The following is a 144,179-nucleotide window of genomic DNA, read 5'->3' as shown; positions in this document are numbered from 1 at the left end:
GATGGGACGAAAAACCGAGGTCCCGTGTACACATTGGATTTCGATATAAGAGTAGGCCGTAGTGCCGCTGTCCGGGCAAACTTTCCCTCATTGCACACTGCATGGCGTATGCCCGTCTTCGTTAGCCCAGTTCGGAGCAGAGCAGTAGGACGTTCAACCCCATTTCATTTCATGTTATTTATATAGTTAACATATTCATATACTCATTTTACAAGTTAAAAAAAAATACTGTTTTTATTTCGCTGCAGGCGTCGTGTTGTAACGGTAGGTCGGGTCATTATGACATCTTGGGGGAAGCTTATCGTATAGCTTGGAAAGCTTGGGAAGTTTGGAGAGTCCCGCCCAGAATATGATTTCTTCTGCTCCGAGAAAAGGCTATCCCTTCGTACATTACCCTAACCACCGGGTATTTATATCAATCAAGGCGTCGTGTTGTAACGGTAGGTCGGGTCATTATGACATCTTGGGGGAAGCTTATCGTATAGCTTGGAAAGCTCGGGAAGTTTGGAGAGTCCCACCCAGAATATGATTTCTTCTGCTCCGAGAAAAGGCTATCCCTTCGTACATTACCCTAACCACCGGGTATTTATATCAATCAAGGCGTCGTGTTGTAACGGTAGGTCGGGTCATTATGACATCTTGGGGGAAGCTTATCGTATAGCTTGGAAAGCTCGGGAAGTTTGGAGAGTCCCACCCAGAATATGATTTCTTCTGCTCCGAGAAAAGGCTATCCCTTCGTACATTACCCTAACCACCGGGTATTTATATCAATCAAGATAATAATCACCTTGTAGTATAATCGCGGATACAATCTGCGAGGAATGCAACTTCATAACCAATTATTATAATACTTGGCCGTACCTGAAACAATAAATAGTTTTTTTCTTTTAAAAGATAAACAATCGTACCTCTAATAAAACAGCAAATACATTTTTAAAAACAAAGAAATATTTTAACGTTTTTATTGAAAAATTTGGTGGTGGATATTTTCAAATTCAGTTGAAAGCCGCGGTGGCTCATTGAGTAAGACTTTGGCTCACTAACCTGGGGGTCATCTGTTCGAGCACGGTGTTGGCCACGAAAGTTCATCGGGACTTTCTATCGTTGTTCCCCCTTGTCAGTGGTGAACGACGGAGGGTCTGACAAGGCCAACGTATAGTCGTTCGGGGGGGGGGGACAAAAAACAGAGGTCACGTGTACACATTGGCGTGCAAGTAAAAGAACCCTTGGCAGTTGGAATTCGAATTAGACCGTAGTGCCGCTATCCGAGCAATAATTCCCTCATAGCACACTGTATGGGGCATGCATTTCTTCATTATCCCAGTCGATGCAGAACAGTAGGACGTTAAACCCCATTTCATTTCAAATTCCATTACTAATTATAAGAGATCGAGACTGCCACAGATACCATTCCAGTTTCATCACTGTTGAAACGTTTGATAAAATTGTACTGGTTACCATAACCCTTGTGAGATGCAGCCATGGTCTTGTTGGTAAATATAATGGTTTCTATTCTAGATGAAGCTGGTTATAGTATTAGCAGCTTGTTTTAATAAAATAGTTTTACACAAACCATGGAAGCATTATCAAGAGCATTGAGGTTAAAACATTGAAACGTTTCATACCAATTTGATCAATTCAATGGTGTTTTTCTCTGGTGGGTCATAAAGAAATGGCTGAAATATAGAAACATTGACCAATGAAATAAGAGCATTTTTACAATTGTAGAGATTCCGTGAGCATAGCATTGAATATGTAACAAACATTGAAAGAAAAACAATACCGACTACCGACAGTGGTGGATGTATATTTGGGATCACGAACCTTGGTCTGCTACGGAGGGGTGGGGGAGAGGTCGACCAATAACTATGTCTATGTAACCACTGTCGTCATCGTTCAATTCAATAGGATCGTGATTTAACAGTCATCTTCAGTAGAGTAGCTATCCAACCTTAAACGGACCCATCTATACAGTACAATTACAATTTAAATGTAGACTACGGCCGCTTCTGGGTACCCTGAAACTTCAGCTTCATTAGTTTCATAGTAGATCCGCAGCTGTATATATTTAAAAAAAAACAATTCTAGAAAGTGTCATTTTGAGATATTTATTTATTATGAATAACTTACAGAGAAGAACTGTGCCCCAATACCAACAGTACCATGGAACATGACAAAATAATCGCAAGTAGAAACACCAAGTACCATAACGACATCTCCTTGACTAACACCATGATGTAATAATGATCTGGAAAATCTTTCACTCTAAAACATAGAAAGTATACCATTGAATTAAAAAACAGCTTTCCTATCAGCGTATCTAACAAACTATTATAACTGTTTTACTTATTATCATTTGGTCTGTATAATAATATGTACCTCTACCATTTACTTGTAAAACCATGATTGCTTCTTGTATCTAAAACGTATAACGCGCCGTGTCAAAACAGAGCGCAAGCCAAACCACAGCATCTGAACTCGGTTGGTGGTAATCCATATAAACAATAGGCCACATACGTCCGTATCCCAACATCGTCCACCGATCGCGTCATGGCAACAGGATCTGTTTAATTTAGTTTAAACAATATTTATTCAATAAACTGAATTGGATTGAACAACAGGCAAAAATATATCTAAGTTTTCACCAAACATATAAAATAGTTAAATCTTATGTTTACAATAAACAATGGTGGACATATGTATAGACAGTGAGTGACAAACACGTATACATTTTAGGGAGTGTAATGGTAAAAATATATATTATATTTTCATTTTAGATTATAAAAATTAAAAAAAAACAAATGTTTAATTTTTTTACGCCTCACCAAACGTATTTAATTTGCTATCTCGCTGAGTTAGTATATGGTTGGCTTACCGACCATGCGGTCCCGGGTTTGTGTAGTACTATGGTATTGTACAGAAGTCATAGTCATATCTCACGCACTCAAATGACTGGGTGATAGGCTGACACATAAAAAGATTTTAAATTTAATAAACATAGCCGATTCTGGGTGAAACCAGAATATCATGTTTATCACTAGTGGTAGGAAAGTTGTCATTCTATATAACAAATAGAATTTGCGCTCTTGTGTAGATACCATGTGGATTCTTAGAGGGGAAGATGTAGCAGATTTACCCTGGCGAGTTTGAATGGGAGTGGGACCGAGAGAATGACTTTATTGCAATCTATGCTTGTAACCTATGTATCCAGTGCTTGATATAAAATGTAGAAACGAACTGTAGCATTGTTGTACCTGGTAGACAAATGTCATAACGTCTGAGATGAAAATAAGAGAATAAGAAACAAATATAACCAAAGACAATACTAGACGATCATAAGGCTATAAAAATATGTAGCAGAAGAGAGTATGTTTCACACGTCGGTTGTATTTATGCGTCTGGGCTTTCCACGTCTAACCAGCGACGCGTATCACGCATAGTGTTACATATTTGATCCCGGTGTTTGTCGGCAAATTACCCAGCGTAGTTTCTGCTCGGTGATGCCCAAATTTAACTAAGACGTTATACCCTGTGCCGATTTAATTTTAGGTCATTTCGGGACAAACTATAGAAGTTGGAAGAAAACAGGGGACGCACATAAAACCCAAAAGGGTAGATAGACGACCTTACGCTTTATCACATATAGAAACTTAAAATTGTAGTAGTTGACCAGAATTAATTCATACTAAACTTAGGCAGCCTGTCTACAGTTAACTCCTCTTGAGAACAGACACTAAGCTAGTTGACCAACATTTTAAGTCCTAAATCGTCGATTTTAGGCTAAAACATTAAGTTTGAGAAGATTTATTCCGCTTCCATCTAATAAAATTGAAAATGTTTTTTTTTAATAGTCGTGTGTATGGCAGATGTGAAACGGAGTTGAACCGAATTACAAAATAGTATACTTATTTTGGGATATGGAGGCCATTGAAGGCAGAGAACTATGAAGTACGTGGATCTTTGCAGAATGGGAGTAATTGTGTTACCTGTTCCAGTAATGATTTCAATGTAATTGAATCTTTATATTCAGGTATACGGTAAACAATATGTTCAGGTTTTCCATTAGCTGCTTCAACTAGACATTGTTTTATTGTTTTAGTTGATATTGGTGTATCAGTTTTACCATAGTAATAACTCTGATTTAATGGTGTTTTGGATGGAACACAGTCACTGAAATATAGAAAATAGTTGGAATGCATGTATCCTAACATACTTCGGAGAAAGCAGGTGTCTGTTGGTCGAGACTTTCCAATGCGATAACTCTATTTCTAATTGTGGTATAATGTTAGAACTTCCTGTAGCTGTTCATTGGGCGCACAATACTAGATCTTTGTACGATCTGGGAAATATCTTTCTCTAGGGTTAGGTTTAACTTCATAAAGACCAACTTTTTAAAATGGAACTATTTATTTTGTACTTGGTGGAGCTAGTATTTAATGACGAAGCTGACAATTATTGTTATGGATGTTTTGAGGCGTAATAATTGGACCCTAAAGAAACATTCTAGATCGTACCACACTTTTCTAGAATGGCCCTATTACCTTTATGAAATTTCCTAACTCAAAGGGGGGGTTGGATGGCCGAATGGTTAGCGTGTGCACGCTGTATCATAAGGTCTGTCATTGAGTCAACTGACGTGGTTTCGATTCCCCGATTCAACGTGACAAGGAGTAGGGTCGCCTGTCCAACCTCGTGGGTTTTCTCCGGGTCCTCCGGTTTCCCCCCACTGCTAAAGACCCCTACGCGCAAGCGAATTATTGAAATAAAAAAAATTAACCATGTGTTGGTCCCGAAATGACCTAGTTTGTGTTGAGTGGACGATAAACCCATCTCTCTCTCCCCCTCTCTCTCTCTCTCTCTCTCTTTCTCTCGTAACTCAAAATCAAACTATATAAGACAACCACCCGTGCAACGCTGGCTAAGTCACTTTTTTAATAAAAGTTAGAAACTTCCCAAAGTAACTAAAAGAAAGATACTTTTTTTTTTAGCATGGCCCATTTCTTTGGTGGTGAGGTGTTTAACTTCAAGATGGTTAATAGTTACCTTACATCCGGCTGGCTCATTTTTGTGCATACAAGATACCAATATACAACGTGTTGCTTCTGATAATCTTCTACACTGAATATAAATCATATTATATTATGTTATTATAGTTTTTAGTGTGTTTGGTTATTCTCGGTGATTTAGGGAAAATTGAAAAAAAATTGATCCACAGCTTTGGAACTGCTTGTTGACAAGATTTCCCATTAAGTTATGTTGTCGTAATTTGAAAACGGTGACCATTTGTTAGAGAATTCAATTACTACCCAGTTTGACAAAATCTTTCAAATAATCCACAGTTTTGGTACTGCACGTTGACTAGCTGCAATATTGTAACAGCGTCTTGAGTACGCCTCTACAATTGATACACTCTTCGAGGCTTTGCGCAAGTAAATATAGCTTCAGATGCAAAATTCTCAACACATATCATTCCGGTTTGCATGGAAATAAGTAATTATGTTTCAAATAGTGACGATTGGGGCACTGAAATAGTTACCGAACAATTTTTCTACATTTTCGAGGTAACGTTTAATCACATGCGTGTTCTAATTCTGGCTTGGTGGCCAATATATAAAAACGACAAAATCGCGCAACCGTTGGATTTTATTAAATTTATGAATTTTCACCTTTATTTCAATGGGAATTGGTTTTTTATATGTTAAGCTATGTGCAGTACAATTTGGGTCAGTTTAATTGGGAATTACGAGAATTATAGGCCATTAACTTTTTTTTAATCAAATGATGACACAAAAGAATTTATCAACTCCGATGGATTCTCGCCTACACAGTCCACCACGCCATAGAACAAGTTGGTAATTTTCCCTGTGGTTTTACGAAAGTAATAGCAAGGTTTGTTATTTTTTATAAATGTTGTCTTGGAAAGTTATAGCAAGAAAGTGGAATGAAATCGGGTTTAACGTCCTACTCTGCGCCAACCGGTCTAATAAAAGCGAAGCTATTATAAAGACATTTTGCCATTACATCAAAATTTTGCCAAGACAACATTTATAAAAACTAGCAAAGACTAGTCCTCCTGCAGCTACATTCCACGGTGACACCCACGGAGCGTGCTTCGCTTTGAAATCCCAGCAAAACACAGATTCGCCATGCGGAACCCAATCGAGAAGTGACTGGTAGTCATTTGGTTTTATTGTGACATTCACTATTGTCAACTTTTTATTATTGCTCGAAGTGATGGCTGTGCCCATTGCTTCTAAAGGGCTAGCGACATTCAGTGCAACAGAAATTGTCACTGATGTAGATGGCAAGACCGCCGATCTGTCCCTGCGCTGACAAGTGTATCCGGATAGGCAGATGTCGCTATTCTTTGGTAGTAGTTTGGTCTCCAGGTAGGCACATTACATCTTTCGGGTTACGGTTGATGTAATTTCTCAGCTTGGTGCACCTTAGGGCAAGTCAAATAACATTAAGTAGTAGAATTTTCACCTGTCCCGCCATGGTGACTGTCCGGATGGGGTATTCAGACCACTCGGACCAAAAACCACTCGGAACAAGACCACTCGGACCCCAAAAAAGACCAGTCGGACCACTCGGCCAACCCAAAAGACTAATCGGACCAAACCAAAAGACCACTCGGACCAATTAATTTATATTGGGGGTTTACTGATCTATTAGCGTCTCGCATTCCGTAGGAAGTACCCCATTAGTGTTCGCTGGCAAGCAACTGGGCATACCGCCAGTGCTGTAGTGACGAAAATGTGATATCCTTCTACGGAGTGTGAGATTATCCGTTGGGTCGGTTTTTCCAGCTTCTTAGTCGTCGTCTTCCCTTGATTTCTTCTTGACCGAGTTGATTAGAGCATCGGCGTTGACCATGTAAGACCTTAGCTTTGTCCTCATTGAACACAGTCACCCTTAGGAACTCAATCATAAAGTTCATGATGCCACTTTCCGTTTTAAACTTCGGAATAAAGTGTGTTTCATGAACATCCGTTTTTGGTTCCTCCTTCTTCTGCTTTGGTTTGGTATTGGTCTTTGGTGGTTTGGTTGGGGCTGGTTGTTGATCAGCCGAGCTGGGTGCCGTGTTTGGGTTTTTTCGGCGTTGTTTGGTATGTCGACGTAATCGGCTCCGGCGTTGGTTTTGCAACCGGAGCCGTTTTCCTGGCATCTTTTGTCTCCCACTCTATCTTTATCAGGATCAATGCAGCTTCACTGAAGCTTTCTTTTTCAGTCATTGTGCTGCCTTCGTTGTCTTAATTTTGGGGCATTCGGGTGAGTTCGAAGCGTGGCCGCCCTTGCAGTTCGTGCATTTAATTGGAATGTCGTCCCTGCAGTCGACTACCACATTGGGCGCACACAGTCTTTCCCTCGCAGTACTTGACTGTGTGTCACAGCTTCTGGCAGGAGAGGTGGGTCCGTCTGTTGAGGCACACGATCTTGAGGGCCACAGGCACTGTACCTTTACCGAAGGTCAGGGCAACGCTTCCCTGATTCTTCCCCTAGGCCACTCTAAATCGGTACACCTCAGTTGACTGGTACCCCCTCTCTATAAGGTCTTACGGAATTTTCTCCCCGGTATATTCGGCCGGTATCCCAAGAACAACCACCTTGTCTGTTGTTGACAAGGTGATCGGTCCAGACACCCTTACAGTTATACCAAGCTGTTTTGGGCCAGTGCCCGATCCATGTCAGACCTACTTTTTAGGGCAAGTCTAAGATCCTTAGTAAACAGCAAATTAAATATAAAAATAAAAGGATAAATAACTAAATATTAAGACTTAAACTAAATCAAGAATAGAAGACTAAATAGACAACCTACACGCTAAGCATAACAGAAAAACAGAAAGAAATGTAAAAAATTAAAGAGAAAATAAATAAAAACTTATATCTTATAAAGGTATAAAAATAAAAAAATAAAAGACAACCTTAAATTTACTTAGGACTAGAAGATCTTTGTAGAGTCTTACAATCTTTCTGTGTCTGAGAGGTATTTTAGAATCTCGAGTCTTGGCTAGGCTACTTTATCTATGATAAACTCAGCAAAAGCTTTTGATTTAACGCCACACAGGTCTGGCGTTTTCTTTGCCTGTACTTCTGCTATCTATTATTTAATTGGTCAAATATTACTGAATTAAATGATTGGTTACTAAGCCTAATCACGTAATCATAAGTTATCTAGACCATATAATTTATCTTTAACCCTAGACCCCATTTTCTGTTATTCTCATAATATTTCATAAACAATGTAATTTTCGTTTTCAAATAAACTCAGACCAAAGTTAATATTTTCACAATGGAGAAGACAGACAGAACATATGTATTTATCAAATTATAAATCATGTCCTCTGGTGCACTTATATTCATTCGCCTAATGTATAACTTCGCATAACTTACTAAATAGTAATACAAAGTTCATCGGGATTCTCCGGCATGGGGAGCCACGCTGGTTAAAGTCTGTGTAAGTCGCTGGCTCGCTGGCCTGGAGGTCGCGTGTTCGGTCCCTGCATTGGCTGAGAAAGTTCATATTTTTCGATATGGTTTCCCCTTGTTGTCAGTGGGGCAGGACGGGGGGCCTGACAAGGACATCTGTATAGTCGTTCGGGTGGGACGAGAAAATCGAGGTCCCGCGTACCCATTGGTCTGCACGTAAAATATCCCTTGAAATTCAATACAAGAGTAGACCTTAGCGCCAGTGTCCGGGCAAAATTGGTCACATAACCCACTGTATGGCATACTGTATGGCGTATGCCCGTCCTCATTAGCCCAGTCGGAGCAGAACAGTAGGGGGTTAATTCCCATTTCATTTCCGACCTGCACAACTGACAAACGGAAGCCAGGCCAGAAAATCCCAAACAACTTTGAGACCGCCAAACCAGGTATCACCCGGGCACTATATATCATACATGGCATGCAGCATAAATTGGATATCACACAACTTAATGTATTTAATAAAGAAAATGGATAAGCATATTATCTAACCTGCTGACTAAAGAGTGTGTTCTGTTTGTTTAAAACTACTACTATATTCCGGTAGATTTACAACAACTGCTAGAATGACACGTGTATATAACACTAGTGAATATTGTTTATTACGCACTGTTGGTTTTGATATCATACAGATTAACCGCGTCTATGCATACAGCGTGCTCGACATCATAATAAGAAGGCATACCTTATACATTATAAATCTCGGAATAGCATATACATGTACGTACTATTTAGGGCGAGGTCACACAATTATGAGGTCAAGTAACGGTCAGGATTATGTGTCCTATTTGTTGACCCCTCTTTTTGCGGGTTCATTGATTTATGTAACAGTTCAACATCCACATTTCTTGATCACTAGTACTGCACTTCAACTTGGGGTTTTTATCCCTTCAATAGCATTTAAGAGTGATATGTAGTTATTTTTTAGGTAATTTTCGTAATTTATTACAACAATTTCCTTTCAAACAAACCATTGCACCGTTTGTCATTCAATAAAATGCACTGATAGAAAAAATCATGTGTTTGTTTGGGGGTTTTTTCCTCTCACATCGTGACGTCGCGATATTCTCGCCCTTTGAATGACGCGAAATCGCCCCAAAAAATAGAAGATCAATAATTGAAGTGGCAAAGCCAGATACGCCCCAATCGAAATATGTCGCCTTGAAAACTATTACTGATTTTGCCATATCTTTGGGGAGTTTTACAATGTCCCTAGGGGTAATTGACCGGATGCTGAATGCATGATCTGTTTCTGCTGAAGGTAGTAATTGGGAACACCTGCCACCGGTGGGGCAAACATATTCTTAAGTGTCAGAAGAGACCCGTTCCACTGTAGTCGGAATACCTGGTTATGTTCAGGCTTTATGTACAGTCCCATTTAAAGAGAGCTTTTTCTTTAGACGTCTTCCCTAGCTCTCCTCTCCCCGTCTGCTTCATCCTTTCTTTCTTCTTCTACCCCACCCTCCCTTCTGTCTATTCTAGTCCCTTCCTCCTCACAACGGTAACTGGGTCAGATATTACGTGACGGCATTATGATGTCACAGTATCATGATACAGTTCAGTGTTGAAACTTGGGAAACTGGCGATGGGTATCGTTTAGCGACGCGTTTACTTTCACAACGACTTGATGGCCAATGGGTGTACAGACGCCACAATTAAAGCACACGTTGACAGAGTCGTCGATTGTCGTGATGTGGAGGACCGTCGTCTACACCATGAGAATTGGACTTGTATTCGGGCATGGCAAACTACAGGAAGAACTCTTTTTTCAGGATAAGTTGGCCGATGGAAAGGGCATATCAAGTTGACATTGATACGGCCATAAATAACGAAATTATGCCACAATATATTAAATAGATAATTACATAAATATTTCGCCTATGCATTTCTTTTTTGACGGAAAGTAGGATGTTAAAGTCCATTTCATTTCATTTCAATTTCTTTTCTGACAAGAGTATATTTAAACAAACGCTTAGTGTTCAACCACAAGGTACACTATCTCTAGATTCCACGCAATCAGATTCATTTTTGTGTTAAATTGCTGTGCATAAATATGTCCCTGTGTTTATGTATCATGTCTGAAGACCTACTCGGAAGACCTACTTCTTACATCAATTTTATGAAATCGTCCATAGGATTCTGTACATCTATTGTGCTTACTATATTAATCAGGTTACCTTATAAGCAAACTGTTTCCTTTCTCAATTATTTTTTTTATTTTCACATGCTCGTTTAGCGTATTATTACATGAATTACAATTCATGTTTCTGTCTTGAAAGAAAATGAAATGAGATGGGGTTGAACATCCCACTGTTCTGCTACGACTGGGCTAATTAAGACGGGGATACGCTATACAATGCGGGAAATTTTGCCCGGGCAATGGCGCTAAAGCCTACATTTATATTGAATTCCAACTGTCACGGGGTCTTTTACGTGCACGTCAATGGGTGCACTGGACCTAGGTTTTCGTCTCATCCGAACGACTAGACAACTGTCCTTGTCAGGCTCCCCATCCTGCACCAATTCCAAGGGGAAACTACGTCGGAAAATCCCGATGAACTTTCTTGGCCAATGCAGGGATCAAACAAACGACCTCCAGGCTGCGAACCAGCGTCTTATCCATTTAGTCTATCTTGAAGATCTGTAGTACTATATAAAACAACCCCGAATACAAAAACAGAAACTTGTTCATTTATCCGCTTCTATTCAATACATGAGTTTCTCAATATTCTTTGAGAAACTATACGGGAAAACTGCCCATAGACATAGACAGAACCAACAATACAGGTACAAACCACGCTTGAAAAACAAGCAAATCAAAACTGTTCTTATTTCAATTACAAATACAAGATGTACACAACGCTGAAATGGTTGATTTGGTTTGTAAATATCTATCAAAGTTTAACATATAAACATACTGCCGAAGTGCTGTTTCTGGGGATTGTAACTTATTCCAACACTAACGACGAAAACTCAGATAAATAGTTAAAATTGTACTTTTAATAAACGAGTGTCCAAAACTGGCTAACGGTCACAATAACGAGATAGGTATCGCTAGGGCGAGTCGGTCACCAGACTAAAGTTACAGTAGAATATAGAACATATATACAAGCTTAGGAAAAAAATAATTATATAATATTTGATCAGAGATATTAAATTGTACATAGGAAACAGATGTTTAAATACAGAAGAAGATATCGACATAGCAAGAACGCGTGTTAATTATAACTACGTAATATATATCGTTACATTAAGTATAAACCCAAACAGTTAAAAGACTTGAAAGATTAGCGAGATATCAATTCGGACATTGGTCAATTGCTATTTTGACTAAAATTAAATAGTAATAAAATATATAGAAAGACACACTATAGCAATACATTCAAAAATGAAAATGAAATGAAATGGAGTTTAACGTCCTACTGTTCAATACATTCAAAGATAACAAAACTATGATTTTTAAAATTAGTTAAAAAAAATAAAATAATATTTTGCATCACATATACTGTATTTATTTAAGATTTCTCTTTCTTCATGGTTTCTATTTTCTTTACAACGATATTTTTCAATTCTGCTCTAGAAACCTGGTGATAAAAAAAATAATATTAAACATTATAGTATGTTCATATAGATATTAATATTGATAAATTAGTTAGAGCTTATCGGTTATTTTAACTTGAATGGTATAAAATCTATAAACGATGTAACCCACCTTATTTCTAATACCTACAACAGGAAATGATTCCATAATAAAATAATAATTTGGTACATCTCTACTGTATAGCTATAAAACATAATATTAAACGATTAGTCCAGTCCACTTATAAAGTAATAATCTGGCACATCTCTACTGTATAGCTATAAAACATAACATTACAAGATTAGTCCAGTCGATATATACATGGATATTTTTACCTTCAAGACTACATTCAGTCGTGGATTTTTTCCCCTTCAAGGTCAGGGCACAACAGCGATAATTTTTCAGCCACACATAGACAAGTCATGGTTTGGGGAGGTTGGAAAAGTTGGGACTTTTATGAAACATTTTCTATTTATTTTCCTAGAACACTAAAAGTTTATCCTATAAGATTGTATTCTGTCATGCTTTTACTAAAGGAGTTCCACAAGATATTGGACACATAAAGTATTTCCTATCAACAAAATTTGCTCGGAGACAATCGTCACCCAAATATTATATAAGTCTAAATATAACTTCCACTAATCAGTCAGTATAATTTACCGCCTACTCTTCGTCGTCCAACTATCAAGAGTTCTTTTACGTGCATATCAACCGCTCGGACATGAGGTTTCCTAGTTAGGGAGTTGGTGCCTTATCGGTATTGGGGATAATAATGTATTCAACCGTACGGTATTCCAAGATAAATCGTCGGTGATCAATACTAGCTGATTACTAATCGCTAGTCGAATGGCTGTAGGTGCTTCGGCTGTACCCGCACCTATAAAATGTTGACTATAAAGTGATTTGTGAGGACTATTTACTGGGCGGGTGACATTCATAAATAACAGACAGAAATCGCTTCTTTCCGAATATAATTGCAGTTAAATGAGCTTTTAATCGTACTAATTCTTTAATATTTTGATAATAAAGAAAATGAAATGAAATGAATTGGGGTTTAACCCAATCTTGGGCGAGATATCAAATTTGTTTGATTTTTTAATATGATGTTTAAAATGTCACGAAATTGAAGTTTTGGTAGTTTAAAATCGGTTAAATTTTAAAAATCTGTTAATTTTGGTCATTTCAAAGGCTGTCCCAAAAATGGGACGCTGCCCACAAGAGGGTACATGTTTTAATAAAAATATAAACAATGCAGTGGAAATTATAATGACGGTTTAACAAAGAAACAACTAGTTTTTATTTAGATCAGGTAATTTATTTCATTTCTAATTATATTTGTATAAAATATCAAACGTTAAATAATGTAAAATCCCATGTAGGCTAAAGTCCCATTTTGCTGTATATTTTACTAAATCGCTTTAACCGGCGTTAAAAAATTACAGGTGACGGAAAATTCTTCTGGTTTATTCAGACATATTCTCCTACTTATTTATTCTGGGGGTTGAATAAAAATATCGGCACCATTTTAGGTCTTCCTCATCATCCAATATCTGATCCAAGGTTTCATTTATACGGAAGCGTATACGGGTCATGCAAAATTTTGTAGAAGGCCTCGAGATCCTGCGATCCTGTGATACTTTCTCGAGATCTCAATTTAATGTTCTCGAAATCCCCTAATAAATTTCTCGAGAATCTCCCATCCTGCGTTAACGATCTCGAGAATTGGAGTTAATGTTCTCGGGATCTTGCCATCCTGTGTTAATTTTCTCGAGATCTCGGGTAATTTCATGTGTGTGCGTAGTTTTAACGTATTCTCAGCGCCCCACAACCTGTTGTTTACCCCCCCCCCCCACCCACACACACACACACGTACACACACTTTCCCGAAAACCTTAATAGCTCGGAAAAGCCTACAGTTTTTAACGGTTTTGTTTCAAATTTTGTGTTTTAACGGATTTTCGATATTCAGTGTTTCGCGACAAGGATGACCCCTGTTCATTTTCAGCAATATAAGATTTCTGTCCCAGAGAGATAACAAGCAGGCGAACACGATAGAGATTAGATTTCTTGATGAATGCTAGATCCTTATACAATTTATTAAACAACCAAGTTTTCCTTTCGAATAATCTGCTGTTGATGCATAGATGCTGCGTGGGTGTATCTCCACACTTTGCGTGACTATCGTTCAAATTTCTTTTGAATCATTAGTGTCACAAGCAGAGGAACCCTATTTATTTTCGGCGGAACAATGAACCTTATTGATTTGCAGCGCTCCCTGAAGTTTTGTTATGGCGTTATTCCTATTTTCCGGTAAACCTTGTGAACGCGTTAGAGCCCAGAGTTTTTCAAGATTTTTTATTTAAAATCTGCTCCGAAGCATTTGTGCCACAAGACAATAAACTCTTTGTCTAGCTTTATTCTAAAACAAAATATGGTCCGAAAACCATGCAGAATATAACATTTTCAATTAAACGTCACCCACACATTAAATTGAAAAAATTTAACAAGCAAGTCTGTAATTCAAAGCTTTACACATTAAAGATACACAGGATGTCAGTACCGGTATCTCAGGAAAATTATCAGGGGATTTCGAGAACTGAGATCTCGAGAAAATTACCAGGTGATCACGGGATTTCGAGAAAGTATCACAGGATCGCAGGATCTCGAGACCTTCTACAAAATTGTGCATGACCCCTATACGCTTCCGCACATTTACACTCAGTAACCTATAAAAATTCATGTAAATTATACAAAACACTATCTGTGCTGTAAAATTGAAAAATTTCACTATTCGGAACTTAGCATGTACAAAATGGCAAATGTGAAAAACATGCCCTTTAATGGGCAGCGTCCCAAAAATGGGACGGAGTTTTTTCAGCTCACTAAAAGTAATCTATTTTGATTATTCTTGCACAAAGTCATATTTGAGAATCTAGAACACATAACCTTTTATATGATCGTAAAATTTTCCCGAAATATATACTGTAAAAGGATTACTGACCTTTGACCTTTTTGACTTTCGCATTTTGCAGGCTGTGTCATTACGGACGCCATCTTGGAAAGGGAGGTAACTCCATGTGACTTTTTTTCTAGTCAATGTCAATTAGGCTCTTTATGTATTATACTAATACTGTTACTTTAATAATATCTTGATTTTCTTTGTTTTAATTTTGATTTGTAGGGTCGTCCCAAAAAAGGGACGCTGCCCTTGAATGGGTTCGTCCTACGGCTCTGCTCGGCTAATGAACACGGGCATACGCTATACAGTGTACTACAAAGGAAATTTTGCCGGAACGGCTGAGCCACGGCCTACTCTTATATTGAATTTCGACAGCTGTCATTGTCAGACCCCCCTTCCTGCACCACTGACAAGGAGAAACCAAGCCGGAATATCCCAATACTTAGCCGCCGTGTCTACCTTAATATTAAAGGACAATATTGGTGCCTGTCATTATCACATATGTGATAGAGCTGGTTAAACACATTCCAAATATAATTTTATGTCAGAGATCATTGCTACGATAGCTGAGTAATACAGTTTTTCTAAATCGGAAGTGACGAACGCCAAAGGAAAACACGAGTCGCCTCTCTATATAACGGACTGATGTGACGAATGATAACGGATATACGGGCAATTTCTGCTCACTAATAATTCCTTTGAAGACCAAAAGTTGTTGTGTGAGACTGTGAGAGGATACCTGACAATTCATAAAAAGAATTGACTGTCACTAGATAACTGATAAGTGAACACGAAAGAAAAACAGAAAAAGTCCGTGCATTACCATGTTTTCATAAGGTATAGAATGAATATAAACAAGGAAATGTATGGACTATTTCTATTTTTCTCGTGTTCTCTTATCTACATTCAATTACTTTATTGAATCGTCAGGTATCCTCTTACAGTCCCATATAACAACTTTAGGTCTCCGAAGGAATTTTTAGTGAGCAGAAATTCGCCCGTATATCCGTTATCATTCGTCACATCAGTCAGTTATATAGAGAGGCGACTCGTGTTTTCCTTTGGCGTTCGTCACTTCCTATACAGAAAAACTGTATTACTCAGCTACCGTAGCAATGATCTCTGAGATAAAATTATATTTGGAATGTGTTTAACCAGCTCTATCACATATGTGATAATGACTGGCACCAACATTGTCCTTTAAAGAATAAGTACAATTAAAAATTTAGAAATTCTTACAGTTCATCTCGCTTTAAACAATTAAAAACTTTTATTTTGGTAGCCTGTCAATTCAGAAATTAAACTAGTGTTTTCGAACACCGTATTTGAGATATATAAAGGTTTGTAAGGTTCAGTAAATTTATACATGCCCATATTATATTATGTTTCAACTCCATGCAAAGACTGGGTGTGGTTGAGTTTATAAATCAATAACATTATTGATACTTCAAGTTGGTATATATGAGGGTCACGGTGGCTAAGTGGGTCAGACGCTGGCTCGCTAGCCTGGAGGTCGGATGTTCGATCCCTGCATTGGCCGAGAAAGTTTATCCAGATATTCCGGCGTGGTTCCCCTTTGTTGTCAGGGGTGCAGGACAGAGGGCCTGACAAGGACAGATGTCTAGTTGTTCGGATGGGACGAAAACGAAACACCAAGGTGTACACGTACGCATTGGCCTGCACGTAAAAGATCTCTTGACAATTGGAATTCGATATAAGAGTAGACTGTAGTGCCGCTGCCCGGGCACAATTTCCCTCATAGCACACTGTATGGCGTATGCTCGTCTTCATTAGCCCAGTTCGGAGCAGAACAGTAGGATGTTAAACCCCATTTCATTTCATTTCATTTAAGTTAATATAAAAGAGTTACTGTAAAGTACCTTTTTTTTACAAAATGTTTCTAGACCTTCCTCATCCAACGAATCACCATCTTTCAAACTGAAAAAATAATATGTACGATAGTCTACGTGTTAAAACAAGGATATAGAACAAATTCTAACTATAGGATAACAGTAAATTCTATATATTGTTCTAAAGAACTAATCATATCATGTTATTTTCTGAATGCATCAGGTATTTGTTGATATTTTCAATCAATAAATTTTACTTACACCACACACAGACAAATATCATCTCCTTTAATATCATGTGGTACACCCACTACCTATAATAACAATATCATGTGTTACACCCGCTACCTATAATAACAATATCATGTGGTGCACCCAGTACCTATAATAACAATATCATGTGTTACACCCGCTACCTATAATAACAATATCATGTGGTACACCCACTACCTATAATAACAATATCATGTGATACACCCGCTACCTATAATAACAATATCATGTGTTACACCCACTACCTATAATAACAATATCATGTGGTACACCCACCACCAATAACAATGGTGTCATGTGGTACACCTACTATCTACAATAAAAATAATATCGCGTGGCACAACCACTACCTTTAACAATGATATCATGTGGTACACCCAACTACCTATAACAATAACATCATGTGGTACACCCACTACCTATAACAATAATATCACATGGTACACTTACTACCTATAACAAAAATATCACGTGGTACACATGCTATCTATAATATTAATAACAATAATAGTATCATGTGTTACACCCACTACCTATAACAATAATATCACGTGGTACACCCATTTGGGGGTTGGATGGTTGAATGGTTAGCACGCGCGCGTTGTATCATACGATCTGTCATTGAGTCAACTGGCGGGGTTTCGATTCCCCGGTTGTACGTGAAATAAAATTGAGCCATGTGTTAGTCCCGAAATGACCTAGTTCGTGTCGAGTGGACGTTAAACCCCATTTCTCTCTCTCGGTACACCAGGGGCGTGCTGGCAGGGAGTTTAGGAGGACGGTGTCCTCCCAGGCCCCCATTAAACAATAAGTCCACCCGTATAAGCGGGCCCCCCTGAGAGCTCTAATTTTCACGCGGAATTTTCAAACCATGCACCAAATAATGAAAAAAGTAAAACGATATGGATAACATTCATAAAGAATACACGTGGTTCTAATATTCTTAAAAAATACATGTACTTTAAATAAAGTATTGCAAACTCAATATATAGATAGGCCCACGGGGGAGTTGGGTTTAACGTCCATTTATTATAATTAACATTTCTATTCAATTAATTCTCATAGGCGCAGGGCTCTTTTGAATTGTGGGAATCCGGAGCAGGGGCGTGCTGGCAGGGAGTTTAGGAGGACGGTGTCCTCCCAGGCCCCCATTAAACAATAAGTCCACCCGTATAAGCGGGCCCCCTGAGAGCTCTAATTTTCACGCGGAATCCCCTCAAAAAATTGAGAGTGCGCACGCGAAAAATCATACTTACACAACGATTAGTAACCAGACCCCCCTACCAGCCCGGGCCCCTTCGGGGCCATCACGCCCCTGCGGTACACCCACTACCTATAATAATGATATAATGTAGTACATCCACTACCTATAACAATAATATCATGTGGTACACCCACTATCTATAATAACAACATACTAATAGTAATAACAACATCATATCACAACAGGTTATCGCAAGATATAGCTTATAGTTATTCGGGAGGGACATGTTGTTGTACACATAAATGACCCATTTGCAGTAAACGACGCTGTTCGGGCAATATTTCCCGCATAGCACGTACTCATTGGAGATGAAAAGTGTGATATTGAACCCCATTTCATTTCATTTCAAATATCAATATAAATACTTAGAATAAACTGTCCATGTTGACATTCATATTCACAATTGGACGAGCTGTGTCCAAAAATAAAATAATAATAAATTACCACGGCATCTTTTACTTTAGGATGTGTCTTGACAGTATTTTCTATTTCACCTGGATAGACTACGTCACCTTTATTTTTATATCGTATACAGTCTGACTTCCTTCCTATGTACGTTACGTGACCCGTTTCATCCATTTTGCCCAAATCTCTGTAAATATAAAACTATATGAAGCTCTCAAATGTTGCATGTGTATGTAAAAGAGTTGACCTGGGACGGATCACTCCTCCTTTCCTTTAAGAACAAAGGTGAGTTCATCATCCGTCCCTGAGATGCTAAACCTTTTTTAAAAAGGACTAGACCGGCTACATGTTACTCCTCTTGGCCATCTATTCAAACACAATCCCCCTTGTTACGTGCGTCATTAAACATAAGACTAGTCAGTCATCTACCCACTGACTTCACTGTTAAAGCCTCGAATTCCCTTCCGCTTCAAAAACATGAATATTTAATAAGACCTGGGCACTCCTTTATGAATGTAGATGAAAATGTTAGCAGAAACTATAACGCTGAGGTGATGGTGGGGGTGGGGTTGGGGGCTATAATTGGCCAAACTGCAGGGATAATAATTACTAATGAAAGATAGTTTCATTGAAGATGAAATGCTTTCGTGATGGCATTAATTCACAATTAATAACATTAGACCCTTATCTTAGTTCCACAGATCTCCTAAATATAGCCAGCTATGTACGACAAGAAAGCGTTTGGCTTGTGGAACTCTTGTGGTAAAAAGCACCACGGTGGGGGGGGGGGTTGTATCACACAGGGAGATACGGGGTCCTGAGAAGACATTTGGGAAATAATTGAATTTTTTTCTTTGTCCAATATCTTGTGGAACTCGTGTGGTAAAAACAAACACCACATACTCTAAATATTGATGAGATTTATTTAGTCGAACTTTTGTCATTCTGTCTATGTCCAATATCTTGTGGAACCCTTGTGGTGACAAATTCCACACAAAGGTCACCTACCCTTACCATAAATGTCACTTTCAGTTTTGTGAAAACTTAAAAATATTTAAATATTTACCCCATGTGGACCCATCCGGCCTTATCACAAACGGTAACAACTTTTCCGTTATCCATTAAATAACCATTTGCCACCGACCATCCTTTTAAACAGATTTCACCTACGGTATTTATGGGTACTATAGAGCTATCATCCCCTATCAGTTTTAGCTAAAATAAAACAGAATGTAAATATTCGCGGGTACATTAGTAATTAAATGGATGTGAACTTTACCAGAAGTGGGGACGGATAGTACATCGTAAAATGAATCTAGCATAAGTCTAGATACATTTTTAACAATGAACGTATTGATATTAAAGTAGAATATTTTACCTCTATATGAGCAAAGGGATACCCAACGGTTTCTATGAATTGTTGTTTAGTTGAATAGATCGGAGAAGTTTGAGTTCCACCTAAACATTCGGTACCACCGTATACTATCTAAAGAAATAAATACACTTATTAGTTATAGATTTGCCATGAAATTATGTAACCTACAATATTAGATATTTTTATTTTGACGGTGCATTCTCAATCAATCGGCTTCTAGCAAAATCAGATACAATGACTCCCCAGTCCCCACCCCAAGAAGAAAGCTAACTTTAATGAGTATTATGTTTATCCGATATTGCAAAATCACAACACAAATTAACTCGTCAAATGAGACGTGGTATCAGATTTTCTAGTGAGGTAGCTGTAATAAGCAACGGTTAATGGTTGATAATGAACATACTGTATAATCTGGCTTGTTTTTCGCAAACCATTGTCTGAATTCTTTACTGATGATCTGGGCTACTAAAATACCTTAAATTACAAAACGAAGAACGGTAAAAAGATATACACAAGATAACCATAAACTATACATAAATTTTACACATAGTGGCGTTACATGCATATACTGTTCTTCAATTTACAAATCCCCGAAGGCTTTATTTAAAGAGAGATGGGGTTTAAAACCAATTCAACCCAAACTATGGCATTTCGGGACTACACCCCATTTCTGATTACCTTGAAATTAGTTTCATCTTTCTTAAAACTTCATATTTCTATATACTTTTACCTGAGTGTAGAATCTTGCATATATATATAAATTTTGTTTTTGGGCAGATGTTTTTGAAAAGGACAATTTCAGAAAAACCCTTACCGGATTTCCACGAAGAAACATCATAGTCACTTGAAGCTGGGTGACCTATCAGTGGGGTGACGAAATACGGGAATCCTTGAAGTGTTTCAATTCTGAAAGTATAATCAGGAGATATTAACAAAATTCACGATGTCAGTATTCCCCAAAACATAAAACCGTGGATAATTATTTAACTTCAGAATCTTTTAAACGAAACGTGGATTTTGCCTTTTGGCTGAAAATGCTGTGCTTAGAACTATTAGTGAAATGGTAAGACATAATCGCCACCCGTTCATCATACGTGATCGATATACTTCCGCCGTAACAGCCACGCCTTCAAGGGGAATAACCCTATTCAACTTTACCAAAGGCAGCTAACTCTGTTCCCCCAAATTGTTAAAGGAACGGATATACTACTACTCGCGAAACGGCAACAAATGGGAAACAGGTTTGTAAACTTGAAAGTACAGAACTAGGAACAGTCGTGTGTGAGTTTTATTCCCTATTGACAAAATAATCGCAATTATATTTTGTTGGTATTATATCTCACGATTAAAAAAGACTAGTCATTTAAAAACCACTTACTTTTCATCTTGTATAAATTTTAATAATGATAGTGGATCTGTTAAACTGGTGGACGGCATGACCACACCCACAACACCATGTCTCCAGTTACATATGGGAGTTAGACTATCCAGTAGTAATGTAATGTCGTCAAGTTGTCTACAGCAAAATGCGAAGACCACCCTCTGTAGGATTAAAAGAACCTATGTTGATCCACTATATCACGATGTCTTCTACTTAAAGTGTTGGCTCAAAAACTGTCGTATTGATGTCATAGCCAAAACAAATCCCACTTAAAGTTTAACAGTCGAATTGATGTCGTAGCCAAAATAAACCCCAAATGAGATTGGCCAAAGACATGGTGTACTACAGAAAATCGTTATTATCCATGTGGTAGAAATGGTTAAACAAATACCAAATATAGTTTTAACATAGTGATCGTTGTTGCATTGGTCCATAACGAAGATTTGAAGATTTGGGAAGTGATGCAAATGCAAGTCAACGGGTAGAATGTAAGTAGAATCAAACTAGGTAATGCCCGGACTTTTCTACTTTTCTCCCGTTTTTAAGATCCCATAACAGTCAATTATTTTATAAATAGATTGTTTCGAACAGCTAGCCTCTCCCAACCTCATGTAACAATTCTTCGTCTTCAAATCAATTATCAGTGAGCTGAAAGTCTTCTTTAGTCAGTAACAATAACTGTTTGCCTTTATTTGCATCACTTCCTGATTCTTCAAATCTCTGTTACGCATCAGCCGTAGAAAAGATCTCTATGTTAAACCAATGTCCTTTAAACTGTTTAGATCACAATACATATTATCTAGTAATACGACAGCGTGGTATTGCTGAGGAACAAACGTTTATAGAAAGACAGCAAGATAACGCACCCGACCCATATTCACCGACCCCTCACCGCAGTAATATCTGCAAAATATCCCAGAATTTTCGACCGAGAGTATTTAATTCCTTACACTTCTTAATCTACAAAGCTTACCTTTCTGTTTGGATTTTTCCTGTTCTCCCCAAATATTGCTGAATTGATCAATGTCCGATGACTTAACAAAACGACTTTGAATTTTCCTGTTGTTCCCTAAATACAAATAAATAAATGACGTGGCGGTATCAGGGAACCAGACTATTTTACATGGTTTAGCGTGTCAAAAAGAAACTATCTTGAAACTGGTTATTAAAATTCAACTAAAACTTTGGACGCGTGCTATAGGAGGAGTATGCATACACTGTCTGTTGCATCGAATCAGCCACTGGTTTTGATCTTATCGACTCGTGAACTAATCTGTGGGTAGCACATGCTCTGAAAATGTATAATGTATTTGTTTGAACGGGTTAATTTATTTTACTTACTGAAGTACACCGAATCTATTTGTTTCCTTGGCTATAAAGAATAGATTCTTTTTTTACTTACTGAAGTGCACTGTAAATATGCGGTGTCCGTATATACTACACATCTTGCTGCCGATGCCAATTGGTCTCCTGTTTTCAAGACGTCTCCAGAGTTTAAAAACTGTTCATACGTATAAAGTTCATCACTGAAAAACAATAATTACATTACAGTTACGAAAATCTTGTTTTCTAGCTGATTGTTTAAATGTTGTTACTTTTAGAATACATACATTATACTGGATGTGATGCTTGGGAAGTCTCAATCTCCCAAACAGAGTTGTCTTCCCTTGCAGTCCAAACTATCTCTGCTAACGGCTCATTTGACTACGCCACCAAGATTCTTGGTGTTGATGGACAATGATCAACAATACGATGTAAAGCAAATAAATGATAATATATTTAATACTATTACCATATTTAAATAGAAATGGGGTCACAATTGCAAAGTAACAATGTATTTACAAATATTACAGGGAAATCTTTCGCGTAAAATTACAGGGTTAAGTGGTCGGAAATACGAACTGCGCATGCTGGATAGCGAGACTTGTGTGGAGAGTGGGGAAGTCTAATAGCCCTAACCCGCTCTTCCCAAACTTCCCCGTTAGACTCCCAAAAGTGTGCACTACTTCCAGTACATGTTGCATTTACGGAGTCAAGAGATCGGACCTAGCCGTAGACAAATCCAGTCTCTGTACTGAATTTTTAACTGGACGGGTCTATACTACTGCAACCATTCTGGCTATTCAATATAATTATCCAACTATTTGTCAATATTCCTTATTAACTGGTTTGTAATTATGTTGTATAATTCGTTTTCAGTTTTCTTCTGACGGAAAATAAATGTTCGATAATTTGTAACCCTTTTAAATTATGTTTAACCACACAAAAGAAAAGAAATAAAATCATATATATAAAGCTACAAAACCAGAAACAAAAACATAAAGACAACGACAAATCAAATCAAATGACGTTTAACGTCCCACTTTCTGCACCAAGCAGGTTAATGAAGACGGGCATACAGCATGGAATTTGCCCGGGCAACAGCTTTTCGGCCTTCGTTTCAGTGCGTTCCAACTGCCATTGGTTCTTTACGTGAAGGCCAACGTGAACACAGGACCGCTGACTATTACTAGGATCAAACAGGGACCTCATGGTTAGTCACGGCCTTATTTGGTGAGTTTGTAGGCAGCGAAACAGAATTTAGACACTAGTAAGTCATCTAATAATGTGAAATAATTTGGGGACCAGCTATAAGAAGTAAATTATTTTTAATACCACAGTAATTATGTACTCACCTATTTAATTGCGGTTCAGTTATCTTTTCTGGTGTGTAATGGATTGTTTTAAATTTGATATCAGAGGAGCTGAAAGTGAAGAAGAAAAATGAAATGGTCGATTTCGTTGAATAATATTTATGTTGATTTCTAAAACCAGTAATGAGAAATAACAGATTTTCTGTTCAACTGTCGACAAAACAAGTTAAATATTAAAAAATCAGTAAACAAGCCGTCTTCTGCCCAATCAATTTTTTTTTACCTAGACCCCAGCAGGTTTAGCTCCTTTAATTCGCATCAAAAGAAATTTAAATCTTTGTCGTCTTGTCCTTATGTATCAAATCTTAGCCATGGTCAGCAAAGAAACTGCATGAATTTTAGGTTCGACGTCAGCTATTTAGAAAAAAGTGCTTGTCAGTTCGTAAGACAAATCTTAAGGTTCGTTCTATTTTTTAGGATTTACCCCAAGTCCAAACGTGGGACCAAACAATCTGTAAGCTATAGAACACATTTTACCGTCCACATAAAAAGATTTGTGCTATAGATATAAAACTTCAAGATAAATCCATTAATATAGAACCCATAAATAAAGACTATTGGAAACTGATCAGCAAGGATAATAATCACCTTGTAGTATAATCGCGGATACAACCTGTTAGGAATGCGACTTCATAACCAATTATTATAATACTTGGTCGTACCTATAATAAAACAACAAATAATTTTTTAAAAATATAACAATCTTTAATTTCAAAAAAAATAAAAACAGTTTTTAATTTTTCAAAAATATACTATTCAAAAAAAAGTAGGGGATATTTGATTTTTAAGTGTTATTAAAGTCACCTAATGAAACTGACGAAGAAACAAATGACAAAATGAAATGAAGTTCACATTCATCGATTTATTCCAAATGATCGTTAGACTAAGTAAGGCACAGACTGACCATTATAAGGGTAAAATGATACCCGGGGTCAAACAGCAAAGTTACCACAGCATCACAACCAAGTCAGTAACGGGTAAATCCTCCTCTGTTTGCCAAACAAGCATTGATCCGACGTGGCATACTCCTAATGAGACGTCTAAGGTCATTTTGGTCCAGATTGTCCCATTCCTGTTGCAACGCAGCAGCAAGTTCTTGGACATTGGCAGGACGTTGTTGACGTTGACGTAACCTCTGTCCAAGCATGTCCCAGACATGCTCGATGGGGGAGAGGTCGGGACTCAGTGCTGGCCAAGGTAATGTGGTGATGTTCTGTTGTTGGAGGTAACCTGTAACGATCCTGGCCCTGTGACATCTTGCGTTGTCATCCTGGAAGATGAAACGGCGGCCATGACGTCGTGCGAACGGCACAACATGGACTGCCAAGATGTTGTCCCGGTAGTACTGGCCTGTAACACGCCCTGCAACAACATGTAAAGCCGTTCTTCCAGCAACAGTGATGCCTCCCCACACCATAACAGAACCACCCCCAAATCGATCATGTCTGATGACGTTAACGTCTTGGAAGCGCTCGTTTCGACGACGCCACACCCTCCTACGTCTGTCCAAAAAATCAACAGTGAACCTTGACTCATCTGAAAACATCACATTGCTCCAGCGTCGATTATCCCAGTGTTGACGATCCCAACACCAACGACGTCTTGCCTGAATGTGATGATCTCTCAAACAAGGGATCACGCGAGGACGTCGGGCGCGAAGGTGGACCCTATGCAGTCGATTCCGAATCGTCTGGCCACTCACTCTCACACCAGTGTCTGTTTGAAGACGAGCGCTGATCTGATTTGCTGTGATGACACGATTTCTCAAGGCCAAGGTACGGATAAATCGATCCTGGGCTTGAGTTGTCGCCCTTGGTCGACCTGTGCGTGGTCTGTCCTGTACAGATTGTGTATCACGGTATCTGGACCATAGCCTGCTTATGACAGACTGAGAAACATTCATCGTCCGCGCCACAACCGCCTGTGTTGTGCCGATCTGTAGCATGCCAAGGGCACGTAACCTTTCATTTTGGGTAAGCCGACGCATATCAAAATTTGTTTTCTGGTCACTAAAACAATTAAACTGATGTTTCCACCCTGGAATTCAATGCCACAATGACTGTAACATTCAAAGTCAGAGTCGTGCAAATCTTGGGTTGGACACCCATGATGATCCCAAGCATCACCTGCATTCCATGCGGTAGCTATTGGTGCGTTTGGGCGTCACATGTAACTGGAAATGTTTCTTCTGTTAGGTTCTATAGTGACTTTTTTCGTAGTCATTTGCATATTTTAGTATTATGCCCCCAAAATCAAATATCCCCTACTTTTTTTGAATAGTATATAAACAATTTTTAAATTTTTATTATTATTATTATTATAAACATTTTCTTTTAAATATAAACAAATTTTTTTTATAATATAAGCAATTTCTTAAAAATATAAACAATTTTTTAAAAATATAAACAATTTCTTAAAAATATAACCTTTTTTTTTCAATAAAAAAAAATAATAATATAAACAAATTTTAATTTAAAAATAATATATATAAACAAGTTTTAATTTTAAAAAAATATATAAATAATTTAAAATTTTAAAAAAAAATATAAACAATGTTTAATTTTTCAAAAAATATAAACAATTTTTGATTTTTAAACATAGTCATAAGGTCTGTCATTGGGTGAAGTGGCGTGGTACCGATTCTCCGTTTGTACGTGGGTTTTCCCCCCAGTCCTCTGGTTTCATTCCACTGCTAAAGATCTCTACACGCAAGCATATTATTGAAATAAAATTGAACCATATGTTAGTCCGAATGGTGGATGGCCGAATGGTTAGCAGGTGCGTGCTGTTTCATAAGGTATGTCATTGGGTCAACTGGCATGTTTCGAATCCCCAGTTGTTAGTGACAAGGAGAATGGTCGCCTGTCCAACCTCCTGGGTTTTCTCCGGGTCCTCCGTTGACCTCCAACTGCTAAATACCCCTACGCGCAAGCGAATTATTGAAATAAAATTGAATAATGTGTTAGTCCCGAAATGACCTAGTTTGTGTCGAGTGGACGTTAAACCCCATCACTCTCTCTGCATAGACTATTTCAAACACAGACTGAAGGTCAATTTTTCCTCTAATACAACGAATGATAAGGTAAGATCTCCTTATGAGATTTGAAACTGTATACAGATCATTATAAAAAGCATTGATTGTTACAAAATTGAAAAGTTCCATACCAAGTTGATCAATTCAATGGTGTTTTTCTCTGGTGGTTCAAATAAAAATGGCTGAAATATAGAAATATTGACGAGTGAAGCATAAGCATTCTAGAATTGCCCAGCCACTAGAAATGAAACATTCAATGGGTAGCAAAATAAAGAGCATCGATACCTGTCACATTTTATTTAATGGCAGATTCAGTGGACAGTGAAACAAGAATATTTAATTTTCTGATGTAAAGAATGATGGATTTTGTAGACAAGCCACAGGAAGCTAAAAAAACGACATATGGACAGGCGGTGGAGGGTCTAAGTTTTGCGGGTCCTATACCCTACAGTCCAGTCAATGAGAATTTGCTGCTAAATCCAGATTCTACCTCAAATATTACCTGGACTATAGATAATACATTCACTGTCTATTAATCCCCTATTAACCTAGGGGACCACGGTGGTTAAGTGGGTAAGTGCATTGACCGAGAAAGTTCATCGGGATTTTCCGACGCGGTTTCCCATTGTCAGCGGTGCAGGACAGGGGGCCTGCCAAGGCCAGCTGTCTAGTCGTTTGGGTGGGACGGAAAACCTATATCCCGTGTACACACTGGCGTGCACGTAAAATATCCCTTGGCAGTTGGATTCAATATAAGAGTAGTTCATAGTGCCGCTGTCCGAGCAAAATTCATCTCATAGCACATTGTAAGGCGCATGTCCGTTCTCGTTAACCCAGTTTAGGAACAGAACAATAAGGCGTTAAACCCCATTTTATTTCATTTCGTTTCTATTAAATTATTCTACCTGGAATTTCACCAACTTGTATAGTACAATGGTTATGTACCCTGTTAATTTCTCTATTCTATGTAGTAATTATAATAAAGAGAGAGAGAGAGAGAGAGAGAGAGAGAGATGGGGTTGAACGTCCACTCGACACAAACTGGGTCATTTCGGGACTAACATATGGTTTAATTTTATTTCAATAATTCGCTTGCGCATAGGTGTCTTTAGCAGTGGGAGGAAACCGGAGGACCCGGAGAAAATCCACGAGGTTGGACAGACGACCCTACTCCTTGTCACGTACAACCGAGTAATTATAATAAAACTAACTTTTTAAAACATGAGGATTAAAGTCTTGTCAGGGCGCGTTCGCAATTAGGGATCTTGAAGTGTGGATCCGCACCTTTTGACAGACATTCACATTTGGTTAAATTCTTCCCAAGCAAAATGTTTACAAAATATAATTGTGTGTTACTTATTTGTTATATATAATTCTTACAGAGAAGAACTGTGCCCCAATACCAACAGTACCATGGAACATGACAAAATAATCACAAGTAGAAACACCAAGTACCATAACGACATCTCCTTGACTAACACCATGATGCAATAATGATCTGGAAAATCGTTCACTCTAAAACATAAAAAGTTTAAGCAAGTACCACTGAATTAAAACTAACTTCCTTGGCAACGTTTCTGACAAACTATTATAATATTTTTCTTCCTAGCAACATTACTAACAAACTATTATAACACTTTCTTAGCAATATATCTGATAAACTATTAAAGATACATTATGGATGATTAGATAAAGAGCTGGTAGTTTTCACTATAATAGTAAAAAACTAGATAATGTAAAGGGAATTTGATGAAAATTTCAATCAAATTGATCCACCCTGAACCGAGTATTTAGCGATTGAATTTTGGGCCTAGCCTCAATCATTATTATTGCAGGGGATACGATAAAAAAAAACATAGTCTCGATTATCCATTTTTTATTTTATCAGAAGCATCAGGCCGGGTTCTAATCCAGTAAATATCACTGTCTCTAGCGATGCCATCGAGGGTTGATTATGGTCTGGATAAGTTAATTAATGTCTAAAGAAAGACCTGCAATTGGCAGATTTAGCTCTTGCATAATATATGTTTAACATTGATTTTTGGGATTTTAACACTTTGCATCGTCTATGCTGTGTTCATGTAGGAGAGGGGTAATATAGACGATATCTGTTTCGCAATCCCTTTCAATTTTTGAATAAAATATTGTTCCGTGAAGCACATGCTGATACAGCATACAGAATACTGATACAGAAGGAGCCTCAGACGAGTTATTTACCCCTGAATTTGATTATCTCGCTTATACATGATTATGAAAGTAGTAGTCTTTAGGCATAATATTAGCCTCGATCAGCTTGATGTAATTTTCTATGTTATACGCTCAAGTGCCACGAAGCGACGAAAAAAAAGTATAACCATCCGAGCCAAAATGGATCCCAGTCCAAACTGCAACACGAACCACGAAATATTATATAGCTTAATTAATGTTTTGCCATTTCTGTGAGAATGTGGTTGGCCCACCCACGATGGTATTGGTGACCTAGGTTCGATTCCGGTGTTGGCCGACAAGTTTCTTGGGATTTTCCAGTCTGCGTCCTTGGGTGTCATGGAAAAGCAAAGTGAGTTCAGATGATACGAAAATTGAATCTCCGTGCAGCACCTTCAAAAGATAGGTCGTAGCGCCGCTGTTGGGGCACAATATTGCCATTTTATGCCCATGGCTGTTTTATTAGACCGGTCGGTACAGAAACGTAAGACGCTAAACCCCATTTTATTTTAATTGTACCTTTGTAATTGAGGGGGGGTGTAAAATGGGGTGGAACGTCGACTCCATAGAAATTATGTCATTTTGGAACTAACATGTGAGAAACCCCATGAGGTTAGGCAGCCGTCCATAATCGTGTTACCTGTTCCAATAATGCTTTCAATGTAATTGAATCTTTATATTCAGGTATACGGTAAATAATATGTTCTGGTTTTCCATTAGCTGCTTCAACTAGACATTGTTTTATTGTTTTGGTTGATATTGGTGTATCAGTTTTACCATAGTAATAACTCTGATTTAATGGTGTTTTGGATGGAACACAGTCACTGAAATATAGAAAAGTGTTTTTCTACTAAATGAAATCAAATGAAATGGGGTTTAACGCCTTACGTTTATGCACCAAAGGAACTAATGAGGACTGGCGTCGTAGGAGGGAACTTATTGACAATTCCAATTGTTAAAAATTATTTTACATGGACGCCAAGGGACTCGGTTTTTTGCAGGCCCTGAAGTACGGACAAAATGAGAAACTATGCAGGGAAATCCAGAGGAAGTATCTCGGCTAACACCTTCTGGTTAGCGATACAGCATCTTACTCACTGAACCTTAGCTTCATTGGTATCAATATAGTTGGTTGTAAAGGTCATGTCCGGGGGTTGGAATGGCCTAGTGGTCTGTAGTGTCGTGCTGCTAGCTCTAGCTGACTGTGGCTTGGAGATAGGGGCACCTTCTCAAACCCTGGGTTTACTCCGGGTACTCCGGTTTCCTATGCGCTAAGATAGTAAAAATGAGACAACTTATCTGCGATATCACCAAGATATCACCAACAGCAGGGTTATGTCCACATCGTTAACCGTGTGTTCATGGCCAAATAATACCTGTTGTTCCCCGCCATTCGAAGAGAGCGGGCGTGGTTAAATGTTATGTCACTCATTTTGAAAGACAATAACTCGGCTTCTAGTTGAGATAGAATGTTCGTGTAGATGATGTTCATTGCGTGATTAATACTTTTACCTGATATCTGACTCTGTCATTGTTCTGGATACAAGATACCAAAATACAATGTGTTTCCTCGATGATCTCTTTCACGCTGAATATAAATCATAGTTATAACATTATGTAGTTTTGGTGACTCTCCGGGGTAAAATGGTCCATATCTTTGGGGCTACGGTATTGGCCAAATCTCCTTATGATGTCTCGATTTGGCATATTATTACAAACTGAATTTGTTAGAGAATTTATTTACTCTTGATATCATTTTAGTTATGAAAGCGTTTTGCCGAAAAGTTTTTATCAAACCCAATGTCACGGGATATCGCTCAAAGAAAATAGGGTTTAAAGTTCTACTGTTTTGCATCAACAAACTAATGAAGCAGGGGATGCGTTATGATGTAAGCTGTGGGGAAAATTTGCCAGGATGGCACTATTTTCCTATTCATAGAATTCCAACTGTCAAGGCTTTTTACACGGTTTTCCGACTCAGTGGGTTTTCTTTCGTACCAGGCCTTCCGTCCTGCGCCACTGACAATAGAACTTTGAACTTTGATATGGAGAGAGCGATGAGAGGGAGGGAGAGAGAGAGAGAGAGAGAGAGAGAGAGGGACACAAACGAGAGAACGCAAACTAGGTCATTACAATAACTAGCTTGAAAATCCTGGAGGTCGGACATTCGATCCTACCCCATGTCACGAACAAGTTGGGAATCGAAACCATGTCACTTGACTCAATGACAGACCTTATGATCAAACACTTACACCTTAAACCATTCGGCCACCCACTAGCTCCCTACTTTGTTGTGGAGAGTTATATAAGCCTTACATTACAACATATGATAACATATTAATCCAATATATATAACATACTCTTACCTGCTGACAAAGAATGTATTCGGTTTGTTTAAAACTACAATATATTTTGAATCTGGGTCTCCAACCGGTATGTCTATATCGATCGGTTTTGTTTAAAACCACTTATATTTTGAATCTGGGTTTCCAACGTTCAACCCTCAGATAGTATTCGAGATGTCAATATAAAGGACATTTTATACCAGTGCAGGTATATATATGTTGGTTTTGATAACATAGATAAAACGTTAGCTGGTTTACTCTATACGTGTACTAGTATAAGATGACCTTTATATTGACATCTCGAATACTATTTGAGGGTTGAAAGTCCGATAGTACATACATACTATGTAAGAATATTTTGACCTTGACTAATAATTGTTTTAGATTCATAGTAAAGCAAAATAAGGCATGAAGCAACAGCAATCTACCTGAATTAAACTAAATACATTTGTCACATGCCATCTTCGTTTTTTGGTCAGGAATGCAATGTGTCTGTTGACCACATTTAGGTGTGGTCACTATAAAAGGGAGTGGGGACATAGGCGTAGGAGCAATGAAAAATTCGACGACCTTTTCTATTAACGTTTAGGGAAAAAATATAACTAACTTATTTCTATGAGATCCACACTGCCCGAAAAGTATTTTCTCGTCTTTTTCTTGTCCACTGAATGCCCGAAAATATGCCCGAAGCTCTCTTATGATATGTATGCCCGAAAAAACGGTATTGATTTCGGGCAATTTTCTCTTATGCCCCCCCTGAATTACTTTGAGCTCCTACGCCTATGAGTGGGGATAGCATTCGGCAGAACTCACATCGCCTGTCACATCAGCCATATAATATTTCGAAAACCAGGACGATTTGTGACTAAAGCTAAGAGTTTTTATACAATAAAAAACACATAGAAAAAGAACCTGAACTGTAGTTATGGTTTTAGTCACGAAACTGAAGGCAACGCGAAGCCTAAAGATCGAATAGTACGACAAAAGATGCTGAACGTCATTAGCATTTATCGGACAATATTTAATTTTTGACGGCTTAATCCATGTTATATTTTACTCAAATTCATTATCCTACATTTAATTAAGTAATAAAAGAGGACCATCAAAAGAAAATGAAATGGGATGAAATTTAACGTCCTACTGTTCTTCTCCGAATGGCAGGGGCTAAGTGAGAGGAATGCAATGACGAACTTTGCGTCATGGTTTTTAATTTTCGCGGCCCCTTGGTTTTTGTGCCCCCTAACAAATGGCAAAAAAAACACGCGGTTTCAATGCGGATTTCAACATTATAATCATAATAATAATGCTCAACCAGTGTCAAACATATACTGTAGGTCAGATATGCTACAAATCGACTCTAGCATGTTCCACACAGTGCAATATTTGAATACCTGGCGGCACCGCCCCCCCCCCCCCCCCGACACGCACACACATATAAATATTGTTTTTGGATTTGGAGGCCCGGACGGGATCTTGTTCCTCACGCAAAATCGTGGGTTACCACGCCCAATATTCAATAGCCCAGTCGGAGCAGAACAGTGGAACGTTAAACCTCATTTCATTTTTGTCTATATAATGGTGCACGTACAGGACTGAATGGTTTTAAACTGACATTCCTCCATTTATATATATTCAAATTTTACAATATTGCAGTTTGCAAAGAATTCGAAATGACGATCAGTTGATTTCAGTAAGCTATGGTAAATGGGGCCATAGAAGGCTTACATAAATAATAATGAACCGACAAATAGGTCGTGGTTGTGAAAAAAATAACGTTACGAGTCTACGAGATGTCCTATTTAATGACCCCTGTGGACTATATATTCATGAGGGCTACCCTAGTGATACACGTAATCAAAAAAAAAAATAATGTTAAATCTTGTTGCCATTTTGAGTAGGTACAAAACAAAACCAGTGGCTGCCAGGCAGGATGCGCCCACATTTTGCAAGAGATGGATAGTGAACAATCTAAAAACAAACGGGATTTTTTTATAATCAGGGGCAATAATCGAGAAAGTAGAAAGTTATGGTCTGAAATGCGCACATATCAAAAGGGACTGAGATCTCGGGATATAAAGATATGTTTTAAGTTTCATCAAAATCTGATAAAAATCGTGACCTCTAGAGGGTCCACAACCTTCGTATTGCATACCTTTACACAATTTAAAATCGGGAAAAAATGCGATTTTTCGAACAATCAGGAGCCATAATTCAGGAAATTACGTTCGCATATGCGCGATTATCAAAAAAACAAACAAGATCTTAGTGTGTAATGGAGATATATATATTAACATATTGTTTTTTTTTTTTAAATCGGATAAAAAATGTGACCTCTAGATGGATCGCAAGCTAAAAACGTGATTTTCTGCACAATCAAGGGTCATAATTCAGGAAGTTACGATCTTATACGCGCAAATATCGAAAGGAACCGAGATCTTTGGGTTATAAACATGTATTTCAACTTTCATCAACATCCGATCAAATTGCGACCTCTAGAGGGTCCACAACATTGATATACCACATTCAAACGTTGTTTTAAATCGGATCAAAATTATGACCTCTATAGGGTCTACAAGCTAAAATCGGGATTTTTCGTACAATCAGGGGTCTTAATTCAGGAGGTTTTGGTCCAATATGTGCGAATATCGAAAGGAAAGGGAATCTTTGGGTTATAAACTTACATTTCAAGTTTCAACAAAATCGGATAAAAATTGTGACCTCTATAGGATCCACAGGCTAAAAACGCGATTTTTCGTACAATCAAGGAGCCATAATCCATGAAGTTCCGGTCCGATACATGCCAATATCGAAAGGAACCGAGATCTTAGGGAGACAAACCTATATTTCAAGTTTCGTTGAAATCGGATAAAAATTGTGACCTGTCCACAAACAATTGTGGACGTCAGGACATACCTCCACGTGAAAATGTGGGCGTACAAAAAATTGTTTTCGAAAATCGGAATCATAATTTGAAGGTTTTTTGTAAAATTCAAAATGGTGTTTAAACGGTTGAAAATGTTATGGGACAAGGTTTCATCAAATGAAAGATAATATCTGGGTTAACATCACAATATCTCATTTTCAGTCCACTTTTAAAATGGAGTGAACTATTCATATTCGGGGAAAATCGGAAGTCCTCGGTAATTTCGGAACGTTTCCGGAAACCGTCACAAAAAGTTTTCATATTCTATTTTGAAGGCATCAATGTGTTCCTTATTCCTACCAAGTTTCAACTTGGTACCTTCAATAGTGACGGAAATACGCCATCTTGAATCCAAAAAAATGCCGAAGAAAACCCTCGCAAATCTTTGAATCTAAAAGTAATCGAGCAAATTTCCGAATTTCGAACAGGTTTCAGTGAGAGGCCCTGTGGGATTCGTCCAAAGATTCCAAAAATGAAAAAACGACCAAGATCCATTGACAAATAACCGAGATATGGCTATTTATTTGTCCTATCCGTAAAACTATTCCGGTTTGTCAAAATTGGCCTATAATTTATGTTTAATAAACAGTTCCACGGAGGCCAACAATATCTACGTTGGCAGAATGTTTGCGCCATGTACAGTTTTGGCTGCAAACTGACTAAAATTCGGAGGGTTTGGTGGCCGAATGGTTAGCACGTGCGCGCTGTATCATAAGGTCTGTCATTGGGTCAGTTGGAGTGGTTTCGATTTCACGGTTGTATATGACAAGGAGTAACGTCCTCCGGTTTTCTCTCACTGCTAAAGACCCCTACGCGCAAGCGAATTATTGAAATAATATTGAACCGTGTGTTAGGCCCGGAATGACCTAGTTTGTGTCAAGTGGAGGTTAAACCCTCTCTCTCTCTCTCTCCCCCCACCCACCCCCCAGAAAACAGTACGTGTTTCGGACCTTCGGTCTTTGTGTGACGTTTTAACGTGACTGGAGCTGTAACTCATGGGTGTTCAGAAAGTCGGTTGTCACTGATTCGCACGTGAAGACAATAGCTCGTCATAAGGCAGTGCACGCGTCTTCGAGGTGTCCTATTTAATGACCTCTATGGACTACCCTCGTGATACACGTAATTATCAAAAAAAAAATAAACAATGTAGATTACAATAATTATTGACTTTATTTTTTTTGAAAAAAGAGAGAGAAATTCTCCGAAAGACGGTTGTCTCTGAGTCACATGTGAAGACAATACAATAGCTCGTCATATGGCAAGCAGGGGATCGTTATCAATAAAACATCGACAGTTTAGTGGGGAGTACTACAGGGACAAACACAGACAGCGACAACTGTTGATAACTTTAATTGACGTGCCACCATTACAATAACATAATAGATAACCCGGATGTCTCGTATCACGAGAACTAACAATGAACGAAGGGACCTGTAACCTACAGGGACTTGTAACATATATAATTAACTATAATGGCGCGACCCTTTTTTTCCTTTTCTTGTAGAACAATTTATGGAATTAAAAATAACTTTTAGACATGAAAACACTTAAAAGTCTTAATAAAGAACATAGTCTATTAGTTTTTTAGGCAACTGGCGTGTACGATTTCGTGGTAATCCTGGTATGTTAGAAGAAACACTTGTTGCTGTATTTGACAGGGTCTGGATGTTCAGGGTATCATCGATAAGATCAGATTCTGACGAACTGCTTGATGCTTCTGCCTCGCCACGGTCGGGTAGTTGAGCTGATGCAGTCGGGTCGAGTGGTGTGGTCAATACAGAAGGAATGATGACCGTATCATCTTCGCTATCATCTGAAGCAACGGAGCAAGCTGTGGGGGAAATATTTACCTTGTAAACCTCTGTAGGATGGACGGAGTATGTCTTCGAGCGGATTTGAGAGTTCCTCAGCTTATGAAGTTGTAGAAAGCCGTTCTGAACACCCGAGACAATATATTTGTCACGTGCCCTGTTTTTATCACGATCACAAAATAAATAAACTAAATCCCCAATACGGACGTTCTGTGGAGGACCAGACTTGCCAAGAGGGTTTTTTGACCGTTCACTGTAAGGATGATTTTGGTGACGTCGCACTTGTTGAGCATGTATGAGATTACTGTCATCGATGAGTAACTGCTCATTGGTGATTTGATCCCGCTTGCACCACATTTCCCTAGCCGACAAACCACTGGCCCGAAGACGAGAATTAACGCGCGCAATGACACAGCTTAATAAAACTGGGGTGATGGGGGATCCTGAAGGGTCCTGTCGGAGGATCTCATCCTCGATTTCTTGGATGGCGTGTTCAGCTACAGGGTTTTTATTTATGTTCTTTGTTCGGCCAAGTTCGACATAAACACCATGTTGGTTCAGTAAGCGGTCATTAACTATAGCTTGAAAACAGGGGCCTGGGTCACAGCGTATAACACTACAGCCTTCAACTGGTACCATCTCAATGCACAATTGGAGAAGGGCGTCCCGGATAGTTTGGTGCTTTTCATCCGGAACTAGGGTCGCAGAAGTTTTGGAGGTAACACATTCACGGAGTACGAGAATTTTCTGTTTGGCGCGACATAAAACATCTGCGGCGAAATAGGTTCCAACAGCTTTAGGTGGGGGTTCGCTAGTTTGTTGAATAATAGAAGATGGTATTTTGCGAAGAGCTGCACATTGTTGACAGTTTCTAGATACAGCGTCCACGGCTTGATCTAAATCCAATGCGTAGAAATATCTACGAACGATAAGACGTGTTTGGTAGCTTGAGGGGTGATCCAAACGAATGTGTAACGCAGTGAGTAGACCTAGTATCAGGTCCCTTGGGATGACGATTAAGTCTCGAGTCACAGCTAAAGGGTCAGACTTTTGAACGACTAGGGTTCCGTCTAATGCGATGGAGACGGTATTGAGGTACCGTTTGACGTCATGAATATTGGTAGATTTCTTTGATGGTCGAGTGCCCTGTGCAAGGTGGGCATGCACTCGACGCAGGTCCTTACAATCTTGCTGAGCCTGGCGCCACATGGAGCGATTAACAAATGGCAGCCTGACCGATCCATTCATAATATCTTTCACAGACACGGCACGAACAACAGAGTCCATGGTAACCGATATGAATGAGCACACTTGACAACTCATATCTTCACAATCTGGAGCATTTCGACTTCCAAAATCTGACGGAATGTTGACCTTGCCGGCTAGGTGGCGAATGAAAACTTGATATCGACTGGCAATGGATAGAAATGTGGTCACTCTTGGACTAGTAGAGTATTCACCCCTTTGTAACTTGGAATAAGCCTCAACACAAGGCTTACTGTCGGTAAGAATTTGAGCTACGTGACCAGACTGAATGATATAAGGAGCAAAGTGTTTGATGGATGCCGCAATAGATAAAGCTTCGATCTCACAGGGACTCCATCCATGTTTTCGTTCAGGGAGCTTCGCGCTGTAGAAACCAGCTAATTGTAGTTTGTCGTTTCTAATAAGGTATAATGTGGAGGCCAATCCAAAGCTTCTGACTGCCCCATCTGTGACTATCCATAACTGATCGTTGGGTCTTGGTAAAGTGATAGACTTCGCATCTTTTAAATATGCCTGTGCCAGGTGGAATGAAGCAGTCGTGTCATCCGTCCAGACGATTATATCTTTAGACTGAGCTCCTCCTCCCACTAGGCTATCGAGTGGACTCAAATATTTAGCACACTGCGGAAGTACACGTGAGAGGAACTTGTATGCACCTATAAAGGCTCGCAAGTCTTTAATAGTCTTAGGGATTGCACACGTCGATAGGGTGGCGATTCTGTGAGGGTTTGCAGTTAAAGATCCCTGACACCAGGTCCATCCAAGAATGGTAGTTTTTCTCGGTGCGATGATTGTTTTAGAGGCCTTTAAGTTGAGAGAGGCTGTGTGTAAGGCATTGAGAACAGCCTGCCAGTTCTTTAGGAGTTCTTCAGGAGTATTCCCCCCACAGTACAAATCATCGGCAATTTTGGCGACAAATCCCTGTTGTATCAAATCTCCCAGCACACGGCACATTAACTCTTCTAACGCTGTCTCTGAGCCCGGCATACCCATGGCACACCTAGTATATACCCGGATACCCTTAAATGGGGTAGCGACGCCGCAAAACTTCATAGAATCCGCGGATAAGGGAATTTGGTAAAAGGCATTTGACAAGTCTGTAGCAATTATGTAAGTCCAACTGGCAATTGACCGTAAGGTTGAATCGATATCTGGCATCAGGGATGGTTGTGGTTTAGCATACTTGCCGACTTCGCCAAACGCAGTCACCAGTCTGTATGTACCATTGGGCTTTTTGATCAAAAATGACGGATTTAAGTATTCGACTACCATATCCAGGTCCTCGGGTTTCCGGAAGACTCCGATGCTCTCAAGCTCATCAAATTTGGATTGTAGTTCATCTAGCTTATCTTTAGCATACTGGGGGACACGCCCTTTTCGTTGGGGTGGAAGGACTGGACCCATATTGACTTTTGCGGTGAAGTGACCAAATGCACCGTTATAGCCCTTGGGTGTTGTGCTGAAAACAGAGTCGTATTGTCGTAGTAGGGTGCGAAACTGCTTGTGAACAAGAGGTGACAGTATTTCATCCGGATCAAGCGTAACAGCAGATGAGGGCGGATTGGGCATGGATGTGGTCAGTGTGTGTATGTCATTGGCTGAATTCGGTGATACCAGGGGGTTATACACAGGTAGCACCTGAGAAAAGTGGCTGTTTCTGCGAACGATGATTGGTAAATCAGTAGAGTTAGGTATACGTAACTTTCCGCCTATCGGTCGTAAGACGGACGGAGCAGGCCATAATGCTTCGGTCTGATGGGGGGAGAGATCTAGCCGGGGTTCTACGGCCACTGTGTCGATGTTGTCGAGTTCAGCTGGGACATCTACTTCTATGAATTTACCAGGCCAAATAGTGGTAGCAGTATTCGATCTTAAAACAGAAGCTTGAGTGCGTCGTACCGATGGACTTGACTTTGGAGAAGAGGAACCGTATGGATAAATATGGCCACCAATAAGTACGTGTTGCTTGGAAGGTCGCACGGCTACATCGTTGACAGACATGAAAGGGGTTCCTCCAAGTAGTTCCACATCCATAGAGGACACGACTAATGCGGTGAATGATAAGATATGATCGTCTCTTGTCAACTCAAAGCGAGTTTCTCCGACAACGTTTAACAATGTTCGGCCATCAGCCTGAGTAGCGTATTGTGTACTTTTAGTAACAGGAATGCCCAACTGGAGAGCGAGAGGATGACTTATCATATTCGTTTCGGAACCAGAGTCGACGGTTATGCGGATGGCATGGTGGTCGTAGAATGCATCAAGATAGGGAGACTGATCGACTTGGACTCTTCGTGATGAAACCGACAAAGTTGGCGAATCAGCATTATTGGCATCTGAAATGATATCAGTGTTCTCATCATCGTCAGAATCGACGATAACCTGCCTGGCTCGTGACATAAACTTTCTGTCGCTCTCGGGCAAATATGGACATAGACTGAGGTAATGGTCAGTGGAACCTCGGTTGGATTGTAAGCATAGAGGACACATTGCAGGCGATCTTTTTGTAACACGTTGTGGCTTTAAGGTTTGTGGCCTGGGCCTTGGCGGGGGGTTATGCAGTCTGGAGTCTGGGCGAAACGGTGGTCGGGAACCCATACGCATGCAACGAACCTCTTCAGCAGTTTCCACCTCTTCTAAAAGGGATGACAAGGCCATTGATATCTCTGGTTTAAGTGACGCGATAGTACATGTACGTAATTGGATTCCATACCGTTGCTTAACGAGCTTGGGCAAACCGGGGTGGATTAAACGAAGCCATAATACTGTTATCAGATTTTCTAAGGATGGAGACATTTCCTCCTCGGTAACTTGAGTTCCATAGTGTGTAAGACCGCATCCGACAGTTAATAGATTGTCATCAACGAAGGCGATCAGCCTCTGAAATAAGTCTTCTGGTTTTTCATCCATTTCTAGTTTCATATCACAGATGTCAAGGAACTGTGCCCCACTATTCTGAAATCCATAGTGAGCACGGATTGATTGCCAAACAGAGCTTATACTCACAGACTTGTGAATAATGGTGTTGCGGGCTATCACCGGGCAAAAATTGGCGATTTGACCCAACATGAGCTCTAAAAAAACCACCTTTTGTGCTGCAGTCTTCCCACGTTCGTCGGTAAAGCCTCGATTTGGGTTATCCCTGCTTTTCTTAGACCATACAATATCGGGAGCGAAGAATGGGGCGAAGTTGTCATCTAGAGATAAAATGTATGTAAGGTTCTGTTTCCAGGCCTCGAACGAGGTGATAGTTTCATCTTTTGTCAAAACACGCTGCTTTGGGGCGCGAGTTGAAGCCATTGATTGATAAATTGATGGGGGTTCGTCTTAAAAATAAAAATTATATGGCGCGCTTCTACGCGAGCCAACAGAAATCTATTTACAGTACACTGTAACCTGCCTGTTGAATGATATTTCTTGTTTGCCGAGTCCTGCAGTTCACGGAGACGTAAGGAATAAATCCACAATCAGCCACCACGACAGTTTAGTGGGGAGTACTACAGGGACAAACACAGACAGCGACAACTGTTGATAACTTTAATTGACGTGCCACCATTACAATAACATAATAGATAACCCGGATGTCTCGTATCACGAGAACTAACAATGAACGAAGGGACCTGTAACCTACAGGGACTTGTAACATATATAATTAACTATAATGGCGCATACATAATAAATCTGTATAACGTATCACTTCCATTCACCACAAACTCAGGCATTTGATATTCCCATTGACTTTAAGAGTGTATCCGCGAGAAGACCATGCAAAAAGTGCTAAGATGGGGGGGGGGGGTCGAAAGTTTTTGATCAAACTTATGGTATGACACCACCTAGGGGCAAGAGGTAACATGCTGAAGTGATTACAGTCTGATGTCGCTCTAAAGGACTGTACAGGAATTATTCATTTTATGGGTAAAATTGCGGTTTTCACATGTGTATTTATCACCCTTTTTAAGCACAGACTGCATTCTATGGTGGAATAGCAACCTTCTAATTTTGACCCTGTCTGATAAAGTGGGTGGTCAACTTCTACCCCAGCACTAATTTGAAAAAAAAAATCAGTACATACTAATTTTTTGTGGACTTGTTTTAGGGTACCATATTCACATTGTCCGTATAGTGCAGAAAAAGATACACTGTAACTTTTTCTTTCATGGTCGCAAGTAGAATTTCTTTGGATGGTTTTGAAGTGCTAAGCACGTAGTATCCATAGGTGTAAAAAAAAAATGACCGGAATGCAACATACTGAATCAAAAACTGAATCTTTACTTTTTATCCTACATCTCAGTTTTAATCTAGTTTTACATCGTTTTACATTTAGTATTAAATCTAGGCCTTAATGGTTCCTGAAGTATTTTCGGGCTAATTGATATGCATGTAGTAATCAGCTATGATCAGTGACACCTTTTGTGAGTTAGAGAATCCATTTATCCCTTCACTATGGGTATTGTCCATTGACAATACTGCACTTGACTTAAAATCAATATGCATTATTGTGCATGATAAAACAATGTAGACCGAACATCAGTTAGTTTCATCTTCTTAAATTTCTTTAGAATTAGCTGTTGATCATAATTAGGGGACAAATAAACCTAGGGGATGAATTGTCCAGGGACAAGAAAATCCTGAGTAATTTTCTCCGCAAACTCTGGGATCAAACCCAGGACCTCAATCACTTAAATCTTCCCGATTTTAAAACTCTAAGACTTGTATAAACTTTAAAATTACATTTATTCAACAGACAAACAATAGAAAATCCAATTCACACTATATAACAATTATGTCCGGAGAAATAATCATAAAAAAAAACCATGAAAATACAATTCTACAGACCATTCAGTCTATATATCATATAACATCGTTGAAACAATCAAAGAAAATCATATTTAATTAACCATACAATTATTTTTTAAAAATTTAATTAAAACTAAAAGCCACAGCTAACAGCATAGAAGACAGAGGGGCCTCGATTGCCTTAATCACAAGCTATAAAATCCTATAAATTTCTTGCCGTTGCCATCTTAAATTTTGAAGCATTTCAAAATGGGCAAGTCTATCATCAGGTCAGTTTAATGTGGTAGGAAATGGGGTTTTAACATCCTTTCAACACAATCTAGGTCATTTAAGGACCAACATATGGTACAATTTCATTTCAATAATTCACTTGCGCATAGGGGTCTCTTCCATAGTAGCCGAAAAGTAAACCGACTAGTTTCAAAAGAAACTGAAGATAGTTCGAACCCAGCCACAAGAGGTATATTTTGAATCAAAATTTGTGAAATAAATACTCATTTACATGTAGATTGTCCTGTATTTTAGTTTTGAAGAAAATAAGATTTAAAATAACAGCGACTTGAAAGGATTTTAACATTTATGTTTAAGTCTAATTAAGGTAAGGCCTCTGTTGTATTATATTTATATTTAAGGCCAGCTAGGTTTAATTTGGCATCAGGTATATTATGTTAAGATTGTGTTGATAAAAATAACATGATCGCTGTGAAAATTAATTACATTGTTTTAAACTAACGAACTATAAATAACAATATAATAACATTTAAAAAGATCTTAATTATAACATATACAAGGTGTGGTTAATAATATGTGAAGATCGACACTAGCTTGTAACCCAATGAGAATGAAACAAATAAGTAATCCTGATTACGGGATACAAGTCAGTCTGGTCATAACTCTTTCTGGTTACAAGTGGAAAGGATATGGGAAAGTCTTTTTTCAGGCCGGTTAGGGAGGTTGAAAATAATCACACCCAATTTAACGTACACTTGACACAAACCGGGTCATTTTGAGATTAACGTGGTATAATTTTATTTCAATTATTTGCTTGTGTGTTGGGGGTTATAGCAGTGTGAGGAAACAAGAGGACCCACAAGGTTAGCAATGACATCCCCATACCGTCTGAAGAAAGACCATACCTAAAGAAATATCTTATTTTAATAAGGTTTCAAGTTGAGTAATTACATTTACTATAATTATGTTAATGTGCTTTTATGTTTATATGCCAACAATTTTATTATTTTGCTATAGTATTAACTGGTGGATTTAAATTTAATTTTCTCACTATAATAACCTCATTAAACATTATCTGTGTTGCAAATTTTACTTTTTTCTTTCACAAAGATAAAATAATAGTGATGCCCTATTTAAACAAAATCTACTAAGACAGAAAATGACATTACAACACTTAGGTAAAGAAAGAAATTATTGCCTGCACTTTATTAATGCTAATGGCTCCAGATCATAAAAAGTTCCATTTGGAGCACTTATGTCTTCCTGCATATTGTGAATCAATAATAAAGTTTATCCATAATGACTAGTGGTGCAAGGTGCCCAGGAGGTAACCACAGTTCAAGGGTTATGGGATGCCATTCTTATTTGCCCCCGGGCAATGCAAATGCACACATTTCCATTAATTCTAACTTCACAGCATTTAAACTATTAAGTTTTAGCCAAAATATTGCAAGTACTAACCTAACCTGAGAGCCATGCATACGATCATTTCAATACTGATAACAATGGTATATATTACATACAAGTATTTAATAGTGTTATAACATTGATGGTACAAAAAAACCATTACATATCTTCTTTTTTTCTATTTGAGGTGTGCCTGTGTTCATTTCAATACCGGTAACAATGTTATATATTACATACAAGTATTTAATAGTTTTATAACATGATGGCACAAAAAAAACTATACATGTTTCTATTTGAATACTGGTAACAATGTTATGTATTACATACAAGTATTTGATAGTTTTATAACCCAATACACATCTTTGTTTTTATTTGAAGTGCTGTATTATGTACATATATATCCATCCATATGTGACATTTTTATGCACTAAAAATCTTTTAACCCTTATTCCATTTAAAGTTAATACATACCAAAATGAATATCTCAACTTAACCCTCAAGAAAAAATAAACCATATCAAACCCACTCTTGTAAACTCATCAGCTTTTACCATATTCAAAATACTATATCCCACCCGCTTATATTAAAACAGAATAATACCTATATAAAAATTTGATATTGGAACAATATATTTTATTTTTCAAAGACTGATAATGCAAAGAATTCGCTGCATTTCTTTAAACTACAATCTGGTTCCAGTGGCATGTTGAAAGGGGGCAAGATTTTTATCAACCAAAATAGATTAACCTGTGTCACTTGTTTGTAGTTCATGACTGACAAAAGAGTACCCCTCCTATGTCACTGACGTCTCTATAATCATCACTGCAAACATTTCTTATTGGAATGTTATTAATAAGGGTACATTTCTTTTCATTTTAAGATGAAAATTACTAAAAGGATTGAATTTTTTAACAATATAATCAGTAAAAGTCAAAATATATGAATTTTCAAATAACAAGAATGAAAACAAATAATAATAATATTAATGCTTAATTAAATGCATAATAAGTTCAAAGCTTTCACTTAATTTTTCTTCTTCAGGCATTCTCGTTATGAATTGTTTAAAAAGATAAACATGAAAATATGAATCAATTGGAAGGTTAAATGCATGCAAGTTGATGAAAATCGAGATAGACCATGATATGAATCAATGATATGTTGTTAAAACAAATGTTAAAAGCTTTTACAACTTTCTGTATTTCTCATAATTCAATTTTGTGGTTGGGCGCATGTAGGTTAAATTCATCAGAGTTACTTCCCATAATGATCCATCTTTTCAATACAATTCTAATTTTTCTGCCCCCCCCCCCCAACTTATTTCTATTCAAGACTGCACAAGTTAAAAATGACTTGAATCTTTTTTCGATACAGTTAAAGGGGAACTGCATCTAAATCAGTTTTTTTCTAATTTTTTTCCTAAAGTATACTAACTTCAAAAACACCACAATAGGCATTTTTATAACCAAAATTTGTATTAAGTCGGTCTGACGAATTGGGGTTTTGCGATAATTGAACAAACAACTGATAATTGAACAAACAACGAACTATTTAATACCAAATATAAAAGAACTGAAACAGGTATTATTCTCCTTTAACTTAAAGACATAATAATGGTAGGAATGCAACCACATCTACACGACTACAGAAACACAACTACATCATTAAATATATAACATACTATTATTTCTCAGTTATTCAATTCATAAGCTGCCAAATTATTTTTAATCAAGTACTTTTATTATGAAGACATTTACTCAAGTAAATCACAATAAAACTTTTAAAAACAAACGACAGCCTTTGATATTCTATACATATATTTTAAGGGGGATATTCGATTGAATGTTCCTGGAATTGAATTCTCTAAATCCCCAAAATACTGACAATTTTGAAAAGGGGGATTTCAGACGACAACGCATGTGTTGACTGCTTAAGAAAATATCTCAACCTACCACAACAGCTAAAATATATTCATTAGGGTTAATTAGGTCACAGTGATACTCACACCACCTCTGTTGGCTAAAAGAACTATGACAGGACTGAATTCCGCATCACTCGATTGTAATTCTAACAATTCGGGATATTCCTGGTTGACAATCGAGCATCCCCTAAGATTAGTTTATCTAAGTTGTGTATATGTAACTTGTATTAATGCAATAACAAAGGCATTTGTCAGCGACAACCCCTTTCAATACTCAGCTTAAGTTATTATTACTCGGCCAAAGTTTATATGTCCCTCCTAAAAAAAAAAAAAGCTTGCACTAACATTGAGAAGAATTAGTACTTTTACTGTCAAAGAAAATTGTCAAATAAAATCTTTATTGCAAAGGGGCATAACTCTTCCATTCCAGCAGTTTCAAATTACACATCATCCAACAATTAAATTTCCTTCTATAAAATTTTGGCTTTCAACAATTAAAAACAATAAAACTATTTTAGATCTTATTATCATAATCTATAAGCTTATGCAGATATTAAGTGCAGGTGAAAACACAAATGAAAATAAATGTAGAAATGGCAGTTAATGTATAAAACGGGATTTCCAAAACTTCATCTAAATAATACAATAAAACCTAGTTCAAGTATGCTGGAAATTTGTGTGCAACTAATACATGTATGGCATTTCTCTATAGGCCACAGATCATTTTAGAAATCTGACCAAAGACAATGATTTAAAACACCAAAGATTAAAATATTTCACCTCTTAAATTCATCAATAAAAAAAAAAAAAACTAATTTAAAAAGCCTGTTCTTTTTTAATGCAAGATTGTCAATATTATGGCAAACAAAAAAAAGTTTAGTTTAGACTGCAGAACGAAGAATTCTTTGTTTCCAAACTACAAGGAATTCTATTTTTTTATTTCAATGACCGTCTCTTCTCCTGCACCCCCTTCCTTCCAGAATCTAATTTGATGACATTAAATTTTAAAACTTGTAAACTGGTAAGCATCTTTCATAACAATGAAATGGACAATTAATAAAACATGAGTGATATATGATTCTCCTAATCTTACTGTGACCGAATCTGGAGCAAATTTGTACCTACACCTTAAAATGTTTTATAGCCTTTTCTTTTATAAGAACAATTCGTCGCCAGACAATTCGTTCCCAGACAACTCAGCCCCAGACAATTCGTCCCTGAGTACAATTCGTATCAGGACTATTAGTCCCATGGGACTATTCGCCCCCTATGGCTATTCGTCCCCATGGACAATTTGTTCCCGGACTATTTGTCCCCTAGGACAGTTTGTCCCTGAACAACAATACTGGTAGTTCCATTATCAAAAACTGAATTAATCTTTACTTTTTATCCTAAATCCCAGTTTTGATGCTAGTTTTACATAGTTTTACATTTAGAATTACATGTAAATCTAGGCTTTAACTTATGGTTCATGAAATTTTTTCGGCTAATTGATATGCATGTAGTAATCAGCTATGATCAGTGACACCTTTTGTGAGTTAGAGAATCCATTTATCCCTTCACTATGGGTATTGTCCATTGTCAATACTGCACTTGACTTATAATCAATATGCATTATTGTGTATGATAAAACAATGTAGAACTGACATCAGTTAGTTTCAACTTCTTCAATTTCTTTAGAATTAGCTGTTGATCATAATAAGGGGACCAATAGACCTAGGGGACGAATAGATCTAGGGAACAAATTGTCCAGGGACGAATTGTCTTTGGGGACAAATTATCCAGGGACGAATAGTCCTAGGGGACTAATTATCCGGGGACGAATTGTCTGAGGACGAATTATCTGGGGACGAATAATCCTAGGGGACGAATAGTCCTTGGGATCGAGTTGTCAGAAAAATTTACAGGGGAATAGTATTTGAAGAGCTCTAGGTCTGAATACCATTAGAACCTTTCTATTTTTCCCCCCAAAAAATGCTACAACCTACTTCAGTAAAATCACTGATACTGTATATTATTTCATCATTTTCTCTTTGGTATTTTTAAAGAAATTTTTACCCCAAAAAGTCATGGAGATTATTGCTTCCTGGAAAGAGATCTCCGATTTATTTTAAATCCTGTGTCTGGAAACAAAGAATAATTTTTTAGCAGCCTAATAATTAGATAACCAGTATAAATAACAAGATTCATTTATCCTACAATTTACACAAACAGAATAGTAATGGAATAAAGGCACCTATAGCCATAAAGACTGGTAACAACATTGTACTAGTATCATCAGTGGCGTAGGGATCTTTAGCTTTAGGACCCGATGGTCGTCGAGATTTGGATGGTTTAGCATTATCTATTTCTTCCTCCTCTTCATCATCTGTCTCTTCCCGTAAATTGTCCCCACCTGGTAATGGTGCTAATTTTGGAACATCTGTAAACAGATAAAACACAATATAGTGAATGTTATCCATTAGGAATAGATAACAGATACAATACAACATTGTAGTTGTTGTTCATTAAGAATAGGCAACAGTTAAACACAACATTGTGGTCGTTGTTCATTGGGCTATAAACTTGGGCTATAAACTTACATTTCAAGTTTCAACAAAATTGGATAAAAATTGTGACCCCTATAGGGTCCACAACCTTGATATACCATATTCTTACGCTATTTGGGAACGAACGGCGGCCATTTTGTCTGTCAATTTTGGGCCGATTTTCATGAAATTCGAACTCAGTCATCCTTAGGGTGTAACGGTGATATAAAAGAACGTTTTTTTAAATCGGATAAAAATTATGACGTCTATAGGGTCCACAAGCTAAAAACGTGATTTTTCGTACAATCAGGGGCCATAATTCAGGAAGTTACTGTCCGATATGCGCGAATATCGAAAGGAACTGAGATCTTTGGGTTATAAACTTACATTTCAAGTTTCAAGAAAATCGGATCAAAATTGTGACCTCTATAGGATCCACAAGCTAAAAACGTGATTTTTCGTACAAATAGGGGCCATAATCCATGAAGTTTCGATCCGATACATGCCAATATCGAAAGCAGCCGAGATCTTTTGGGGATAAACCTATATTTCAAGTTTTGTCGAAATCGGATAAGAATTGTGACCTGTAGAGAGTCCACAAACAATTGTGGACGGACGGACGGACAGGGGCGACGGCATAATACGTCCACATGAAAATGTGGGCGTATAAAAATAGATGATGAAAAGAGAATATGTTGAAAAGTTCAGTAAAATGACTTCATTCTGAGTTGCTACCATTGTTATGATAATAAACAAAATCTAGATTATCCATTTTTAAATTAAATCATTAACCACAAATCCTAATTAAATCTGTTGAAAATCTAGAGCAACCGAAGGCAATGAGAGTTGATTATGGTCTTGGCAAGTTAATATATGTCTAATTTATAATTTATATAACATTTAAGAAAGACCTCCAATAGGCAGATTTAGCTCTTTAATAATTCCCCTATAAGTTAACGCCTATTTAGTACAGAAATAGATGTTGGTTTATCGTCCCATACAAATGAATAGGCACACCTTTTTGCCAGCCAAATAGGTGCCATCGCTGACCAGTAAGAGAGCGAGAGAGCGAGAAATGGGGTTTAACGTCCACTCGACACAAACTAGGTCATTTCAGGACTAACATATGGTTTTTAATTTTATTTTAATAATTCGCTTGCGCGTAGGGGTCTTTAGCAGTGGGGAGAAACCGGAGGACCCGGAGAAAACCCACGAGGTTGGACAGGCGACCCTACTCCTTTGACCAGTAAGAACCAGGCTTGAAAAATCCTGTTATGGTTCTTCTCAGCCAACATCTGGCTTGGAACTGTCAGTGCACATGATATCTGCTCAGTCACCACAGTCCCATGTGACAATGAATACGAGTACACCTATGTCCTAGGACATCATCAGTCCGTTTTGACTTGGCACTGACAGTGTTAAATCAACATTTTTTTTTTTCACTTTAAATTTGCTATCCTTTTAAAGTCACTGAACACGATCATGCATTTTTTGGATATATAATCTAAATTTAAACAGCTTAACTTATTCTAGAATATACTCAAATAAATCATTTAAAATTAAATTACGAAAATAAAACCAAAATATCAACAGGAAATAATCACCCTGATTGGATTCAATCATTTTGAGAAGAGGCCTTTAAAAGATTGTAACCAACACATATGGGTGGCACTGGTTTGTTTATATTGTCGGCATGCTTTGTCCATTGTTGGGAAATTAGTTATCTGTCATATCTTTGCAAATATTGAATGGACCTGAACTATTTTCCTTTCGAGATTTAACTTCCCTAATATGGTAGTTTGCAACAGATTCAAAATTCCTCAAATGACAATCAGTGGCTTTAACTTACCTTCTACTATTCCTTTAATAACATATATAGCATTTACTTTAGGATTATCCAAATCTCCCTGAAAAATAAACAATACTTGTTAATATCAGTAGACAAATGATGTGAAATGAGCGTTTGTCACATTTGTTTCAGAACTGAGGGATGTTACCTCTTGCTGCTACCGGTACCTCGGCTCTGTGTAGTTGGGGGTTTCTGTATACAATGACTATTCCATAAAATGTAATGGAATCATATCTGATTAATATGCAAATAGGTTATATAGTAAGGGACACCATTCTTGCCAAAATCAAATTTTAATAGCCAATTTCATATTTCTATAACAAATTGAAATTCTGGTGACTGACAGCGTGAGCCATGCAGAAAGCTATTACAGAGTCTCCAATTGTGCATAGAGTAAAAACAATAAGCAACAAGGGCAAGCAATCAACAATAATTGACCTAAATAAAGCTGTCTTTTCTTATTTTCGAATCATGTATGATGCAATACATGTATGTTGTTTAAACAATGCTCATTAAGTTTGTCTTGTAAACAACGCTCATTAAGTTGGTTTTGTTGTTTAAGACAAGTATCGTAGGATTTCAATTAAAAAACATTACTGGTATTTGAAAAGCACTCTCGGATTTTAACCAACCAATGTAAAACATTGATTATAAACTTACTTTTAAAAATTCTACTGATATTTTTCCATCTATTTGAGATGTTTCACCATTAACTCTTAATTTTCCATTTTTAATTGAGAACGGAATGATTTCATCGTGAGCAACACCACGCCCAACTTTAGCATATATATCAAGTTCATTTACTATTGTATGTTCTCCATTTAATATAACATCAAAAACCTGAAGATATAAAAAAAAATATATATTATTTATTAAAGATACATTATGGGAGATTAGATAAAGAGCTGGCAGTTCTCACTATACTAGTTAAAAACTAGATAATGTGAAAGGAATTTGCTGAAAATTTCAGTCAAATTGATCCACTCTGAACAGAGATTTTAGCAATTGAATTTTCGGCCTAGCCTCGATCATCATTACTAAAGACGGTACATTTAAAAAATATAGTCTTGATTATCCATTTCATGATTAAATGACGAATGGAAGTCGAACCTAATCCAATGAACATCGCAGGCTAGCGATGACATCGAGAGTTGATTATGGTCTGGTTAAGTTAATTAATGTCTAATTAATAATTTAGATAACATTTCGGGGTTAAAGAAAGACCTGCAATAGGCCAATTTACCTCTTGCATAATGTATGTTTAAAATGCTGAATAACATATCTACATACAATATGTGCTAGGCTGTAGACATACATGTAAACAGTACAATCAATACCTGGATTATTTTACAATCGAGTTCATATTGGGGTTGTTTGGAAATGCAGTTTAGCGTCCACTCGACACAAACTAGGTCATTTCGGGACTAACATATGGTTCAATTTTATTTCAATAATTCAGTTGCACGCAGGTCTTTAGCAGTGGGAGGAAACCGGAGGACACGGAAAAAACTCACGAGGTTGGACAGGTGACCCTACTCCTTGTAATGTACAACCAGGGAATATTAACAATGCCAGTTGACTCAATGAGACCTTATGATACAACATGCACACACTAACTATTCGGCTATCCACCGCCCCCCTCCTTCGCTAGGCTAATGAAGATGGGCATAGACCATGCAGTGTACATTGCGGGAAAATTATTCCCTTGACAGTGAAATAAAATGGGGTTTGTTTAGCATCCTACTTTTCTGCACCAATTCGCTTATGGCCTAATGAATATGGAGGTATATTAGATTCAAAATTCTAACATGCTATCGTCTAATTTCTAACCTCCATTCATGTAATTTCTAACCTTAATTCATGTAATTTCTAACTTCAATTCATGTAATTTCTAAATTAAGACAATGTATAATCCAACTTCTTTATTTGTTCAGTGTAAATTTTAATTCTGTGTCGTCTTATTTCTATTATTAAGACGAAAAATGTCTACTTCATTGTCGAGCAAATTTAGAATTTTGATACCTCTACCTAGCAACCATCATTATAACGTCGTTTGGTGTCGCCACCGTGTGCTCAATTTGGGGATTGAGCACTGAGCGGGATCATTATGTTGCCACAAATGACTCGCTCTTCGTCAGGTTGAATGGTTTGGCGGAGTGTAAAAATTGAAAACAACATCGAACGTGATATGGTTTGCAAATACTGTTTTAAATATAAGCTAAACAGCATTTGTTAATTTTTTTAAAGACAAGTGCAGGATTTGGAGAATTTTATTTTATTTTTATTTTACAGTTAAGCCAATTACTATTTATATACTGTTGATCTATAAATTATTCTTTTAATACTCTAAAAATATCTCTTTATACTACCCGAACGACTAGCCACTCTCCGTGCCAGACCCTCGTTTTGTATCAATAACAAGGGACGGATAACCACGCCGGAATATATCGGTTATATCATAAAAAAAATATATGTCTATGGGTTATATAACATCGTCAGCTAGTATACACACTGGCAAAACTACGCTTTAAAATATTTCTGACATTATTAGTTCCATCCTTGTGATTTGAGGAGGTTGTCGTTGTTGTAGGCATATATAGTGTCTAGTAGTTATATCATAAAAAAAATATATGTCTATGGGTTATATAACATCGTCAGCTAGTATACACACTGGCAAAACTACGCTTTAAAATATTTCTGACATTATTAGTTCCATCCTTGTGATTTGAGGAGGTTGTCGTTGTTGTAGGCATATATAGTGTCTAGTAGTTTGGGTCGGACGAAAACCGTTGCAGCTGTTATTCGTAATAAAAGTAGACCGTGGCGCCGTTGTCCGGGCTATATTTCACACATGGCACACCATAAGTTCGTCTTCATTAGCCTGGATGGTGTAGAAAAGTAGGACGATAAACCACTATCTATGAATTTCGATATTGCTTTATGCAACTTGAATAAAATATTTTTGGAAAAAAACTACCATAAAGTTAGTAGTGCTCCTACGGTTAGGACTTTTTGTTATTCGAATAGCCGTAGCTATTTACCAGTTAGTAACCGTTAACCGTATGGTATCAATTTTAAACATAAAACAGAGCTTGTCAGGAGGTGCGAGTCATTACTCGTGCGCACGCTATACTCGCCTAAGTAAAAGGCATTACACGCGCAAACATTTCAGGAATTCTTTAATGAAAATTTAAACTATCTAAGGCCGTAGTTATTTATTTACCTGGTTAACTTGGTTCATTTAAAACATTTTTTAATTCAATATATATCTACGATAATATACAAAACAATAGGCACTACTCTGTTTCCCTTCGTACGTGACAGATGGCGATAATATTCTGATTACACAATGTTACTAAGAATAGAATAAAGTAAATTGGAAGACGTCTATTGATTGGACAATAAAGAATTAATTCCTCGCTTGCAAGTAGAATTTTTATGATTGGTTAATTTAACTAAAAACCAAAGTAGAATTCTTGTGAGAAATTACGAGATATGAAACATGTTGAATGTCGTAGTAACGAATCTAGTATAATGTCATTTTCTATCCTTTATGATTATATTTTGAATGGTGGTTACGTTTTTAAGTAAAAAATAAACAAGGTAGAGTATAGTTAGAAATGCCGAGAAGTATTTAGATTGGATTAACATTAGCTAAAGCCAGAACAAGGTCCGTTGACTTTGCCGTATGACTACGACGAGTGCTATTAATAGTATCATTGTTTAGCAGTCGACATCGTAGGACGACTGTTACATTCTAAGATTTTCAAACATCAAATACAAAATGACAACGGGAAAGTTTTGTTATAAAGAGGAATATAACCAGACACAACTCTATGTAATGGGGGACATCTCCGAATAACCGTACCTTTGAATTTGAACCGTTTAACCGTCCAGTTCTAACCGTTTACGGCTATCCGACTAGTCGTAGGAGCACTAAAAGTTAGTCAGGTCGGTGTAATGAAGGAACCAGAAATAAAAACTTCATCGCTTTCCACATGAACAGATTATCCCAGTCTCCTTTTAAGGCCGTTTCATCCCTACAGTATGAAGGTTTCTAAATTTATATCTTTGAACCATATCAAGAAAAAGTTTATCATTTTGGTTAGAGTAGTAATAGAATACAGATTAACAGTAAATAAATATTATTGATGGCTTAACTGTCTTCAAGAAAATTGAAAAAAAAAATGCTGTTTGGCTTTTATTTGAAGTAGTATTTACCAACCATTTCACGTTCGATGTTGTTTTCAATTTCACCATCGATTCCTTGGTTGTACGTGACAAGGAGTAGGGTCGCCTGTCGAACCTCGTGGGTTTTCTCCGGGTCCTCCCACTGCTAAAGACCCCTACGCGCAAGCGAATTGTTGAAATAAATTGAACCATGTGTTAGTCCAGAAATGACCTAGTTTGTGCCGAGTGGTCGTTACCCCCCCTCTCTATTTCTCACTCTCTCTCTCAGCACTCCGCCCAACCACCAAGCAGGCGAAGAGCGAGTCGTTTATATAAACATAATGGTCCCTACCAGGTGCGCAATCACCAAATGAGCACGCAGTGGCGACACCAAACGACTTCATAATGATGGTTGCTAGGCAGAAGTGTAAAAATTCTAAACGTGTAAAGCATCAATGAAGAAAACGTTTTTCGTCTAAATAATAGAAATAAGATGAAATAGAATTAAAATTTACACTGAACAAATAAAGAAGTTGGATTATACATTGTCTTAATTTAGAAATTACATGAATTGAAGTTAGAAATTACATGAATTAAGGTTAGAAATTACATGAACGGAGGTTAGAAATTAGACGATAGCATGTTAGAATTTTGAATCTAATATACTGCCATAAATGAAGACAGGCATATGTCATGCAGTGTGCTATGACAGTAATTTTACCCGGACAGCAGTGCCACGGGTCGCTCTTACTTCAAATTTCAACTGCCAAGGGTTCTTTTTAGGTGCACGCCAATAAGTAGGCTACACAGGAGCTCTGGTTTCTCAACCCATTCGAACAACTACACCACAGAATAACACCAAATAATCCCAATCTAAAATTTTCCAAAATCAAAGATATCCAGTATTACAGTATTTTTTTTTTTTTTTTTAAATATGCCTCTTTTAAATAGGTCCAAAGAAAACAGGAATTTTGTTTTAGGAATATTATACGTATGTTAAATTTTCTTAGATCAATTTACAATATTGAACTGTCTGTAATGTTTATTGGTTTTCTTGTTGACATACAAGAATTGAATAGAAAGTTACCTGACAGGGCCAAATAAATATTGATTCTTTAAGTTAGGATACAATCATCAATAGTATTGTCAACCTGTTACCTTCACAGAAAACAACGACACTAACAATAAACTAACAATAATAATAGAAAATCACCTGTAGTTATTGTAACCCAATCTAACTCGATTCATCAATCATCACACAACACCTATCTCTAATACAATTTCAAATTAAATCCGGCAATTCAGGGGGCGATACAGAGAGAGGGAGAGAGAGAAATAGGGTTCAACATCCACTTGACACAAACCAGGTTATTTCGGGACAAACATGGTTCAATTTTATTTCAATAATTCGCTTGCACGTTGGGGGCTTCAGCGGTGGGAGGAAACCGGAGGACGCAGAGAAAACCCATGGGGATGGACAGACACCCCCTACTCCTTGTCACGTACAACCAGGGAATCGAAATCAAGGACGAATAATCAATGAAAAATGTACACACCATCTTAAAATTTAAAAGTGTGATTTAAAACCTGATAAATGATGAATTAACAGATATTGAGCTTGACTTAAAAATAAATGAAATGAGGTTTAACGTCCTACTGTTCAGCTCCAACTGGGCTAATATGAAGATTGAAGATGGGGATACGCAATACAGTAATTCAGTGTGCTATGAGGAAAATTGTGTCCGGACAACTCTGCCAAGAGATCGTTTATGTGCAAGCCAATGTATACACAAGACCTCAGCTTTTCTTCACTTCCAAATGATTAGACAGCTGTCCTTGTCAGACACTCAGACCCTCCTTCCTGCACCACTGACAAAAGGAAAACACTACGGAAAATCATGAACTTTCTCGGCCAACACCGGGAGCAAACCTGCAACTCTCACACTAGCGAGCCAGCGTCACTCATTTAGCCACCATGGCTCCAAACTTAAAAATATCAATGAAATATGTACACAGCAACTTAGAAAGTGTAATCTAAACCATTATAAATGATAAAATACAGTATTGTGTGATTAAAAACAAACAATATAATAAATCAATATAAGAACATCATCAACAGGTAACAGGTGTTATAAGTTTAAAATTTTGAAAAAATTATAATACATGTATATAGTAAAGAAGAATATTTCATATTTCAAGATATTTTAAAGAATTTAATGGGTCATTTTATGATTTTTACCACTTAAACATATGTACAGATCCCCTTTAATGCATAGCATTAAAAATTGGTTGTTAACAGAAAGCTGCATTTTATATGGCACTCATCATCTGATGACCATTTAGTTTAGCTCATCTACATGTATTGACTTTTATTGTGTGTATACATGTACATGTAGCTGCATAAAATTCTATACAGTATACAGATTATTTTCAGATTATAGGGTATGTAATAATGTGAAGAGGATCACTTTCAATTTTGGTGAAGCTCTGATACTTTAGCCAAGAAACAGCTCTGATTATAGAAAAATATGCTTGTCCTCACTCTACAGGCAACTGTAGGCCTATTCATGGATTCTTTTCGGTTTTATTTTGTAGATTTAATCCAATACAATGAAGATCCCTATCAATTTTTTCACAAAATACGGCACCAAAGTAGCGAAATTGTTACATTTCCGACTCACACTCACTCTACTGGTCACATTTCTTCATGGATTCTTTTCAGTTTTATTTTGAAGGACCTGTATCGACGTTGATCGGATAGGTTTGCGTTCCAGTCCATCAGGTCGTACACTTCAGATTTTGCCAGAACGAAAAATAACAATGTAGTTTCCCCTTGCAAACACATTTTGTTTATCAATGCCTGTAACGTCTTAAAAGTAATATAATTTTATACTATCAGTATCACTAATTAAACATACCCACTCCAACATTGCTTAGCAACACAATTTCATATAATCTGCAAATCTTATCAGTTAAATTGACTTGACATAGTTACATGGCATTGTACATATTACCAAACACTGACATACTACTACTAACATTAATCAGTCGTTATTTTGAAGAAAATATATTAGTTCTTGCTCAGTAAATGCTAATGTGATTCACGAAAGCTACAGCTATACATGATTACATGTACATGTATATAATACCGGTATCCTGCCTTATCTTGAGACATATGGTTCAAGTGGTGATGTACCCTATCAAACATTGTAAGCTACATTCGTTGAAATTAAAATTAAAGTATCCACCTTCTTATATACACACAGCATCGTCAACTTCCAAATGCATGTGATGAAAGGATGATCCATTATTCAAGGAATTATATTTTCTACGATTCATTTTTTTCTATCTGTTCTACGACAATATCTGAAACAAATCTTGTGTGCCTTTGGAACGCGAATATAAATAAAAATAGATACCGTTAATCAAAACTATTTTAAGTCCATAAAATTATAAGATATCGTACAAATTTACACTTTATCAGAAAGGTTACCATGCCATCTAATGCTGAAAATAAGTGTTCTGTGAGGAATATTTTAGGAGACATGCAATACTATGAATATCTCTAAGGAATATTAAAATACCGGTAACCAAATAAATCTAAACACACACACACACTTACGCACACCAACACCCCTCGCATGGCCGCAAAACAAAAGGGCGAATCCTCCCGCATAAATATTATTAACCGAATGCACCCGATTTTTGGAATACCTTATACCCCTACCTGATATACGAGTGACCCAACTTACGCAAGCGCAGTGATAATGTTTATGTTCTGAGAAATTGATTTAGTGTCGAAAAATGTGAAATTTACAAGAGAATAAAGGATTTTATCGAATTTATAGGCGTTAAGGTTCGCCGAAGAAAGTAATGGGGTGACAATTCAAGGTAGGTCGTGAAGTTTTAACCATTTTAATTAAAAATTGAAGAAATAGTAAGCAATTTTCGAGTCGTAGTGTCGCCTGGAACAGACAGTAATTCCATTAAAAATATGTGGATGTTTTCCATTATAATATAAGGTCTCAAAATAATTGATGTATTTGAAGGTTATATATTTTATGCATTCATAATGCTATGTTGACGACATTACAACTTCGACAAAGTTAACAAGTACAGCTGTAACTTAAAATTCTGTAAGGTTACCTCTGATAGTACAATGTACATTCAATGGGGCGATCAACCTTCCTAATCTATATGTACATACATGTATGTAGGCCTACAAACATTTAAATGTGACAACCAAATTCAGAAGAAAGAAATTTGCCCAGGGCATAAATATAACTATTATAGTATTAACTTAACTACCGTACTTAATTTATGGCCATCTTCATTGCCTTGAGCTCATGTCATATTGGGACAGTTGAAATGTGGAATTGCATATGAAATCTTATAACATATATGGAAGCGAAGGTGATAAATATATTTCATCAATTTCATGGCACAATAAAGTAGAACTCAATAAAACTTCCGTGACATCCGATGTGTGACAGGGAAGGACACACCCACCTTCTGTGAGGAAGAAGTAAACCAGACTTCACTGAATTTCAGCACTAAAACATAATCACCATCTTTTGTCACTGGTATATCATAACCAAATGTTGATCGATGATATCGCTCGGTTTGATAAAGTATTTGATCTTGCGGTACAACTCTTTGGATCGTAAGGCTTTTACCGTAATCCGAAGCGTAACCAATTTGCAGCGAGTCAGCCTGGTAACGGATGCCGTGTACGTCGGTGTGCGCTTGTCCTCCACAGTTGACCGCCCATACCACTTCAGCGGCTCCAAAAGTTTGACCAATTAATGATGCTATGCATAGTATACAAAACAGTGTTCCTTGCTTTGATAATTTTTGCTTTAAACAGCTTAAAGCGATGCCGGTAAGCGAAAGCATTGCTGTCCCACGCTTCAGATTGCACGAAGGGGAAGTTAACATATTGCACATGCGTAATTCATTAGAAGGCCGATAACTCGAGCTTAAAAATGGATGCAGCCCACTAAAAGAAATTACTAAATCTTGTGAATTTGCCCGGCTATAACTTTTATCTAAATTTATGTTGGACTCATTGTTCCACACTACAGGCGGAGGAACATCTGACTGTGTCCAACCAGTCTGCTTTCATTTATTATTTTTGGCAATTTTTGGATTATCTTCGCCGTTTCTCGTTCGAGTTTTTTCTATGGAAAATTCATATTTGACCTGTAATTTATTTCCGAAAAGAATAATATTTTTAAATAGAAAAGAAATTTCCTTATAGTCATAAAATATCTTAGCCTTAAAGATATTTTTGATATGGAAATATATATTACGTACATAACGACCTACTTAATAGTAGATTTGGTAAAATTCGTGACGTAATGCACATATTTCGTTTCATACATTGAATCGATACGGAATACATAGAAAATCTGAAGTCACCTTCAAGTAAAATGGCTTCGAAGTTGAGCGTCGTATTTCGTCGTTTCGCGTCGTCTTCCCCCTCTGGTCCTTCGGCTGTTGCTGGGGAACATTCGGGTAAAGTAATTATTTGTTTGATATGGTAAACTGAATTTTAAAAAGAACAGGTGTAGAATAGTTTTGCACAAAATAAACATTGACTAATATTCCACATGACAAAGTTCGTGTCAGGAGCCTGAGGAAATCTCAGTCTCACTCTCAGTCATGACCATGGGCCAGGACATGAATAATGACCATGGGCCAGGACATGAATAATAACATGCATGACGGCCATACCTGGACCGAAATGTTGCCCGCACGCTGCGTCCCACTGCTGGATTTTAACAGATGTTTGGCAGAGGGAGGGTTAGGGCGTTAGGCCATGTATGGATATGCGCACACAGTTGACAGTTGTACATTCAATAATGACAATAATCAATATAATAAAACAATATGAATTCTTAATTAAAAACCCCAATACGATTAAGGGCTAGATCAAGCACAAATAAAAGCATTGGGAAGGGGGGGGGGGGCGCGTATTGTCAACCATAATAATAAAACATTAAGATTTTCTTCAATGTGTATTTAATTTTTAGCTATTTTTTTGAGACCTTTCAAGTTGCAATGCCAATAAGCCGGAATAAGCTGTCATCATTAATCAGTCTTTCAATTGTTGAAGACTGTTATGTATATGAACTGGTACTTGTGATAGTCTTAATAACTGATGGACACTTTGTTACTTCTTAATTTTAACGTCGCTTACCATAAAAACATATATGATTCAAACATTTTATTTGAAAAATGTGCAGATTTGAAAAGATTGTATGACCATAATGTAGCATGTTTTTCAACTGAATGCAAAGACGTAGACAGACATGGTTATTTTTAATATTATAAATCAATGCTACTTTAAATGTTTAGCTCACATACCCGGTACCTTGCAAAACCATTTCATTTATCAAGGGCAATGCATGTTGTGTTTAATAGATTAGATTATTGAACAGACCCCGTTCAATGTAGTAATGGAAGAACTTGCACACAACCGCAAATATTGTTGTTTAAAAGTAAGTCAAGCGTTGATTTTGTACTCGCATGACCGGCCATGGCTCTTCATAACGTCTGAATCGCGCAGTTTGATTGGCTGTTGTAAATCAACAGGTGATTTAGCTCTGCCTTCTAGATGTGATCGAGTGCTTTACTACTTGAAATGATAATGGCTGCCTAGAAACATCTTCCCTGAGATCATTTGCGCTGATGTCAGGTAGGTTTATATATACTTAATTGTATATGTGTTTTGGAAATTGATTAATTAACAAAATTATCAATATTCATTGTCTCTAAAGACGTCCATATCTTCACAGACAGGTGTATCCAGACATGAGGCGATTTTTAGTCAAAAAGCTCATCCCCTTACCCCAGTTGACAATTGGTTACTGAGTAGCGAGTATTCCAAATGTCGATGCTTCAGATATTTGCTTGGGACTACATGTAGGATGACAGGTGCCTAAAGCCTCCACTCACATTTAAATTTAACTAGTTTTAGTCACTGAAATACATGTACCTGTATATCTCAATTTCTTCCTTTAGAAAAATTTCACAGTTCTTTGCTGAATTTATGCTGTAGCTGGTATATAGAGAGATACCTCTTCATGTACCGGAGTCAGGCAGGGTAGTAGTAGGCCTATCTTTTCTAGGATTAACATGATTAAAAGAGGAAGCTGGAAAAATGGTTGTAGTGATAAATTTATTATGTATAGATCCCACTCTCATGAGTCGCTGGTTATTATTTGTAAATTTACTTCTACATTTGTATCATTTGCAAACCAACTGTCAGCTAACTTTGCCAACTTAAAAGGCCAAAAAGCCATAGTGGTCCATCTGGAGGAAGACCAAATCGGGACTACTCAGTTAATTTCGGTTTGTCCCTAAAGTCCTAAAGTCATTTAGGATATTTATGCCAATATTTATACCATAGTCATTGGAATATCGGTATGCTACTTTCGTGTACATAGATGAGACCTATTCTGGCCTCTATTAACCCCAACTAAAAATAGCCGACGAGCAAAATTTTGAAATAGCACCCCTGCTGTAGCACCATTGAGCGATACAGGAATGTTTGTACAGTCCTTGGCGTATAGTATGCTTAGGTGGGATTTATCATCCTGATCAGATTACAATTTTGCTTTGTTGATTGTGTATTACTGACAGAAGGCACGCCTCTGTTACTATTCCAAATCGTTACTAAGGAAAATAGGCTTAATTCACTTGTTTGAATCAGCAGTTCACATGAGTAAGTGACACCTTTGAGATGTTAATGTAATAGATGGTATTGCCAAAGGCTGATGGCCAGTCTACAATGTTATATAAATCCTTTAATTACTTTACTTTAATAAAAAAGTGTGATTAATTATAGACTTAGAATGAATGTCCAGACAAGTTCCAATTTATGTTAGTGGTGGCCAGCCCACGCCGATTTCTGATATTAAAGATACATTATATAAGATTTAGATAAAGAGCTAGCCATTCTTGCTATAATAGTTCAGAAATAGATAATGTAAAATGAATAATTTAAAAATTTCATTCAAATTACTCTATTGCGAGCGAAGATATTAGCCTTTGAAGGTTTGACAAGACGTGTGCAATTATTTCAACCACCGTACTGGTTGTTCGAAGCTAAGTCTCACTCCTCTATTTTTAGCTTAAATCAGAATATGGCTGAACTGTTCTAATCTATTTAATATCAGAGAAATCTTATGCCATCGAGAGTTGATTATGGCCTGGATAAGTTAATTAATGTCTAATTAATACATTATTTCGGTTACGTCTTGATTGTTTTCAAATTTGAGTGAATTCTGTCACTACAGGCCCGGGACTGTACAGCGCAGTGAACGCTTACGGCTGGCCCCAAGATCCATTCACTTGATTTGATATCTGTTTATTTGGTGCAATGTCTATTTTCTGTCTTGTCGGCAGGTTTATCTTGTAGATTTTATGTTACGTGTAGTGAGGTCCTCCTGCACTTACTATTAGATAACATTTCAGGCCTAAAGAAAGACCTGCAATTCAATAGGCAGATTTAGCTCTTGCATAATGTATGTTTAATAAATTAGTCCAAATAGTTCCCATATATATGTGTACTTGTTATAAACAATACAGTCAATACGGTTGAGAGTTTAGAGTCTACGAATATGAGCATTTTGATGAGGGTAGTTGTTGAGCCGACTTTCTGTTTACACATAATTACAGACTGCTCTGGTTCACCTGAGACTTCCACTGTGCTCCGTTCTTCGAAGATGATATAAATGGAACAGACGCACAATCACACTTTAAATCTGATGAGTTTGCATAAGAATTAAACTAGTAGCTTCGTGAGAGAAATCTAAGACAGCTACCCACCACTTATAGATTCCAATTTTATTTAATAAAAAAGGAAATTATTGATTTATTGAATATATGAATGTTGATAATAAAAGATGTAATTTCTACATAAAAAATCAATCAGATGTTTAAAGATGGGTTCCCGCTAACAAACTGGGTGATTTAATGGATATATGGACTAAAAACATATTCAAACTAATTAATTTGTCATAATTTTGCTTCAAATCCTTCTCAAACATTGTAATTGCGAAGGAATGTCCTGCTATAAAAATTCGATCAAACCAGGTCATGTTTACGTCACGTGACTTACCTCTCTTAGAAGTCAAAGGAGAATTCATTGCATACATAAGACGGTGTTGTTTTTAATCGCTTACTATTTTTACAAATATCGAATCCTAATTAAATTCTCGGATTATCCACTACCTGCATCTTTTTCCGTCATTTTTATCTCAGAAAAGTGTTGTACGTCTAATTCTTCATAAAGTTTATCAACTTGTACATCAAGCGCTCAATGTTCACATGTGACCTTTCACATCACGCGTGCAGAAATTCCTAATCAATGGGCTGTTGATTAGGCGAACCTTACATTTTTGTCTGTATACACTCCATGAGTGTTATTCGGGGAATCCAGTATTTTTCTAGTAAGATTGGATATCTCTACTTTACATATATACCAAAATTACCATACTTTTATTGGAAATAACCACCCGACATAGGCGTACAAGCTGGGGGAGCTGGGGGGGCAGCCGCCCCCCCATTTTGGGCACCAAATGCTGGGAAAATTTGGGCGAACCTTACATTTTTGTCTGTATACACTCCATGAGTGTTATTCGGGGAATCCAGTATTTTTCTAGTAAGATTGGATATCTCTACTTTACATCTATACCAAAATTACCATACTTTTATTGGAAATAACCACCCGACATAGGCGTACGAGCTGGGGGGGGCGGCCGCCCCCCCATTTTGGGCACCAAATGCTGGGAAAATTTGGGCACACAATTGTATTTTGTAAAAGTTGTATAAAAAAAGATATTGTGTTCTTGAATGTGTCCAATTTAACAGCGAATTTATTATTATTATGTAACATACTAAGAACCTAACTACATTTTTTGGGCCCCCCCCCAGTCAAAAATTTCCCCGTACGCCTATGCCACCCGATAAATACTTTTCTGGGAACCCATCTTTAAGTATTACACCACTGAAGAGAGTGGAAAATCTAGTTCTCTTTAAAGAGGCATTATTGTTATTTTATTAATTGTATTTAATATAGGCCTATAAGAATCAGATTTAAAGTAGAGTACTTTTCATGAATATTCATTGATGGATATGGCCCAATATTCCTCAAGTGTTAATTGATGCAATTAGAATTGAGACAATACACCATGCATGTATAGCCGGTTAAAATAGGGTATTTTTCAGGTTATCATCCTTGTAACCCATTTGTAAAGGGATATTTGTCGATGTTTAATCAGGCCCAGCATCTGGTTATTTCAGGTAGCTGCTTACTAAAGTAGTTCCTTTGTTAATTATCATTCTGTCAGTGAGGTAGAATGAAGAAAGGTATTTTAGAATCAGGAACGGGTTGCACACATTTGGTAGTCGTGTTGTTGTTGTTCTTAAAGTGATGTTCTGTCAATTTGAGTACTTGACAAGAAATTTGTTATTCATGTTCTTTGGACACTGGACAGTTGTACAACAATTCAGAGACTTCGATATCAGGTTCATATAGTACTTGTCATAATCACAGCTGGCTAGAGAGAATTAACAAGGAAGAGGCCTAGGTAGAATTTATATTCCCATCTTTCTGTCAGTTTCGTTGGCCAATAAGTTCTTTGTTAATGCTCCGAGACGCTTGAAATATTGATCATTTCAGTGATTAGGTTATAGGTAAGACAATCTGTGTAATAAAAATTATAAAATAGCTGAACCTTGAGCAATACCCATCCAAAAGCTAGGGAAGGAGTTGAGACATTTTGGAATAGATTTGTCTGGCAAGTGGCAAACTTTATACATTCATTTACCAGTTCCACTTTTTAAGAAATAGACGCTATTTTTACAGCTTCCTTGAGGCAAAACAACCTCCATCTGAGCTTTCATTCTTTCATCTTTTACATTCACGCTACCGTGTACACAGGGCCTTGTTTTTTTGTCCCATGTTTATTACCAGGTCCTACATACTGCATGGCACTTGTAGGATAACTAGAGAAATGTGAATTCAATGAAGCACAAAATTTCAGAGAAATGAGCTCTTAATTTAAGGGAGGTGGGATCATCACAATACATTATTCACTTTTACATTCTTTTCTAATTGATATCAATTTGGATATTTTAGGTGGTGCAAAGATGTGGAAGCTTTTAACAGCTTTGGTTGCTATACCCTCTGTTGGAGTAGCATATGTCAATGCTTTTGTATTTGGTGACCATCATATAGAACGACCAGAATTTCATAAATATGATCACTTGAGAATTAGATCCAAGGTAGGCTTGTGTAATGTAACATTTAGTTTAATCAGATTTTCATAAAAAATAAATCAAAGTCGGTTATATATTTTTTTTAAAGGTATTTAAATAAATAGGGTTTAACAATACTTGCTAAATGTGAACCAACCTGGGTAGTCACTAGTGAAAATGGGCATATGTCATACAGTACTCTTTAGGGATATTTTACCTGCCTACCCCAATGTGTAGGCAGGACCTCGGTTTTCCGTACCATTTGAATGATTGATCGACTCCATCTCCATGCTTGGCCCTCCTTCCTGCACCATTTAGTTGCCACTGACAAAGGAGAAACCAGACTGGAAAACCAGGAGGAACTTTCTCGGCCATCACCAGGATGGAATGGTTAACCGGTGCACGTAGCATCATAAGGTCTGTCATTGTTGAGTCAGGTATCAATTCTCTGCTTGTATATGGCAAGGAGTAGGTTTGCCTGTCCAAGCTTGTGGGTTTTCTCCAGGTCCTCCAATTTCCTCCCACTACTAAAGACCCCTGCGTGCAAGCGAATTATTGAAACAAATTGAAGTATGTTAGTCCCAAAATATAGAGAAAGAGTTAACTATTCTGGACTAGACTATTTCATAATTATCTTTTTGTACTTTGGAACTTTCATATTTAATTTCTACAATTTTTCTTAAAGGTCTTTTTTTTGTTCCAAAAAGCTTTCAATAAAGAAATTAATTTATCATTTATTGTCAGATATGAATATGTTACCAATTGATTTGGGTTGGATTCTGTTTTGCTTTTTCAGCCATTCCCCTGGGGAGATGGAAATCACACCTTATTTCACAACAAAGAAGTTGTTCCCTTACCAGATGGTTATGAAGAAGATTAAAGATGTTTATTTATAGTATAAGAAATTCTAGAAATATACCAATTGATACAAAACTTGAAACTAGAACATGAACTGTTTGTGTAAAATAATTAAATATTAAAAAAAAAATGTTAATAAAAAAATTGAAATATAAATGTTTCTTTCCTAATTCTATACTATGTATAAATGATATGAACATTACGTACAGTGTAGAATGTAGGTATTTTTGTGTTTGTGTTGAAGATAAAGGGAAAAGTATCAACAGACATGGCTACCCTCCATATATTAATGTGGTGGGTATATCCGGTAAGTAAAGGCGCTCACGACGAGTCCCGGTGGGACAGGAAACTTAATTTGATCAAATTTGAATAAACACAACACTGGTAACATACCGACCAAACCTAAATTATTGACATTCATCAAGTGGTTTTGATAGATGGCGAAAAGGACTAATAGCTTATGCCGGACGGAGAGAAAGAATGTGGATAGAAGTGACGACATCCTTATTATGACTCATCGAGCAAATCCCTTGAAGTTAGTAAAATATGATCTCCAAATATTAGACCTGAAGGGTAATTACAAGGTTTTGATGACGGGGACAATGAGTGTGGTTTAATGGTCGAGAGCGAGACATTATGTAATATATTGAAACAACACAAGTGACGTAGTCACGGGTTGTTGTTTCAATATATTACGCAATGTCTTAAAGGACAATATTGGTGCCAGTCATTATCACATACGTGATAGAACTGGTTAAACACGTTCCAAATATTATTTTAGAGATCATTGCTACCATAGATGCGTAATCAATGCTTCAACAATCGGAAGTGACGAACGCAAAAGGAAAATACGAGTTATGCCTCTATATAGCTGACTGAAATGACGAGTGATAACAGATACATGGGCGAATTTCTGCTCACTAATAATTCCTTCGAAGACCAAAATGTCCAACTCCGAATTTAAAAGGCTTTTGGGTCTTTACCGTCTTAGTCCGTGCAAACTTTTAGTTTAAAGGCTCAATACCACTCTTGTTGTAACTGAATAATATGTCCCAATCTTTATTCTGGTCAACAAATTTGTACTATTTTACAAAACATTACAATTATTTTACAATTAAATGATGATACAAATTTCATCTTAACACACCTAATTTAAAAAAAATGGAAAAATTCAATTAAATGATCTGAAAACCATGACGTAAAGCTTTTCAAATGTGACTTGGATTTAAAAATATTTTTGAACCCTCTGGACAAGTAAAATAGGATTTAATGGATAATTTACACAACAGGTAGGACACTAACACATCTAGTACTTAGAATAAGGCTATTTTTTTTATTTTCTGGATCTGTCAAGCCAGCAAGAGTGTTATTGTCCCTTTAAACTTTAAATACTATGGTACCCCCATTAGCCAATTACGTAGCATTAATTAAAATGGCTGGAGAACGAGTATCAAAATTCTAAATTTGTTAATCTCGTCTATCGTCTAATTTCAAACTTCTATTCATGTGATTTCTTTAAGACAATGTGTAATCCAATCTCTTTATTTGTCCATGTAAATTTTAAATCTGTTGATTGGACACCTGATCGGGAACATTATAATGTTGATATAAACGACTCGCTAACCTACAATCTCACCAAAAATCGGTGGTGGGGGGTGACCGAATGGTTAGCACGTGCGCGCTGTATCATAAGGTCTGTCACTCTCTCTCACTCTCTCTCTCGCCAAAAATCACATGCCCTAACCTTATTTACATCTTGGAGACATTGACAAAAATTGAGCTGGCCTTAACAAATAGATTTTGCCATGTAAAGACACTGCAGTGGCGGATACAGCATTTTTATTTAGGAGGGGGTCCTCCGAGAAAATTTTAAAAATCGGGGTGTCAATGGTTATTTGTGGCGCATATCTGGACCTGAATACAAAATCCAATTTTACCATCAACAAACAGCTCATTACACGATTCGTAGAAACGAATAAAAAGTAAATGTTTTGATACCGAAGGGACCGTAGAGTATAAACCATTTATATTTTCATAAAATTTCATCATTTCTCATAAAATGGAAAAGTGTCATGGGTCATTCCATGTCAAGTGGGTCAATTTTCAGAAATTTGGGAAATCGAGCATTTACTCGTGTTTCAGCTATCTTGTTTTTACCTTTCTAGTGAAGATATACAGGCAATATATGTGTGTAGATTACGAATCTGCAATGAGTGGTATGGTTCGTATGCTACTTGGCCATGAAAACCGAAAACAATTTGGTGTAACTGTATATTTTCTGGATTTTCTAGTGCTCCATGAGCTACAAGATAATAGTTATACACCCATATTTTGGCCTATCCAGAGATTGCCGGTAGTACTACATAAGAAACATATGAGAACTCAACAGTCTTCACTAGATTCCAAGAAAATGAATGTGGTTTTAGACACAAATTTTCAAAAAATTACCACGTATTTCCGAGCCTAATGAACCCGATAAATGAGCACCTAAAATTCTGAAACTTGGTGTAATTATAGTTTGTACTAATATCTCCAACATATGTTAAAGCCATTCTTTTCCCATGCCATCTATCTAAAGATAGATAACTATGTTTGAAAAAAGCAAGACATCCCCTTTCCCATTCCAGAAATAGTTATTCCATCAATTTTGACCTATCGGTTACTGGGTTACGGTCTTTTGAATAATAGCGGTCACGCCCATTTTGGCCGAAATCCCCAAAATTGAGAGGACCGTATCTCAGGAACCTATAGTTGAATCAAGCTCAAATTAGGAATATCAGCTTTTTCAGCCATGATAAACATGTAAACCAAAGTTCAGCAAAATCGAAGGGGGTATGACCCAAAACACAAATTTTGAAAAAATCGACAAAATATTGAGATGGCATGGGACAAGAATAGTTTTAACAAATGTATTATGTTAGAGACATTAGTATAGAAACTACATTACACAAGTTCCAGATTTTTATACGCCCACATTTTCATGTGGACATATATTGTCGTCGCCCCTGTCCGTCCGTCCGGACGTCCGTCCACAATTGTTTGTAAACAGTCTACAGGTCACAATTTTTATCCGATTTCAACGAAACTTGAAATATAGGTTTATCACCCTAAGATCTCGGTTCCTTTCCATATTGACAAGTATCGGACTGTAACTTCATGGATTGTGGCCCCTGATTATACGAAAAATCACGTTTTTAGCTTGTGAACACTGTAGAGGTCACAATTTTTTTCCGATTTAGTTTAAACTTGACATGTATGATTATAACCCAAAGATCTCGGTTCCTTTCGATATTCGTGCATATCGGAACGTAACTTCCTGAATTATGGCCCCTGATTGTACGAAAAATCGCGTTTTTAGCTTGTGGACCCTATAGAGGTCATAATTTTTATCCGATTTAAAAAACCGTATTATTATATCACCGTTAAACCAGGACGGCTGAGTTCGAATTTCGTGAAAATCGGCCCAAAACTGACAGACAAAATGGCCGCCGTTCGTTCTCAAATAGCGTAAAAAATATGGTATATGAAGGTTTTGGACCTTATAGAGGTCACATTTTTATCCGATTTTGTTGAAACTTGAAATGTAAGTTTATAACACAAAGATCGTGGTTCCTTTCGATATTCGCGCATATCGGACCGTAACTTCCTGAATTATGGCCCCTGATTGTACGAAAAATTGCAATTTTAGCTTGTGGACCCAATAGAGGTCATAAATTTTATCCGATTGAGAAAAACTTATTATTATATCACCGTTAAACCCTAAGGGTGACTGAGTTCGAATTTTGTGAAAATCGGCCCAAAACTGACAGACAAAATGGCCGCCCTTCGTTCTCAAATAGCGTAAAAATATGGTATATCAAGGTTGTGAACCCTATGGAGGTCACAATTTTTATCCGATTTTGTTGAAACTTAAAATGTAAGTTTATAACCCAAAGATCTCGGTTCCTTTCGATATTCGCGCATATCGGAACGTAACTTCCTGAATTATGGCCCCTGATTATACGAAAAATTGCGATTTTAGCTTGTGGACCCAATAGAGGTCATAAATTTTATCCGATTGAGAAAAACTTATTATTATATCACCGTTAAACCCTAAGGATGATTGAGTTCGAATTTCGTGAAAATCGGCCCAAAACTGACAGACAAAATGTCCGCAATTCGTTCTCAAATAGCGTAAAAATATGGCACATCAAGGGTGTGGACCCTATATAGAGGTCACAATTTTTATCCAATTGTGATGAAACTTGAAATGTAAGTTTATAACCCAAAGATCTCGGTTCCTTTCCATACTCGCGCATATCGGACAGTAACTTCCTGAATTATGGCCCCTGATTGTACGAAAAATCACTTTCTTTTTAGCTTGTTCTCTATCCACCTCTCGAAAATGTGGGCGTATCCTGCCTGGCAGCCGCTGGTTTGGTACTCATCTACCGGGTTCAGTCGGCTCGAAAATATGATAATTGACATAGATTGACCCAAAACACAGATTTTGAAAAAATTGAAAAAATATCTAGACGGCATGGAACAAGAATGGCTTTAACATATATTGGAGACATTAGTACAAACTATAATTACACCAAGTGCTCATCTACCGGGTTCTATCGGCTCGACAATACGAGGCAATTTTCGAAAATTTGTGTCTAAAACCATATTCGAGGCCAATTGTCTGGGAATCTAGTGAAGACTGGTGCCTTTTCATATGTTTCCTATGTAGTATTACCGGCAATCTTTGGAGCACTACAAAATCTAGAAAATGTACAATTACACCAATTTGTTTTTCGGTTTTTATGACCAAGTAGCATGCGTACCCCACCACTCACCTGTAATCTACACAAAAAGTTCTTTAAGACAACCAAATCTGAGCTGTACATGTATATCTGCACTGAAACTTACTGATACAGTAAATTATTGATACATGTACATATTTTGTTTCCAAAACTCATCAGGTAACTCATGAAACTCAAATGCCAGTATCTCAGTCAATTTTCAAGCTACAGACCACAAAATTTGCATAGTTTCTAGTTTTTTCATGTACAATAACATATATATTTTCCAGATTCTTTCGAGGGGGTCGATTTCCCACCCCTGGCCCACTTGACATGGAATGTACCCTAATAAAAAATATAAAATTTCTCATCAAATGAGAGGAAAGAATTACCAAAATATAAAATTAACAATAAATCGCTACTAGTATAATAAGTTTCTGTACTAATAAATCTGGATGTGAATAAGAAAATCATCCAGACATTCTATGACCCCCAGCTTACTGCTCGCTTTCATTTTCTATTTGACAGTGTTCCGTCAATGTTATGTGGGTACATGTATATGAACACAGGGCCCCCACAGGGGGGTGCTGAAGGGGGGGGGATATTCCCGAGGCGACACTTCTTGGTGGTGGCAAATTATCTAAGTGCATACCAGAAATATTTAAAGGGCGACCTTTTGAATAATTATGGTCTATCCTCCTGGATGCTGAGATAGCAAATCACCGGCCTTCGCTTCCCCTCCACCTGTGTAAACCTGTTCATATTTCAGCAATGACCTAGTGACCTCAACTAGTTTCGCCACCGAAAGACTGATTACCTTAAGATATGTTTGGTTGTTTTAGGTGGTGCAAAAAAGTGGAAGATGCTAACAGGTTTAGTAGCTCTACCCGCTGTTGGTGTGGCATATGTCAATGCTTTTGTATTTGGTGACCACCATGAAGAACCACCCGAATTTCATAAATATGAGCACTTGAGAACTAGAACCAAGGTAGGTCTATTTGATGTAACGTAATATAAGGAATATCGTCTAGTCATTCGGATAGGATGGCAAGTCGGGATCTGATTATGTGTAAACGCAAGAGAACCCTCGCCAGTTGGAATTCTAAGAAAGAAAAAGACTAGACCATACAGGTAAAAAAAAAATCAATAACGTACATGTAACGCAAGAGAATTCTAAAATAAAAAGAATAGACCGTACAGGTAAAAATAATCAATAACGTGCACTGGCAGGTAAATATAGTCTATAACGTACAGGTAAAAATAATCTATAACGTACAAGTAAATATAATCTGTAACGTACAGGTAATATATAACGTACAGGTAAATATAGTCTATAACGTACAGGTAATATATAGCGTACACCTAAATATAGTCTATAAAGTACAGGTAAAAATCTATAACGTACAGGTAAATATAGTCTATAACGTACAGGCAATATAGTCTATAAAGTACAGATAAATATAATATATAATAATTGCGATCGGTTTTTTTTTTATAAATAATACTCTTTCAATATTTCCGGAAACTTGTATATGATTAATTCCATCATTCGCGTTACATTAACTTTACTGGACACGTAACCAAATGGTTAAAGTTAGACTTGATTTAGAGTCTTGTTTCCAAGCGTTTTGAACTCTTTCTTCGCCCATGGAACCCTAAGCTTGTACTACTTTTTCGGAAAGATGAATCTTTTTGTAATTCAGTCAGTTTATGTTTCCGTTATCATTATCCCAGTTGATGTTTAGACTTGAATATTTTAATGTGATTATTATTGACTAGTTAGTTAGCGCTAAGAGTAAATCAGGGATCATTCTAACCACAGAGATAGGTGGCCATGTAGGAATAGAATGAAAATAATAATATCTTGCTGGCTTTTTTTTTTGTTCCAGCCATTCCCCTGGGGAGATGGAAATCACACTTTATTCCACAACAAGCATGCCACCCCATTACCAGATGGCTATGAAGAAGATTAAAGATGTTTTCTTTCTCTTTATATATAGTTAAAAGAAGTCTAGAAATTGGTACAAAACTTGAAACTAGAACCTGAACTTTTGTGTGAAATAATTACAAAGTATTTTTTTTAAAAATGTTAATAAAATATGAAATATATCTTGTTATCTTTTTTTAATTCTATGTGTGTGTGTGTGTAATCTGAATATGGATACTCGGATAACTTTGTTAAATGACGAATGTAGCACCATGGGCCTTCTGTCAGACGTGGAGAGCGGGAGTTGGAAACCGGTCGCCAAATCCTACGTACGACCCATGCATCTTTTCTTACTACATGTACATATCTTAGTAGCCCTGTGATCGTCTAGAATTTGTCTCTGGTTGTCTTTACTTCCGCTTCACGTTGTGTGTTTACCTCTTACTGTTTTCTTAAGACGTTTGTTTTTCCAGGAATAACAATGCTACAGTTCGTTTTTACATTTTATATAGCATAGCCGGACACATAGATACAAACATAGTATAGATTAGAATACCAAAGTCATTCTCAAACCCTAGCCAGCCAGACTCGATATGAGCGAGTCTGCTGATAGAAATTGCTACATCTTTCCCCTTCTGGAATCAAGCTGCTGTCTGGAGATTGCTCACAAATATGATAATTTTGTAGCTGTGGGGTTTGGACGTTCAATTATCTCATTGGTCAAATATGATGTAATTAATTAGAGCTATTGGTTAATTAAGTCGAATGACGTCGAAACCCACCCTTATATGGTAATGGAAATTTACTGGAGAAACTTCTCATGAGATATGTTATCATGTTGTTGACATATAGAACCAGCTATGTTTTGGTTCTATAACTCTTTTTTATCTACCCATCTGTCACTCATTCGCTAGTTTGATTTAAGTATTTTAAGTACATGTGAATATGTTTGAATCCCACAACTTGCCAAAACAATAGTTAATACAATATAATGCCATCATTAATTTCACGAGCAAAAATTCTACTAAAAGTGTTATACGAAGCTCATCATCAAACTTTTTAACAGATTAGCATATTACCCATTCCTACATTCTCAACCAAAGCCAACCCGGAAAAATCCGCGTGAGCTTCCTTGCTGTTTAATACCTGATATATATAGGAGCCGGAAGGGGTGGGTGCTGTCCAGTTTCGGTGAACCATCCATTTTTTCGGGCAATGTATTTCCGTTTGTCGGGCACAAACATTAGAGAATGACACCATATATCATAGAAGTATAATTGTAAAATGATATTGCTCACGGTTTACGCTTTAAATACTAAAATACTTAAGACCTCGCGCAATAACATTTGTGGGGAAAATCGTTTTGGATAATGATTGATTCATTCTGAAAATTAGGTTGACAAAGAAACATTTCGGGCAAATAGAAACACACACACACACACCACATACACACGCTTAAACTGAGATTGACCCCCCCCCCCCCTACTCCTATGCTGAAAGGGAAATAGGCCTACTCATACATCCGAGCAGCTATCAGAATAAAGGTACATTTCCGCTATTACAAGTGGTCTATAGACAAAGTTTGCTTCACTCTATAAATACGATGTGCTTTAAATCACGAGGTCTGTCATTGAGTCAACTGGCGTGGTTTCAATACCCATTTTGTACGTGACAAGTAATAGGGTTGTCGCGTGTCCAATCTCGTGGGTTTTCTCCGGCTCCCCCGGTTTCCTCCCACGGCTAAAGGTCATTGCGTGAAATCGAATTATTGAAATAAACTGAACCATGTTAGTCCCGAATGACCTAGTTTGTATGGCGTAAACGACACTCCGTACGTGACGAGGAGTAGGGTCGTCGCATGTCCAACCTCTTGGGTTTTCTTTAGATCCTCCAGTTTGCTCCCACAGCTAAAGACCTCTACATGCAACCGAATTATTGCAATACAATTGGACCATGTTAGTCCCGAAATGACCTAGCTTATATATATTGAGTGAACGATACTCATTACGTGACAGGAAGAAGAGTCGTCGCATGTCGAACCTCTTGGGTTTTCTCCGATCCTTGATCGGTTTGCTCCCACAGCTAAAACCTCTACATAGGCCTACAACCGAAGTATTGAAATACAATTGAACCATGTTAGTCCCGAATTGACCTAGTTTGTATCGAGTAGACATGTAATTTTGTACCAATAATAGCCCACATTTTCTAGGTAACCTTAATGTTATGATAATTTGTGAATTGCTTTTCAGTATAACATTACATTATATCTTTACATGTATAAGTCAACAATAAACTTTATACATCGCTATGATACGCTATTCATTCATACGCCATGTTTGTCCTGTAGATTTCATTTACTTCAAGACAAATCATACACTGTAATGGAGTTTAAAGTCTCGTCAACACAACGCTTTGGTCAGTTTGGGACTAACATAGGGTTCTTTTTTCTGTAGTCACGTGTACAGTGCCTGAGAGTCGAATTTTGTCCGGGCATTGGCGTCGCCGCCGAACTTTATGGAAGTCTTAATGTCATGGGGTCAACGTGTACATTAGTGGACCTCAGTGTCTCTTTCTTCGCAACCGAAAGACTAGGCAAAGCTTTATGCGTTGGAAATATGATCGCTTAAATTATCGTCAAACTAACCTGTTTCTCAGTTTGAACGTAAATATTTGACGAAGCCTCTTTCAGTGTCATAGGGATTACAAAATGTGTTGTGTTAAGGAACTACAAAATGTGTTGTCGAGTTTGATCAATCAGCTTTAAATTAAATGGTCGGATACGCCATTACACTACAGTCATACCTTTTTCTAATGTGAGGACCAAGGTTAGAAGTAGGTAAGAATGGATTACAGTATAGAGAAGTACCGCAACTTTTAAACTGAGACATTCTAACTAGATTCGTATACGGCAAGCTCGCTATATATAAGTATTTTTTAAATCCTTATAATATTGTCATTGATTATAATCTTTGATCGAATTCTTCGATACGAATACACGACTCTTTAAATACAAAACGCATATTTGTATAATGTGCTTTGTGTATTTTCGTGAATGACATAAAAAATGTCTTTGTGGGTGTCCACACCTTATTAAAAAAAAGCCTCGCTTGAAACAACTTTGTACAATTGTTTTCATCAAATAACAAAATTGAATACAATTGTATATTAGTAGAACGCGTTGGTCGCATACTATAGTATATGTCTTAACTACCTTTGTCATGGTTAGTAATAGTATTGGATTGAATAACATGGGCAATACCCTATTGAAACGCGTTTAATTTTAGACAGTTTATTGTTATTATAGTAGTGCAAAGTTATCGAGAAATATTAATTGTATTTCTTGCCTAGTTACTGGTGAAAATGTGTTCTGTGTTTAATTAAGAACCTTGAGGATGCCTCTGCACGTGAAATATAGACATAGCACGGGATGGACTGGATTACCAGAAATTCATACTCTACCAAAAAGGCCACCGACCCCTGATATTCTTCGACCCAAAAACGTCCTTATACCTACATCATTAGAAAATGCCCGGAGAAGGGCGATGATTCTTATTCATTCGACTGAGAAAGATGTACAATGTTTTAAAGAAAAACATTTCAGGAATGCTAGAAATACGTTCGGAATTGAAACAGATGATTTGATCAGATATGTTCACGAAAAAACGGGCAAGCAAGCGCGAGCTAAGGATTATAAGGAATTCGATCAGTTTTTAAGTCGCTGTCGAACCACGGCTTCACTTGTTCAGAAAGACGAACTAGAGAAAATGGATGTCATCCTTAAAAGAACTTCTACCTTTGACGTATTAGTTCAAAAATCGAAGGAAAAACTAGAAGAGGCTTTAAATGATTACGTTGATAAATATTGCTTAAGTTTTGCTTCTGAAGCTCAAAATCGTGAGATTAAATGTGTTCACGAATACGAAAACAATATTGTAGAGTGGCGTCGAATCGCTAAAGATACTTTGGCCGAGTTGGAAGACATTCTTCGGGAGTATGCTATCTATTGTGGTGACAGCTTCGAGAACTTTAAAAGACAGTATGATAATATATTACACTGCATGCGAAGTGCTTTGAAAATGTTTCCCAGAATTGCTAACGCTTTAAAGAACTGGATTACCGCTGATGAAGCTTATCCAAGAAAACTCCATGATCAAGCGAACGCGTTAATGGTTGAAAAACTGAACAAAATAAAAGAAGTGCGGGAACAGCAACTTAGAGCAGGACATGTTCAACATCAATTGAAGCACACAGATTATAGCACAACGAAAATAACCAAAAGACTTAACCAGACTATTGAAAATAAGAGATATTTCAGAAAAAAAGAAGTGTCTCTTTCGGAGAAGCAGCAAAAACTGGAACTGACCGTTGCAAAGAAACAGAAAGAAATGGAAACGTTGTACGAGGAACATTATTTTGAACAAGCAGACTCGCCATCGGCTTCGAACAACATACTTTTTAAAATATCTATAGTTCAAGATGAAATTATTAAATTACAGAAAACCTTAGAAAACACCAAAAAGAACTTAAAAAATACAAAAATTGAGAGAAAAACCATCGAAAAAGATGTCCATAGGTTACAGAAGTTGTGCGACAACAGCATCAAATCTGAGAAATACATTTCTAAAGAAGTAATAGTCAAAGAAGAAAAGCTTAAATCAAATCATCACGAAAACAGAGAGCTGAGGAAGAAAATCGAGTGCTTGAAAAAGATTCGTTCTATAAAATTACATCCCGATACCCTGAAGAAGATATTTGCTGAAAGTTATTCTCCGGGCAAGAAATTTGAAATAACAGGTGAGTTGAAGTTAACAAATACAATGAGCAAAATACAGTCCCTACCCAATTTCTAAGGGGCCTGTTTGTAATGTATTGAATTTTGGAACTAAAAATTAATTCTTTGAGTTGGCAGAACCTCCCGAGAAACAGAGGTAATTTGAATTACAAACGGGTACAGTTTTCAGAATTTGTGCTTGTTCAATCTGCGTCTTAAGTCCAGCGAAAGAATGCTACTTTGGTTCCCTGATGGAAATTTTTTATATGCCCGACAATACGCTATTAAATGGAACTCTGGTATACAATATAGCCTAATTTGATTTATTAGTCAAGCTGCTTGAATATTTCAGATGGTTTTGGTGATGCATGTAAGATAGCTGCTGCACACATTGGATATAAATGGCCGTTACTGTACCTTGAATTACCATTTCAACCAGCTAGAGATTCTAATATCAGGAATCAAGACATAGAAGGTAACCTTAACCCATAATTCACGCAAACCAATTTGATTTACCATGCGATCTATTATGCTCCCAAGCAAAGTTGCCTTCCCTTGCTGTTCACAATTTGAATGATAAAAAGCGACCACTCTATATTTTCAGTAACAAAAAAGGGATTCTATTAAATTTATCGCGTAGCCTTATGTATAACCGAAAATTTAAGGTCCGCTTTTGTTGTTACCGTGAGTCTTACCATTCTGAACTAAGAGACCCGGAGACAGTACAGCTATAGCGATCATTTGGTTTTCGAGCGATAGTTTCGTACGTCGTCTTGCAAATTTGACAAGGCTGGAAAACTCCCAGGAACTGTCTCAGCCTGTGACTAAGTGAATAAGACGCTGACTAGCTAGTCTAGGGGTCGTGGGTTCGATCCCGGTGTTGGCCGAGAAAGATCATCGGGATTTTTCCGGTAATAGTGACGGTCGTTTTCAATCGAAACTCACACAATTGCTGTAAGAATTATTTGGTTATTATCGGAATTGTGTGTGCATTAATTCAATATTTACATTTTTTGTATATTTCTAGCATTTGACATTGCTGGACAAAAACGAGATCTCAGCACAATGGACGTAGCTCTCAGAAGCTTAGCCAAATGGAAGCGTCTTAACAGTAAAGCTACAGTGTATATGCTTGTGTCGTCATTGAGGATTATTGGGGCTGGAAAAATCGCTAATAGAATTGAAAAACAAAGATTGTCAACGAAATAAGGATTAACTGCTATCAATAAACATATGTTTAGTGTCTATACTCTATCGATGTCTTTAATCACATGGATCAAACGAAGGTCGGTAGATAAGGAATAGAATTTAATGATGTGGCGGGAAATGATATCGTCTGCGCACTGTTCAATATTCTATTGGGCGGAAATTTGTGATGGTGAATGGTATTCCTTAAGACCGTGTAAATATTCGATATTTCTGCAATAAACTGGAAATTGCAGAATGATAAAAAAAAATACTAAGGACTGGGTCTGCTAAGAGAGTTGCAGCGACACAATAATGTTTCAGTGACACAATAGTCTTCCGGTGACACAACAGTCTTCCAGATAATAACACAATCCTATTGTACAATACCATATTCAGTGAAGCATGATAGCTACAAATTCGTTGGGAATTTCTGCAATTTATCGAGGAATTCCGATTGAATTCAACCCATGTGGAGATCTTATAAAGGCATTCAGTTTTCTTATGTTGGATTTATTTTAAAGTTTCTTTTAAAAGTTAAATTAATATTTCCTTATTTACATTTTTAGACATGATGAAGTTTGCATATTGTCAGGAACTCTGTTTACACTATTAACATACATTTGCTATTTTCATTGCGCGGTAAGTTTCTAACATTGGGGCAATATCAAGAATCCATGCATATTTGAGAACCCTGCGTTTCGAATCATCTTATCAATTTTAATCTGAACGAAGTTCCAGCTGCCGTGTGTTTATCTGGTTCATGTACGCCTGCGTGATAAGTGCCAGTTGTGATGTATTTTCTGGTGACAATCCTCGGACCCGTAATTCTAGATGATCTAAAACTGAAAGATAGAAATAAACGCTACAAATTTTATTTATTTATTTATTTATTTATTTATAAAATGACGCGTTGGGTCGTGGGTGGACATGAGATCGAATATATACGTGCCTAACGTCGGAGGTGTTTTCTCTGTGGTTTCACACATTGAGTTCAAACCATTTATTGAAATGATAAGTATGTTCGCCCCGATATGACCTAGTTTGCATTCTACAATCTTAGCTTACATACTTGATATAATAACACGTCGAATAGTCAGTCATCTTGGAAGAAATCTTACATAAAGTATCGCTGGATATAGTAGTAGGCCTACCCAATCTGTTATTGGGGTGGGGGCGGGGTGGGGGTCTTTGCACCGCACAGGACCCTATGGTTTTTTGTTACCCCCCACCCTCACCCTCACCCTCCCCCCCTTCAAACGGTTAAGCCGACTATGGTTTATGGTACTTCTGGAATAGTATACAGATAGTATACGAAAAATGTTAAATAACTTACTTTTAGGCATTCTCTGTGCTGCTAATTTACAAATGGTATCAACTGTGGCTAAGGTCATGGCAGCATTTATGGTAAATTCTCTCAGTTTAGTACATTTCTGTAGAAGGTAGATGAGAGAATTATCAAGAGGATCCTCGGAGGTGTGGTCTATCGATATCCGAAATCTAACTAAACAAAAAAAAACATATTAAAATTAAAGAAGTTGAACAATACAAAAAAAAACATATTAAACATTAAAGAAGTTGAACAATACAAGTTTGCTTTTCGGCAAAATCGGCGGACCGTTTATTGGCTCTATAATAGCATTTTTTGTGACTATTGTGTAACGGTAAAAAGAAAGAGGCGTTTGTAACTACTATTGGTGTGCTTTATAATGACTAGCAGTGGCATGGTGCGTCGATAACAATATGGTTCTGTTGACAGCACTAGAGACCCTTCTGAAACTCAACTTTCAAATTATCACCCTGTCCAATGACCCCTGCTTGTCAGAACACGACAGAAACCCATTGACTATATTTACTTACCAAGATCTTTGTAAAAATTATTAGCAATGTGCATCACAACTTCTGACATCCTTTCTGTATCGGGTTCTAGGTCATTCGGGTATCCTTCCCAGCTTAGTATGTCTACTTCCACAACTTGTGCACCGCGACATAAGGCGCTCGTGTATTCAATCTGTGACATCATTCCCAAAAAATGAAAAATGACTTTACAATTCGGTGAACGCTCTCTAAAGTTCGTCCAATCATAATGTGAAAGAACACGACCCTGCGGTTCAGATGAATCAATAACTAGCCGCAAGCTCTCCAAAGTAGTTCCTAATTTCTTACCCAGAATATCCAAGACAGTTTGGTTCAAATAAATAAAGTTCAGATACAAATGTTTCAGAGTGGTAAACTTTCTAAGAGCCGCCAGAAAACTATCATTATGTGGTGCCATGTAACGTAACTCAAAAAAATCTTTCATTTGTAGTGTCTGAAGTGTGTTTTTGGCATGGCACGCAGCTAATGCTTTCAAAACTCGACCACCGTCTCTAAAATCTATCTGTGCCCCAGATATATCAATGAATTGAAGATGTCGTTGTTTTCTAATAAACTTACACAGGGCACCAACCAGTCTTGCTCTCGACATTTCAAAGAATCTCCATCCATGGTAGAAATCCATGTAATCTATTTTTAAAGACAAAATCTTGGTTCCTCGAACCTTTGACAAATGTGTTAGGAACATTTCCACGGCTTGGGCCATTGGCCGAGCACTGTGTAGTGTCGGGTGACCACATTCCACTTCTAAATGTCTGATATGTGTTCCAAACTTACTAAGGAACACGCGTGATTTTGAAGCTGTCTCAAGGGAACGTATACCGGCAAATAAAACATACTTTTTTCTCCAGAGAATAGGTGAATGAAATGCCGCATTGAACGTTTTACACGTCCTCGCCATCTTAGTTCTGTCCTTTTCATCTAGGTATGAATATATTTCCAAGATAATTCCATATGGTAATTTATTCCAGTCTACGCGTTCCTTGGATTTAGATTTGGGTCTATGTAAAGACTCTTTTGAAGAGAGGTTGAGGTTAAAACTCAAAGATTTATTTCCACTCACGTTCGTTCCCGACTGCAAAGATTTGCGAGAACCAGACCCCGTAGATCCCGCGCTTTTGCCAGCAGATTGACTAGAAGACCCCGAGATATTGTTTTCTTCGCTGTCATCGGTATCCGTAGTTTTGCCAGGTAATCCCCAATCGCTGTCTTCCTCCTCACTTGGAATCGACGCCATTTCTTCCTCATGACATTCTTGTGCATTACCGTGAATGACGTCAGTCCCTATATGACGTTACACTTGTTTCTAGGTAAACCCCCATACATTTTATAGGTTTCACAATGATAGTGATACTGATACGGTCCATTGATATTTTCTAAAAATTGATTCATGTGAGATAAAAACATAAAACCTTGACATTGAACATCAGTCGGGATACAGATGTCCATAATCAGTTGGTCTGGGGCTCTGGTTAATAATCATTATTGGATGAAAGGGAGAGAGAGAACTGGAGTTTATCGTCCACTCGACACAAACTAGGTCATTTCGGGACTAACATATTATGTTTCAATTTTATTTCAATAAATCGCTTGCGCGTAGGGGTCTTTAGCAGTGGAAGGAAACCAGAGGACCCGGAGAAAATCCATGAGGTTGTACAGGCGACCTAGCGTCTTGTCATGTACAACCGGGAATCGAATCCACGCAAGTTGACTCAATGACGGACTTTATGATAGAACTACAGCGCGCACACGCTAACACGTGTTCGTGTTTATTACGAGTGTCAATTGCTAAATGCCGCTCAGAGAAGACATCAAGCCTTTAGGGTGTGTCCAAGAAGTACTTTTATGTAATCAGCGGGAATCGTTGAAAATAAAATATGCTTCTTTCTCTCATGGACATTGACACTGCATGTATTTCCAAGTCAGTAGGGTGATAAATTTTGCCAATTGATATCGATAGGCTTTAATGAACGTGAACACCGCCTACATATTTCAAGTTAGTGGTTGGTATCTCAGCCTCCAGTGTGCCAATACAAAACTGTAGACCACGGTCTAGCTGAAGACGTCCAGTGGTGACAAAATTTGCAAGCAATGTAGTGTTCTCTTTCTTACTCAGTAGTGGTACCATTTAATGACAACAATCTGTCCAATGTTTAATACTTTATATCGAAAACACCGTCGTGTAACTGGTTCAACGGCATTCTTCCTAACATAAAGATATGCAAACTCCTTGTCAATTTGAGACAAATACATGGCAACTTTTATCCAAAAGGTTTTCAAAAGAAATTGAGGAACCGGGTGACGACAATGTGATTGTATAATAGACCCTCCCCGCCAACACCCCAGCACTGGGGAAACGGCGGTTTATTGGACATGTATATGTTAAACAATTGTCGAGCAGTCGGCTTCATGGTCTCGGGATCTGGTTCTTGATTACAAATGAAAATGAAAGTAAAGATTCGTAACATAATAAAAGATTTACTATTTAAAAACTAACAGAATATAAACATAAAAGCTAAAACGATATTCTATGCTATAGGAAGAAAATACATTAAAATATATAGAAAAATAACTAAATATACAATTAAATATATTCCATAAGAATTAACTAGATTTATAAATTAAAGCACCGTTGTATCAAATATTTATATCTACATAATTAGCACACTGAAAGACCGTTTCATATTATGTTTAAAGCCACTGATCCTCAGATTAGGGATTATTAAAAGACTGATTTATATTATGTTCAAATCCGCTGATCTCCACATTAGAGATTTTTAAAAGACCGTTTCATATTATGTTTAAATCCACTGATCCCCATATTAGGGATTGTTAAAAGACCGTTCCATACTTATTAAGGATGGTTAAAAGACCGTTTCATATTATGTTTAAATTCACTGATCCCCATATTAGGGATTGCTAAAAGACCGTTTCATCCATATTAGGGGTTGTTAAAAGACCGTTTCATATTATGTTTAAAGCAACTGATCCCCATATTAGGGATTGTTAAAAGATAGCTTCATGTTATGTTTAAAAGCCACCGATCTCGGCTTTGTTAATTCCTTGCAAACTAGAATATTGTGAATGTTTCGGAAATATCAGTCCAAAAATGGTTCCGTGTTTAAAATGATATGATAAATTAACAATATATCAACAGCAGACCTGGAAATAACGATTTTAGATGTACCTGACAAAATGTCCGGCATTAATGAAATAGTACCTGACATTTTCAACTTAGTGCCGGATATGTATTAATAATATGAATAAACAAGAGCATCGCTAACGCAGCAATATACGTCCACATTCCTGTTTTGTTTGATATGGTCCAGTTTGCATTGAGGGTCTGTGAAATAAAACTGGGTTGTAGGACTGCTATCAGTATAACATTTCGTTCACATTAACAGAACACAATTTTTATTTTAAAACAATCGATGTCTTTATTCTAAAAGCATGACGTTTTTTTTTTGTTTTTTTTTGCTTGATTGATAACGATAAGAGAATACTTGTGGAAACGTCGTGCTTTTAGAATAAACTAGTGATTGTATCCCATAAAAACTGTGTTCTGTTAATTTGTTCCCTGATCGCTAAATGCCACTTAAAGAATAACTAGAAATGGGCGTGGCTCTGCCCCTGGGGGTCGGGCATGCACCAAAAACAATAGGGATCTTCCTTGGGGTATAAGGAATAAGTATACCAAGTTTGAAGAAAATCCAGTAAGAATTGCGCCCTGTAGGCGACACAAAGACACACGAAAAGAAAATGGGCGTGGCTCTGCCCCTGGGGGTTGGGCATGCACCCCAAACGATAGGGATGTTCCTTAGGGTACAAAGAATGTGTATGCAAAGTTTCAAGATTATTAGTTAAGAAATGTGGCCTGTAGACGACAAACAAACAAATACTAGAAATGGGCGTGGCTCTGCCCCGGGGGGTCGGGCATGCACCAAAAACAATAGGGATCTTCCTTGGGGTATAAGGAATAAGTATACCAAGTTTGAAGAAAATCCATGAAGAATTGCGCCCTGTAGGCGAACCACAGACACACACACACACACACACACACACACACACATACATACATACACACACACACACACACAGACAGGGGCGACGGCATAATACGTTCACATTATGAATGTGGACGTATAAAAATGACAGATAAGTGCTGGACAAAATGACAGGCACCAGAGGTTTTGTGCCTAACAGAGCTTGCATCTGTGCCTGACTTTGTCTGTGACCGGTACCTTATTTCCAGGCTTGAGGTTCAACAGCATCAACATCGGGGACCTATAAGTGATCCGGAAAACCTATTGATAACCTTGTTTTGTTTTCTAAATGGATTAATTATTTAATACGTGGTGAGAAATTTCATCATGTCTGAAAAATGCAAATGATGATCAGCATCTTTAATATTAAATTTATTTTTATAAATTATAATAAACTGATGAGGTTTAAGATTGACAAGATCATATTAACAAACCCAACCACCCATATATATTGGTGCGGGGTGGGAATTATGACTTTTGAGAATATATTATTTTATCTTCAACTGATTGATAATTTAAAAAAGAAAAAAAACGTAACAATACTGAGCATTCTAAAAAAAACTAATATCTATGCCTCCAAAAATAAGGATGAATATCAAACTTTACTTGTCAAATGAAATCTTATGAAATATGTTTAATGATACGAAACCTAATCACTTTCAAATACCCAGCTCATAATTAAATGTCCTCCATGAAAATGGGAGAGCAATAAACATGATCATCCATTTAAACATTTGAAAAATACATATGGATCTAAATAAGTTAATGAGAACATTATACGTCCTAACAAAGCATAAGAAATGAGATAATATGAAAGCTGAAAGGATTATAAGACTAGAAATATTACAAATTATATACATAGTGAAGTATATCAAGGTTGCTAGGATGATCATTTGATATAAGATATCAGGGAGAGAGGTTTTATATAAGCTAAGTCTGTTCCCCAATCCCATTCAGATATCCTGAATACAAATATTTTGTGAAAAAAACATGGAAAAAATGCTTATATTAATAAGGAAAATCCTTATATGAAGGGTGAAAGCATTATAAGAATATATATACATCACATTATTGTTGATAGGGCGATTATCAGATATATATTTTTGAAAAAAAGTTATGAAAAAGGTTATGTATTATGGGAAAATATATTTTATTGGTGCTAAAAAGTAATGGATTACATGCCACATATCTTCCAATTTTAGTCTGCATCAACCCTGGTGAAGTCAGACATGGCCAAAAAAAAGTTATTGTAACGTAAAATACTTGAAATATTTAGGAACAATTAAAATCCCATTATCACATTGATTGTTCCATAGTTTAACTGTGTGTATCTTGATATAATGTTACTAACAGCTGGATGATTGTTTTCATACTGAGGGTCCATGCAACAGAATATAGGCCTAAAACTGATCTCATAATATGGCATTCAACATTATGCTAAATATTAAACCTATTAAACCAATATTTGTGCACTATGAAGGCTGTATAAAAAAGGGTCTTATCAAGTGGAACTGAATGAGGACATTTAATACAATGGATGCTGTTTCGCCATTATTTGTCGGACATGTCCCAATCGAGTTGGCAAAAGTCTAACCACGAATATGCCCAATCGGACATCATAATATGGTGAATTATTCAAATTTCGAATAATATTTACTGCACTTGGTGTACAACTATTACTAATCTCGATTGGTGTTAATAATAGACAAGATTTATGAAGCAGTTAAGTTATCAACCCTAATTAATACCTACCCAATTGCAATTATTTCATACTAAAAATAAATATTGTTGTTCAGAGGAGGATATTGCAGACTCAATTTTTAAAAATGATCAAAAGATGATATTGCAGAATAAACAGACAACAATCAAAAGACTAGATTAGGTGAGGAAGCACTTAAAGCTATATTATCTGATATAATATTTGTTGATATTTCTGCCAATGGACTAGATCTCATGATCTGTGATGATAGTGGGGAACAATATGATGATGTATTAGGTGCAGTCAGATTGGTCAGTGATGATGTAATGTCTGTAGGATTGGTCAGTGATACATCAGGACTAGAGTTGGTAGACAGAGCGCCAGATGATTCATCAGATGATAGACTTTCACATTTTGCCAGCTAAAACATTAATAAAACCATGAATTATTATACATTTCTGATAATAATAATAATAGTATTCTATTCATTCAGCTCCATCCTCGAAGGCTGCTTAAGGTGCAAATTCTATACATTGGAATACTTAATTTTTGGTAAGCAATTTCTATGCTGTTTTCATTTAATACGACAGCTGGTTGGATTGAAAGACCTACTCCATCTCTGGGTGCTTAAATAGAGCATGACTAACAATGGAGAACTTCATGTCATTGATAAGATTCCCACATAACAATTAACTTTTATTGTTCTACTACTAGACATTCATCATTAATTATCAAAACAGCAGTGGAGGGTTGATCGTAGCCATGTTTCAAACCTGGATTTTCAAAAATACACTTTTTTTGCGGCATGCAAAATGAGCAATGGGTCAGATCAAGTTTCAGTCATTTTCCATAGCCCTCGGTCATGACCAGGATATACAGTCGACATGTTGAAATTTCATTCAAACAATTTAATAAGTGTGATTTGTACAACATGGATATGGACCATAACTATCCTGCTGGACAAAATTTTATGATTTCTATTGCACAATTTTCATAAACATTTTAATTTGATTTCAAATGATTTCTGAGGATCTGAAATATCATACAAAAATACCATAACCTAATAAAGATAAATGATTTAAGTCACTATTTGAATCCCAAATCTTCAAGACTTTATCAAAATATGTTGTGTGATCAGTTTGAGTTAAATAACAAGTATCTTCTTTAAACTAACATAGAAACCTTTAAAAATCAAATGATTTCTGAGGATCTAAAATTTGATACATGAGTACCATGACTTAATAAACATAAATGATTTTTTTTAGGTCACTATTTGAACCCTCAATCTTCCAGACATTATCAAAATATGATGTGTGATCATTTAAATAACAGGTATCTCCTTTAAACAATGATAGAAACCTTTAAAAATCAAATATCTTACTCGAAATTTCCTTTTTAATGCCCTAGACATGACAGGTGTCAAACCTTGCCCACTATCTCGTCTTCTTTTCTTATCACTTAAAGGTGTACCACCAGGACTCCTGTAAATAAAATCAAATGTGGTTTAACATTTTACTTTTCTGCTCCAACCATGATAATTGAGACGGATATACATCGACACCTTACTCTTATTTCGATCTGTCAGGGGATCCTTAAATTGTTGCTAATGGTATACACAGGACTGTGTTTGTTTGTACCATCCAAATGATTATGCACTTATCCTTGCCAGATCCTCCTGAAAATCGACCCAAGACCCTCCTATTCACAATCTTATTCAGTTCTTTTGTGAAGAAAATAAGAACTTTAGAAGGTTGTCTTGCGGACCACTGTAAACTGCATGCAAATGTAAGGATTAGCAGATTAATGGATGACTGGATTCACAAATAAAATAAATATGTGATAATTATACCTCCTCATAGCCATTAGCCATGTGTTAAAATGAAGCCTTATGTTTTTCTAGCTTATACTAAATATGTTTTCTTTAACCATCTAGATCTTAACCAATTAGTTTGTGTAATGGCTTCCTAATTATCTAAGTATTAAGTATTGTAATCATAACTCCAATTTGTCTTTGATTTTTTTATATTTAAACAGAATAGTATTTCTTGTCTTTGTGGCTTCTTCTAAATTTTTATACTTAAATGCTTACTCCCAGGTTTTTGTATCATATTATCGTTTTTACCCTGTGCTTGATAACGACAAGAGGACACTTGTTGAAACGTTGCACTATTAAAGTTGCTAGTGATTGTTATCCATAAAGTTGTGTTGTGTTTTTTCAATGTTAGTCCTATCACTAAATGCCTTATAAACAATATACCTCCTCATAGTTGTCTTTCTCAGAGTTCTTCTGTGTAATACTTCATGGGCCAACCTGAAAAATATATAAATACAAAAATACTTAACTATTGTCTAAATTCTATAAATAAAGAGTGCTGCCAGGCAACAGAACATACGCTCACAACAGGCAATAAAGGCTGTTATATTTTTATTCCTTTATAGGTAAGAGGAAGTTGTAATACACTAAAAACTGATCATGAACAAGAGATCTAGCGCCATAACTTTGTCCTCAAAATGATCAAGTGTAATAACTTTGTCTTCAAAGTGATCAAGGGCCATAACTTTCAGAAGTCTTTAAAATTTAAAAATCAATAGGATTCTTTGTTTCATGAACATAAACACTGTTGTATAACTAACAGATAGATGGACAAACAGTCAGGGTTGGTGAAAATATACAACTACATTTCAATCTAACCATTATATAAAAACTGAAATAAATGAATCAAGGTGAAACTTACAATTGATGAATATTCTCTTTGCCAACTTCATTAATAGATGTTGCTGACTGAGTTCTTCGTAAACTGACACTTTTCAGTGCTTCAAGAGTCACAAGTCCAGGAGTATTCTACAAATAAAGTGTATTTTAAGATCTTTTAGTCTTAGCTTTATACATTATTTTAAAGCTGCCAATCCCAATCTCACCTTTTACAGGCAATCCATAAAGCGTGACGTCTTTAAAACATTAACTACCCCCTATTGTGTAATTAATTTGACGAAGTGACGAAGAACTATGTACTAAGAATAGGTTGGGGAAAATACCTCCAAGGCGTTATATTACGCCCTACACACAGTGAGTGGCAGTTTCCAGGACGTAATATAACGCCCTACACATGCTGCGATCGTGGGGAATTCCCAAGGGATTCCCCCAAGTGACGAACTATGTTCTAAGAATAGGTTGGGGAAAATACCTCCAAGGCGTTATATTACGCCCTACACACAGTGAGTGGCAGTTGTCCAGGACGTTATATACACATGCTGCGATCGTGGGGGAATTCCCAAGGGATTCCCCCAAGTGACGAACTATGTTCTAAGAATAGGTTGGGGAAAATACCTCCAAGGCGTTATATTACGCCCTACACACAGTGAGTGGCAGTTGTCCAGGACGTTATATAATGACCTACGCACTTAACGGGTTAATCGACCCGAAAATGTACCCATATATTGATTATTTAAAATTTAATCAAGAAAACAAAACTACAATATCAACAGTAGATAATCTCCTTGCTTGGATTCAATTGAATTAAAAGTAGGAAAATTAAATGATTTTATCCCACAATGAAACTAGCTTGTGTAAATTGTCTGCAGAATGTTACAAAATTTTTAATTTATTATATTTTTATAAATATTGAATGGAATTGAACAAGGACTGAATGAAATTGAACAAGGATACTTACAGGGTCTTTAAATGCTGTGATTCTATCATCAGCTTTTCTCAGTTTGATATTTTGAATGGCCTCTGGTGTTACAACCAGCTGAGAAAGAGATTGTTGAGGCTGAAATAAAAAAATATATATTCATACTTTTTTAAACATTTTTTATTGAAATATATGTTTTGTCATAACTAAATATACCACTCAATATATCTTTAAAATCTAAAACCAATTCATCCTCTCAGTGTATATAATTGCAAAAGACTAAAATCAGACTATCAAACCCCATCTTACAATACATTATTTCGTATTATTACTTGTAATATAGGAAGCGCTGGAGATTTGCACCATAAATAAACAAACAGAAACCCAGAAAACATATCCTTACACCAGACACATCACGCACGGATATTGCAAGTAACAAACAATAAAGTATTATCAAATCAGGTGGATCTAAAGGTTGGTTGAAGGTGTACACTGTGCTATCTTCAGAACACAGCTCCATTACACAAGAAAAGATAACTCTACTCTCTACTAGACCTTGTATACCTAGTCTTACCTTTAATCTATCACTGTTTTTCCTATTTATGATGAGTTTTTGAGAAGGTGGTGCCTTCACTACAGGTAACGGTGGTGGTGGTGGTGGTGGTATAGCACATGGCATTGGAGGTGGGGGAGGAGGTAAAGATGAAACTGTTGTATTGGACTGTAACACAGCTGCTCTCTGGAAAAAAGATTATTCAAGATTTACATACATGCTGATCGACATTTGAAGGATTCTGAAACCCTTGTCACCTACCATATTGTGAAATTTGAAATATCAGTCAAAAAATGTTTCATTTCTATTCAGTGTTTATATTGACATGATGAATTAAAAATTTGTCAATATTCACCATTCTATATCATATTCACCATGATATAAAAGACAGCTCATCTTATGAATATTGGATAACATCTTTTCAAGAACCTTTTTTTAATCAAACATAATCCAAGCCGCAAGATTATCTATTGTTAATATGTGCTTTTGTTTTCTTAGGTACAGATAAAGAGCTGAGAGTTTAATAGTTAAAAAAATGATAATGAAAAGAGAATATGCTGAAAATTTCAGTCATATTACTTCACTCTGTCCCTAGAGATCGGTGATAAAATAATAGTGTAGCCTCGATTGTCATTACTACCGTTGTTAAGATAATAACCAAATTCTTGATTATCCATTTTACGGTAGCCACATCAACCACAAAATGTATTTAAAGCTACTTATAGCGCAGACAGTCATTAACAGTAAGTTAATTAATGTCTAGTTAATAATTTTTATAACATTTCAGGCCTAAAGAAAGACCTGCAAAAGGCAGACTTAGCTCTTGCATAATGCCTGTTTAATTAAATGTGAAATAATCAATTTCAGAAAATTCTAATGAGGATTAAACCGTGCAAAATTAGATAATTTACAGAATCGGGTCTGCGACTTTAATAAACATTCACTAATTATTGTATCTTATCTCACAATACCTTTTCTGCTTCTTGCAATTTTAGTTCTAATTCCACAATTTGTCTCCTACTATCTTCTAATTGTTTTCTATAATCTAACACACTTATGTACTCTTTCACCTTACAGAAGCACTGAAACAACAGAGAAACAAAATTTTTATTGTTCGACTGTCCAGTTTTTCACAGGTCATTTTGTCAAGTTCAACAGACTGCTTTTAAAACATATTTTATTATGATAAAGTAAAAGGATTGGACAAAATTTAAAATCATTATTCCTTAAAGTCCCTAATTGTGATTTGGACAATATAGGAAGCCCGGCCCTTGCAAACTACAACATTGTAAAAGTTAAATTTCTAATAGGAATATCAGTCGAAACATAGATTAACTCTATTCAGTATTTACAAAGAAATGATGAAGTAAAATTCCATTGATCTATGCTACCTCTTATTATGTCAACATGTCTTCAACACACTTGCTGTATGAGGTCATGATATTATAACATGTCCGCCGCCATCTTAACTTAAATAATCAATCTGCGTGCATGGATTAAGCCTTGACAAATCTGATATTTTCCAACAAAATGCAAATCATGCACAATAACAAAAATGCAAAAAAGAAAGAATAGAAAAGGTGCAGGGCAATAAATCTGAAGATGTCCTAAATAATCATAAGATACTTGAGAACTATTGCAAAGAGTACAAGAACCTGGAAATTATAACCCCAGTTTAAACTATCTTCACAAAGTTACAAGTTAAAACATCAAAAGACTGCAAGATCAGTTCAGAGATAATGTAGAGATAGTTCATTGTTAAATCCAGAGAAATTTACTGTCATACATGATCAACTTTTGTTTTACACCAGTATAACCAATCTTCTACATCAGTTGATCGCAATGTTCGTTGACCATAAGTTATTAGATGATCAAATACTGGAGCATATCCCTCTCCTCTCATATCTTGTGTTGGACTATCACTGTAAATACAAATAAAATACACAAATAGTTATAGCTTACAAGGTAAAATTTCAGATAAATGAAATGAAATAGGGTTTACCATTTACTACTGTTCTGCTCCGACTGAGCTAATGAAGACGGGCATACGCCATACAGTGTGCTTTGAGGGAAATTTTGTCCAGACAGCTGCACTATGGCCTACCGTACTCTTATATCGAATTCCAACTGCCAATGTCTACATGGTTTGTTGTCCCATCCAAATAACTAGACAGCTGTCCTTGACAGGCCCTCTGTCCTGCACCACTGACAAGGGGAAACCACACTGGAAAATCCTGATAAACCTTATTGGCCAACACAGGGAGCGAACCCGCAAACCTCCAGGCTAGCGAGCCAGCATCTTACTCACTTAGCCACCATAGCTCCAAGTTTCAGATAAAATATATGATTAATAATATTTATACAATTAAATATATCTTATAATAGCTTGACAAGGAAAATGTTGGCTAGTCCTCTGAATGTAACAAAAATCTAGGGTACTACAATGTACACACACTATAGAGCATCTCAAAGGACCCTTGATAGTTAAATTTAATTAAGAGTAGACAGAAATGCTGCTATTCGCACAGAATTCTCGCTCATTTCACTTATGATCGTAGATTAAAACAATTGTATGCAAGTTTAAAAATGAACTAGTTTATTTTGTATACAAAAGTATAATAGAGAAACCATGGTAAACAAATAATGAAAATATAGGCATATCCAAGAAAAATTCAAATTTTTGATCAGTTGGCAGTCATGACATGTGAGTTTAGATGATCACCGAATATTAGTAAACTAACTGGTGTAAATTCAAAATTTATTGAAAAAGATGGATTAAAATTAAAAGATTATGTGATCTTCACTACTGTACTAAAAGGTTATTCAATCTGTGTAAATTAATGTTGTTAAATAATAAAAGTGTGCTATAAATATAATTTAATAACTGCAATAGAATGAATCAAAATTATTACAAATAGGTTAAAATTATGTAAAACAAAACACATGTAGTATAGTATCTCTGAATATAATTGACACATTCATCTTACAATAACGTTTTTCTTTTCAATCTTCGTCTAGCTTTCTTTTTTATTCTAATGTTTTGAATGTAACAATTGCACACTCGTGAAACACTGTAAAGACATTTTTAAATTGAAGAATATTACAATCGTTCATTTGTACAAAATTTAAGAATAAACAGAATTCCCACACTGAAATGTGGGCATATAAAAATAATTAAGACAAAGTGTTTAAATTATAGATAGTCTGAGAGGCCTTAAATATTAATAATTTATTATATTAGGCCTCCTGGACTTACCTTGGTGAATACATCCCATCACTTTTCATAGCACTTTCAACATTTGGTTCCATTCTTTCAGTTAGACCTCCTTACATGAATCTTGGTGAAGAAAATTAAAATCACTATTAATAATATTAATATTATTTAATCAGTTTGTCACTAATTCTAAAATAACAGGCTATTGATGGTCTAAACTCTTGTTCTGTTGTAAATTGGGAAATAATATAACTAAACATTATAAAGTATGTACATGCAAAGTAGGCTACATATATGTTTGTGGTAGAGACTCAAAATAACCCAAATGGACCAACAAAGTCAATTGCAAAATTCCCCAAAATAAAGCCAGTTTAGTTTTGTGAGCTGGCTGTATTTAATTGGTTGACATCTCTAAATTGGAGACCAAAAAGCTGCCAGAAGATTAATAAATGAAATAAAATTGGGTTTAATGTCCTACTGTTCTGCTCCGAACTGGGCTAATGAAGACACGCCATACAGTGTGCTATGGGGAAAACTTTGCCCGGACAGCGGCACTAAGGCCTACTCTTATATCAAATTCCAACTGTCAAAGGTTTTACGTGAACACTGGACCTTGTTTTTTCGTCCCATCTGAAAGACTAGACAGCTGTCCTAGTCAGGCCCTCTGTCCTGCATCACTGGCAAGGGGAAACCACGCCGGAAAATCTGGATGAACTTTCTCGGCCAATGCAGAAGATTAATAACAATACATATGTCAATTATTAAAGTAGCTAAGTCTTAAAATTCAATAGCATCCACAGGCACAGTCTTCGACATTGAAAACACAAATTATTTGTCAATTTAAATCAACACTGATGTTGTGATCTTACCAAGAAAAGATTGGCTTCTGATATCCAATATCTAAGATAAAATAAACATTTAACCATTACTGTACACGAATCATGTACCAGAACGCATTTCAGCACCATTTGTAACAAGGGACGGGATTCGATGAACAAGGCTAGACATATTCCACAAGTCATGTCAAACGCTGACGCCATATTTTTATCTGAAGAGCATGTGCAATAATACAACCAGTGTATGGCCTATATTGGAATAACTGATTTGAAATTTACTAAGTAAAACGGAAACAATTGAATGTAAATCAGTTTACATTCATTAATCATATTATTACATATGTTGTGACCCATTTGTGTCAATTTCTAGGCCCCAAATGTCAGCGATTTCGCTCCTTTCAGCACCTCTCACTGACAGTGACTGGGCTAATCAATTATCATCAAACAATCAAAAGGAGTTAAACCTGAGTGTTGAATCATTCACATTATTCACAATCTCACTCCTCAAACTCAATCAAATATCTACAAATAAGAGTTCATACAAAACATCGAGCAAAAACAAAACAGGCATGATGTTACTCAAAAGTCACAACCATTCCACTCAACTTACCAATAGGCCTATTGAACTTTTACAAGAACTGTTAACTTTAGCCTAGATTTTTAATATTCAAATTATGTCAACAAACTTGTTATTTGAAGATGGCGCTTCATTGAAGAAATCGACCTACTAAAATATTAGCCAATGAAAAAACAGTTTACTCATTAGCAATTAAACCTTCTAACTTCTACCCAATCGGAGCCCTTAACATCTGTAACGGAAATTGTAGTGTTTACAATATTTACAAAATGGAGAAGTCTGTGGAAACTCTCGAAGCTATGGTACTATAATCTGTAATTTCTCTTAAATATGAGAAAGAATTTCTTGTTGTTTTTGACCACACACGCTTTCAGCGCAATTGATTTATATATAACAGTCTTTAGAGTCGCCCAATTGTCCAATGCTTTATGAATAAGCCTATTTTCTATTATTATTAATATTAATAGGCGGTATTTATTTAGCTTCTACAGCTCTGAACGTAGGTCTCATTACACTCGTACAGGGCGAGTGTAATGAGACCAACGTTCAGCGCTGAACTACATTTAGCTTATATAGCCATCATTATTCGTGATCATGTCAATAATTAAAAAATGGCCATTATATTCTCATTATCTAGACAGTTATTTAGACAGACCCACAATCATTGAATATATTAGGCCTATGGTGAGTTGTATGTATTTCTCCGCAAAAACAGGGATACTCGATTGCAGGTTATCTAATTGGACAAATGACATGGTTTTGCAGTGCTGACGAACGTGGTACTTCCGCCTACGTTACTGTCTGTCCTTATACACATGTAATATGAAAATAACGCTTTACACACCACCTCTGTTTTAAATTTTGGATTCCTGACCGTGGTGTAAAGCGTTATTTTCATATTGCATGTGTATAAGGACAGACAGTAACATTGAGAGGCTATCAGACACTGTTACTATAAAGTAACTAGCAGACTTAAGTCCAACAAAGACAAAAGCCAATGCAATGTATTTAGTAAAGTTATATTGCCACTAATAACTACAGAAACAAGTTCCCTGTGTGACAAGATATTACTTTGCCTCATGATTACTTGTAGTTAAGAGGAATTACAAAACCCATATCTCTGCATGTCACTCGATTGCAATGCTGTCAATTCGCAGCATTCCAACGGTACAATCGAGAAACCTATAATTTTACCATATCCAAAATAAAGGACCAAAAATTACCTTTTTCAGTTTCAAAAGGCTGATTCAGACCTCAATTATCTTGCAAGAAAGGTAGAATTCGAGCTTGAAAATTCAAATGAAAATGGTGAGGTAAGTTTATAGACCTGATGAGAAGGTATACATATGTACATTACATAGTACATGGGCAATCTACATGTAGTGTCTGATACTCTTTCCCTAGCCCTTTTGATGGCTGTAATTAGGATTAGAGAATGATAGATAGAGACAGAACAATTAGGTCCTGTGTTTTGGTCAGTTATGCTCTTAAAGATGCATTATGTAAGACTTAGATAAAGAAGTGGACGTTATTGATGTAATAGATCAAAAAAAGATTCTGAAAAATTAATCTTCAAAATATAAATTAGCCATCAGTTAAGTCCTCTTCATCCTGGCCATTATGAGTTACAGTATGTCTACTGTTAAGTAATCATATATTCTATTATTCTACTGAAAACTTTGAGCATGATCTACGGGTAGTACAGACCAGAGTTTTCAATTCAAAACTTATTTTAAATTTGCTGTGATTGCTGAAGTAGTCTATCATTTTTAAAGATCAGTCCCTAACTTATTGTTCAAAAATTTGAGGTAAAAAAGCTTTCATCGGTGCAGATAACAAAACTGCTGGTGAATGTTAGTATGCGTGGTAAGATGAGTGTCAAAGCAGAAAAGAATTACTAGGTCATATCCCAAGTCATCTTTAACTTTATTCAACTAATTTCACTTCTATTTTGATTTTCTAGTCTTCCAATCCAGCCAAGATGATAGAGAAAATTAATGAAATTAAGAAAGAATATACAGCAATTGCCCAAGATGCTCTTGACATCCAAAAGACACAGAAGGTAAGTAATTGCTTTGGTATGAATCACAAGAATGTATCAGTCATGCAGATTGTATATGTCATAAACACAAACACAGTCAACTAGGAGATATACCTGGCAGGACGATTTACCCAAGCAAATACATGTACCACCACACTCTGCCTTTTTATGTGAAAAACTGACATAATTCTTCATTTAATTTGTGGTATTTTACTTAAATAGATTGATTTTTGTTAGTAGTGATTGATCAAGGGAGATAACTGGAATGGTGAGACATTGACCATCACATTTACTGTATATTTTTGCAAGTTTTCTGGGTATATTAACTCATTTTATTTTTTATGTATAATTGAAGTATGTTATTCTGTCATTTTTCCACAATACTCTGTTTGTATTCCATAGTATTGGGGTAGTATTAGGTAAATCATCCTGCTTATATATGCCTCTAAGATTTTGTGGTTGGTGTAGAAAGGAACCATAGGTACTTACAGTGAATTTTGTTCTATTGCGATGTTGACATATTATTTTTTTTTTATTTTTTATTCAACAGGAGGCCATGGACTTTTTCCGAACACAGTTATTAACAGCATGTCAAATGGTACAAAAATTAGACCAACAAACAGGAGCAGATGTAAGTTTAGTTTTATTGTACCCGTTTACTGTCATTGCTTTTGATTGACTTGATATATATCCAATTTAGAGAAATTAATTTGAGATATATGGACTGAATAAGAACTGTAAAAATAGTACTATTTGACTTACTAATTTTTATAAATAATGATGAAAGTAAAACAGAAATTTTAAAATTTATGTAGTTCTTGAATTGTTTTTCTAAGTTTCAAAGTGACTTAAAGTATTATAGAGTTAATCTTTAAGTGGCATTTAGCGATCGGAAACACATTAACAGAACACAGTTTTTATGGGATACAATCACTAGTTTTATTGTCCCCGGCCTTTCGAAGAAAGCAGGGGACTATTAAAATGGGTTCGTCCGTCTGTCTGTCTGTCCGTCTGTGTGTCCGTCTGTCCGTCCGTCTGTCCGTCCGTCTGTCTGTCCGTCTGTCTGTCCGTCACACTTTTTGGGACACAATAACTCTCTTCCTAATTGAGCTAGAATGTTCAAACTTGGTGTATGTGTTTATTAGGTCAATGCCTTGATGGAGTTCGAAGATGAGCATTTTCCGCTTCGGGTAAGCAGAGATAAGCAATTTGATTGGTTGATGCTTTGGGACATGATAACTCTCTTCCTAATTGGGCTAGAATGTTCAAACTTGGTGTATGTGTTGATTAGGTCAATGCCTTGATGGAGTTCGAAGATGAGCATTTTCCGCTTAGGGTAAGCAGAGATAAGCAATTTGATTGGTTGATGCTTTGGGACACGATAACTTTTAATTGAGCTAGAATGTTCAAACTTGGTGTATGTGTTTATTAGGTCAATGCCTTGATGGAGTTCGAAGATGAGCATTTTCCGCTTAGGGTAAGCAGAGATAAGCAATTTGATTGGTTGATACTTTGGGGCACGATAACTCTCTTCCTAATTGAGCTAGAATGTTCAAACTTGGTGTATGTGTTGATTAGGTCAATGCCTTGATGGAGTTCGAAGATGAGCATTTTCCGCTTAGGGTAAGCAGAGATAAGCAATTTGATTGGTTGATGCTTTGGGACACGATAACTTTAGTTCTAATTAAGTGAGATTGATGAAACTTGGTGTATAGATTTATTATATGAATACCTTAACTAAGTTCGATAATGAACATTTTTTGCTGAGGGTAAGCAGAGTGATAAGCAATTTGATTGGTAGAAACTTTGGAACACAATAACTCTCCTTCTAATTGAGGTAGAATGTTCAAACTTGGCATAGGTGTCTATTAGGTGAATGTTTAAACTTGATGTATATGTAGATGTTCATTAGGTGAATGTCTTGACTGAGTTCAATAATTAACATTTCGAGCTGAAGCTAAGCAGAGCTAATCGATTTCATTTGTCGATGGTTTGGGACAAGATAATCTTGATTCTATCTGATAGAAAGTGATGAAACTTAGTGAAAAAAATAAATGTGCGATTAATTAATATGTGTCATCTATTTATTTTGCAATTTCGGCGGGGGACATCAGCCTCACTGTTGGCTTGTTCTAAAAGCACGACGTTTCGACAAGTATCCTCTTATATTATTGTTATCATGCACAATGACTTGTCGAAACGTCGTTCTTTTAGAATAAAACTAGTGATTGTATCCCATAAAAACTGTGTTCTGTTAATGTTTTGTTAATATTATAGAGTTCATGCTAAAGTGTAGGTCATCAAACAAATTACACGCACTGGCAATAGCTCAGATTATGTTGGCCAACAAGCTCAGAACTACAGTCGGATAAAGTCTGTCCAAAATAGAGTAGAGACACTGGCAATAGCTCAGACTATATTGGCTAACCAACTCAGAACTGCAGTCCTGATAATTAAGTTAGTCCAAGAGTATAGTTTGGTGTACATTTACCTTCATTCTTGTGCTTTAAAAAAAGAAAGTGGAAGTAACATATTTCTACATGTAGTTTTGACAGATTGTGTGCATAAGAAAAATTACAGGTAGAGATAGACTAAGCTTACCGGTATGCATATTTTTTCTAAAAATATTTGATGCTACTAAAATATTTTATTGTATATTATTTTAAAACTTCTTATTATTTAGAACACAAATCCACCTGATTTACAAGAACTAGCAAGTCTTTTAAATTACAGGTAGCGATAGACTAAGCTTATGCATATTTTTTCTAAAAACATTTGATGCTACTAAAATATTTTATTGTATATTATTTTAAAACTTCTTTTTATTTAGAACACAAATCCACCAGATTTACAAGAACTAGCAAGTCTTTTAAATTTTGATCCTGATAGTTTGAATAAAATGATGCCCCCATCAACAGAAGATGGTAATCAGGCATCAAACAGTCAAACATCTCAATCTACTAATAATAATATACAGCCCACTAGTCAATCAGATCAAACAGGTATTATATATGATTAGTAGTTTATATCAAAGTTCTTGTTAGGTGGAGAGGTTTTACATGGTCTGAACCTGTTCCCTATAACATTCAGATATCCTGAGCAAAAGTATTATTTATAAAAAAAAAAAATATTTGGTTGACTTTTTTTTTGATGCCCTAATCATGACAATGTTCTTTTTTCTTAACAATGTCTGAATTTAATAGTCAATATTGCTTTATATAATTATCATATATAATTATAATTGCGACGAACCCACAATGGCTCAGTTAGTATGGTGCTTGATTTTTGCCAGGATATTTGTTTGCTAATTATAATTACAATAGGTATTGGATGAAGAAAAGAACAAAATGAAGATACAATCTACTAGTATACAAACTCAATCGGATTAAAACACAGATCTTGTTTCGTTTTGTTTTTTTTATAGTTCAAAATTTTGTTTTACTTGTCTTTACTACACTAGGATCTGGAAGAGTTGTTATATTACCAGCATTTTGGTTGAAGTGAGGGATAAGCCAATGAAACGGTCTGTTACGGCGACTTCTTGGCGTGCCATGCACGGAACTGTGGGTAAACCACTAGAAACATCAACGCTGATTGATTAATCAATGTTTTACATCATAGGGTCAAAAGCCGCTCGTACGACCCCTAACACAACCCTCAAGTACAACTTGTCAGACCTTCATGTAGTGTAGGCCATCGAAAGTATAAAAAAACGAAACGCAATATAGATCTGTATTTTAATCAAATCGATACAAACTTGTATATCATTGACATCTAAATGAAAATATCTGTATAGAAGATCTGTTATACTAAAGCCATTTTTAACATTTTTAAAAGCAAGTTCAGCACCACTGTCAGCAGCAGATCTAAGATCCCAATCTAAAGAATATATGGATATATCTGAAGAAGAGTTCAATTCAGTGTCAGATTTAATACGAGGCAGGGTTAAATTAGCAGACGTCAATATGGTACTATTCTATTTTTATTCATTGATCCATATTGATATTAAGCAATCTGCAGCCTTCCGATTCAGAGTTACACCCCCCCCCCCCTTTGCTGTAAACCTTGTGAAGACAATATAGGGTATATATATTTTAACTTATTTGTTTTCAAATTGAAATCAATGATCTTATTAGAGGATGAATCCTAGATATTACATGTAGATTTCTTCAATGATCCTAGATCCTTATCAAATTTGCTCAACATCCAAGTTTCCCTTTCGGATAAACTGTTGTTGAGACAAAGCTGCAGTGTGATTGTATTTCCTGTGAGTATATTGCTGGCTCTTTAACCAGGAAATAGGACCTTACAAGGAAAAATGTCTAGTTGGGACAAATTCACATGTCCTGTGTAAACCATTGGCAGCAACTTAATGATCCCCTGACATTTGATGGCCGAATGGTTAGCACGTGCGTGCTGTATCATAAGGTCTGTCATTGAGTCAACTGGCGTGGTTTCGATTCCCCGGTTGTATGTGACAAGGAGTATGGTCATCTGTCCAACCTCGTGGGTTTTCTCCAGATCCTCCGGTTTCCTCCCACTGCTAAATACCCTTACGTGCAAGCAAATTGTTGAAATAAAATTGAACCATGTGTTAGTCCCAAAAAGACCTAGTTTGTGTCAAGTGAACATTAAATCCTATTTCTCTCTCTCTCCCTGACATTTGGAAATAGAGTAAAAGTGAGCTGTAGCTGTGGGCAAAATTTCCCTCTTAGCACACTGGTTGTGTTTGATACTAAGCACACCATATCAACAGTCTTCAGATGGTTATTGGTTGTGTAGGCAATCTGTTAATGATGTATTCATCAATTAATTAAAATCTTTGTACATTTTTTTTAATTTTAAATTTGTTTACATTGCAGACATACCAAGTTTTATGGCGACATTTTAAGGAAGAGAAAAATAAGTAAGTTTAAATACTATATGTGTTTTGTCATATTGATCCCTTGGTTTGTTAATGAATTATGTTTCAATATCTAGATTGGGTTTATATGATATAATAATGTTTTGTCTTATCAATTCAGAAAACCATTAAAAACAGCAGACATGCATAAAATGGGATTAAAAGTTAGCGGTGCTACAGGTGAAGCTAAATTAAAGGTAATCATTCACATGAGCTCTAGGTGAAGTAAAATGAAATGTAATGAAATGAAATGGAGTGTACTGTTTTTGTGCACAGACTGGGCTAATTAAGACAGACACACACCATGCAGCCAGCTATGAGGGAGATTTTGCCCAGACAGCGGCACTATAGCCTTCTCTTTATTTCGAATTCCAACTGTCAATGGTTCTTTTAGTGCATGTCAATGTGTAGATGGGGCCTCGATTTTACATCCGATCTGAACAACTATATGTTGTCCCTTGCCAGGCCCCCTGTCCTGCACCACTGACAAGGGTTCTTTTACGTGCACGCCAATGTATACACTGGACCTCGGTTTTTCATCCCATCTGAACGACTATACATCGCATTTGCCAGGCCCTGTGTCCTACACCACTGACAAGGGGGAAGCACGCTGGAAAATCCTGATCTGATGAACTTTCTCGACCACTGTAGGGATCAAACAGGGGACTTCCAGGTTAGCGAGCCAATGTCCTACTCACTGATCGAAACCAGCGGTTGTCAGCCTTTTCTTCTCGCGATTCCCTCAGGACATTTTACAAATATCCTATCAATCCCACATCTGCATTTGTGATGTTCTTCCATAGTTGGGGCCATAAGACTAGGGCATGTGCCACAGCTTTTCACACAAATCTTTGATAGCCCTAATGCACCTAATCTAAAATTCATTATCTAAATACCAACAATTTCATACTGAGTTTTATTTGGTCATCTTTGTGTAACGTACACCTCCCCCTCCCCCACAGACATCTTAAGACTTTCCAAACCCTCTTTAAATATCCTAAGATTGTGCTAAGTATTTATATATGTATTTATATTCACAATAGTCAGTCCAGTCCATATATCAAAAGAATTTGCGGAAAATGAATTTACAATTACATTCACAGTAGTCAGTCCTGTCCATAAATATCTTGAGGTGGAGCTAAGTATTAATTCACATTCAGCAGATACTTAGTTCAGTCCATAATTATCTGAAAACAGAGCTGAGTTTGAATTTCATAGTTCTTGCATTTACAAAATGTATTAATATTGTTTCAGGTATTAAGAGCGTTGAAAGTTCTACAAATGTCAAGTAAAGGAGAAGTAACTTTAACATGATAAATTTCACATCATTTTACAAAGTTTGAATATCGATCATCAGTTATATTTCATGATCTACAAACATTAACTGTGTTCAACAGATGAGAAATATAAACTAATGTTTATCATTGTGAGCCATACAGAATGCCATAACATACATGATTGTGGGCTGATTTGGTTTTCTTCTTTAACATAAGAATCATCTGTTGTGCATGTACTGGTAGCTATCTACTATCTTTTCGTGTTTTAATGGCTCAGGATACTAATTTGTATATAATTGTACTACAATGTTGTAGGTATGTTGTAATTTGTATATATATATATATATATATATATACTAGTTTCATTCTTGAAAGAATCATTCATTCAGATTTAATACGTGAGCAATAATCAGGATAATGAATATGTTTTGGTGGGACAAGAGATGGGCAGATGAAATTCACTGTAAGAAAATTCTAACTGACAAGGATTCTTTTACACTATGTGTACACAGATGGACTTTGGTTTTCATCCTGTCCAAAAGACTAGGCACACTTTCCTCATCAACCGCCAGGTGCCACTCCAGAGAAATGAAAACCGGGCAGTGTAAAAAAATCTTGAAGGTTCATCTCATCACCCTCCAGGATTTGAACATGAAATATTGTAGTTGCTTGGCCGCTCAGCAAAAAAATGTGACTGTAACAGTGATTAGATTTGAAAATTTTTCTTGTTGGACATTTTTTCCCGAAAATAAAGGGGCATAACTCTTATCGTTATTTAAGCAGACGTTTTCAGACCACAATTAAAAATCATGTTTCAACAAAATATTCAAATTCATACGTAATAAAAAATAGGTGCACCTGGTTATTTTTCATATTTAATTCGTGTACGGTAATTTCATGTTACTGAAGATGCATTGTAATAACTGTAAAACTAGATAAATAAACGTCTTGGGTGTGATCAGAATTAGAATACTCTTTCCTTACTGATTGAGCTTCGTTACCAATGCTTCCATTTCATTACTTTCTACTGTATGGCAGTGCAAGGTGTTGGGGAGAACAATGGCTACAAAAATTTCATTTTTTTTCTTTTGGAACACCTCTTAAAAGTTTTGCTTCCTATTTCTTAGGGAGAAAAGAAGTTCTTAAAAACATGAAATAACTGGTTTTCAAAAACTCCCTTCACTTGACTCCAGTGGCTGTTTGGTTTGATCTTGATGACCTTTCAGGTACTGGTTTGTCTGGTATCTATCGGCATGGAACATCTATACAAATTTTTGTCAGCTGCTTTATACTCAATGAATTTCCAATATAATTTACATTATTGGGATATATACTTCAGTATTTTTTCCATTATCTAATCATTTTATGGATTGTGTTTCTCCCCTAGATTCTTCTGTTCCAAGAAATTATCAATGTAATAATCTGCTGCGGGTTGCTGTTTTGGGGGGTTGGGGGTGAAAAAAAGAGAATCAAACCCATGTATTTAGGCAGGTTACATTTACTTGAGCTGGACACCAGAATCCACATATCAATTTGGTTGGGAAGTTTTCATGGATGACACTTCTTATTCTTTTAAAATTAGAGGAAAATGGCACTACAGATGTAGATGAATACAAGGTGAAATAATAAACTTATATATATATATTTTATTCTAGTATAAAAATATTTGATTTTATATAATTATTACATTTAATTAATGGTAAACAATCTTAAAATTTACTTGAATAAATATGTACATGAAGGCTATATTAGCTTTTTGTTGCAAATTCATTATATTAAAATAAATGTTCTTCTTAAATATGAATAAAAGTTTAAAATAGGTGATGTGTTTTTACTTTCTTTAATTTAATTTGCATATTTGGATGGACAATGGGTTACAATTTCGTAGAAGATGCAAACAGTTGATGAATTAATATTTTTATCTTTTGAATATTAGATGCAGTAGACTACAAGAATAAAATAATCAAAAAATATTATTCTTAAATATATTATTTTTCATAAAACATAGACTACAAAACTGCATGCTTTACTACACCATCTTTTTAAAATTTGATCTAATTTATTTCCAATGGCCATTTTTCACAAGAGAGTCCAAAGGAGGGTTATACATTGAGTTTCAGAATTGTTATTTCATAATGGTGCAATAATTTGCCAGATTGTTTAAATGGACAATAATTCAGAGAATATTGTGGGCTGTTAAATAAATTATTAAAACAATCTAACAAAGGATTCAGATTAGTGGGATATTCATATTTTCTAGTCATTGTGCATCTATTAGAAGATCACTTTTAATAAAAAATTTCAGATCCCTCGCTTTAAACATTGGTTCATATCTGTCTCTAATCTCACACAAATCTGTCCATTCCACTTCAGATAGACCGCATGCAGTCATATTAAAGTGACGCAGCTCTGAAAGAAAAATATCTAAAGATCATAACCGGCAAATTTAATGCAGATACACCCACTAGCACTAGCGGGGTGAGCGGGGCCACGTTTGGTCTACTGCATACAAAAAGGCTGCAGGGTGGGTTCCATATCGGTCGTATATGCCGATCAAGACAGGGGACTACAGAAAATGACTGAAACTAGATCTGACCCATCGGTCATTTTGCACGCTGGAAAAATAGCGTACGTATTTTTGAAAACCCAATTTTCAAACATGGCTACGATCGACCTTCGGTATGTAACAATAAAATTCTACAGTCTGTACAGATAAATACACACGTATGGAAGAACTTAATCTCATGATTGCATGATCTACGCCACTGTTGGCCGAAAATCATTATAACTTTGCCTATATCACAAATATTTCAGTATCAAATTATTTTATCTATGGGGGCTTCAACAAATATGTGTTCCTGAGATTAATATTTTTCACAGGGACAACCCCAATTAAACATGCATTATGCAAGAGCAAAATCTGCTTATTACAAGTCTTTCTTTAGACCTGAAATGTTATCTAAATTATCAATTAGATATTAATTAACTTATCCAGACCATAATAAACTCTCGATGTCAAGGCTAGCCTTCGATGTTGGCTGGATTAGATTCCTATATGCCGCTAACGGCCATTGATAATTTAATCCAAACAAGTGGATAATCGAGACTATGCTGTTTATATTTATGATTTTAGTAATGCTGACCGAGATTATGCAAACATTTCACCCGCTTCTTTCTCGGCTCATAGTGGATCAATTTGACTGAAATTTTCAGCAAATTACTTTTACACTATCTAGTATTTAACTATTATAGCGAGAACTGCCATCTCTTTATCTTATCTCCCATAATGTATCTTTAATATAAATTTCGTCCCGATTGACCCGTGGAAGTGTTTTAAAAACTGTTAAACTTATTGAAGGATGTAGTTTGGCGACAGATGGTGAATAAAATCTATAAAATATAGTGACTCGTTTATACAGTGTATTTTATTTTGTTAACAAATGTCATATTATTGATTCAAGTGTTATAACAGTTTCAAGTTGGATTTTTATTACACCTCAGTCAGTATTCTGACAACAAATAAATGCCTATAGGAATTTGGGGACATTCGTGTTCAAATGGTTTTGTCATTCTTTTGAGGGGGTGTTGGCTGGTCGAATGGTTAGCACGTGCGCGCTGTATCATAAGGCCTGTTAGTTACCTTAGTAACACAGTTTTAGAGAGCAGGGCTCTAAGACTTCGTTACTAAAGTTACTAAAGACCTGTCATTGAGTCAACTGGCGTGATTTCGATTTGGATTTTATCTTAGTTAAAATTTCGTGAAACAGGCCCCTGGTTGTACCTGACAAGGAGTAGGGTTGCCTGTCCAACCTCGTGGGTTTTCTCCAGGTCATCCGGTTTCCTCCCACTGCTAAAGACCCCTACGCGCAAGCGAATTATTGAAATAAAATTAAACCATATGTTAGTCCCGAAATGACCTAGTTTGTGTTAAACCCATTTCTCTTTCTTTCTCTCCCATTCTTTTGAGCGCTCATTGTTATAAACCCGCTGGAGATTTTTAGCCTCGGTGCGCTCTGCTATACTTACTGATTTTGTTTTCTTCTTGTAATTCACAGATTTGTTTTATAGCATCAACAGACACAAAAGCATTGATTGTTAGATCTTTTAGTTTCTTGCATTTATTTATCAAATTCAAGATGGCCTCATCAATAATCTCATGATTATTATCTAGCTCCATCGAAACATTGGCTGAAAAAAAAAAAGAAGAAAGAAAATAGTTATCCTGCATGGTTGTGTTTGTGTGAAAAAACGTTATTTGACGTCAGCTTCCACAAAAAAGCGATTTCGCAAAACGGGTTGCCAGACAACCCAACTGTGACTTAATTTAGATTCAGGACAGTTCTCAAAATTGTAGCTACAAAACGTAAGTGTTAGGTTCCAAATTACAATTTTCATGAACGAATTCTGATTCCTTCACATATATTATATGTCACGCAAATAGACTCATAATAAAACTTTCAAATATGTTAAGCAAAATTACCAAGGCAGTGCTTAAAATTATTTCCTATGTGCATTAAAGTAGCATGCAGATTCCACTCGGCATCATCGTCATATCCGGTCCACAGGTGAATATCTCTTAAAGGTATATCTGGCACGAGTATAGGTAATATTTCCGTGGAGTTACCAATACTTTCGAACCAAATATCAACTTCTAAACAAGGACAACTTTGTTTCAATCTTCTCCAAACAGATGTTGGTATACGATGGAAATGTGGATCACTTCTGTAAACCTATTGTAATGAAAATGTTAATTATTTCTCTATAAATATATGACGCCTTGTCTGTTTATTTAAAAGAAATTGATAGCAAAGCTGAACAAACAAAACGGGGTTATACGAGGAAATAAACATTGAAGCCAAGCGTACTGTTTTTCAGCCCCCTGAGCTAGATTTAGACCTTGGAGAGACATAGGCACTTCAAGTTCTGAGGAACCAACAACATACAAATTAAATTATATGACAAATGAAGACAGTGACGTAGCTAGGATTATTGTGACGGGGCTCGGATGCCGAGTCAATGTCCTGACATTTGAGATCATTGTCGGAGCAAATTCTTGTGAACGAGAGGATTAGCGATACTACTAACTGGACGGTTCACTATAACCGTGAATATGATAGGGATGAGCTGGTATAAGACCACAGAGGAGTGGGAAAATGGTGACATAATGGAATCGAGTGCTTACGACACGAAAAAGGATTCAGATAGCGACGCATAATATACACCGAGATTTAAATTTTTTGGGACAAGGCCTGTGGAGGGGGAGGGGCTGTCGCCGTGCACCCCTTCGCTACGCTACTGCATAAAGAAGTGAATTACTAAAATAAATGATAAACCGTATTTGTTCGAATAAAATATAAGTTAGGCTCAAACAACCCAATTGAGAGAAAAAACATATCGGCCCATTTACAATATAATTAAACAACATTTTAATTTTATACCTTGATACTGAAATTTCTTAGTTTACCACTGGCACTGGTCGTAAGGATTTCAATGATGGCTTCTGAGATACAATTGTAATTTATAGACAAAAATCTCAAATTAGTGAACCCCGCAATGATACCTCGAAATCGCTTCACTTGAAAAACAGCAAGTCTGAAAGTCAGATAGGAAATAGTCTTATTCGTTATTACCTTGCCGTAATTAATGTGATCCTAATATTCACTATTCAAGACACAATGAACATTTTAAAATCGGTACACGAGTCGTGTACTCTATGGTTTCGGGCGTCATTTATGATGAACAAAGAAAACTATATCCTACAAGACAATGCGGAAGTAATTAATAACAGCTGATTCACAAACGACAAAAAAATTTAACACAACACAGTTCTATGGATAACAATCACTATATTATATCCATGGTGTTGTGTCATAGTATGTTCAATCGCTAAATGCCATTCAAAGATTATATCAGACAAAATGATTTAAAAACAAAACCCGTAGAATGGACTAAACAAGTGGTTCGCGTCAACGAAATTAATCTAAGAAACATGACCGGATTAAAAGCTGTAGAGGTTTCTAAGTACTGAATATGATCCACCGCTCCCAAATGATTCGAATTAATTAAAACTTCACAATATACCACAGAATAATATGTGTGTATTTATTTGTTTTTGTTTTTTTTATTTATTGCAGAGCCCCTTTATGCTTGCCCTATTCTAGCTTACGATAGACCCCCAAAACAGAGCGAAACGAATAAATAAGACTAAATTTAATGCTAGGTTCCCAATGTCGTGCGATGCGCTATGATAAGATTGTCCCTTTATGTTGAGTCCACGATCTGGTACGTGCAGATACGTTCGGGTACGTTTCGATACTATCAACACAATTGCTACGACTGACCTCAATGTATGATAAGACCTAATAGGATCATCACGATTACTCCACGATTAAAACCACGATTTCAATCGTAGCGCGAATCGTGATGATATTATCAGGTAAATTATAATTCTGAACGTTACGGCTAGGCTTCACTGTTATTTCAAACGTATATCGGTAATAAATAGAAACTATTGTGTTCCTGTGTATTTCTTTTTCGATTACTAAATACCAATGAAGCAATCTAAACTAACCTTGAGTGGAAAAAATCTTCAAGGCATAGGTCATCAACGCTTTCACCAGATGCTTCACGAACAGCTTCAAGAATCTTACAACCCATGGTTAGAGGGCATTGAGCTGAACTCATATCAAAGGTCCGAAGATGACTTTGATTTCTAAAAAACTTTACAAAACTGTCAACTAATTTCTCTCGGACATTGTCATACTTCCAAAATCTTTCTAGCTCCAAGCGTTCCAGCTCAAAATCATATATTCGAGCCGATTCTATGTTCTGAAAAAAATCCTCCATAGTTTTTTGAATAATTTTACAGGTATGCGAAGATGGATGACTGCATGATAATGTTAGATATCTAATAAATGATCCGTATTTTTCTGAAAATTTAACGGCAATCTGTCCAATTTGTGACGCCTTGTATCCGCCTATCTCAAAAGATCTTGATCGCCATAATCGCGGGGTTTCGAAAATACGACACCAGTTTTTGCAAGTCAGTGCCATATTGGCACGATCGCCATCGCCCAGATAACCATAGACCTCTATTAAAGCTATATCAGGCAAATTTTTCCATGCTATTGAATCCATAGATGACCAATAATTACCGTTCCTTATCCAGCTAGCAATTTCACTGACCCACGACAACGCCATTAGCTACATGCGGCACCCACGATAATAGGTGAATTGTGTCATCGCTTGGATCGTGACGTTCATTGCATTATGACGTTTTTTGCATTCCTTCATTACTACATAATAACCAACTTTATGTTGATATCGGTTCCATCCATAATCAGAAGTAATCGCAAAAGTATAGCTTCGCGTAAATGGCCTCGTGAAAACCCACATAGGGTCAATTGCACTGTTTATCTAGCCAAATATCTTTTAGTCCTACAGCCAAAATTTCCAGCTTGCTTAGAAACACAATTCCGCTACAAGGTCCTCGAAGCAAAAACAGTACATTTCCGGAAAGCTTATAATTATGTTTTTGTCTCTTTCAGGACCCGTAAGAGGTGTGGGCGTGGAGTGTTACACCTGTCCAGGGGCTCGAACGCATGCCGAGCAATGTCTTAAAACAAAATTGTTGGTATAAAGTAAAATAAAATACACTGTTACATGATCGTAGAGTAGAAAAACACGATGACTTTTTTGAATGAGGAAAAAATGGTAAATTGTAAACTATAAATCACCTATCTGGTCCTTAGCGCCGTGGAGCCCAGTCCCACCTTGTTCCGTTTAAAGCTATCGTCATCGTCAGGGTATCCTGGCCTAGCCCGGGCCTGTAGAACGTTACAGTGATCGCTCTAGGTAGGCTGTCTGGTATCCGATCATTAAAAACGAAACTGAAAGCGAGACTTTTGCTTTCGTCTTCGTTTCTTTAGGCGCTAAAACTCTCTACGTTTATCGATATATTGCCAATTGCGGACCTTTTTCCGACCAGTGTGTTTGAGCAAAGTGACCTCCACTTACCCCAGATTAATCCAAATGTCTTTCAAAACTTTTCGAGCGCAGGGGGAGAGATAGAGACAGAGACAATCTCCCCCCTTCCCCAACTCTCCCTCGCCGAGTAGCTTTCCCAGGGCCCGGATGTCGCTGTCGCGGGCTCTGGTCTCTTTTTTATAGATTAGTCCGATGGGAGCAGAAATCAAATCTTCGGCGAATTTTCCCTGCAACGAGTGACTTATCAACGAGACCTGCCGACTAGCAACGATGTGCAATAGTAAGGTGGTTATCCTTCTACCAGTAATACAAAATCAACCAACGGAATAACTTCGCTGGCTCGCTAGCCTGGAGGTCGGGTGTTCGATCCCTGCATTGGCCGAGAAAGTTCATCCAGATTTTCCGACGTGGTTTCCCCTTTGTCAGTGGTGCAGAACGGAGGGCCTGACAAGGACAGCTGTCTAGTCCTTCGGATGAGAAGAAAAACCGAGGTCCCGTGTATATATTGGAATGCACGTAAAAGATCCCCCTGGCAGTTGGAATTCGATATAAGAGTAGGCGATTGTGCCGCTGCCCGGGCAAAATTTCCCTTATAGCACACTGTATGGCGTATGCCCGTCTTCATTAGCCCAGTATAGGAGCAGAACAGTAGGACGTTAAACCCCATTTCATTTCATTTCATTTCGATTGGAACTTGGCGGTCAAACCCACCAAGTCAGTCCTTATAACGCTAGGACTGCATTGTCATGACAAGGCATCTCAGTGACAATAAGTGAACATCTTTAATATTTGTTACACATTTATTGCACAAAACAATTGTTTATATCATAAATAAAACTACATAAATTTAACAAGCTTCTACACAATAAAATAAATAAATTAATATTTTAGAAGATTTATATTAATAATATCAACTCGATAACTGTCCCGGGCTTCAATGCACAAAATATACAATATGTAAGTAAACATACACAAATCAACTTCAATATAGACCTCTGTATAGTGAAATTTCCGATACGTTTGGGACGCTTAATTACCTGAACGTACGTTCATAGACTTCATGCAGTCTGAAATATCCACGTAGGTTCATAGACTTCATATAGTCTGAAATAACTGACTCTTTCTCTGGTCGTCAACCATCAAAATAGTCATTAAGCAGGAATTGTAATAGTCATGTATTTCGGACAGACTAGAATTATGCTAGATTTATGTGAGCGCAAGTCTTACGTTCGGTGTGTGCAACGAAGTCTGTGTGAAAGAAAATAGTATCCGTAAGTCACGCGGTCGGGATTTATATGCCATTCATTGTTGCCATTCATTATAGGCCCACTTCCACGATTTTTTAAAATATATTCTACAAATCAATCCACAGATTAAACTATCCAATAATAAATCTATAATCGCTATAAATCAACAAAAATTACAAGTAATACATGTCATACATCAGAATCCATTTCCAGGCGACAATTTTAATCATCAGGCTATTCAAACCAATTCATTTTTTTTTCTTCCGGTAAAAACGTACCATCTATTCGGTTTTGTAAGCGATGCTAGTTTCCAATGTCAAAACATAATAATTTTGAAGTATGAGCTTATAAGTAGAACTCAATCATTTTTGGTTTTACAATATTCTTCATAACCAAAAAAATAAGAAGCAAGATTTTAATTTGGTGTGATCTTAGCTGATGTTTTATCATCTACTTTCTGTCGCTGAAATGATCACTAGGTAACACAGTAATTATTTCTCTAGAATCAGAAATAAATTACAAGCGGCAGTGACGGATGCAGGCTAGTTTGTTAGGGGGGTAGGGGATCTTCCCTCCGAGCAAAATCGGGGTATCGGCAATCTCGAATTTACACGTTTCATATAGAAACAGATTTATAAGTGAATAGTTTATACTGTCATTTAAGGGGAGGGGTGTTCGGGGGCCCTAGCCCCCTCCCCCACCTTTATCCGCCACTGGCAAACGGGATGCATAATTAATAAACAATCCTAAAACACACTCAAGTTCTTATATAGGATAATACAAGAATTAATGAATTAATTAAAGGTCCGGGTTTACCTAGGGCCCTATAGTAGATAAACCCGGCCTTGATTAATTCATTATAAAAATGCTGAATTTATTGTAAACACATCTGTTATTATTTATAGTTTCAGATCCATTTATAGTTGAACACATTGTGGTTGAAACCTGTACAAGACTAAACTTTGGTATTTCTTTTTTGAACAGCTAAAACTATTTACCCGCATGTTACCGGGGTAACATTGTTATAACTATCTAAAATCGTGCTTGTGCGCATATGTCCATATTAAAGATAACGATTTAAAAACAATAGAAACGAAGGCGACAACTATTTCAAAATCAATTTAAAAACGGATCCAGTCCATATCGACATCCCCACTGTATTATTTTATAAGACATACTCTGGTCACTAAGTTGCCCATAAAATAATCAAAATGTTTGATTGGAAAACAATTACTAATATATTTAGGCGACGTTCCCAAGAGTATGCTCTCAATTTTATCAAGCTTAATAAATATATTTGTAGCAGTTGTCCATGTATTATAGTTTATTACTTGCTCCAGTTACTAGATTATATTCAACTGTGTTTATTGATTTTTATAAGAATAATAAAATTCAAATAGACAGGAAGACGATTTGTTAAAGTTTCTTTTTTGTGACAACGCTTATCCAATTTTATTGGCAGTAAAAGACCTATTTATAACGGTTGTCGTCACCCGTCGTCGTCAGTTTAAAGATAGTAGCCGGGGGGGGGGGGGTGTCACTGTGAGCATAGCAAAAAGGTCCCGATTCGATCTGGTTACCGCTTGTCAGTGATGCAGGGCGGAAGGTCTGACTAAGAAAAACGTCTAGTCATTCAGACGTGGTGAAAGACCAAAGTTCAGTTTATACCATTGGCAAAAGTTTAAAGATCCCTTAACAGCTAGAAATTGAAATAAGCCCATAGCGTCTCACGGGGCTGCTTTATTTGCTCTTTATCGTCATTAGTCCGTTTAGTGTAGAAAAGTCTCATTTCATTTTATTTACCCGTATCAGAAACGGTAATAGTAACGACAGCTGCAGCAAAGAAAATCAACGAGGATAACCACGTGGCCATTTTGTCGTTTTACACCCACAGACCGCCATGTTGAAACTTTGGTGTTATAATTTCCGTTAATAAACGTTACACAAATATGTTTATAGATTTATACATAAAGCAACCATTTAGTAACCGCTGCTGGATTAGGTTTCAAAAGCTGTTTGAATTTCTAGTTTTGTGATAATCTCACTAAGTTTCAATTTATACTGGCAACATCACCGAAAAGATGAATCTTTCGTATCAAGGCATAGTTATTCTTCATTCGCAACAGAGAGCTTTTATACCACATGGAGTTTTATGGGGGCGTTTATGTTGCCGTCACACTTTCTTTAAAATGTATTCTAATCCGTCAATAATAGGTCCCTGAACACTTCACGACTACATTTGGTGTGGACGAAACTGGGAATGTGACTCACAAAATCTTATTGAATTTGAATTTGAAAGTTACTTTTTTCATCAGTTATATAAAATAATGAGCGTTCTTGATTGAACGAATTCGAATTTGAAAATGATTTTTGACAGTTATATAATTGGCTGAAGGTATGAATGTTGTGATTGTATTGATATGTAGCCTTTTATAGGTCACAGTTCAGCATTTACAGACGTTGAAGTTAACTGTCAATTTAACAACTATTGCTGAATGTTGCCCTAAAATTTTATAAACAGGTTCGGCTTAATTCTGATGAAACTTCTTAGTCAAAAAGGTAACACATCACTCTTGTTGTTGGTTGTCTGCTGCCATTTATGAGACCCCAGGAGGGTTGTTTGGTCTTAAAAAAACATTTCTATTATGATATGTTGTTGTAGGGGGGGGGGGGTGTAATAATCTACAATATCAAACCAACTTCTTTACTTTATTCATCATCACATTCATTTTGAAAGACTTCTAAAAAGAAAGAGATTACAAAGTTCATTTATAACCTTAAAATATAAAGATTATTAATTTAGCTGAGATTAATACCTCCTAATGCTACCTGAAAGGAGTAACATATATGGGTACAGTAAGTAATGTCACCTAAAAGGCATAGCATGCGTGGATACTATAAGTAATGCCATTTGAAGGGGTTGGCATAAATGGGTATAGTAAGTAATGCCACATGAATGGGGTGACATAAATCAGTACAGTAAATAATGGCACCCGAGGGAGGTAACATAACTAGGCAGGCTACAGTTAGTAATACCACATGAAGGGAGTAGCATAAATGGAGACAGTAAGTAATGCCACCCTAAAGGGGTGATATAAATAGGCACTGTCTGTAATGCCACCTAAGGGAGTAATATAAATGGGTACTGGAAGTAATGCCACGTGAAGGGGGTAACATGAATTGGAACTGGAGGTAATGCTACCTGAAGGGAGTAAACATAAATGGGTACCATAAGTAATGCCACATGAGGCGGGAGAAACATAAATGGGTACAGTTAACAGTACATAATGCCACCTGAAGCAGGAGTAACATAATGGGTATTGTAAGTAATGCCACATGCAGCGGGTCACATAAATGGGTAATGAAATTGTATCTCCTTGTCAGTGTTGCAGGAAGAAAAAGGAAAGGTGTCCAATTTTAGTGGCAGTATGATAAAGATCCCCTGACAGTTTGAAATCCAAATAAGATTAGGCTATAGCTCAGATATATGTCATGGGCAACATTTCCGTCATAGCATACTGTATATCATCTGGCCGTCTTCAGTAGCTCAGTAGGTGAAGAAAAGAAAGACTTAAAACCTATTTCATTCAATCATAATACAACTCCATAATCATAACAATATTCTTGACATTGCATATTCAAGTAGACAAATATTAAAATGAAAGTAGAATGAGTATACTTACCTATAATATTGAGCTTACATAAGGGACAAGTTCTATTATGAACTAACCAGGGATCCACACATCTGGTATGGAATTGATGAAGACATGGAAGAACTCGTAATTTCTGGATAAGGAAGAGAGATACAGATTAAATTTCAAGTTATACCATCAACTATATTCATAGATTAGATGCAGTTTTAATTAAGAATTAATCACTCAACTTTACCTACAATAAATATATAATAAATACATTGCAAAAAATATATAATAATCTCTTTTACTTAACTGATTTGGTCAGATGTTTGTACTTTAATGTGTTTTTTATGTGCACTTAATTTAAAGTCCCTTATACTATTCTGTTTTGGGGGCCATTGTGGCTCAGTACATAAAGCGTTGACTCACTAACCAAGAACCTTGGAGTGCAAGCAAAAGAACCCTTGGCCACTGTTGGGTCCAAATTTCCCTCATAGCACAATGCAGCTATATCCTTGTCTTCACTGGCTGGGTTGGTGCAGAATACTAGGACAATAAGCTCTGTTTCATTTCACCTACCTGTTTTTGGAAGAAAATGTCCAGGCATATAGCACAAATATCCTCTTCCTTTTTTGATCTATCAACAATATATTTACGAGTTTGCATCATAGATAATGCTTGATGAGCCAATTTCCTAAGTGAGGCCTGAAATCAGATTAAATCAAATTAACTCAGATAACTTAAATTGCTAAACTTTTATTGTAAGTTGTGTAATGTTTAACACAAGTCTTGCATAGATAAGTCCATCCCAAAGGTGTCAAAAGAAGGACCTTCACCTCATAATTTTGCCAGTTGTTCAATTTTTGTTTGATCAGATTAGCAAGATATCTTTTCCTAATAATAAAATACACAAAAACAACCTATAAACTTAAAGCACCATTAGGTAAGATAAGAGCTGATAGTTCTCGCTATAATAGTTAAAAAATAGATAATGAAAAGAGAATATGCTGAAAAGTTCAGTCAAATTACTTCACTCTGATCCAAGCTATTGGCAATACAATAAATACCGGTAGTCTAGCATCGATTGTCATTAATACTGCTGTTACAATAATAAACAAAGTCTCAATTATCCATTTTTTTCGGTTATTTCATTAACAACAAAACATACTCAAATCTACTAAATATCAGAGCCATCTGAATTATATAACATTTAATTATATAACATTTCAGGCCTAAAGAAAGACATGCAATAGGCAGATTTAGCTCATGTATAATGCATGTTTAACTTTCTTTATTGTGCTTCAAGGTTAAATTCTTTGAAATTATAATTTTATCGCATGTTATTTGATTGACAGATACATTCTCCAGCCAGTCAATTTGACTACCATTCAGTCAAGTCTGGCAAATATGACTGAAATAAGAGCCCCGGTCGAAGCTGAAACTAATTCTTCTGTTTGCTTACAACTTTTTAAAGAGGAGATTTCAATTACTATAAAGAGCATACACTACCTCAAGATGTGGATCTCCCCATTCTCCATTCCACCTTCTACTTTTCACAACAAGCATCATCATCATTAGAAATAAGAGAGTATAAAAACAGTTCCAGAATATACCAGGATCAGTCTTGCCTTTCTGTAGTTTTTTACCATCGGTACCCAGACATATAACTCCTACACCCACTGTACTGCGACCACAAGTTGACCACATAGTTATAGTGGGAAATTTCTACAACAACACCATTTATATATTTAAAATTCATTCTTTTTTTTAAAGATAATTATATCGATATCTGATAGAACTTTAGTTTTGCATTCCAGTAAGTTCAAATTTCAAATACCTTGAAGTTCAAATTTCTGCACATAAAGTGTACATCTAGGGGTATTTCTTAAACAACAACTCTATATATTTTAAATTCTTTTTTTTAGTTCACACCACCAGTATCAGAAAGAGCTTAATTTTGCATTCCTCTAAGTCTGAATTTCATCAAACCCCTTTAAGTTCATATTTTACTACATAAACTGAACTTAAAGAAAGGAATAGACTAACATGTGGTATTTTTTTCTTTTCAATGCTTGCCTGTGCGATGTGAGGATATAATTTTGGCAAATAAGCAGCGTTTCCAGCTATTCTTCATTAAATTCAACTACCATGGGTTGTTTAAGGTGCACACCAATGTGTACATGCATGTAAATTGGTGTTTAGTAACCATCCAAACAACCAGGATCACTCTCCTCATCCAGACACCACCTCAAACAAGGGAAAACCAGGATCGAAAACTCTTGAGAGACCAGTGTTCTTCTACCGCTTGACACTTTAAAGAATTAATCTTTTTTATGTGCACCATAGTCATCAAATGGTCAAACGAATCTGGCCTTATATGTAATGGGGTTTAACGACGTACTGTTCTGCCCGGACGGACTTAATAAAAGCTATAACAAAATGTTGTTACTCACAATTAGTCCTTGTTTGGTGTTATTAATAAATACTTTAGCCTTAACTCGTAATTTACTGTGAAATAATAAAAAGACTATTTAAAACTAATATGACAATTCTGTGGAAATAATGTTTAACTTTTAGTACAAACTTGGTCCTGATCATATTGAGTCTTTAAGATTGATCTTGACACCTACTGGAGACTCAATTAAATAAATCCAACAATTTTCTCACAGCAGCATGGATAAGATAGAAGTTATTTAAGAAAAATACCCATATCGATCTAGCTTGATCAAGATCCAATTCAAATAGACCCAAATACTTGAGACCTGGTTTGCTAAGTTAGACCAACCAGGTTATAAATATTATATTTACCTCATAAGTAGGGTGAGAAATGAAGTAATATTGGTTTTATCTTGTATTAGTACAACAGGCTTGGCAAATTCTTGTCCTATATCAAACTGAAACATACAACAATAACTGAACCAAGTCTTTTCTGAAATGGGATAAATGCTATGCCAGTTTTTTGGAGCAGGAAGACAGGCAGTTTTTTTTTGCGAAAATACCAAGACAAAATAATTAGATAACCTATCAAAAATTAAAAAACAATGAAGATAACAATACCAGAATGGAAGGACAGATAGAGTTGATTTAAATATTCCGCTCTTAACTTTGTTTGGCATAAGATAATCAAGGTATATCATTTGTTTGTACTCCTGCAAATAAGTAAGGAATATAAAAATAGTTTCTGAAAAAGTGAAGATTTTAACCGCACTTTGCAAATTAACAATTCCTGCCAAATTAAAATTTTTAAATCCTTATGCAACTTAATATCAAAATGAAGATTTAACAACTTTTTGTACAAGATACACTCTCTCAGTAATTACCTGTTTAACTAGTTTTTGATTTAAACTTAATATTATTATAGCTGAAGCACCAAACATGATAGCATTCTTTACCTGAAAAAGAAAGTGTAAAGTGTAAACCATGACACTGGTAGACTAGGAAGATCTTGGCCCTCGGTAAACTGGTTTCCTTGGGACCCATTGCAGTGAAGAATATGTGACATAATCTACACTATCGATATTCAGCGTTCTGAAAACCCTTTGCCAGAAACTTGTTAATGTGATAGAGATACAATTTATTGAAAAACCAATTTCCAAATGGGGTCTAAGGCACTCTATGGGTCCCTGACCTCTCTTCCAGGATTTCTATAAAAATTAGTACATGTATTAAATCATCATCATGCCATATTTTAATATATTGTAGGATCACAATACGGTCATCAAGAGTAACCATTTGGAATAAAAGTTTAAAGGGACAATAACACTCTTGCTGGCTTGAAAGCTCCAGAAAATAAATAATATCTCTAAGTACTAGATGTTTAAGTGTCCTACCTGTTGTGTAAATTATCCATTACATCCTATTTTACTTATCCAGAAAATATTTTTAAATCGAAGTTTCATTTGAAAAGGTTTATGTTAGACGTTTCAAACCATTATGTTGAATTTTTCAAAATTTTTAAATAAGGTGTGTTAAGATGAAATTTGTATCATCAATTAATTGAAATATTCTAAAATAGTACAATTTGTTGACCAGAATAAAGATTGGGACATATTATTCAGTTACAACAAGAGTGGTATTGAGCCTTTAAAGGGCCAATATCTGACCCAAAAAGCTACGAGTAGCTTATCTCTTGACCATTTGTGTCTCGAAATGCCTCAAGGTTTTGAGCGATGTTTTTTATACCAGCACAAATAACATATCTCTGTGAATATTAATTTTAAATAACATAACCTACCCTATCCATTACACCAGGACATTCTCCTGTTCTGTTCTCCATTGATGCATCGGTTGATTGAGGTGAATAATGGAAGACACCAATCCAATCCATGGGTAGCCTGGCAAACCCTTTCTCATCATCTGTACCACATTCTGTTGGTATCTTTAGAATAAGAATAAAACACTTAAGGATCGGATTTGGGAGGAGGTGCATGGGTTAGAATCATTAGCTACTGTGAGATTTTGCAAATTTTTGCACTGTGTGGTTTCAAGCACTGTTTGACTTCATAAACCGGAGGCTATTAAAGTAATGCTAGTTTAATTGATTTGTATTTTTGTATTGGACCAATACTGAATTCCAATTTGTATTTTTATTTTCGAATATTAAGGAAAATATTGAGTTAATAAGAGTTAAGAGGTTTAGCTCCTTTAATTTGAATAAATATAAAATAATTAAATATCTCCAAAATTTTCCCCTCGAAATGTCGCCTAACCTTAATACCGACAGCCTCAAACAATTAATTTAAAATTTGAAAATGTATTGATTCATACCAAATGGAGTCTTCCTTCAGCCTCTTTCACACTGCCAGCTGATGCGAACCAGCCTCTGACATTGGCTGTCAAACTGGAAATGTCAAAAAGATCTCCATTTTTAGAAACCCGTTTCTGGAACTGTGTTTTCTCATCTCTCTTCACATCAACAAAGGCTACAGTGTCACTAATAGCAAGAATAGGAGTAGCAGAAAGGGTAATGATAATGAAAGTTGCAAATACTGAATTCCTTCTGTAAAATTTTGTTAAACTAAACAATATCCGAAAAATTATGCAGTCGTTCACCGACATGTTTGTTTTGATTCGCGGTACGCACGGTTATCCAGTCGTAAGATTTTATATTGATATTTCGAAGACTTGACAATCAAACATTTAATTAAGGGGAGATAATCCCTATTGTTAGCAGACGAACTGGAGGCAGACCACCATTAATTTCCCCCATTGACTTCAATGTTAATTCTGGCCTCTTTGCCCACCTCCAACTTTTCCCCAAATTTTCGTTGGGCTGAATGTTTTTCCCTACAGACAGAGGAACAAATGGTCATGTCTTTGCACTAAAATTTATATGAGGTTGACCACCAAAATTTTGAGATACACAAACTTGAAGAAGCATACTAAAAAAATGTAAGTTGCCGTACATATCGCCGTGGCCAACCTGATAACCCCTGTTATCCTTCCGCCTCAAAATCATGAATATTTACCAAAACCTGGCAGAAAATGTTAATTCAAACCCTCTTCGTGTATTCTAGACCAAAAAATCAACAAAAATGGGCATGCAAAAGGTGAGAAAAGAGAGAGAGAATTGCTATAAATATACCGAGATGGTGAAATTTAATGGTGGTCTGCCTCCAACTAGAGATCAGCCCATATATCTATTGTTGTAAAACACAATGTGAAATGTTTGTTGTAAATGAAATGAAATGGGGTTTAACATCCTACTGTTCTGCTCCGAACTGGGTTAATGAAGACAGGCATACAGCCTACTCTTATATCGAATTCCAACTGTCAAAGGATCTTTTATATGCACGGATTGCACGCCAATGTGTACATGGGACCTCAGCTTTTTGTCCCATACGAATGACTAGACAACTGTCCTTGTCAGGCCCTCCCTCCTGCAATATTGACAAGGGGGAGCAACGCCGGAAAATCTGGATGAACTTTCTCGGCCAATGCAGGGATCGACCACCCGACCTCCAGGCTAGTCAGCCAGCATCTTACCCACATAGCCACCGTGATCCCCATGTTTGTTGTAACTTCCATACTCATGCTTGTACATGTAGTTGAGAATAAACTATTATTATTATTATCTATTGTAAAAACTGTCTCTGATACATGATAAAGTGACTTTTTTTTGTAAGTAATTATAAGTATATTAAAATTGCTGCTATATAAATGTATGTACTTATATTTAATCTCTGTAAGTTTCTGTACATCTTTATGGCTATTGAACTGTTTCGACTGGGTTTGATTAAGTGTAAGGTACAAGGTACAAGAAACTTAGAACAAAAAATCTGTTGCAAAAAACATGACCTCAGACAGAAGTTTAGGTAAAGCCATCAAAGCATGATTTGTGACCTATTTGCTGTTGCTGATTACCTTTTATACTTACACAGATGCCGATAAGGTATCCCCCATGGACTCTTGCACAAGTTCCATGGTATCCCTTACTATAAATTACAGTAACAAATGATGAATTTATAGATTTCATTCTTTCCAGTAAACTGCTTAAGAGTGCGAGTCATATATTTGCTTGAAAATTAACATATTGAACTGTGACTTAAAAGTGTTCAGTGTTTCGTATCTCTTGATGTCTATGGGAATTCTGTTTCACTGTTATGACATAGTATGAATATTTCAACATTATTTCTGACCTGCTTGTGCTACATCTGTTCAAACGATTATTGAAGGATTTTATGTTACAATAATCTGTATCACCTTTTATGCCTATTCATTACACATTAATTTAACCTTTTTGATCTGGCTAAATATCAAAACAGACATATATATATAGCATAAATTAAATACTCCCTGTTCATGATAAGTTTACTTTTCTGTTGAGGGTTTGCAATTAATTTGGACAACTTTGATTGTTTATTGTATCGTTTGTTAGGTAAGTGTCCTGCACTATCTATACACAGAATCTTTAAAATCTACATCTGCATACATTTCTGTTCTAGTCTAAGCTATGAGGTATATGTTCTTATGAATTGCACATATATCTGTTCTAGTCTAAGCTATAAAGTGTATTGTCTAAGCTATGAAGTACATGCATATGTCTGTTCTTTTCTAAGCTATGGAGTTTTTCTGGTCTAAACTATGAAGTGTTTCTGGTCTAATCTATGAAGTTTGGGAGTTTTGCGAGGAGGGGGGGGGGGAGAGAAAGATGAGGCACAGAGAGAAAGAGGGGGGATTTTAGTACATTCAAAGTAAACCAAGTAATTGGGACTAACATACATGTATGGAACAGTACATTTAATTCCAAGGGTCTCTAATTAGTTCTTAGAGGAAACCAGTTGAACGCAGGAAAACCCATCAAGTTAGGCAGGCAACCCTGCTCCTTGGTCAAGTACATGCTTGGGATCAAAGCCAAAATACTTGACTCAATGGCACTTAGGTGCATGTATAGTATAGAGTGGTCAATTTGTTTCACCTAAATTGTTAAGTGATGTCAACATTTCTCTGCTTACTAATATACACCAGGATAACTTCATTTTAAGAAATCTGATCATGGGAATTTGGTCAAGCGCTAAAGAAATATACATAAAAAAAGATATGTTGCCCACAGCAGGTACTGTATATAAGTCGTCCATGATTCTTTAGGTAAACTAGAGCCATAACTGTAGAAATTAGAATTGTTGAAATTCAATAGGTATGTTCATTTTTATAATTTGAATAATGTACACAAAATTCAGATGTGATGATAACTTTGTCGTTGGAGGGTTACTCTTAGAAGTAATTACCAGTAACTGCTATTGTTGAAACTTGATAGGCTTCTTTGTTTCACTAATATGAGCAATGCATAAATTTCTTCAGTTGACAATAAATTGTGGACAACCGACGACCATGCGTAATTGCAATATACAACCACATTTCAAAGTGGGCTAAAAAAATTTTTTTCAAAAATACATGTAGATAAACAATTTATTTATATAAAACTGTCTACATGTATATGCTTTCACTATTATTTTGTAAAAACATATCACATCTGTAATAATAGGATTTGCTTTTCAACAATTTTAAGCACAGACATGAACATGAATTGTCCATTTATAACTGTCTAAACACCGATCACACAACCCAGTTATTTAATAAGTTCATTCTTCATCAATTGAATAAAATGTTTATACTAAAATAGGTAATCCTAACATCATCTGGGCCATGGATCTTCCCGATTTTTTCTCATAACAAATGCAATTTTCTTTTGCATGTCTGTATTATATATTCTTTTACATCTTTCAAAGCTCAATCTTTGTCTTTTTAAAAATGGTTTCTCATAATACCGATTCCTTCTGATGTTATCCAATATCATGTCTTTTCTTAAAATACTGCAAAAATAATCAATAAAATTATTATTCTATATTTATGAATATATACATTATATTGGAAGATATGTCCGGGACTTGGTGCAGGATTTTTCTCAGGACTTATATAGTTTTAATAAAAGGCAAAAGAATGTGGTCAATCAACACATGAATTGACATCTTCTGATCATTTTCGACGGTGTGGAATAAGGCTACAAATCATATCCCTAGTTACTTCAATAAAGAATACCAGCAATACTAAAAAGAACCCAGATATTCAACTTCAAAGTGACATTACTCATACTAACAATAGGGTGGAAAAACATGGCCAGCAATGGTGAGTGCCAGTAATGATATAATATAATTTAACAAGAAATCATGGACAGGGTGAAAATGCACAACCATAGTAAAATATTGAAACATAAGCATGGACATGATAATATAGAGTAAAGTTCTAAAGCATCGCGCAAAGCATGGTGCTTAAGCAAAGCTCTTTTCCGATAACACATGAGTGTAACAAAAATTGTCACCCACAGACTGTTGATTAAAAAAAGAATCAGACTGGAACAGGATACACTGGGCAAAACTGGCAATGAGCATACCAAATCTCGCGGAAGCGAGATTACGTGTCTCGTAGAAATATTTCTATGATGCGTCTAATCAATGACGTCATATTTTTTTAACCTCAATAAAAATAATTCTCACACTTTTATATTCAAACAAAATTAATCATACAATTTAGATCTAAATTAAAATCAATTATATAAATAAATTATATATTTACAATTTAACAACAATCCCATCAGCTTCACTCAACTCAGGCAATGCCTGTTACATAATAAGGATGAATAAGTCGGTAAATACCAGGGCAGGTATTAATAACTTGTGTATGAACTGGGAAAATAATCTGTGGTTTGACTCCTACACTGACGCAAAAGAGAGAGAGTTGCCTCCCTTTTAACCACATTCATCCCTTCATTACTGAGTTTCATAGTTATTTATTTTCATGAAATAAAATAACGAGTGAAAGTAAAGACTTAACAGTCTAGCTTACCCATCCAGAGCATTAGCAGCTGCGTCAACATTATTATTTTTAACAAAAACGGTTTTTGCAATCATCCGAACATGATTTCTCGACATTTTTACGACTTGACAACAGATGTCGTAAACTAGAAAGCGCTATTTTAATATTTAGCGTTTAATTTAAACAACTTCTCTTTCTTTCAAGTAGTTAATTATATAGTGGAGATCTAAAAAGATACCTTTCACTTCTTGAAAATTAAAATACGCAGTAACAATATTTGTTTTACGACAGCTAAGATAAGGTCGAAGCTTGGCCGCCAATGCTATGAAAGAAGCAAATGTGAAAGTAGAAATTTGTCATGTTGCAGTCTATAATTAATTTATTACCAAAATAACTTGTAGGTCTGCAGGTACGCAATGATATTTAGATCTGGTTAAGCAATTGATAAATCTAGTTAGAATAGTCTAAAACAGAACCGTCCGGTCTTTGAAATTGGCATTGCCAAAGCAAGGTAAAAACTAAAAGTTGAGAATAGAATGAGAGTCACTCAGCTGACCTTCTATCGGTATAATATGCATACAACATTCCCAACTAGACTATATAATTACGAATTGTTGAAAAAAAAACGACCCAATGTGAGAGCAGGTAAAATCAAGACTAATCAGTCATCGAAACGGGCTACAGCTGCGTGACCGTTGACCCAAAATGAATGAAATAGAATGGGGTATAACACCTTACTTTTAAGCACAAACTCACTGTGACTGTTCTGACCGGGACTGTACAATAGGCGGACTAGATTACTAGTAGTTAGTTCCTTTTGTTTTTGGAACAGACTAAGTCATTTAAAGACCATTCCTATCCGTTCCTATTAACAAGCAATGTAATAACGATCTACCCCTACATGTACCTCTGTTCCAGGACGATTTTGAGGTCCTCACCTATTTTTCACCATGTGCAGTTATTCTTTGTTCACCAAAAGGAATCGTCCTTTCCAAAAGGAACTACTTAATGGCAAGCAAGCCCATTTACTTGATTTGCTTTTGTTGTTTCTTACATAAGTTATGTTTCTTGTCCTGGAGTTTTTCCATAGGGTTTCTTTGTATATGGTTTGGTTTTACTTTTGGGTGATAGCATATGGTGTGTTTCCCCCAGAGTTACTGTTAGTCAGAATAAAAAACACACTTATATATATTTATAAGGTTACATATATCGCCTGGAAAAAATTAATTTGCAGTTTTACATGGTTACCCGGTAATATAAAATTAGATTTCTCTTTCAGGGCCAAGTTTGTGAAGACCGAACTTTAAAAAGGGTATACATTTATACATTTTGTGTAATTTGAAGTAAGATTTTGAGAAAATGTTCGGTGGTAATAAACAGGGAGCACCTGGAGGTAATTATTTTCATTTGTATGGTTGTTCATCAGTGCTTTGTAAATTTTGCCATTTGAATTCACTAATTGATAGTCTATGTTGGATTTCAATCAGGCATTATTAACCCGTTATTGTATTATATTGCATCACTTCTACAGGTCTGGAAATACTGTTTTGAGTTTAATGTGACAAATGTCAGGATCCATTTAATTAAGTTGTCACTGACACTTTTTGTCGGACATGTATCATACTTACTCATGTATTAAAATATCAATAAAAACACAGAAAAAATACAATTTATACTTTGCAGAATGACAAGTGCCAAAGGAATTGTGCCTGCGAAAGATTAAAGCTTGCTTTGTCTGTGACAGGTGTCTTATTTCCAGACAGTTTGAATTAGAACTTCTTTCTTCCTCTAAACATTATGGAATGCAAATATATTTGGTTTTAAATCTATAGTTTTAATGATCAATACTTAAAACTCTGTCAGGGATACTTCAGATTTATATTTTTCCTGTCACTATTGGTTTGTATAGTTTATGCTTATAAATTATATATGTATGGTACATAACCAATGTCTCTATTTTCAGGGTTTTCATTTACATCAACACCTGGTACTGGTACTACTCCTGGACTATCATTAGGTACTGCAACAACAACAACTACTGCAGCTCCTTCAGGAGGGTTTAGTTTTGGTGCAACTGGAGGTGCTGGGGCTGGAACAGGGTTTGGCAAACCAACTGCTGCAGGTAAGCAGTGAGATTACATTTCTTCTTCAGCTTCAGGCAGATAAGCCTAAAATTTTTAAAGCATATCAATCACTATTGATCAATTAAAATTTTTGTATGTAATCTATCAATTATTATTGTAGAAAAGTAGAACAATGTAATAAAATTGAATGGTTATTTTATAGCTACGGGATTCTCATTGGGTGGAACTGCAGCAGCCCAAGCAACAGGTTTGGGAACTCCTGGGTTTTCCTTTAATTCTGCCATAACATCCACTCCTGCAGCACAAGTGCCAAAGCCTAATGTTACACCAACAGTTAATCCAGGGGGAGGATTCTCATTTGGTGCTACCACACCTGCAGCTACGCCCAGTTTAGGATTGGGAACAGGTAAGAAAATAGAGATATGTGTGTAGTTGCAATCTTGTAATCATATTGTTGTGGTTTGATGTATCTTGATAGAGTCTTAAATGCGTGTAAGCCAAATCTTTTTAATTTTTAGTTCTTTCTTGTGTTATACGTGATATTTAAAAACTGGAATTCACTCTTTTTAGAAGAACAATCCATAATTTTTTGTTGATTTTACAGAATCTGTAAAGATAAAAGTTATTATTCAATCTGTTTGAAATGTTATGCATTGTTCAAATTATTGAGACCTAAAGGTGAATTCTGTTGATTACATTTACAGCTATTGCCCTTGATTTGTTTGTAATAAGGGGATCACGTGGCTAAGTGGGTAAGGCGCTGGCTCGCTGGCCTGGAGGTCGGGTGTTCGATCCCTGCATTGGCCGAGAAAGTTCATCCAGATTTTCCGGCGTGGTTTCCCCTTTTCAGTGATGCAGGACGGAGGGCCTGACAAGGACAGCTGTCTAGTCCTTCGGATGAGACAAAAAACCGAGGCCCCGTGTATACATTGGAATGCACGTAAAAGATCCCTTGGCAGTTGGAATTTAATATAAGAGTAGGCGATAGTGCCGCTGCCCGGGCAAAATTTCCCTCATAGCACACTGTATGGCGTATGCCCGTCTTCATTAGCCCAGGTTAGGAGCAGAACAGTAGGACGTTAAACCCCATTTCATTTCATTTCATTTGTTTGTAATATCTTGTGAATACCGGTACTCTATCGACAAAAATGGTGTTCGATCCCTGCATTGGCCGAGAAAGTTCATCCAGATTTTCCGACGTGGTTCCCAAATGTCAGTGATGCAGCACGGAGGTCCTGACAAGGACAGCTGTCTAGTCGTTCGGATGGGACGGACAACCGAGGTCCTATGTACACATTGGCGTGCACGTAAAAGATCCCTTGACAGTTGGAATTCGATATATGAGTAGGCTGTAGTGCTGCTGTCTGGGCAAAATTTCCCTCATACCACACTGTATGGCGTATGCCCATCTTCATTAGCCCAGTTCGGAGCAGAACAGTAGGATGTTAAACCCCATTTCATTTCATTTACAAAAATGGTGCATTGTTCAAATTAATGAATATAAGCATTTTATCGAATTTCTGTTAATTATTGTCCTTGCTCAATTTGTAGAAACCTGTTAATTCTGTAGTAAAAGTAATTATTTGACCTATTTTAAAATTGTTTTTATTATTCGATTTATTATTATGGTATAATGATTTTGCTTTTTATACGTCCACATTCATAATGTGAACGTATTATGCCGTCGCCCCTGTCTGTGTGTGTGTGTGTGTGTATGTATGTATGTATGTATGTGTGTGTGTGTGTGTGTGTGTGTGTGTGTGTCTGTGGTTCGCCTACAGGGCGCAATTCTTCATGGATTTTCTTCAAACTTGGTATACTTATTCCTTATACCCCAAGGAAGATCCCTATTGTTTTTGGTGCATGCCCGACCCCCCGGGGCAGAGCCACGCCCATTTCTAGTATTTGTTTGTTTGTCGTCTACAGGCCACATTTCTTAACTAATAATCTTGAAACTTTGCATACACATTCTTTGTACCCTAAGGAACATCCCTATCGTTTGGGGTGCATGCCCAACCCCCAGGGGCAGAGCCACGCCCATTTTCTTTTCGTGTGTCTTTGTGTCGCCTACAGGGCGCAATTCTTACTGGATTTTCTTCAAACTTGGTATACTTATTCCTTATACCCCAAGGAAGATCCCTATTGTTTTTGGTGCATGCCCGACCCCCAGGGGCAGAGCCACGCCCATTTCTAGTATTTGTTTGTTTGTCGTCTACAGGCCACATTTCTTAACTTATAATCTTGCATACACATTCTTTGTACCCTAAGGAACATCCCTATCGTTTGGGGTACATGCCCAACCCCCAGGGGCAGAGCCACGCCCATTTCCCATTTTCTTTTCGTGTGTCTTTGTGTCGCCTACAGGGCGCAATTCTTACTGGATTTTCTTCAAACTTGGTATACTTATTCCTTATACCCTAAGTATGACCCCTATTGTTTTTGGTGCATGCCCGACCCCCAGGGGCAGAGCCACGCCCATTCCTTATATTTATTTATTTGTTAGTCATCTACAGACCGCATTTCTTAACGTATCATCTTGAAACTATGCATACTTATTCTTTGTACCCCAAGGAACATCCCTATCGTTTGGGGTGCATGCCCGACCCCAGGGGCAGAGCCACGAACTTTTTCTTTTCTTTTTATGTCTGTGTGTCGCCTATAGGCCACAATTCTTATTCAATCGTCTTGAAAAATTTTCATATGAATTGCTTATACCCTAAGTATGATCCCTATTGTTTTTGGTGCATGCCCGACCCCCAGGGGCAGAACCACGCCCATTCCTTATATTTATTTATTTGTTTGTCATCTACAGACCGCATTTCTTAACGTATCAACTTTACATACTTATTCCTTATACCCTAAGGATGATCCCTATTGTTTTTAGTGCATGCTCGCCTCCCCGGGGCAGAGCCACCCCCATTTTTTGTATTTGTTTGTTTGTCGTCTACAGGCCACATTTCTTAACGTATCATCTTGAAACTTTGCATACTTATTCTTTGTACCCTAAGGAACATCCCTATCGTTTTGGGTGCATGCCCAACCCCCAGGGGCAAAGCCACGCCCATTTTCTTTTTTATGTCTGTGTGTCGCCTACAGGCCACAATTCTTAATCAATCGTCTTTAAATTTTTTCATATGAATTGCTTATACCCTAACGATGATCCCTATTGTTTTTTTACCTCCAGGGGCAGAGCCACGCCCATTTCCTTTTCTTTTTATGTCTGTGTGTCACCTACAGGCCACAATTCTTAATCAATCGTCTTGAAAAAATTTCATATGAATTGCTTATACCCTAACGATGATCCCTATTGTTTTTGGTGCATGCCCGACCGCCAGGGGCAGAGCCACGCCCATCCCTTATATTTACAGATCGCATTTCTTATCGTATCACCTTGAAACCTAGCATACATATTCCTTCTATCCTAAGGAACATCCCTATTATTTGTGGTGAATACCCAACCCCCAGGGGCAGAGCTACGCCCATTTTCTTTTTTTATGTCTGTGTGTCACTTGCAGACCGCATTTCTTAATCGATCATCTTGAAAACTTTTTTATACTTATTCCTTATAGCCTAAGGCTACTTTTTATACTTATTCCTTAATCCTAAGGCCGACCTCTATTATTATTTTTGGTGCATGCTCGACCCCTTGGGACAGAGCCACACCTAATGTTTGTGTGTCTTGTGTTTTGCCTACAGACCGCAATTCTTAACAGATTCTTTTGAAACTTTGCATACCTATTCGAAACGTCATTTTTTTGGAATAAAGACATCGATTGTTTTAAAATAAAAATTGTGTTCTGTTAATGTGAACGAAGTGTTAAACTGATAGCAGTCCTACAACCCAGTTTTATTTCACAGACCCTCAATGCAAACTGGACCATATCAAACAAAACAGGAATGTGGACGTATATTGCTGCGTTAGCGATGCTCTTGTTTACTTAAAGATTTACAATACGACAACCTTTACAGACAGCTTAGCTGCTGTGGGAGGTTGGGTTTTTTTTGCCTGGCAACCCATATTTTATGTTTTTGGATGATCTATTTTTAGCTACACTTTTAGGTACAGGTATCAGTGCTGCGAAAACAAGTACGTCTGGAACACCAGGATTTTCATTTGGTTTACAATCAACACCAACAGCTGCATCAGGTAATGGTTCACAAAATTGAAGTATTTAATGAATTAAGACATTTATTATCTTTCAAGACTATTGAGCCGCTTGGATATAATTGCTAAAAGTGTTTTTAGTAGTGGGTTATTTAACTGGTTTTTTTATTGAGTAACTTGATAAACTCAACCTTTGATTACCATTTTTAAACTTGTCAAGAGATAAAAAAAAATGCAGGAATTATCTCCCACGAAATTATAGCGAAAAGTCACTGAGCATGTGTCTTAAGGTATCCAGACACAAGGCAATTGCTAGTCAAGAAGCTACCGGTAGTCTCCCTCCATCCCCTCTGGAATACTGGCCTTTGGTCTTTGAAAACATAGAGCCTCAGATAATTGGTTAGGGTTAGGAGTAGGATTGCAGTAAAGGTTTCTTCATAAAGATAAGCACCAATCAGTGCTATATATATATTTGGCAAAGTTAAAAGATTCAAAAACTGTTCTGTTAAAATACAATATAGCATTAAGTCTTTTATTATTTATTTAGCATCTTATGTTTAAACATTAGATGTAAATAGTCTTTTAATTTGATTGCAGGTTTATCACTTGGAACAACACCAGCCGCAACTGCAGCACCAGCTACATCAACCTCTGGTGGCTTTTCATTTGGACAGATGCCAGGTAAATATAATTTATCTCTCTGGGCTCATTTCTCTATACGGCATTAGTATAAAAATCATACACAAGAGGAGGGTCGGTGTAGAGGAGTGTTCTGGGTAGAAAAAATTTCAGGATGTATCAAGCTGGGCCCCAGTTTCACACTTAAGTTAAGAATATACTCAACTATCAATCACTGTTTATGAGAAATATCTTTGATCCAGAAACATAAAACCTGCACATGGTTTCTTATTGATGTACATGTATTTGATACATTAAAACAACAACGATTTTTATAAAGGCATTGCATATTTTCTAGTTAAGATAAGGTGAGAAATTTTGAGTAAATTCTTAACTTAAAGATACATTATGTAAGATTTAGACAAAGAACTAACCATTCTTGCTATAATAGTTCGAAAGTAGATAATGTAAAATGAATAATTTGAAAATTTCATTCAAATTACTCTATTGCAAGCGAAGCTAAGTCTCGGTCCTCCATATTTGATTAAATCAAAGTATCGCTGAACCATTCTAATCTATTTAATATCGGAGAAATCTGATGCCATCGAGAGTTGATTAAGCCTGGATCAGTTATTTAATGCCTGGATCAGTTAATTAATGTCTAATTAATACTTTAGTAGATAACATTCCTGGCCTAAAGAAAGACCTGCAATAGGCAGATTTAGCTATTGCATAATGCATGTTTAAGTCTGAGAATGTTTTGTGAAATCAGGGTCTGTTTCTCACTTGTCAGATGTGGCATCTGCAGAACTGACAGGGAAAGCGTGCTCAGTCGACAAAATACTGAGATGTGCTTTATTTAAAAGAACCGGTGACGATAGGAATTTGTTAAAAAAAATATGCTGAAATACAGCTGTTGGGTTAAAATTCTCCCCCTTGCATTACGCACATTTAAGCATCGAAATACGTATTGCGATTATGAGATATTGACCCTATTCCAGCTTGCCCATATTTTTCATGTGGAATCCCCTTCTTAGTTTGAGTAGATTGGGCACCAGGGCTTAATGCATAGTTTGATTTTCATATTTCAGTATATCTGGACTACCATTTAATGTACACTGACATAAAATCCTCTGGATTCCACTTTAATCAGTTTTATTAGTTACCTAAAATTCCATGTAGATTTGTTACTTAAATAACAGGTGCAGGAGCCACATTAGGTGGTTTAAAGACTGCCACAACAAGTGCAGCACCCAGTATAGGCTTTAATCTAGCTGGAGCTCCACCTGCAACATCAGCAGCTGGTGGGCTAACGTTAGGTGCAGCAAGTGCTACAACTATAAAACCTCCAGGAACTGGTCTCAATCTTGGAGCAGCATCTACAGCCCCAGCATCAACTGGTTTAGGATTATCAACCACCACATCTACTGCTGGGTTAGGTCTTCTGAATTCTACAGCCAACAAATCCACAGCATCTGTTTTACCAAGGTAATATTTTTGCTTTTCTGTCAAATAAATTTGAAGTCCTTGGATAAAAAAAAAGTGCTACAGATAAAAAAAATATTGTTCAGGCAATAAATCCAGCTATCCAACTGTGTCATAGTTTTCAAATTTTCTATGTACCAGATAATATATTTTTTGTCCAGTCAATAAATCCACTTGTCCGAATTATAAAATTGTGTCGGTTGTGGAGTTCAAATGTTTTAGATGTGTTCCTTGAACAAAAGGACACAAGTATGTGAAAATAACAAATTTTTCATGAAACATAATTTGTTATTATTGTAGGGTTAACCTTTTAATTACGTCATAAATTTTCCATGGGACCTGGTTTTGAGGCAATGCAGTAAACAGGAGACCACAATGAACAATAGCTAATTGACACTACATGGAGTCTGGTTGCTACTTAAACCATATGTAGAACCTCCTTATGGGTACCATTTTATTATTAGAATAACCTAACATAGAAACAGGGGCAGTAAAATAGTAACCATAGTCATCATGTGACCTGTAAGGAAAGGGCTAAAGACAGGACAAACAGCAGTGATTTCGTGTGTCCTAAGTCCTTGAAGGAAAAAATATATGATTGCTTTTAAAATAAGTTGATCGGTTTCAACATTATTCATCCCATTCTATTTTTGATATGAAATATTTCAGTACAACAACAACAACAACTGTAGCTGGTCCATCTAAACAAATGACATATCACCAACTAGAGGATGCTATCAACAAATGGACAACAGAATTATCAGAACAGGAGAAGATATTTTTACAACAGGCTACTCAAGTCAATGCTTGGGATAGATTAGTCATGGAGAATGGAGAAAAGGTAGAAAATGTATTTGTTAATATTTGAAAGTGATTCATCTCAATGTTTCTAAGATATGGATGTGTAAACCAGGGCTGTCATTTCCGTCATATTTACCAGGCTTGACTGACTGGTAGTCAAATTGACTGGCTGGAGAACTTATCTGTCAGTCAATTTACCATCTTCAATAAAAGGCTTGATCTCGCTTTAACTCGTACATCTTATCAAGGCCTTCACATAATACCCTGGATATTTCGGCACTAATTTCGATTGGGTATTCACCCAGCTTGAGAGCCTATCAGATTCCTCGATCATCGTGAATACCAAGTCCCGTGCTTTCCAGCTAAAATGTCTACCTTTGGTAATCGAGTTGCAAAGTTCAGGGTGTGTTCAAGGTCAAAGTTTCAGTGGAGGTCGCTATATTTGATTGTGTCACAGCCTCTGATTGGACGCTAATGTTCACGTGTGTGCAGTAAATGGAGATAACGTAGGCTATAAGTTCTGGAATTGTAAAGCAATCTAGCAACGTAGCTATAAGTTCTGGAATTGTAAAGCAATCTAGCAACTTCCAGATGTTGTTAAACTCGCAGCCGTTGCTTCAGAAACATGTCAATTTACATGCCATGTAATCAGAATTTTAAAGAATTCAACCCTAAAACCCAATAAATACAGTTCAATTTATAGATTTTAAGTGTAAAAAAACATTTAAACTGATAAATAAATCTAAACATTTTCATATTATTTGAAAACATGGAAAAAATGTCTTGCTAATCTGAGATTAACAGACATTGCAATATGTTAAATAAATAAACATATAATATAATTGTAGATAATTCAGTTGAGTCAAGATGTAGATAAAGTTAAAACTGATCAACAGAAGTTAGATCATGAGATTGATTTTATACATGCTCAACAACGAGAACTTGAAGAATTACTTCAACCATTAGAAAAAAGTTTAGAACAGATGCCTCCCATTAGTTTCCAGCAGCATGCTGATTTACAGAGAGAACACACGTAAGTAACAGATTTATCAATTGTATTCTGTTCATACTGGGACATACATGTATGATAATTAACGGCCATGTATAAACAGGAGATCTATGTTTTTTGTCCCATCCGAATGACTAGACACTTTTTCTTGCCAGGTCTTTCATTCTACATCATTAAGGGGAAAACAGGTTGGAAAATCCTGAGGTCTTGTGTATTTCAATACCTGGTACGTTTGGTGTTGTCAGATCATAGCATTATTTTCTTGCTATATGCCTAAAAAGCTTTAGAATTAAATTCCCAGAGACTACAGAACAGTGTACACTGGAAGATATGGAAATAGACATAGCTCTGTTCAAGCTAGTTGCACATTACATGACCCAAATCCTTCACATACAGATGTGATTAAATTCAGTGTTAGTTATAAAATAAAGTAATAAACTTTCAAGATTCTGGTGAATTGACTTCTCCAGATTTTGTTTGGTTGATGCAAAAATGTGCTACTATGAAATGTTTGTGCTGGGAGTGGGAATGTATGTATTTGAGGGCATTTGTAAAATAGGTACAAAGGCTATTATGAGAAATCAGATTATATAAAGATAATGTTTAATCTGAAATAATTGTAAATGATGTGTGTTATTGTGTATTGTAGTTACCAGCTAGCTGAGAGTATTGATGCCCAGATGAAGAGAATGGGACAAGATTTAAAGGAAACTATAGAAAGATTGAATGCTACTAATTCTAAGACAGACCCTCATGACCCTGTAAGTTTTATTAACAACTAATAATATATATATATATTTAACACTGTCTGTCAGTAGATCAATGGTGCATCTTTTATTGGGACATTCTTAATCGTGTGAACAAAGAATGGGTCTTATGTAAAAAAAGGAATTGGTCAAGTGTTTGTTATTGAAATAAAGCTTGATTCTTCATTAAGCAATGAAAATCAGTTTGTCACTTACATACATTAGCATGAATCCTCTTTTAAAGAAAGTGATATTTGGAGGATTAGATGATTGTGTTGCTTTGAACTTGTGACCCAACATACCTGTAAACAATTATTGTTAAATAATATATGATGTCTGGCATACAGGATGAGATTCAGATATTTTAGTAAAGGAAATGAAATGGGAATTAATGTTTGACTTTTCTGCACCAACTCGTTTAATGAAGACAGATTTACATGTGGTCAAATGTGCTATGACAGAGGTTTGCCGAACAGCGGTACCAAAGCCTAATCTTGCCAGAGAATCTTTAACATGTTTCTTTATACATGGGGCCTCAGTTTTCATTTCCATCCAAACAGCAAGGTGCTTTCCTAGCCAAGTCCTTGAATCCTGCCCCACTGACAAGGGTAAACCAGGTTTGATAATTCTTTCGGAAGTTTCCCATCCTGTATTGGAATCGATCCATATTTTATATTTTGCAAATTTGACAAGATTAATTTCCATCATGTATCATCAGACAAATTTAGTATGTTATCCTGAAACAAGTTAAATTTCTAATGACTGTGGGTGTACATGTCAACCTTGTATTTAATTTCAGGTTCAGCAGATAACAAAGATATTAAATGCTCATATGGATTCTTTATTATGGATTGATAGAAATTCAGGTATGTTGTATGTCATAATTAGTAGAAACTATTATAAATATTATAATGCATGGTTAGGGCATTCTAAACTTTATAGTGGGGTTGGATGACCGAATGGTTAGCATGTGCACACTGTATCATAAGGTCTGTCATTGAGTCAACTGGCGTGGTATCGATTCCCCGGTTGTACGTGACAAAGAGTAGGGTTGCCTGTCCAACCTTGTGGGTTTTCTCCGGGTCCTCCCACTGCTAAAGACCCCTATGCGCAAGCGAATTATTGAAATAAATTGAACCATGTGTTAGTCCCGAAATGACCTAGTTTGTGTCAAGTGGACATTAAACCCCATCTCTCTCTCTAAACTTTATAATACAGCTGTAATTATTTGTTACATGTTCTAGGAAGACCTTGTACTTGATATGCTGGGAAAGATAAACAAAGCAGGGTTTCTTTACCAATATACTAAGAAAAAAACAAACTTGACCTGTGGGTCTGTGCATTCTTCCATCTTTCCTCAGACTCTAGCTGTCTTCACTACAGACACTTATTTGTACTTTATATAAAATTATTTAAATATTTTACCAATATTTAGTTCTATCCACATTTCTGTATAATTAATTTATTTTGTTGTTTCAGCTGCCTTATATAGACGTGTTGAAGATATATCGAAAGAAATGGATTCACAGCGTAAAGAACAGGAAAGGAATTATAGACTAGTCTACAACTAACGTGTGTCATCCATTTTTATAGACTAGTATACAACTACATTCTCTTAGGTCGTCATAGTCAATTGACTTTAAATATTTGTATTATAAAAACAGACTATGTTCATCTGAAACTTCAAACCCAAGAAGATTGTGAAATATGTGTATCATTATTATAGAACTGAAAACAAAAATACGTGAACATGGTGTGAGAAGGTGGTAAAAAAAACTTTTATTAAATATATATATATTCAGTTGTAACATTTAAAGGTCTAGCAATGTGAAAAAATAAACAAATATAAATAATGATAGCAGACATTGCATCACACTAAATAAGTTCATTAGAAAAAATATCATGAAAAATAATATTCATCTGACATTGAAAATATGATAAAAATAAAAAAATATATTTGTACAAATTGCTGTGATTAAATATTTAGCTTCCTGGTCAAAGTATATTCTAGAAACTGTACAAAGATGCTTGGAAAGTGACATAAACAAACCAACAGGGAGGCTGATATCTCCTACCTTCCTTAATCCCAATATAAATAGATGTCACTGTACAAAGCATTGAGCACTCTGTTTAACCTAAGAAAATGCTCAGAAAATGCTCATTATTTAGCTTGAGTATTTTAGTAATGAAACTATAAACCAAGTTTCAACATTCTCAATTAGAATCAGATTTATAGTCTTACAAAGCATTGACAAATCAAATTGCTTAAATCTGTTTAGCGTATGCAGAAAATTCTCATCATTGAATTCAGCCAAGAGATTCACCTAATGAACATCTACACCAAGTTTGAACATTTGACCTCAAACAGAAATAGGTTTATTTGAGACACTTGATTGAACATTCCAGAATTAAAGACTGAATTAAATTTGTTCAATCCCAAGAATAGTGAATTTCGCGCTACAACGCATGTGTCGATTGAATAAGAAACCTAATCGTTGTGTTCAATTACTTTACAATTGTACGTGACAAGGAGTGTCGCCTGTCCAACCTCGTGGGTTTTCTCCAGGTCCTCCGGTTTCCTACCACTGCTAAAGACCCCTACGTGCAAGCAAATTATTGAAATAATTTTTTTTTTTTTTAAAAAAACATATTAGTCCCAAAATGACCTAGTTTGCGTCGAGTGGAATTTTTCTCCCTCTCTCACACACTAGTCAGTTGTCATCATTAACAAGGCTCAATTCTGTCAGTTTTGGATGTTCAGACTGAGAATCAAGCAAATGGTATAATGTGTGGACGGACAGATGAACTCATTTTAATAGTCCCTTACTTGCTAGGATTTTATTTGTTGAAACACTTATGGGATCAAATGAGATAGTGATGCGTATGCGGTAACTTCAGTGTGATTGTGCATTTTGGACAGTGCAGATGTGTATTCACATTGTCTCTTTCAGTCTAAGAATTTTATTACATTGTTTTTTATCAACGTGGTTGATATTTAAACTTTATTAGTTTTATATTCATATATCTTGACTGAGTACAGTTGTAAACAAATGTAATTTGTTATTTGCGACATTTTACGACTTGCTGATGACCTTTCTACGACATTGCCGTAAACCATACCTTGCACGGGTTAAAATGGATGGAAAGATGGTCAGTACTAGAAAGAAATCTTCGGAGGAAGATTGTGACGAGAGTTTGTTATTAAATCCCTAACAAAGAGTAGTAACCCCAGAGGTAGCTCCGGTCGCTCAACCAAGACTACGACGAGCAACAAAAAGCAATCTATTTCTGTTGTGAAACAGACTGGAGTAGATAACATGGACGAACCCAGTCCAAGTACTTCTAAAAATATAGACCATGATGCAATCATGGCAGTATTGAAAAGTATACAAGATAATCAGAAAAAACAAGGTGATGAATTGCACTCACTTACCGATAGAATTCAAACTATTGAAAACTATGATTACAATATTGATGAAAATGATGATTATGAAGATAATCCACAAGTATATGACGATGGGGAGGATGACATAGATAACTCTATGGAACCTCCACCCAAAAAACAGAAACTGGATGTTAACAATAACAGGTTTTCATCTATGGCAAAAAGATGTAAAATACAAGAGCCATGTGACAGTAAAATTGATGAAGTCTTAGCTGAAACTGTTACAGATCTGTTTAGAAATGGTATGAGCGAAAACCAATACCTTGAAATGGTCAAAGACGAAAATAATGCTAGACCTGAAAATTGTGAGGGTCTCACAATTGTTTGTACCAATCAATTAATATGGAACGTGATTTCCCCTAAGGCACAAACCAACGACAAAAAACTTTAGTTTATAGAAAAGTCAGTGGTCAAAGCAGCTACTATTTTGTGCAAAACTGTAAATGAAATGGCACAACAAGAAGAGCAAGGTGATAATAACGACACCCCGAATTTGAATAAGTACATAGATAGTTCTAATGATGTTCTTGCCTTACTAGGACATGCAAATAGGCAAATTAATATGACTAGGAGGGAATTGCTTAAACCAGAGCTCGTGTCAGAATACCTACACTTGTGTTCTCATAGTGTTCCGTACACAAAGAATCTTTTTGGGGACGATGTCTCCCAAACTGCTAAGGACATAGAAGATTGTTCCAAAATAGGTAACAAATTAAGGTATGGAAGGGGACGAGGTTCCTATCGTGGTAGTAGAGACCATAGAGGTGGCAGAGGCTGTCTCCGTGGTGGAAATCGTGGATGAGGTAGAGGCCTCAATCCAGGATATAAGATCCCTAGATATTCAAAAAACTTCCAGGGAGGAGAAAATTATCAGAATCAGCAGAAAGAAAAGAATTAATCAAATCAAATGAAGTAAGTGATAACTTCAAAGCAGGTGTATTGAAAATGTTTTCCATTCAATGGGAAAAACTCACTTCTGATGAATTTGTGTTAGATATAGTTAATCACTGCCATATAGAATTTCAAAATGATTTGGAACCAAAGCAGAATATATTTAATGTAAAATCTGTTCTTAAGGAAAAAGAATCACAAATAGTCACAAATGAAATTGGAAAATTATTACATTTGTCAGTCATTAAAATTGTTGAACCAGAAGAGGGTCAATATTAGTCGCCAATATTCATAAGACCTAAAAAGAATGGGGAATATAGAATGATTTTGAACCTGAAAAAATTTAATGAAAATGTTGAGTATCACCATTTTAAAATGGATACTTTTGAAAATGCAATTAAAATCTTTTCAAAAAATGGATATATGGCATCCATTGATTTAAGGCATGCTTATTAGAGTGTTCCAATAGCTGAAGAACACCCAAAATTTTTAAGATTTAGATGGAAGGAAAATATTTATTAATACACTTGCTTGCCTAATGGAATTTCCTCCGCTCCTAGATTATTCACTAAATTGATGAAGCCAGTTTATTCTAAGTTGAGGTTTTTGGGCTTTACAAATGTAGGTTACATTGATGATAGCCTTCTTTGTGGAGATACCAAAGAAGAATGTGAAAACAATGTTGAGGAAACTGTCAAGTTAATGTCAAAATTAGGATTTGTAATTCACAAAGACAAATCAGTGTTTACCCCAACTAAGAGAATTTTTTTCTTAGGAAACATCATAGATACAGACAAAATGACTGTTATGTTAACAGATGATAAGAAACAAAGAATTATTACACAATGTAAATGCTTGATATTAAAACACAGCAAAAATCAGAGAAGTAGCTCAAATTATTGGCTTAATTGTATCATCTATTTCTGCTGTAGAATATGGAAAATTATTTTACAGAGGTTTAGAAAATGCTAAGATACTAGCTCTTAAAAGGGCAGCAGGCAACTTTGATAGTGACATACCTATTACCACCGAAATGAAAGTAGATTTGAGATGGTGGATTGACCATGTTGTGTATGAAATTAGGCATATAGATCATGGAAATCCAGAAATTACCATTCAAACTGATGGATCAATGAAAGGGTGGGGTGCAGTTCTGAATTATACTGAGATAGGTGGTCGTTGGCAAGACTTTGAAGGCCAGAATCACATCAACTATTTAGAGTTGTTGTCTATTTATCTAGCATTGAAATCTTTTATTTCTTTGATAAGGAACAAACATGTTAAAATTTTGACAGATAACTCAACAGCTGTTATGTATATTTCAAATATGGGAGGTACCAAATCTGCTGATTGTAACAAATTGTCAGCAGATGTTTGGTCATTATGCAGACAAAATAAGGTCTGGCTTACATGCACTTATATTGCGGGTAGATCAAATGTCCAAGCAGACAAAAAATCTAGAGGATTTGATGACCAATTAGATTGGAAATTAAATGAAAATGTCTTCAATGAAATCTGCTCATGCTAGGGGAGAGACCAGAAATTGATCTCTTTGCTACCAGGTTGAACTATCAAGTAGCAAATTTTTGTTCATGGAAGCCAGACCCAAAATGTTCATATGTGAATGCTTTTAGTATTGATTGGGGTAACATTGATTTCATTTATCTGTTCCCTCCTTTCAGTTTACTGACAAGGTGTGTTTGGAAATTGAGACAAGACAAAGCCACAGGGATTGTGATAGCACCGTTGTGGTTGACCCAGTCCTGGTTCCCAAAATTAATGGGATTCTTAACTGCAGAACCGTTAGTTCTTCCAAGAAGCAAAAATCCACTACGTCTTGATCACAGTCCGGCTGTGCATCCACTACAGAAGAAGTTAGTGATGATAGCATGTCTTGTGTCTGCAAAGATTATAGATAACAGGGGTTTTCTAGACAAACAACCAACATTCTCATCCAATCTTGGAAACCAGGAACAAGGAAACAATATCAAACTTATTTACGAAAATGGTTTCAATACTGTCATGAAAAACAAATTAATTACATTCAGAATTCTATAAAACCAGTTTTAGATTTTTTGACAGAACTGTTTGACCTAGGACTTAGTTACAGCAGTCTAAATACGGCTCGAGGAGCACTTTCTGAATTAGGAATATCAGTAGACAAAATATCTGTAGGTCAACATCCCTTGGTTATTCGTTTTATGAAGGGCGTATTTAATATTCAGCCCTCTAGGCCGCGATAAAGAAAGTTCTGGACTACTTGCGCAAACTTTTGCCAGTGAAATATCTATCACTAAAAGATTTGACCTTAAAACTGGTGATGTTAGTAGCATTGACAAATGCAGCTCGTTGTCAGTCCATTTATTTGATCAATGTAAATAGTATATAAAAGTTAAAAGGGGAATATGTTTTTGTTATTAAAGAACTCACCAAACAAAGCCGGCCTGGCTATGAAGAGCCATCTATAAATATTAAGGCTTATCCTCCAGACAGGAGATTGTGTGTTTATACTGTTTATAAAGAATATATTTTGCGTACGAATAATTTAAGGAAAAATCACAGCAAACTGTTTGTTAGTTATGTGAAACCTTATCAGCCAGTTTCAAAAGTCACTATTTCACGCTGGATTAAAACAGTAC

The 144,179-nt window shown here is 36.4% G+C and overlaps 9 protein-coding genes and 1 long non-coding RNA gene across 12 annotated transcripts; 4 read left to right on the top strand and 6 right to left on the bottom strand.

Annotated features, from left to right (window-relative positions):
- Positions 1-11,926: 11,926 nt before the first annotated feature.
- LOC126823659 (medium-chain acyl-CoA ligase ACSF2, mitochondrial) lies at positions 11,927-32,026 on the bottom strand. Of its 2 annotated transcripts, XM_050552622.2 has the most exons (19): positions 31,873-32,026; positions 31,019-31,094; positions 30,147-30,330; positions 28,682-28,816; positions 27,433-27,483; positions 24,856-24,929; positions 24,250-24,318; positions 22,977-23,100; positions 22,548-22,643; positions 21,572-21,735; positions 21,008-21,099; positions 20,597-20,667; positions 20,197-20,304; positions 19,885-20,033; positions 18,858-19,005; positions 17,138-17,190; positions 16,907-16,964; positions 12,200-12,271; positions 11,927-12,071 (listed from the first exon to the last, which is right to left on the bottom strand). In XM_050552622.2, the coding sequence occupies exons 2-19, from the start codon at positions 31,036-31,038 to the stop codon at positions 12,003-12,005; spliced, it is 1,737 nt and encodes a 578-aa protein (XP_050408579.1). In that variant the 5' UTR covers positions 31,039-31,094; positions 31,873-32,026; the 3' UTR covers positions 11,927-12,002. The 2 variants fall into 2 exon arrangements, with proteins under 2 accessions (XP_050408579.1, XP_055957998.1); XM_056102023.1 differs by lacking the exons at positions 11,927-12,071; positions 12,200-12,271 and having other exon boundaries at positions 16,832-16,964.
- Positions 32,027-42,561: 10,535 nt separating this feature from the next.
- Positions 42,562-59,690, bottom strand: LOC126823677 (malectin-B). The gene is made up of 4 exons (XM_050552650.2): positions 59,261-59,690; positions 51,242-51,421; positions 50,582-50,639; positions 42,562-48,626 (listed from the first exon to the last, which is right to left on the bottom strand). Exons 1-4 carry the CDS (start codon positions 59,687-59,689, stop codon positions 48,400-48,402), a joined length of 894 nt encoding a protein of 297 aa, XP_050408607.2. The 5' UTR covers position 59,690; the 3' UTR covers positions 42,562-48,399.
- Positions 59,691-60,132: 442 nt separating this feature from the next.
- On the top strand, positions 60,133-73,752 carry LOC126823679 (uncharacterized). Its single transcript, XR_007681243.2, has 3 exons — positions 60,133-60,268; positions 72,486-72,631; positions 73,533-73,752. It is a non-coding gene; the product is annotated as an uncharacterized LOC126823679 (long non-coding RNA).
- Positions 73,753-75,903: 2,151 nt separating this feature from the next.
- Positions 75,904-80,403, top strand: LOC126823660 (centrosomal protein of 128 kDa). The gene is made up of 3 exons (XM_050552625.2): positions 75,904-78,364; positions 78,694-78,816; positions 79,369-80,403. Exons 1-3 carry the CDS (start codon positions 76,963-76,965, stop codon positions 79,548-79,550), a joined length of 1,707 nt encoding a protein of 568 aa, XP_050408582.1. The 5' UTR covers positions 75,904-76,962; the 3' UTR covers positions 79,551-80,403.
- On the bottom strand, positions 80,170-82,089 carry LOC126823674 (uncharacterized). The gene is made up of 3 exons (XM_050552647.2): positions 81,387-82,089; positions 80,863-81,030; positions 80,170-80,371 (listed from the first exon to the last, which is right to left on the bottom strand). Exons 1-3 carry the CDS (start codon positions 82,087-82,089, stop codon positions 80,247-80,249), a joined length of 996 nt encoding a protein of 331 aa, XP_050408604.2. The 3' UTR covers positions 80,170-80,246.
- Positions 82,090-83,863: 1,774 nt separating this feature from the next.
- Positions 83,864-96,080, bottom strand: LOC126823671 (putative uncharacterized protein DDB_G0285869). Its single transcript, XM_050552643.1, has 10 exons — positions 95,989-96,080; positions 94,585-94,665; positions 93,115-93,250; positions 92,300-92,410; positions 91,350-91,514; positions 90,815-90,913; positions 89,879-89,985; positions 89,401-89,454; positions 88,525-88,624; positions 83,864-87,564 (listed from the first exon to the last, which is right to left on the bottom strand). The coding sequence occupies exons 2-10, from the start codon at positions 94,635-94,637 to the stop codon at positions 87,310-87,312; spliced, it is 1,080 nt and encodes a 359-aa protein (XP_050408600.1). The 5' UTR covers positions 94,638-94,665; positions 95,989-96,080; the 3' UTR covers positions 83,864-87,309.
- Positions 96,081-96,199: 119 nt separating this feature from the next.
- LOC126823678 (spindle and kinetochore-associated protein 2) lies at positions 96,200-105,998 on the top strand. Its single transcript, XM_050552651.2, has 9 exons — positions 96,200-96,257; positions 97,188-97,268; positions 97,919-98,017; positions 98,547-98,627; positions 100,827-100,998; positions 101,834-101,964; positions 102,859-102,902; positions 103,021-103,096; positions 104,154-105,998. The coding sequence occupies exons 1-9, from the start codon at positions 96,225-96,227 to the stop codon at positions 104,211-104,213; spliced, it is 777 nt and encodes a 258-aa protein (XP_050408608.1). The 5' UTR covers positions 96,200-96,224; the 3' UTR covers positions 104,214-105,998.
- A 186-nt stretch (positions 105,999-106,184) lies between these two features.
- Positions 106,185-111,376, bottom strand: LOC126824278 (F-box only protein 39). Its single transcript, XM_050553476.2, has 5 exons — positions 110,748-111,376; positions 109,615-109,768; positions 108,657-108,906; positions 108,203-108,364; positions 106,185-106,585 (listed from the first exon to the last, which is right to left on the bottom strand). The coding sequence occupies exons 1-5, from the start codon at positions 111,374-111,376 to the stop codon at positions 106,437-106,439; spliced, it is 1,344 nt and encodes a 447-aa protein (XP_050409433.1). The 3' UTR covers positions 106,185-106,436.
- A 1,567-nt stretch (positions 111,377-112,943) lies between these two features.
- On the bottom strand, positions 112,944-122,140 carry LOC126823672 (RING finger protein 215). Its single transcript, XM_050552644.2, has 9 exons — positions 121,812-122,140; positions 121,279-121,422; positions 120,365-120,436; positions 119,853-119,938; positions 119,498-119,552; positions 118,554-118,769; positions 117,624-117,749; positions 117,093-117,195; positions 112,944-116,150 (listed from the first exon to the last, which is right to left on the bottom strand). Exons 1-9 carry the CDS (start codon positions 122,100-122,102, stop codon positions 116,119-116,121), a joined length of 1,125 nt encoding a protein of 374 aa, XP_050408601.1. The 5' UTR covers positions 122,103-122,140; the 3' UTR covers positions 112,944-116,118.
- Positions 122,141-126,637: 4,497 nt separating this feature from the next.
- Positions 126,638-139,214, top strand: LOC126823663 (nuclear pore glycoprotein p62). Of its 2 annotated transcripts, none has more exons than XM_050552630.2 (12): positions 126,638-126,765; positions 127,636-127,749; positions 128,320-128,478; positions 128,643-128,846; positions 132,501-132,587; positions 133,143-133,226; positions 134,366-134,651; positions 135,318-135,489; positions 136,298-136,482; positions 137,108-137,219; positions 138,004-138,070; positions 138,684-139,214. In XM_050552630.2, the coding sequence occupies exons 2-12, from the start codon at positions 127,716-127,718 to the stop codon at positions 138,773-138,775; spliced, it is 1,482 nt and encodes a 493-aa protein (XP_050408587.1). In that variant the 5' UTR covers positions 126,638-126,765; positions 127,636-127,715; the 3' UTR covers positions 138,776-139,214. The 2 variants fall into 2 exon arrangements, with proteins under 2 accessions (XP_050408587.1, XP_050408586.1); XM_050552629.2 differs by having other exon boundaries at positions 132,489-132,587.
- Positions 139,215-144,179: the final 4,965 nt, after the last annotated feature.

The sequence above is a fragment of the Patella vulgata genome, chromosome 6 (assembly GCF_932274485.2).
Source record: "Patella vulgata chromosome 6, xgPatVulg1.2, whole genome shotgun sequence".
Lineage (NCBI taxonomy): Eukaryota > Metazoa > Mollusca > Gastropoda > Patellidae > Patella > Patella vulgata.
Note: the sequence above shows the minus strand (reverse complement) of the source record. Positions and strands in the feature narration are given on the sequence as shown.

Coding starts and splice junctions, on each gene's coding strand:
- LOC126823659 (XM_050552622.2), bottom strand. CDS start 31,038: ATGACAGAGTCAGATATCAG. Junction 24,319..24,855: donor ATCCGCGATTATACTACAAG/GTGATTATTATC, acceptor CTTCACTTTCAG/CTCCTCTGATATCAAATTTA. Junction 20,668..21,007: donor TGTTTCTTCGTGGAAATCCG/GTAAGGGTTTTT, acceptor TTGTAATTTAAG/GTATTTTAGTAGCCCAGATC.
- LOC126823677 (XM_050552650.2), bottom strand. CDS start 59,689: ATGTTAACTTCCCCTTCGTGCAATCTGAAGCGTGGGACAGCAATGCTT. Junction 51,422..59,260: donor TTACTTCTTCCTCACAGAAG/GTGGGTGTGTCC, acceptor TTATATCTTCAG/GTTTTTGATGTTATATTAAA. Junction 50,640..51,241: donor TATCAGTAGAATTTTTAAAA/GTAAGTTTATAA, acceptor TTTATTTTTCAG/GGAGATTTGGATAATCCTAA.
- LOC126823660 (XM_050552625.2), top strand. CDS start 76,963: ATGCCTCTGCACGTGAAATATAGACATAGCACGGGATGGACTGGATTA. Junction 78,365..78,693: donor CAAGAAATTTGAAATAACAG/GTGAGTTGAAGT, acceptor TGAATATTTCAG/ATGGTTTTGGTGATGCATGT. Junction 78,817..79,368: donor CAGGAATCAAGACATAGAAG/GTAACCTTAACC, acceptor GTATATTTCTAG/CATTTGACATTGCTGGACAA.
- LOC126823674 (XM_050552647.2), bottom strand. CDS start 82,089: ATGTTCCTAACACATTTGTCAAAGGTTCGAGGAACCAAGATTTTGTCT. Junction 81,031..81,386: donor TAATTTTTACAAAGATCTTG/GTAAGTAAATAT, acceptor TTTTTTGTTTAG/TTAGATTTCGGATATCGATA. Junction 80,372..80,862: donor AGCACAGAGAATGCCTAAAA/GTAAGTTATTTA, acceptor TCTATCTTTCAG/TTTTAGATCATCTAGAATTA.
- LOC126823671 (XM_050552643.1), bottom strand. CDS start 94,637: ATGGAACCAAATGTTGAAAGTGCTATGAAAAGTGATGGGATGTATTCA. Junction 91,515..92,299: donor AATTGCAAGAAGCAGAAAAG/GTATTGTGAGAT, acceptor TCTTTTTTCCAG/AGAGCAGCTGTGTTACAGTC. Junction 88,625..89,400: donor AGAAAGACAACTATGAGGAG/GTATATTGTTTA, acceptor TTTTATTTACAG/GAGTCCTGGTGGTACACCTT.
- LOC126823678 (XM_050552651.2), top strand. CDS start 96,225: ATGGAGAAGTCTGTGGAAACTCTCGAAGCTATG. Junction 97,269..97,918: donor ATTCAAATGAAAATGGTGAG/GTAAGTTTATAG, acceptor TTGATTTTCTAG/TCTTCCAATCCAGCCAAGAT. Junction 103,097..104,153: donor CAGGTGAAGCTAAATTAAAG/GTAATCATTCAC, acceptor ATATTGTTTCAG/GTATTAAGAGCGTTGAAAGT.
- LOC126824278 (XM_050553476.2), bottom strand. CDS start 111,376: ATGGCGTTGTCGTGGGTCAGTGAAATTGCTAGCTGGATAAGGAACGGT. Junction 109,769..110,747: donor GAAGATTTTTTCCACTCAAG/GTTAGTTTAGAT, acceptor TCTGACTTTCAG/ACTTGCTGTTTTTCAAGTGA. Junction 108,907..109,614: donor TAAGAAATTTCAGTATCAAG/GTATAAAATTAA, acceptor TCATTACAATAG/GTTTACAGAAGTGATCCACA.
- LOC126823672 (XM_050552644.2), bottom strand. CDS start 122,102: ATGTCGGTGAACGACTGCATAATTTTTCGGATATTGTTTAGTTTAACA. Junction 121,423..121,811: donor CTGAAGGAAGACTCCATTTG/GTATGAATCAAT, acceptor CTTATTCTAAAG/ATACCAACAGAATGTGGTAC. Junction 118,770..119,497: donor ACACCAAACAAGGACTAATT/GTGAGTAACAAC, acceptor GTGTTGTTGTAG/AAATTTCCCACTATAACTAT.
- LOC126823663 (XM_050552629.2), top strand. CDS start 127,716: ATGTTCGGTGGTAATAAACAGGGAGCACCTGGAG. Junction 128,847..132,488: donor CAGTTTAGGATTGGGAACAG/GTAAGAAAATAG, acceptor ATCTATTTTTAG/CTACACTTTTAGGTACAGGT. Junction 132,588..133,142: donor AACACCAACAGCTGCATCAG/GTAATGGTTCAC, acceptor ATTTGATTGCAG/GTTTATCACTTGGAACAACA.